The sequence below is a fragment of the Phyllostomus hastatus genome, unplaced genomic scaffold (genome assembly GCF_019186645.2).
Source record: "Phyllostomus hastatus isolate PE091 unplaced genomic scaffold, TTU_PhHast_1.1 phas_scaffold_78, whole genome shotgun sequence".
In the NCBI taxonomy this organism is placed as follows: Eukaryota; Metazoa; Chordata; class Mammalia; order Chiroptera; family Phyllostomidae; genus Phyllostomus; species Phyllostomus hastatus.
The window spans coordinates 12,004,066-12,140,509 of NW_025334041.1; the positions used below are offsets into that span (position 1 = coordinate 12,004,066).

Genomic DNA, 136,444 nt, shown 5'->3' on the forward strand with positions numbered 1-136,444 from the left:
CCGTTGACTCGCCTGATAGAAAAGTTACTTCATATATATCGAGATCCAAGCCATGAAGGGAATGAGCAGGCTGCCTCCCTCTAAGTAGCCATGTCTCAAAAGGTTTTGAAAGTTGATAGGGAACTAAGAAAAGATTTGAATAACTTGATCACGAAAGATCCACCACAAAGCTCAATAAAGAATTCAGGCCTAAAGTCCTTCCCTGGTGGGGGGGGGGGCTGCCAAGTTTAAGAAGCAAAGCCTAATTTGAAATGCAACCCAAAGCCTCCCCCCAGCGCCGTCCCTCACAGACAAACCTGCTCCGGGGCTCCTCAGTGGACAAGATGAAATCTCGTCTCACCATTTTTGGTGAGAAGGGACCCAGTCGACTCTGGCAGCCTGTGGAGCTGGGGCCCATCCTCTGCGTGCAGGGCTCGCTCCCCAGTGGAGTGGGGAGAGGGACGGGGGGAATGCAGAGCTGGCCTTGGCCGCTGTGTGCACCGGCAGCTGCGCCGCGACCAGAGGTGAGCTGGCACAGACGCCAGCTGGTGGGGGCTTCCCGAGCTGTGTTTTCGTTTTTCCGGGTCTGGCTAGCAAACAGAAGAGGTTTGAAGCTCAGGCCAAGAGCAGGGCGGAGGCAGGGAAGAAGAGTCTATAAACACCGCCCCAAAAACTCCACAAAGGCAGCAAAAATTGCTGGATAATCCAGCAGAGCCAGGGACAAGAATTCCAAAGGAGAAAGGAGTCAAGAATGAGGGGAGATGGGTGGTGGGCCTTTCACAGCTGCCTGGGTCTCCGGGCTTGCATGGCAGTGCTCCTGCTGGCTAGACTGCAACTTTCAACTTGACCTTGGCCTCCAGCCGAGTCTGACCCGTATGTAAAACAGCTCTGAAGTCCTCAGGAACTGGGGCCTTGAACCCTACCCTGCCTCTTTGTCGCCATGAGTTTTACAATGCCACCTGGAGGAAGGAAAGGGGATGAACAGGCCCGGAAAGTAACACAAAAATCAGGTCCCGACAGAGGCCAGTTCTTTAGCCTGCAAATGGACAGTCAGGGAGGAGGTAAACTGGGGGCAAATCAATATTTACCCGGAGCTACTAAAAACGCAGGAGGAAAAGGACACACTGGTTATGTGTATGGTGAGTGCCGGGGTGGGGGCAGGGGGATGAGTCGTAGAAGGTTTTATTGGGCAATGCTTACATTGGTCCCGGCAAACCTGGGGGTCAGAGTCGATAAAAGCCTGAGCCCAGCCTCCTCGGTCAGACCGTGCAGGAAGACCGGGAGCCTTAGAGAGCCGAGGTGGAGGGGCAGGAGTGGGGTTGCAGGGGCCAGGGATATTCCAAGTGCCCTGAGCTTAGCGCTGAGTCTGCAAGCTGGGTCTAGCGGGCAGGTCCTAACCTGGCTGCTCAGCGGTCCACCTGGGCTGGAAGGGGCGGTGTGGAGCGCTCTCCCCAACTCTGACATTCCCGTGGAATACACCCACTTTCGCTTTGAATGCGTGTTCCCCTCCTGGGCATCTGACCAGATCACAGCCTCCACGATTGGAAGTAGAAGTAGTTCCCAAGCGACAGGACCCGCAGAACTCCTCACCCAATCGTGGTCACTGCTTGGCTTCTCCAGCACCAACATCCCACCGTGCTCTCAGGAAGGGTGGCACTCCCCAGACACAAGAGGAAAGGCTTCTCAGGCTGGTTCTTGGATGGAGAAGGACCGGGCACCCTCTGCAGGATAGAAATTGTGTTTTCCCCAGTCCCACTTGGGAGGAAGGTGCAAAGTGGCCCCCAAGAATCCCTTTCTCCTGTCGCAGAACAGAGAGAAATAGGGTGTGCCCAGGTACCTGGAAAGTCAGCTCCTGCTCAGGCTCTGTGAAGCTTCATTAGGCCCCAGAAGCGGGGTTCTTTTGAGTCCCAGCCAGCACCTCACCAGCCTGTTCCTCTTAAAATCCTCCCAGGACTGGCCAGCCCCGCTGGAGGTGGGGAAGCCCTGGAGAACCGTGCCCACCAATCTCGCTCTCCATCTCACAGCCTCTGGGGGAAGGGTTGCTACTGGTGCAGAGTGAGGAGCAGTCTGTATGTGCAAGTGTGAATGGGTGATCAGGGTACACTTCAGTGTGTGTCGGTGTGGGTGTGTGATGGGTCGTTCTAAGCCCGTCGGCCTAAATGCCAGTGTATGAAGTTGCCCCCCAGCACTGAGGACAAGGAAGTAGAGGGAGCTCCTAAATGCAGTCCAGGCTTTCCGAGGGAATGTCCTGGGATCCATGAGCCAGGCGCATCCGAAACCGCCCAGCCACTGTTCCCCTGGAAAGAGAGCCAAATCGGGACGCTATAGAAGAGGAAAGCACTAGTGTCCACGGTGGCGTTTCGCTGCAGACAGACGCGTGGATAGAAACCTGAGAAGAAAACAGCGCCGAGGCCCCAAGGAACACCCTGCCGCCTCACTACTGTACCATCCCCAGGTGCCCGCAGATTTACCTGCCCTGTCCCCATCGCCTCAGGTAGCAACCCAACAGCGCGTTTCTGTCCCCTCCCAGCCTGACGCTGCTCGGAGCCCCACTGGGACCAGGGGAAGGACGGGGAGCGGCGAGGAAGCCGTCCTGCCCTCCCTGCCGCACCGCCCTCTCAGGCCCCTGCCTCTCCCTTGGGTGGAGGGTGTGCGCCGCGCGGCGGGCGCCGGCGCGGGGGACCTCGCGGGCGGCGGCGGACGGCGGGTGCCCAGCACCGAGTCCCGGCCGGAGCCGCCCGCTTTGCATACGCCGTGGGCGGAGCGGGGGGCCGGGCCAATGGGCGGCCGCCTGGCGCGACCCCGCGGGGCGCGATCCGCCCCCCTCGCTCGGGCCCCGGCCCCGCGCGGCGCGCTCTTCACTTCTTGGGGGCTTTTTAAAACAGCGCCACTGGGGTCTCTCCATGCGGCTCGGGCTATGACAGCCTCCGTGCTCCTTCACCCCCGCTGGATCGAGCCCACCGTCATGTTCCTCTACGACAACGGCGGCCTCGTGGCCGACGAGCTCAACAAGAACATGGAAGGGGCGGCGGCGGCGGCGGCGGCAGCGGCGGCGGCGGCGGCCGGGGCTGGGGGCGGGGGCTTCCCCCACCCAGCTGCCGCGGCCGCGGGGGGCAACTTCTCCGTGGCTGCGGCGGCCGCGGCGGCGGCGGCGGCGGCGGCCAACCAGTGCCGCAACTTGATGGCGCACCCGGCGCCCCTGGCGCCCGGGGCCGCGGCCGCGTACAGCAGCGCGCCGGGGGAGGCACCCCCGTCGGCCGCCGCCGCCGCCGCTGCAGCCGCCGCCGCCGCCGCCGCGGCCGCCGCGGCGTCGTCCTCCGGAGGGCCCGGCCCTGCGGGCCCGGCGGGAGCCGAGGCGGCCAAGCAGTGCAGCCCCTGCTCGGCGGCGGCGCAGAGCTCGTCGGGGCCAGCGGCGCTGCCCTACGGCTATTTCGGCAGCGGCTACTACCCGTGCGCCCGCATGGGCCCGCACCCCAACGCCATCAAGTCGTGCGCGCAGCCCGCCTCGGCCGCCGCCGCCGCCTTCGCGGACAAGTATATGGAGACCGCCGGCCCGGCGGCCGAGGAGTTCAGCTCACGCGCTAAGGAGTTCGCCTTCTACCACCAGGGCTACGCGCCCGGGCCTTACCACCACCATCAGCCCGTGCCTGGCTACCTGGATATGCCGGTGGTGCCTGGCCTCGGGGGCCCCGGCGAGTCGCGCCACGAGCCCCTGGGTCTTCCCATGGAAAGCTACCAGCCCTGGGCGCTGCCCAACGGCTGGAACGGCCAAATGTACTGCCCCAAAGAGCAGGCGCAGCCTCCCCACCTCTGGAAGTCCACTCTGCCCGGTAAATGGCGCCCCCCTTCTCAGCTCCGGTCCTCCGGCTCTGCTCCAGCTTCTCCTCCGCTTGCTCCCGGGCCACCCTGGCACCCCTTTGCTGGTTCTTCCTGACCTGCCCTAGCGGCGCCGTACCCCTGGGAGCCCGACCCCACTGACCGGCGATGCCCGTACTGCCCTGGGGTCGGGCTGACTGCTGGCTGTCCTTGGGTGAGGGATGGCTGGGAATAAGCTCGTTGGGACCCTGGTTGGCATCCTGCTCCTTCTGTGCCCCGCCCTCCCTAGCCCTTGACATCGACTTACGGTTGGGAAATTGACCTGGAAACTGTTTACTAAATTGCCCGTATTCATTCTCTCAGAAATGATTTCAGTGTGGAAGCATCAAGTGTTAGGGGTTGGGAAATACAGACAGGAGCTAGGCGTCGAACTGTTGTTGTCCCCTGAGCCCAGAGCCGAGGTGTGGGCCGCTAGGCCGGGCGATCAAGGGATCCCAGAAGGCCTGGCTGAGGTGGGCATGGGATTCCTGGGCAATTTCATTCCAGTGCAGAACTAACCACTCTCCCCCACTGACCCTCCAGATTTGGGCTAAAGGCTGGGTTTTGCGGAGCGTGGCAAAGGGTAGCGGGCGCGGTAAAGCGGCTAGCTCCGATCAAGCTGCCGCCTGCGTCCTGGCCTGCGTCTGATCTCCGTGTAACTTGCCTTCTTCCCTGTCTTCCAGACGTGGTCTCTCATCCCTCAGATGCCAGCTCCTACAGGCGGGGGAGAAAGAAGCGCGTCCCTTACACCAAGGTGCAATTAAAAGAACTTGAGCGGGAATATGCTACAAACAAATTCATTACCAAGGACAAACGGAGGCGTATATCAGCCACCACCAACCTCTCGGAGCGGCAAGTGACGATCTGGTTCCAGAACAGGAGGGTCAAAGAGAAAAAAGTCATCAACAAACTGAAGACCACTAGTTAATGGATTAAAAGCGGAGGAAGAGGGCAACTTGCAGGAACGCTTCACAACTCATTGCTTTACCCAGATAACGATTCTAAAGCTTAATAATAATTGAAGAATGGGAAAGAGAGAGAGAGACACTGGCATTTTGCTTTCCCAGGGGGGATCTCTTTCTCCTTGGTGGAATCGACTATTTTAAAACTTTAAGACATGGTAAAGACTGCCAGTTCTTCCGCCAGCCCCACTGACAAACTCTAGAGTCACACGTCAGCCCCCAAACACGCCATTTCAGATAAGTTACGCTTTTACTGAGATCTTGTAAGTATTTATGTGACCGTTATGTTTTAGGACATTATGGTATAGGGTAAGAATCCAAGCACCGGTGGCAAAAGCAAGAGGCCGCTGTGACCATCTGCGTGTCCTGCGCCACCGCCATCCCCCTTCGCGTGTTGTTAAGTGACTGCTCAGGTAAACCTTAGTGAAAACCCTACCGTTGTGCATTCTGCAAAACAGGTCATGGAGAGCTTTAGACGGGAGAAGGGAAGGTGCTGAAGTAATGATTTGGGGCTGTTTTCTGTGGGGGGGAGACAGGGAGGGAAAGCCCGTCCAAGGATCATTTGTCTTGGTAGTCACTGCAACCCGCTGAGCCTCTGGGGCTGCAAGGGAACCCCAGGCTGGGAAATGTCCTTCTGATAATCACTTTTGTGTGCTTACAGCACGCATATTTCTGTGGCATTTGGACTGTATTTTCTGCCCTGATATCATTTACTCTCCAAAGTATTTGATACAATTTTTAAAAAGTATTCAAAGCATCAGCCCATTCACAGAATTCACTTTCTGTCGGATCTCCAGAGAAGCACCGCCCCAACATGGTGGACTTTGGTTTAAGTACAATTAATTTTTCAAATTTACATTGCTTTTTTCCAATATTTACTAAACATATTGCTGGAGAAATAATTTTCTTCCTTCCTTTCCTTTCTTTTTTTTTCTTTTCTTTCTTTTAGAAAACTCAGAATGGAAATCCATTCCCCTGAAATATTTAGATGTTTACATTCTATATTTTGATCTGTTAAGGGATTCGTATTTTTCCATGTTTATTGTGTTACAAGGCCGCATTAGAAAGTGTAGGAATTCATCTTCACAGCACATTTTTAACCCAGCAGTTACTTCAGCCAGCACATTCATTTTGTTCATGCTCACTATAAAATGCTATCTTGTAAATAAAGACATTAAGCACACTGTGAACATGTATTTGTGCACCTGCTTTCCAAATATTCCTAAAAATAATAATTCAAAAGCCTTAGACCTGTAGATAGTGCTATAGTGGTGTTAATTATGTTAATAAAATAGTCACTGCCATTAAAAGCTGAAAGAAATACTCATTATTTTCCTATGCTGAACGTGCCCTGCACAGAAAGAAAAGAAGCCGGTTTGTTCTACATAAACCAAGGACCATTCTTTTCTCTTATTATTTAGTTGGGCTTTTTTTTCCCTACAAATTTTTTAAGCAAAGGGAGAAATCCCTCACAACTAAAATCCTAAAAATTTATAAAAGTGCTTCAAGAAGGTTAAAATGTCAGGTATTCTGAAAATGAGAAAAAGAAAAAGAAAAGAGGAAGAGATAGTGTAAGTTCTCAGGCTCCCTGTAGAAAATGAAAACCAGTTGTTTAGTATCAGTGATGCCCAGGCTGTCGTATTTTAAAATCTGCTGTTGGATCTGCATGCGTCTGAGAGGGCAGGTTTTGATATTTGTTGAAATGACAGGACTAGGAAAGGCCTTAAACCTTGACCTTGAGAAAAAAAGACAATTTGTGACCTTGACTTTTGACAGCTCATGAATTGGCCTGGGCTGGATTAGTAGATCAAGGGCGCCACCTCGTGTTGACAAGCTCTCTTGTAATTCTTCAGCTTCAAGGGAATCAAAAGGTCTTACTTTCTTGACTCCTTAGAGATTTAGTACTCATTTGTTTGGCTCCAGACGGAGCAAATTTCAATATATGTAATTTATACATGTGCCTGTACATATGTAAATATATATCATATATGTGTATACATATATGCATATCAGTGCTTGTGTGTGCTTGTGTGTGTGTGTATATATATATTTGTAGAATCTGTACAGATATAGTATCATTAATTACTGATGACCTGAGATGTTGTAATTTAAGGTGATTTCCAGAGTTGAGGTACAAAATGTACTTTACTTGATGAAGTGTTGCTCCTCTTCTTTAATGGCCAAGTTCAATTTGTTTTCACAGTGACTCATTCTGCATAAGATATCTGCAGATCTGCTTTAAAGCTGTACCTTCTTGTCACAATCTAAAAGGTGTTCTTAAATAACCAGTCTTTTCTGGCCCTCACCCTCCAAGGGGGTCTACCACCCTAATCAGAGCTGTAGGTGAGTCTATACAGCAAATAAAAAGCTTCAGATGCCTCACTGACTCTAGGGTTCTAGAGTTACATTTCAGAAATTCAAAGAAACCCACCTCTTAAGAGGTTCGTATGGAGAGCTTAAAGATCTCGTGTTTACAAAATGACCATAATATAGACGCAGAAGGAGCGTGATCCGGGACAGCTCAGAGCTGAGTGCGGCTCCTGGGTGGTGTGCAACCTTGCAGTGATGTTTGCAGAAGCTGCCATTTGACTTGGTGAAGATATGTGTACATTTAATATTAATAACCACCATCGAAACTCTGATAATTATTGTTTCTACTATGCTGTGACCCCTAACAACACATCAGGTGCTGTGTTTAGAGTCATAAATAATACATACGTATGTTTATATGTATTTAATATACACACAGGGTAATGTTTTTGTGGGACCCATGCTATGCACATGTGTATTGCAATGTTGGTGGAACCAGGAGCCTTATGATGCAGAATTTTGAAATGAGGTTAATTTTATCTTTATGTTAGAGGAAAGTCATTGCGACCGGAAGAAACGTATTCATCATTTTACGGAAAATAAATAATCGATTGGTTTCAAACCTGATGGAAACCTCTCCAACCCGAAGACATAAAGCTTGTTTCTAGATGGAGAATTACAGAAGGCCTCTCTGAGGCTGTCTCAAAAACAGCACGGCCTTGACATACACTTGTGGAGCGGCCTTGTGACGTGCAACCAAATCTCGCTGCCCCGAGGACTTGACTCCACCGCGGAAACACAGTGGAAACGATGCCTCGGACCCACCTCCCCAGTCTGGTGCCACAACACCCCATTGCCGACTGAGCTGCCATCATTCCAAAGTAACAAACAGCCTTCACCCCAAATGTTTAACGTGGTGGGAAATCCCCTCCAAACTGGATCGCACGGTGTGTTTACGAACGGCTCCAAAGGGGACTCTTCCGTTGATGGAGATATTTTTCTTTAGATGTAAGAACTGTGCTGAGCCTCAGGCCTCGGAAGGAGGCCAACAGCAGCCCTGCGGAGGAATACCGCCCCTTTCACAAGCCATCCTCACTGCAGGAACTCTGGGTAAAGTAGTCAGCTTTTTTTTCCCCCCCCCTGCTCTCTCTTTCTACGGTTTTTGAAACTAATGACAGAAGAGAGTTAAGAGGTTTTTTTTTTTTTAATGACTCCCTCCTTGTTCTAAAATAGTTGTTAATAATGTTGATCTTACCTAACTCCTCTCTTATTTAAAATTCCCGTGGACCTACCAGACAGCCGAAGGGACCATGGGTTATGGTGGCTCCCGAATGCTCCCAAATCATCCAGTCTAACCCTTTAGGGAAAAAGACATCCAGGCGGACGCCGGCCACCATCTAAGAAACATAGTGCCAGATACTGGGATAGAGTTGTTGCATAGCTGATTCGAGTATATTTTTTTTCCTAAAAGGGAAGCTTTTTGAGTAAGATATTGTAAATATGCAAACAACTAGACACCATTTTTCATTTATTAGACTAGCAAAGATGTTAAATCCTGTAATGGCCTGTCATGTTACCGTTAAAAAAATTGTAAATATGGAATTTGGGAGGGAAAAAACCCTATTTTTTTTCCATCTGCTCTTAATTCTGTCAAATTTATTAAGATATTTTAAGTGGATGATTGTAAAATGTCATTACTCTTTATGCTTGATGCAGAGCTGAAGTCATGCATTTAAATTGTGTGTGTTTTTTTAAAAAACAAAAAGAAAAAAATTAAGAAAGAAAGGGGGGAAAACAAAATTTTTTAAAAAATTTAAACCTAATTGAAATATTTTCTTAAAATTCACGGGGCAGCGCATTTCAGCTGAGGGTGATTCTAGGACGTGTGCAGGTAGTGACAGATTTCACCGCGTGATAGTATACGTGGCGCTCACACCTTGCTGAGTGCGTTTGCCGAAGGTGCGGCCTCTCCTGCGCTCCCGGCGCTTTCTGGAAGCTCCAGGGAGAGGAAGGCTGCCCCGGGACCGCTCAGCTTTAGACCCGGTGGGTTCAGAGGCGCCTCTCCGGATCTGCGGACCTCTGCAGAGGAGACGCTGGGGGCGAGCTGATTTATGCGCATCCCTTTAAAGTGGATAGAACGCGTGTCAGCTGCCCAGGACCTGGAGAATCAGAGAAACGTGCAGCGAGTTGCTCACATCCCATGTTTTCATAAGCAAAAAAAAAAAAAAATGTGGCCTTATCCAAGAGGCCTGCTGAGTTTTTTGCCTAGGTTTCAGGAGAGGCACCCAATAATTGAGTTTTCATCTGCTAGGCCGCCGGGCAAATAACAGGTGACTGCATTCTTTATGAAAACACGCTCTTTCTGATCAACTGCTTCCGTCGTCGGGCATCTGCCAGCGTCCACCAAGGCCTAAAAGTTGTTTGCTGTTTTTAATGGGATTTTAAAGAGAAGAACATAGGCGCTGGCACGGAAAACGGCCTCGGTTAGTACAGCTGAGGCTGTGTGTTTCATTTCTGCACGGCCCCGTTGCGCCGCTGAAGGGCCGGATCCACGGGGCACAAGTCGTGCCCGCGGGTGGCTGTGCGGTGGCGGCGCGGAGCATCCCCAGGTGCGGGGGCGTGCGGAGAAGCGCCGCTGCGGACTCCGAGCCTCCGGATGCCGCGCCCTTGGGCGCAGAAGCGAGGCTCAAAACCCTCCACGCCTGTCCGTGAACCCTCGACTCAAAATGGAGGCTCCAACCCCGCGGAGCCCGCCCCGCTCGGGGCTCTCCGCGGCGCACAGACCGCGCTCGAGGCCCTGGACCCCGGGCCTGCGCCCGGCGGACCCGGAGGCACCGGGCACCCGCCCTGGGAGCCTCCCCGCAGCTGCGGGCTGACGTCACTGCCGCCCGAGCGGGCCCCCGCGGGCGTTAGGTGATGAGGACAAGCCGGTTGAAATGAAGGTTTGGTGCGGGTGTCCGCTTCTGCGCCCCGCCCCTCCCTCCCCCGAAGAAGAACCGAGTATTTAATCTCTCCCGGTTTTAATTCTTGGCAGCGTGGAAGGTGGTTTGCAACGGGAAATAAAACTTGACAGGAGCATTTTCTCTAAAAGGGGTTCTGAGACGGGCTGAAAAGAAATCGTGTTTTTCTCTACCAAATACTTCCGTTTTCCGAGCCCCGGGCCAAGCAAGGGGCGGAATGAGATCCAAGGGAGCGGAGCGGAGAGCGAGCCGCAAGCAGGGCCGAGCTGTGGGCCCGAGCGGCCAAGTCCGGTCGCCCGGGCGGCCACGGGTCTCCGCCTGGGCCGGGAGGCAGCCTCGGCCTCACCGGGCCGCGCGCCTCCGAGACGCTCCGCCCGGCGCCGTCCGCAGCCCGAGGCCAGGTCCCCGCGAGCTCACGAAGTTGGCACGGCCAGGGGCCGGGTTGGCACACACAGTAGTGCCTGGTGCTGGCTGAGGGCGGCCGGGGTCAAGCGAGAGAAGAGGGCCCCGGGGGAGGGCCTTAGGCTGTTTGGCTTTATCTCTGAGCCTTTTGGCCCAGGGGAGGTGAAGACGAGAGCCCGAAAAGGAGGTGGCGAGAGCACTGCTGGGTGCTTTGTTCGGGCTGAGGGTCTGCGGACCCTGCACAAAATGGATGGGGAATGGGGGTGAACGGTGCAGCAGGAGAGGATTGTCCGGGCTGCTATTGGGTGGGAGAGCCTGGAGACAGCAGAATCCTCCTCCCTCCAGCTGAGAGAGAGACCTCCCCTCCAGCCGCAAAGGTCAAGTCCTCCACTCCATGGCCGCCTCTGCGGTCAGGGCCGGTGCGCTGCCGCGGCCCAAGGAAGACCGGGCACACAATTGGCCGGCGGCAAGCAGGTTCTGATAGCGTGGGCTTGAGGGCTGGGGGCAGGGGTCCTTTCCCGGTTTCTAACTCCATCGCCCCCAGCCCTGTTGAAGTTCCAGCAGCCACCGATGCAGCCAGTGGTGGCTCAGGCTGTGCCACCATGGAGTCCTGGAAGAGCAGGGTGCAGGAGACTTGAGCCGGTGAGGCCTATCCCCTGTGAGAGGCAGCAACGCCTGCAGGGTGGAGAGACAGATGATGGAGATGGCTGGGCCTGAGTTCTGAGTCCTTAACTGCCATAGAAACAAGGGACCAGGTAGGGCCAACGGGCCACTGGGCCAGGAGTAGGTCGAGGGAGCAAGCACCCTGATGGGAGCCTCTCCTGAGGTGTCTCAGTCCCAGCAGCTCCCTCAGTGCGTGGCAGGCCTTTGGTGAAACCTTTGATGCTCTTCTTCTCCTGCCTAAAGTCTGGGCCAAGAAGTGAGGTGAATTCTTCCAAAGGTAAATATCCGTGATCCCCGGCCCCAAGAATGCCCGCACTGTGTTCCGGAAGGGTGGGGGCCCCTTACCTCTGCCTGTGGCCTGCCGGCCGCAGGTCACCACACCAGGCCCAGCAGTCAACAAATAGCGTAAGCCTGGTTTGCTGCTGAGCTGATGGCTCCAGGTAAATCAAAGATTTTGTCTTTCCCTGTCCCCCCTCCACCCCCCAGAACACAGAAAAGCTGGGCTTTATCCCTAGGGCTGCCTAGTGGGGCATGGCCGAGAGGGGACACTAGGGGCTGGAGAGAGTGCCTGTGGGTGGGTACCATGGCAGAACTGCCTTGCAGGGCATGGGGCAGGGTTGGAATGCACGGGGGCTCATCCTTCTCAAGTCTGGAACATGAGCCACGAGTTGTGGCTGAGTAGAAAGAGAGGAGGCTGGGGAACTGTCCCTGAGGGCATGGGGGCTTCCTGTGAGCTACAGCTGAGGGTACCCAGGCCCCGGGGCCAGAGCTCCCCTTCTGGTTGGGCTGCCCTCATGTGTCCCCTTTACTGTAGACGTCGGCTAGGGAAAACCCGTCTGGGCCGAAGTTGCAGGGAGAATGGAAGGCAGATGCTGGAAACCAGGGATTTGCCCTTCAAAGTTCCTCCCACCCCATTTGTTCCCCTTCAGTGGGGGGTGATGGGGAAGTGTCTAATGAATACACAACAATAAAAGTAATAGTTCTTCTGAAAGAAAGTAGCCCTTTTTCTCCCACCAGTTTGGAGCCACTAAACTAAATAATAACCAGGTGGTTTGGGTGTCTGAGACCTTCAGTTGGGGCCTATGCCTCACCCCTCAGAGGCCAGGGAGAGAATGTGGACTTCTTCAGATATTGAGGGATCTCTGATGAGTGAGCCTGTGGGTCAGAACCAACCCAAAGTTCAAGTTCAAGACATTACCTGTCCCCAGCTTGTGGACACGTGGGTGTCTTGCCAACCCAACAGGATAAATGAACCCCTGCCTCTACCCAGCAGGGAGAGGAGTCTCTGGATATATCATCTCAGCCTCAAAGCTGCTTCTGAACAGCACTGATCTGCCGACAGACCATTTCCCAGTTTCCTGAGGACAAATGCTAGGTGCCCTGGGCCTTTCCAGACAATCCCTATTCGAGGCTCACCGGGGAGGGAGGGCAGATGTACCTCCAGAACACCTCCCACTGGGAAGGACAGAGCCCTCCGTGGGGGCCTGGCCTCTGAGCAGGGACCAGGGAAGTGTTGTATGGCCGTTTCCACCCTGCGCCCTCCAGCTGGCGGTTGCACCTGTGCGCAGTGTGGTCACACAGTTTTCTGTGTAGCTTTCTAGAAACAGGTGTGACATTTAAGAACAAAGAAAGGCAGGGGCTTGGACCAAGGAGAGGCAAAAAAAAAAAAAAAAGAAAAAAGAAAAAAAATGGTGCCTCAAGTGATCCATAAGGTACATGACCATAGATCTTTGGGAGGGAGTTTATTTATCAAGTGAGCCTGACTCCTCCCAGGCAGCTGCCACCCAGGACTGCTGGGCCTAGAAAAGCAGAAGCTGGAAGAGAGGGTGGAAGTGCTGGGAAGAGAGGGAGGGGGAGAAAAAGGGCACGGTAGGGCCTTGGAATGGAGTATTCAGAAGGGGACAAATCCAGCTCCGATTCCTGGCGGAAGCCTGGACGGAGGAAGAGTCAGGAACCTAACAGGCCCCCTTCTCTGTGCTTGACCACTGGGTGCCCTCCAGTGGCACCTCAGTTCTCGCTCAGCCTATGAGAAGCATCTGCAGAGGCGGGAGGCCGAAGACGGGGAGACTCCGCTGGAAAGAGGCAGGGCAGGAGACAGGCAGGGAGTGGCTGCAGGGAGACAGGACTGGCTAGGGGGGAAATGGGGTGAGCGGGCAGTCTGGTATTGGAATCGCACTACCGACTCGACGCCGAGCACTCAAAGGGTTGCAAGTGCAGGCAGTGGGGGGACCATGAGCCACTACCGGAGCCCGAGCCAGCCCCAAAGAAAGAGGGGTGCACAGCCTCTCCCCAGGGCCCGCTGGGGTCGGGAACATCGGAGTCTGGAGGTGTTCCCTGCCCCCAGCTCTACTCTCCCTTGCTGCTGAGCAGGTGTTAAGCCGCCTATCAAGTGACAGTTCTTTCGGGCTCAGTCTCCCGTCCCTTGAATGACTGTGCTGGAAACATCCCCAAGCACAACAATCCTAGGGAAAGGCCTCACACTGCCCCGGTGCGCACTGACCAGCCAACCCCGGGCACCGCCAACAACCGCCCTCCGGCTGCTGCCCAGACCCATCGGCTGCAAGAAGAAGCGGAGGCGGCAGTGCTGGGCAGAAGCACCTGGACACACTTTATTCCGACAGCCTGCCTAGGAAAGCGCTGGGAGCGCGCGGTCGCAGGAACCAGCCCATCCCTGCCCAGGCGCACTCAGCCCGCTGGAGAAGGGTCCGGAGGTGCTGCAGAACTCCTCTAAGCCCCCGCACCCCCCAACATTAGGGCCTAATCAAACGAAGCCTTGGAAAGGCGAGGTCTGCTTTGCCGAGCAAATCTCCTCGTTAGCCATTTCCGCCTGAAGAGGTTGGCGCGGGCGGGCGCCAGCCGTCTCCGCTCCGGGTGGCCATCTCCAAATGCTGCGCGGGGAGCGATGGGGCCGGCCCTGCGAGGGCTGCCTAGACCTTGAAGTTTGGAAAAACAACAAGAAGAGAAGTTTGGAAAAACAACACGAAGAGATTGAAAGGGCTCCCTCCCTTCTCCGCAGACACGCACGCACCGTCAGTCCGCCGCCACTTCCTGCCTTTGTTTTTCTTCCTCCAAAACATTTTTTGGCCTCTTGCGTTCGCTGCTGTGGGGCTCCGGGTTGACGATAGAAGGAAATGCATGAGGAAGATTGTTTTTCTGGAGATGGCCCCGCGCCGTGGAAATCTTGACAAAGAACAGCTCATGAGAAACCGGTCTCCAGGGCCAATGTCACAGTGTCGCCCGGCTCAGCCGCTTCAAGAAATGCGACTCGGACTTGGACTTCCAGGGTAGCCTCAGTCCCCGTCGGGTCGTCCCGAGCCCTGAGCAGGGTGGGCTCCGCTCCGCGGTGGGGCCTCCTGCAAAGCGGAAGAGTCAATTAGGCTCAGAGCAGAGTCAAAAACCAAGGACCCCGGGCTCTGCCTCCCCTGCTTCCCCAAGATTTGGTCTGATCCTCAGAGCTGCGCCCACCCTCACACTCCCTCCCCCAAACATTCACACGGCCAGGGTGTTCTGGGCAACAAGGGCAGGGATGGGCAAAGCTGGGAACAGTGCCACAGCCTTGGGGATCTGAGAGCCCACTCTTGCCCCACCCTGCTGGGGAACTGAAGCACTCACTGCCCTAGGTGTTTTCCCTTCTCCTGGCATCAGAAGCCTGTGCCCTCATCCATCGTCCCAGCTGTGCCCCCACACCCCCCCTCCCAGGCTACAAGGCCCGCCCGGCACCCCACCTTAGTACAGCCTTTTGAATTGCCCTGCCAGCCGCTCCCGAGTGCCTTCCTCTGTCCCAACCTTTCCTCCGGAATTTGCCTTTGTCTCCTGCAGACACCCATGGGATCAGACCTGCTGGCACCCCCTCTGCTCGGTTCGCAAGGACACGGACGACATTGGTTATGCAGAGCAGAGCCCACCGCCATACCAACCTTTCTGTGGGGACCCCTTCTCCCTGGCACCAAGGGGCAACCGATCTAATGAGGAGAGGGGCTGCAGAGCGGCTGGGGGAGGCAGCCCGGCATCCCCCGCTGGCAGGCCACCCCGGCCTGTCTGCTCAGGCACAAGCTGAAGTTGACTGCCAAAAGTGCTATAAAACCCCAGGTCTGTCTAGAACTGTTTTTGGTTCCCCTAGACGCCCCCGGGTTCAATTATAGCCTTAAAAGCCCTAATACAAGTGCAAGAATTTGTTTGCCTTCACCCGGGGGCGGGGCAAGCCCCGCAGTGGTGGCGCCTTTGTTACAGCACAGTCACTGAAGCCCCTCATGCATTCCTTTTGTTTGAGGGTGGGGGGTGGTGGGGACTGGGTGGGCTCTTGGGAGAGAGTTTGGGAGAACCAGAATCAAGCCAGGGAAATGGCTCAAATACTGCTCATTGAAAACCTCTCCTTCCGCCTTTTAATTCTGTCTCCAAAAAAAAAAAAAAGAGAGAGATACTGTGGAGAAATAAATATTTCGCCTTGTTGGGCGCTGCTGGAAATCGAAGTTTGTTTGTTTGTTTTCTTTCCGCTGCAAGGAAATCCCATCACTGCGATTCGCAGCTTTAGGTGGTCTAAAGCTACCCTTCCCCGACAATCTTTCTTCCCACTAGACCCTTTCCTTCACACTGCTGCCGCCCTCTGCACGAGCCACAGTGGACAAATATGTCACGTTAAAGATGCACAAATAATTTCGAGTTCAGCTCTGAGGGATTACAGGGCATGAAAGTTCTTGCAGCAAAACCTGAATAAAGAGTTCATTAAACCAATGTGTTGGAGTAGTGTGATTTGTGATAAGCTACCCTGTGAAGGGGGGGAGTAGGAACCACATAAACATTAATGCTGATAAATTAGTTTACTCCACTGCAGAGTAATTATTCGATATTATTGATATTTACAGCGGGCATTCAAATGCAATGGTGAGCCATCACTTGGAGAAAATACATAATGAGAATATTCCTTTTCCAGTGCAATACATGATTAGATTTGTTATAGAGTCAGTTACAGTCAGCTCAGCAATAAATAAATAAATCGATGTTGACACTTAAATACCAAAGATGTTAGCGTTTATACTCTAAATCTCCCCAAGATATATAAATACCTTCAGCTATTTCCTGGATGGGGAAAGGGAAAAGGTTATTGTTTTTCATTTTCGACTTTGCTTCAGACACACTCAGCTCCTTCCAAGAAGATAGGTGAGGGGCGGCCTCCCGGCTCGGCCCCTCCCTGCCCCCCCGGCTCTGTCTGGCTGCCCCCCGTCTTCTTCTTTCGGTTCCCCCAAACGTTGTTCATTCAGTCTTGCAGGATGGTGAGCATTTTTCACCATCATTTTTTCCCCTTTCCTCTCCCCAAGAAAACTAGACTCCCACTAGTCGCTACGGCCTCCGTCTCTGTATTTATCTCAAAACGAGCCTTTTAAAGGCGGCCCTGCCACCCCAGGGGATGGGAGTTTAGGAAACACATCTCTCTTCCTTGGCATCGTGTTTCTCCTGGGGGAAGAGTAGCCGGAAAGGCGCCGGACCTTCTGCGTTTCTGCCCTGCACATCTCTGGCTCTCGTGTTTTGCAAGGAAGGGAGGAGGCATGTTTACCCCTTTCTCAGCCACGCTCCCTGGCCCTCACCCGCTTCTCACTGCCCCCGCTATCCACACAGCACTGGAGTTCTCCAGAAGCCGGGTGGGTCCCTGAAGGTGCAGCATACCCAGGAGAAGACTCCTCGAATGTCACCGCCTCTAAAGCAGCCCAGGTTCGCCTCTACTGCATGGTTTCCAGAGTCCTCAGCTTCCGAAGACCAGGCGGGCGGGCCGGCGGACCAGTGCGCGGCTGCGCAGCCCCCGCGCCTCGGGCTCTGCGGAGTGACCCCGAACCCCCGCAGGCGGCGGGGAGGAGAGGGTGGGGAGAGGAGGCCGGCCAGGAGGGTGAAGAGGAGGTGGATCCCGGGTAGGACGAAGGCCCTCCGGGACCTGCGGATCCCTGACAAACCGCGGGGGAAGCCGCCTGGTCGTTGGCGATTTGGGGACGGAAGGCACTAAAGCGGTTCGGAAGTGACCGTGAATGCGAGCGTGTAATCAAGTCACCGTGCAAATCGGGCAAGCCCCGAGGCAGGCACATCCGCGGTTGCGAACCCTGGCCCCGAAGAGGGTCCGGCCAGGGTCGGAGGCGGAGGTGGCTCCCAGAGCAAACCTGTGGGAGCGAGACAGCGAAGGAGGAGGCGCGAACGCGATCCTCCAAGTGAATTGACTCCACGACCACGCATGGGCCACGCAGCGAGGAGCTCCCACCCGGACACCCCCCAGCCTGGGGCACCCCTCGCCCGGGGAGTGGTGAGCGGCAGGAGCTGAGCTGTCTCACCGCCCACGGCGCGCCGGAGGGCCAGGACCGTGCCGCTGAGCGCAAGCCGGGCTCACCCCAGCCTCACCGCGCGCGGGGAGGCCCCCCAGCCAACATGAGTTACACCGGCGATTACGTGCTTTCGGTGAGAACACCGAGTGACGATCTGTTGCTTCCCCTGAGGTAGCTACAAAGAAAGAAATCCGGGAGGGAGGGGAGGGGAGGGAAAAAAAAAAAAGAGGAAAGGGGGGAAAAAAGGCCCGGACTAGCTCGCAGCTTGTCAATTTCAACATCGGGTCACATGACCAGCACCTCCCTGCTAAGGATGGGGATAGATTTCCACGTCAGCTTACGTCTCCAAATTTCTACTTCACGGATCCGCTTCAAAGAGGCAGCTGCAGTGGAGAATCATGTTAAGCTCGGCTACTGCGGAGAGCCCAAGGTAGCCCAATGATGGATTTTGATGAGCGTGGTCCCTGCTCCTCTAACATGTATTTGCCAAGTTGTACTTACTACGTCTCGGGTCCAGATTTCTCCAGCCTCCCTTCTTTTCTGCCCCAGACCCCGTCTTCGCGCCCAATGACATACTCCTACTCTTCCAACCTGCCCCAGGTCCAACCCGTGCGCGAAGTGACCTTCAGAGAGTACGCCATTGAGCCCGCCACTAAATGGCACGCCCGCGGCAATCTGGCCCACTGCTACTCCGCGGAGGAGCTCGTGCACAGAGACTGCCTGCAGGCGCCCAGCGCGGCCGGCGTGCCGGGCGACGTGCTGGCCAAGGGCTCGGCCAACGTCTACCACCACCCCACCCCCGCCGTCTCGTCCAATTTCTATAGCACCGTGGGCAGGAACGGCGTCCTGCCTCAGGCGTTCGACCAGTTTTTCGAGACGGCCTACGGCACCGCGGAAAGCCTCGCCTCCTCCGACTACCCCGGGGACAAGAGCGCGGACAAGGGCCCCCCGGCGGCCGCGGCGACCTCCGCAGCGGCGGCGGCGGCGGTGGCGGCAGCGGCGGCGGCGGCGGCAGCGGCCACGGGCACGCCGGCAACTTCAAGTTCGGACGGCGGCGCCGGCGGCTGCCGGGAGGCAGCGGCGGCGGCGGCGGCGGAGGAGAAGGAGCGGCGGCGGCGGCCCGAGAGCAGCAGCAGCCCCGAGTCCTCTTCCGGCCACACTGAGGACAAGGCCGGCGGCTCCAGTACGTATAAAGGCCGGGCCCGGCGCTTTATGGAAGGGGAGTTGGAAACCTAGCGCAGCACCGCTGTTAAATTTTTATATGCTGTTTTATAAGCATATAAGGTTTATGAAGGGCCTTTAGGTTTCCCCCAACAAAACTTTGTTATAAAAGGCGGGATCACGTGGCGAGTGCTGAAATTGGCCGTGAAATACCCACCGGCCAAGGCATGCCTGCAAAAAGACCAAAAAAAAACCACCTCCCTTTTTCCCCTTCTCAGCTCCCAGGCCCGGCGGCAGCTCGACCCTCTCAGGGCCAGCTCGGGGCTGGGGAGCCGGAGGTGGGCGCCTGTAAATTCCCCCCGCAAGGGCTCCAGGAGCCTTTGATAGCGAGGTAATCCGGAGATTTTTATAAAAACCATGTGTTGCGCCGGGTCTCCAGCCCCGGCCGGGATTCAAAGGCATCGCTGTTTAACGATGGCGCTAGAAGCGTGTTTAGCAGATAAAATAGCCCGCTTAGCTCGAGCAATATATTAAAAGAAACAAATTAACCCAAAGTTGGCTATTTTTTTTTCTGTCCAAATGAAGTCATTCTTCCTCCCGCACTGTGGCAATTACTTGCCGCCTCCTGTCCATCCGCATGTTACTCACAATTGTTATTCAATCTGTCAAAATCGGGCTTTTTTTCCTTCATGTCTTGTGGAGTTTTATCCAAAGGGGGAGCGAATGGAGCCTTTCCGCAGCTTTGGGAAACCCCTCTTCCCCCCACCCTATCTAAAAAAGCAGCCTTGCGCTGGGGGAACCAGGGCAGCTGTGTGGCCGGGTGCTCGGAGGAGAAGGCCTGGGGTAGGGGCTTCCGCTGACATCTCCTGACCTCGCAGAAGCCAGGAGGCTGGCCAGGGAGGCCAGAGCTGGTGGCCAGGACTCAGGCTGACAAAAGACTCAGCAGCTGCCCCACATGTTAAGGAGGAGAAAGACTGGGACAGGGGGCTGGGGGGCTGGGGCCGCCTTTACTGCCTCAGGAGCCGGCCGCCCAGGTGCTGGAAGGTGAAATGTCCCCGGGCGACTGTTTGTTTAGTCTGGCCAGGCTGGAGGCAGCCAGCAACCCCCACTTGGCTGCTTAGGAAGCGGGCCTCCCCGGCACAAACCGTCCCTTGCTGCGAGGAGCCCTCCTTTCTGCTCTGGAAGCAGCAGGAGCAGACTCCCTGGGGGCCTGTCTAGGGAGCTGACTTTTATCTGGGGCTGAGCCTCCGCCTGCAGCCTGTCCCCAACCCACAGTAGAAGCCTGAAGGCAGGGGCCTGGAGAGACCCCCGAGGGGGCTTGGGCAGGGCCTTGAGCTCCTGGACCCAGCCCCCTTCCTCCACTCGGGGCTCGGGGATGAATTGCGGTCCCCACACCTGGCTTACTCCCTGCCTCTTCCCCTGCAGGTGGCCAACGCACCCGGAAAAAGCGCTGCCCCTACACCAAGTACCAGATCCGGGAGCTGGAGCGGGAGTTCTTCTTCAGCGTGTACATCAACAAAGAGAAGCGTCTGCAGCTGTCTCGCATGCTCAACCTCACCGACCGTCAAGTCAAAATCTGGTTTCAGAACAGAAGAATGAAGGAAAAAAAAATTAACAGAGACCGGTTACAGTATTACTCGGCCAACCCGCTCCTCTAAAGCTCCAGCCAGTTGGAATTGGGTGGGGGGCTTCGTACACATGAGATTACGTGCAGATTTTGCCCTTGACAAGGTCAAGGCACACAGTGACTTTTGAAGGAAGGAGGTGCGCAAGAGAAGGGGGCTGCTACAGGGAGAGAGCCCCCAAGAAGGCGGCCTGGGACTCCCCGGGGGCACCTGTGGTTAAGATTCCTAACAATCATTGGATTCAGAGAGTTGTGCAGCAACTGGGAAGAATGGCTTGGGACCCCTGGTGGTTCCGTCCTGGAGACTGTGGAGCTTCAGGCTGGGTGTGGTCTCCGTGAGGGACGGGGTCCCCTGCCAGGCCCCGTGGAGATCGACCTCCCAGGACCCTCCACTCGGGGCCTGCCCTCCCCCACCCCCAGGACCCCTGCATCCAGAAACTTTTCAGCCTCCAAACCCAGTTCAATTTGGGGACAGGAGCGGGAGGTCAGGGGAGGGTTCCTAGGTGTCCGGAATGGGGCTGCTTTCCAGAGCCAATGTGAAAGACAACTGGACTACGAGGTGGATATGAGGTGGGAGAGGGCTGCTGATCCCCGAGGAAAAGCAGAACAAAAAAGAAACCTACTATTCCTGGTGGCATTCGTGGCTTTCCACCTCTCGTAGCCACTCACCGCACTGTCTCAGGCCCGAGCTGCTCAGCAGTGGCCTCCTGCAGCCCACCTAGTTCACCCTGTCACTGAGGGGCTGCGTTCTGGTCTGCCACTCAGGCAAGCCTGAAGCCGGGTTGCAGAGTAGACTATTCCCCCAAGGTGGAAGACATCAAACAGCAGAGAGGCTGCGCCCAGGCCGCTGGCCCCTCGATCTCTGCAGGAAATGCCTGTGGAGTGCGGCAGCTTGGCAAGGCCTCTGCCACACTTCACTGAAGCTTGGAGTTGCTCAGGGGAGGGGTGGGCCTGGCCAGCGGTCCTCAGCTATGAGGGGCCCAAGTTCTCCAAAACACCCGGTTCTGGTGCCACCCTCCGCCCTTCAATGCCCCAGAACCGAGCTTGGAAGCTTCCTGCGACCTTCCGAGAGATCAAGAGTGATTTGGAATTATTTTAAAAGATAAATATTATATTATATATATATATATATTTCCCTGCAGAACCAAAGCGAATTTCAAAAGATACACTATAGAGGGGGAGAAGATGATGAAGAAAATATTTAAAGGCTCTATCTGTTTACAGTGTTCCACGGTTAAACTCACTCACTGCTAAGAATATTTGAATGTACGCTTCATACAGGGATGGTGTTCGAAAGACTTGTAAATAAAGGAACCATAACCTATTTTGTTTGATTTTTTTTTTTTTTTACCATTTGTTGATTTCCTTTGGGGCACTGCAGGGGGTGCAGGAAGGGTGTTTAGAATGGCCTTTTTAATTTCTTGTGATATTTTGAAAGCATTGGGGGTTTTCTCTGAGGTAGTTCTGCCCAACAGTGTCAGGGGACCTCAGCTGAGAAAGCCAGGCCTCCGCCCCTGGAATCTTCTCGGCCTCCCTGTGTTCAGAAGCATCTGGTGGCTCTGTTTGTAACAGGGGTGTTGGCCTGTCTTCTGTTCTCACCCACCACGGATGTCCGATGTCGCAGCATGCATACAGGCGATATGGCACAAGGACAATAAAGACTGTGGAAACTTGAGTCTCGGGTCCTGGTGTGACATTTCTCTCCTTGCTCACCTTTTACTGCCAAATGTCTAACCCCATTGCCCCCCTCCCAACACACACTAAGAAAGGGGCAAGTTACCAGGCCCCTGAGAGGGTGGGGAGGTGACTTGGGATTTAATTCCCTTAGGAGCCAGATTTAGGGAGCCAAGGTGACTGGCCAGGTCCTGAGGGGCAATGGGGTTCCAGGAATGGGGTATCTCAGGACTTGGAATATGGGGGTTCATTCTCTGACCCACCCGGCCTTGGGAGAAAACCTTGGGGCTTGAGGTAGCCAGTGAATCTGATCCCAGACTGGGGGTCCTCACCTCAGGACTAGCGGGATGGGAGTGGAACTGCTCCAGAGTGCTCTGGGGGACCCTTCAGCAAGACAGAGACCCATCTGGGTGCACAGACAGGGCAGGCTCTCAGGAGTCTCTAAGGGTGCTTCCTCCCCAGCTCCCAGCTGACGCTGCCTTTTCCCTTTGGGGAAAGAAAGATGCCTGTTTCCTCTTTGTTTCCTGCCTTTGAACTTCTGCCTTAAATTTGGACATCACCCATAACCTTGAGGGGCAGGGCAGAAAGGCCAGAGCTTTTTGTTGCCACCCCACCCCCACCCCACCCCCATCCCACACCACCCTCTCCCTCGCCACCCAGGCAGAGCCAGAGCAGCACAGAGGGCGAAATGGGGAGAAGGGCCCCAGGCCCCAGGCCCCGCTTTGTTTATTTGTTTGTGTGTTTGTCTAACGGGCGCAACTGGGAAAATGGAGCTCAAAGAGGAGTGGGACAGACCCCGGAGCCGAAAGTCTAGGTTGACAGACGCCGAGGTGAACAAGGACTCTCCAGAGAGGCGGGGAGGGGGTGGGCAGGGAAGCCCAAGGTTTAAGGAAAGACTCCCTTTGGGATGGTTAAAGATTAACCAAAGTCTCGCAAGTTGTTGGAGAGAGTCTAGCCAGGAGGACTGTTCCCGAGCGGGCGGCGAGCGGGCGCGGGTTTGATTTCTGAGCCCTATAAAAGCCCATCCTCCGATGGCTGTGACAATGTGGTCGTAAACCCGTCCGGGGCCGGCCAATTTGCATATTTGGAATGCGCCGCTATAAACCCGGCTGGGGTTTTGCAGCAATTTCTTAGATGTAAAAGTGAGATCTCTTTAGCAGCGGGCTGGGCACATTCTCTCCTGTCTCTGCCTGGAGCCCGCTTCCCTCTCCCGGCTCGGGTCGGAGCTCGGGCCGGGTCTAGGCGCTCAGCCGCCACGAGATGGCGCACTTCCGATCAATGTCAAAGCCGCTGGAGAGCCCGGAACCCCAGCGAGATTCTTGGCCTTTGTTCGCTTCTGATACTAAGAGCAGCGCGTTACATTATTTCACTTGTCCCGCTCCCTTTCGTATCCAAAAAGGGGGGTCCACCTTCAAGAAGTGGTTGGTGTTGTAATTTAAAGCAAAGCGCCTTCTCTAGGCCTCGCAGGCGCCGCGGCGCGGAGAAGCCAGCTGTCCCTTGGCAGTGATTTCGGAAATGTGTCAAGGTAAGAGGCTGCAAGTTTAGTCATTTCAACCTGGCTGGGGCGGGAATGAGGAGGTGGCCGTTGTCTGAGCAGGGCTGGGGAAAGCGGCTAGGTTTGTGTGCTCCTGGGTGACGCTGTAGGTGGTCAGACCATCTACCCCCCCCCCCCACCAGTCGCTCCCTAAGGTTGGAAAGGCAAGGCCTAAATGGAAAAGTAGACGATTTTAGCTCCTTGGGCCACCTGAAAACCCAAGGCAATCTTTTGATTTTGTAAAAGTATTCAGAATTGGATGAGCCGGGGATGGGGTGCATCCAAGAGAAAGGGTCCCGGCTGTGCTGGGTTAGGGGACTGTGGTGGGGGCATAAGAAGGAGATGGCGGGACTGGGGGAAGACAACAGTTTCTACTTCAAACAATGAGGTGGACAGCAGCTGTGGTAGTTGGGGAGGCAGACTTCGGAGTGGTCGCTGGTTTCCACCTAGGTGCGGTCTCTGGGTCTGCCTAGCAGCCTGGGAGAAACCTTTGTTCCAAAAAAAAGCCAGTTCAGAAAAGTCGAGTTTGATTTTCCAGGCTTCCAGAGAAGTCTGTATTGCCTATTGGGAATGTACCACTGTAAACCTGGCTGGAATTTTGCAGCAATTTCTTAGATGTAAAAATGAGATCCTCTGCATATTTTGCAAACAGGCAAAAATTGCATTGGTAAATATCTATATATTTTTAAAAACTGGCACAGAGGATAAACAGTGGTCAACCAGTCCCTCCATTAGGGTTGTCACAGGGCAACTTTAAAACAATCATTTCACTTATATTTTGGAGGGCAAATTCCAATTCCCTCTTTTCCAATATTTAAATCTTTATTCCAACATGTTTTCATTGGTTTCTGGAAATGGTTATTTTTTTTCCCCACAAATATACAGTGCATAGGTGAGTGGCGGGGGGAGATCGTAGAGAAAGTCGGTGCTGCCTGTGCGTGTGTACGTACATACGTGTAAATGTGGTCCATCAAAGTCACTAGTCTTTGCTGAGCACAGACTCCCAAGCTCTGCCAGAATGAGGCCCCAAGGAGTGGGCACCCACACAGGGCTGGCCGCACTCTGAGCTGTCCCTAACACCCCAGAGCCACCTCGAGTTGTGTTGCAAAGCCAGAGGCAGTTTATTAAGGACAAAACTAAGAATATTGCAATTGAGGGTGTGTGAGAAAAGGCTCCAACATGTCCCCCATCAGAAGAAAGGACCAGGTCAGCGGTTAGATTCAGAAAATAAAAATTGAAGTCGGTTGTTTAGGGATAGATTGCACCTGATTGATTCAAAGCAACCACATCAAATATCCCTGTAAATAGTACTGTTCTTAAAGATGACTGGGCAAAGAAATGTCATTTACCAAAAAAAAAAAAATTCTAACTCGACAGTGAACCCAGCACTGGTGGAGCACTCCAGGGTTTTGTTAGAGCGCATATGTGGAAGCGGCCGGCCAAAGCCCAGCTCCGTAGCCGGGCTGAGCCCAGGAAACACTGAGCGCGACCTTCAGATGCTGTTTGCTGCCCATCTCAATCTCAGTGACTAGAATTTCTTAATAGAATTTTTTTGTAATAACAGCTTGTTCTTTGTTGAATGCAAGGGCCTTCTCAGGAGGAGGACTCTGCTGTCTGGTGAGCTGCATCGTACTCCTTGCCAAAGGGTTTATTCCACCCGCCTGGTATTCACTTCGGCTCAACAGCCCTGGGGGAGAGAATATTATCACCCAGGTCGAAACAGAAAATATTTACTCTCAAATAAAACGTGGGCCCTGTTGGAGTTCACATAAACCTGCACAGGCCTGGTTGAAGCAAGCAGTAACTGGGAGTTTTAGGTCAAAGGCATCCAGAAGGCAAGAGGGAGATTCAGCAGCTGGGAGGGAGGTCAAAAGGGAGAGAGGCTGAGAAGGCAAATGGGCGAGAGGGAGAGAGCGTATCTAGAAGCCGACTCTTGCTGCAATGGAATCGCTTTTCTTAATCTCTGGCGGGGGCTGGGGGGGACCTCGGGGAAGCTGAGGAGTTCGATAGATGGAATATTCTATTGAGCAAGCTAACACCTCACATCGCTGTTACAGACCCAGACTGGGGAGTGTGGAGCCTGGAGGGGGGGGGGGTCGATTGGGGATGCTGAGAGCTCCGAGACCGACTGCGAGGGTTTCACTTAAGCTTCTGCTACATTGATACCTTCCCATTCCAACCAGGGGCAGCAAGCCAGTGTGCGTCCCAGGCGTACCCTCAGCCTCTCTGCTTGGGCTCTCAGCACAGCAAGCCCAGGTGGGGGGTGGGGCGGGGGTCCTGGGCCAGAGAGGGCTTCCCACACGGGTTTACACAAGGCTTTTTTTTTTTTTAAGTACAAAACAGCACAAACACAACATCTCAATTTGTTTCTTACAAGGAGGGGGTGGAGGGGACGATGCTAGAGAAAAGCCTCCAGCTCTCCCCAAAGGTCGGTAAAGACCCAAGTGCCAATGCCATGATGTTCTGGGAGCTGGCAGCCGCGAGCCTTCTTGTAGCAGATGCAGTACCGAGCTGACTCCTGTGACTTAGATTGGCGCGTGCATGCTCTTGGATCCCATCCAGCCTAGAAGCCCATTTGGCCACCCTACGGGGCCCTGATCAGACCGGGCCTGTGCTGCCTAGAGTGGGGCACCCGGCTTGTCTTACCAAACTGATGGGGCGCTGAATTCCAGGAGAGTCCTGAAACATTCTGGAGGGCCTTCTGGGCTTTGAGGAGTCTGTGAACTTCTTGAAAGCGATAGGTCAACGTGTGGGAATGCACAGATGTGCATTTTTCACAGGTCAGGAGGCAGAACTTGGCCTTAGGTTTTCCAAAAGGGCCTTAACTTCCAAAAGAAGTTAAGAAAGACAGGTTGAGATCATAATCTTGCACTTTATTTTCTTCGCCTCCACCATCTCAAGCACGGTGTCCTGTGGTCACTGGCCTTTCCCAACCTGTGGCCTGGGTAGTTGCTTTCGGCATTTAGTCTGGAGAGACACCAAGTCCTGGCCCACTGGCCTGCTGGGGCTCATGTTCTCCTCAAGAAAACTTCTCTTGTTCTTGTGACCTACTTCCCACTTGGCAGAGCTCTTCTGAGAGGTATGAACAGTGCAGAGGGGCAAAGTCCCCTTCTCAGGTAGTCCTCAGCACTGGGGCCTTTCTCGGCAGCACTGGTGAGCACAGTGGTCCCCGTGAGTTCCACCCTCCTGGCAACACCAGCTGGGGAAGGACCAGACCCATCCAGGGAGGGGTCCTAGGCTGAAGTGCTCTGTAACTTTTCCGTGCTTAAGTTCATGCCAGGTAGGAATTTGTCTTGGCCTCGTGGGCTAGAGCGCCGTGGAGAGCGAAGGGTCCTTTCTGATCTTGTGCACGGACTCCTGACTTGCTTCGGCGGCCCCAAAGCTGCAGCCTCATGACCCCGCTGGATTGCAAGAACTGGCTTTCTCCCGTGCTTTCCTTTGCTCTCACCATCTAGCTCTCCTCGCCCTCTCTTCTTCTCTCCTCCTCTCCCTTTCTTTTATTATCCCCCTTCTCCCCACCCCAGATGTCCGCCAGGTCTGCAAAGTTGGTAACCTCGCTCGGGTAGCAGAAGTGGAAGTGGCTGGGGTGCAGCGCAAGCATTGGCTCGGCCTCCCCGGCTTCTCGCTTTGAGCGGCTGTAGCCGGCGGAGACCGCAACTGCTTGCACCTCAGAAGCCACGGCCCGGCTTCTGTCGCCTGCTCTCCTGTGCGCTCCCCCTGAGTTCTCTCGGGCTCTGCTTCCCCCGCCCCCTCGACTTGGTTCGGTTTATACTGGGAGGAAGAAGGCCGAATTCTGGGAAACCTTTCGGGATGCAAGGGCCTTTCCCCTCCTAGCAGAAGCCTGAGCGGCTGGCGGCCTGGGATCCCCGCGTGCAGCAGCCCCAGTCAAGGCCTCTGCAGGGGCGAGAGCTGGTGGGGCGGGCAGGCCTGGGGCGTCCTGGAGCGCTGCAGCCCGCAGGCCAGGGGCAAGGCCGCGACCTCCTGGGCTCCACTGAATCCGGCCGGAAAAGGTCGAATTTCCTGAGACGCGTATGAGGCCCACACTTGGGGGCTAGCGCCTTAGGCCGGCCATTTCCAGTTGACTTAGAACGCGTCTCTACCGCCGCGGACGAAGGACGCCCCGGCCTCTGAAGGTTCCTATAACTGGGCCAGGAGCCCAGCCCGGCCTCGCAGGGAACGGATTTCCTCACGGCGGGCCTCGTTAAAATGCGCAAAACCGCGGGAGTGAGGGCTGCCCCAGCGCCGGGGTTGGAGGGGAGGAGGGAAGAGGGGTGGGGACGGAGAGGCAGGAGTGTGGCGACACCGGTTCTTGTCGTGGCCTCCAGGAGCGTGCAGGTGCCCAGGCTAAAGGGGGAACTCAAGCAGACTGTGTCAGAGGTGTCTGTGGGCCGCCCCTCCTCCCAGGGTCTCCCCTTCAGGTCTTCACCTCGGGGCGAGCCAACGACCTCGCAGACCCATGTCCCTTTTCCTTCCCTGGAAGGGCTTGGAGCGTGGAGCCCGGCAGGAGGGCCGGCCGTGGGGCGCCCAGACCTGGCGCAGGCCTCAGAGTAGGGGTGGAGGAGTCTTTCAGGCTGCCAGTTGCTTCCATAGCCCCCATTCATACCAGCCCGCCAACGGCCTCGGGCAGGCAAGCCCGGTGAGCACACCAGAGGCCAAGGTCCTACCTAGATGGACAGACTGGCAGGCGAGAGTGTAGGGGGGTGGACAGGACAGGGCATTGCATTTGACGGGGGGATTGTGTGAGATGTGAAAAAGAAGTGGCAATGGTCAGCTTCCAGTTCACTCTGGATTTCTGAGGGCCCTGGTAGCTGGAGGACCAGGTCCGCCACTTTTGCGAGACAGCTCCAGGGCTGAATGGGAAGAGCTGGAGGCCCTGAGAGGACCCCCTAGTGTTTAGAGAACACGGAGGGCTACTGGCAGATTCCAACATAAGGAAGGGAGCACCCAAGGCGGACCTGGGCGCACACCATAAACACCCCACTTGTTAATAGTACGGGGCCCAAAGGACCCTTCAGACAGACCCCGAAAGACGGTTCACGTCCGGGCAGGGACTAGGCAAGCCCACAGGCCAGGCCCCCGATCTCCATCCACATTGGGGCAGCCCCCGCAGTTCCTGGCCTTTGGGCTGATTATCGGGTGTGCGTCTCGAGGGCCATCAATACAGATTACTTATTTATATCAATCGCGGGCTCGGAGGGCGCCCTCCGAGAGCTGCCCCACGCCTACGAAATCAAACTGGGAGTGGTCGCGCAGGAACTCTGGCTCAGGATTGGCTGCAGGCGCCCGCCGCGATGCGGGGGGATTGCTAATCGTATTCAGCATGTTTTGCACAAGAAATGTCAGCCAGAAAGGGCTATCTGCTCCCTTCGCCAAATTATCCCACAACAATGTCATGCTCGGAGAGCCCCGCCGCGAACTCTTTTTTGGTCGACTCGCTCATCAGCTCCGGCAGAGTCGAGGCTGGCGGCGGCGGCGGCGGCGCAGGGGGCGGCGGCGGCTACTTCGCCCACAGCGGGGTCTACCTGCCGCCGGCCGCCGACCTGCCCTACGGGCTGCAGAGCTGCGGGCTCTTCCCGGCTCTGGGAGGCAAGCGTAATGAGGCGGCGTCGCCAGGCGGCAGCGGCGGCGGCGGCGGCGGCGGCGGGGCCCTGGGTCCCGGGGCGCACAACTACGCGCCCGCGCCCATAGACCTATGGCTCGATGCGCCCCGGTCCTGCCGGATGGAGCCGCCCGAGGGGCCGCCGCCACCGCAGCAACCCCAGCAACAGCCGCCGCCGCCCCCGCCGCAGCCACCCCAACCCCCGCCGCAGGCCACTTCGTGCTCTTTCGCGCAGAACATCAAAGAGGAGAGCTCCTACTGCCTCTACGACTCGGCGGACAAATGCCCCAAAGGCTCGGCCGCCGCCGCCGACCTGACCCCCTTCCCGAGGGGCCCGCCGCCCGACGGTTGCGCCCTGGGCACCTCCGGCGGGGTGCCCGTGCCCGGCTACTTCCGCCTCTCCCAGGCCTATGGCACAGCCAAGGGCTACGGCGGCGGCGGCGGCGGCGGGGCGCAGCATCTCGGCGCCGGCCCGTTCCCCTCTCAGCCCCCTGGGCGCGGCTTCGACCCGCCACCGGTGCTCGCCTCCGGCTCGGCGGATGCAGCCCGGAAGGAGCGAGCCCTCGATTCGCCGCCGCCCCCCACGCTGACTTGCGGTGGCGGCGGCGGGGGCTCGCAGGGCGACGAGGAGGCGCACGCGTCGTCCTCGGCCGCCGAGGAGCTCTCCCCGGCCCCTTCCGAGAGCAGCAAAGCCTCGCCCGAGAAGGACTCCCGGGGTAAGCGGGGTGCGCTCAAGGGCCGCAGTCAGGCGGGCAGACAGGCAGGCCGACCCAGAGAAGGGAAAGAGCAGAGAACCAGGAGTGCGCGCAGCAGCCGGCCGGCCTTGGCCCGAGCCGCCGGCAGGCTGTGACCTTGTGAACTTGCTTTTTAATATTTGGGCGTGGGGACGTAGTAAAAATTCATGTCCAGTGTAGCGCCGCACACCAAGACGTCCTCCGCACTGGCCTCAGCTCACCCCGGCTGGGGGCGAGGACGCCGGCGAGCAGCCCCCCTCTCGTGCATGTGCTTCTCCGTGGGCCGGAGCACCCTGAGCCGTGGTCTGGGCCCAGTCTGCGAGGCGCGGCCCACGCGGGGGGAGGGGAGGGAGGGAAAGTGGCTCGCCCGCAGATAGTGTGGATGTTTGTAAGGCATCCAAAATAAGCAGCCGCCAGCACCAATAAATAAGCCCATTAACCGGCGAAGTTCGAGTTTACGATCCCCCATGCTTTTTTTCAAAGTTGCTGGAGGGGCGGGAATCCTGGTTGCGGGTAGAAGAAAAGGCATATCCGGCCCGGACGCCGGGGCCCTGAGCCGAGACCCGAGAGGGACCTTTTTGCTTCCCCTGGAGCCCAGAATCGCCGGGCCTGCACGTCTCGGGCTCTCGAAGAGACCTGACAGCGTCAGGCCCTTGACCCCGAATCAGTTGTTTTGTGCCTTCCCCGTGTCCCAGCGCTGCCCTGCTCCCTCTCCTCATCCGGCCTTGGGCAGTGAGGGGGCCGCGGTGAGACCCAGCCACGCTGCCCACTCCCGTTCGGAGTAAGCACCGCGGCCCCCAGCCCCGGGGGTGCTGCGGGCCATGCTTGTCTGCCTTGGGGCGAGAAGCAAAGAAAAAGGAAGGCGTTAAGTTCAAGGTATAGAGGCCGTCCTTCCGGGGGGCCTTGCATTCTGCAAGCACCTGGCAGCTTGTGCTAAGACAGGTGTTTGGGGAAAAAAGCAGAGGAAAACGTAAATTGGGGGGGGTAGGCGTAGGTGGAAAGTCCGCTGGATTTTGCACAAGCCTCTTGGAGGAACCTGCTTCCTGGACCTGCAAGATAAGGGGAGGGGGGCATACCTCTGTGGATGACTTAGGGCATGCCTCTTGTGGCAGAGGCGGCCCAAATTCACCTCTGTCGTCGGCCCACACAGCCCGGATTTAACCTTCCCTTCCTTATTCCCTTAAACGCTAGGCAATACCAAAGGCGAAAACGCAGCCAACTGGCTCACGGCAAAGAGCGGCCGGAAGAAGCGCTGCCCCTACACGAAGCACCAGACGCTGGAGCTGGAGAAGGAGTTTCTGTTCAACATGTACCTTACTCGAGAGCGGCGCCTAGAGATCAGCCGCAGCGTCCACCTCACGGACAGACAAGTCAAAATCTGGTTTCAGAACCGCAGGATGAAACTGAAGAAAATGAACCGAGAAAACCGGATCCGGGAGCTCACGGCCAACTTTAATTTTTCCTGATGAAGCTCCAGGCAACGCCGTGTTTGTGTTTGTGTTTCTGTTCTTGTTTTGTTTTCCGCTTCCAGAGAGCCGTCCTCCGCCCTCTGCCTCCGGCCTCTGCCCAGGACCCCGCACCTGTGCGGCAGCCCCACTGCTCCCTCCCACCTCGCCGGCCACGTCTGTGCAGGGCTGGTTTGTTCTGGCTTTTTGTTTCTCAGTCTGTTTGCTAGGTGCTGGTTTACTTGTCGTTTTCTGGGGGAAAAAGCCATATCGCCCTAAAATTCTATGTAGATGAATATTGTCCTGAGTGTCAAGGGGTGAACTGGGATAGTTTGCTGTCTCAGTGTCCCACTGCTCGAGATGGCCCCTGTCCTCCTGGGGGAGCTGGTTTCCTGTGGGGGGTTTGGGGGGGGGGGCCGGGAAACCTAGCCGGAAGGCCCAGGACGCCTTGTAGGCGCTGAGGTGTCTGGCCTGAGGTCGGTGGTGCAAGGAGCCGCCACAGGGCTGGCCAGCCTGGAGTGCTGGGCTGTGTTTAATCAGGGGATGCAGGCCCTAGGTTTCCTTCTTTTTCTTTCTTTCTTTCTTTTCTTTCTTTCTTTCTTGGCAGAGAGAAGGGCTTATGGGCATACAGGTTGGCAAAAGGGCTTGATTTTGGCTGATTGGAACATTGAGAGGGTCAGAAAGGTAAAATGTTTCCTTTCTTTGTAAGACATCCCAGCTTTAAAAGAAAAAAAAAAAAAGAATGACCATGACAGGCAAACCCCTCTTCCAGTTTGTGTAAGGTCTTGCATTGTGGGCATCAATTATTTCCCTTCTCTCTGAATTTCCATATCCTCTGGAAAATAGTAGACAAATAATCTGATGTAGTTTAGTTTATAAATGTGGATTTAGTGGATTTTTGTCCTAAAATAATTGTTGCCACTGGTAACACAACAAGCACACCACAATTCTCCCTGTCTTGAGGAGGGTCCCCCCCCTCCACTTTTTTCTTCTTTTTTTCTTCCCAAAAATTCGTGGAAGCCGAGGAGGGCTGGGGCAAGCGGAATAGATTAGAGAAGGGAGACATTTGTCTGGTTTCCTTTATACTGTGAAGTTACATGCATAAAAGGGTCAGACCTGTAGGTGCAGAAAAAGAAAAAAAAACTATAAATGCAAATCTGTATAAATGTCTATTATTATGAAAAAATTGCCAATCTTGTTTTATGCAAATGCATTCTATCGTTATTATAAATGTTAGTTCTAGCTCTATTCTAATCTTAAATCAGAATAAATTAATATTGTAATGCTGCTGTGCGTGGAAAAAAAGACGATGTTTATGTTCTTATAGAAGAATAAAAGCTGTGGAATGAAGCTTTTTAATTTTACCTCTTTTTTTTTTGGACTTCTTATCTTCACCTTCCACTTTATCCCGTCCACCCCTTTTACAACAGGACGACTAGCCCGCTCCCCCTGCAATTACTTGAGGCATCTATTTAAATATTACCTAGACAGTCGTAATTTGTCTGGGCCGTATAGCCCTGGTGCCGTAAGGTTTGTCGGCTTTTGTTCAGTTTTATGACTTGCTAGTATATCTGGATTGTGGCTGTCTTGGACCGGTGGTTTCAGTTGCGAGAGGAGCTTCATAGAGGAAGTCAAACAGGATTTCTTTCGGGAGCCCCGGGGAGACTGGCTATTTTGTGGGTCCCCTGGTCCTCGATGACCCCCAATCTAGGAATCCAGGGAGCAGGCTGAGGCCCACAGCGCCTCGCCAGCGCCCGCGGCAGCGGTTACGTAGTAGATAGCGACCCCGCCGCCTGGACGCCCCCTCCCCCAGCACAGCCTCCCCCACCTGGTCGCCCTCCGCGGGGCCACGCGTTTCCTGCTCGCGGGAGGTGGGGGGGGGGCGGCGGTGGGGGGAGGGGGCGCGGGAGCGCGCGCCCCGGCTGGCTGCCTGGCGGGGAGGGAGAGAGGGGGAGAGCGAGCGGCGAGGAGCGAGCGCGGGAGGCCGAGACCAGACCGGGCGCCGGGCTCGGGGCTGTCCCCGGCGCTTCCGAGTCGCCCGGCGCTGCCGCCGCTCGGCGTCCGCTCGCGGAGCCGCTCGCTTTGGGAAACCGGCAGAACCCGGCTCGTTCTCTCGTCGCGCCTCCTCCCCTTCTTTCTTCCTCTCTCTCCTTTACCTTCCTCCCTCCCTCTCCCAGGTTTACCTTACAGGGGCCGGAGGCTTCTCCGTCCGGCTGCCCTAGCGGCAGCCCGGGTCGCTCGGTGGCGGCGCGGGCGCAGACTGGCGAGGGCCCGCGCCGGGCGCGATCCCCGGGTCCTCCTCTGGCGGCGGCGGCGGGGACGGCGGCGGCGGCGGCGGGCAAGGCAGCCCCGCGCGTGCAGCACCAGAACTGGTCGGTGATTTAGGTAGTTTCCTGTTGTTGGGATCCACCTTTCTCTCGACAGCACGATACTGCCTTCATTACTTCAGTTGAAATCGTCTCCAGGTACCTGTGTGCGCGGGGGCCGGGCCGGGCCGGGCCGGGCCGGGCGGGGCGTCCAGGCTCCGGTCGTGCCAGACCTGCGGTGGCTACCTCGGCCCTTCCCGCGTAGGAGCCTCGCCCCTGCCTCCTTCTCAGCGCTCTGCCAGGCTGCTGGCCTCACCCTCTTCCCCACCTGGCCCCAAGCAGGTACAGTCAGGTTAGCTGCGCCTTAGCGGACGCCGGGGGGCGTGGTAGGAATTCTGGGCCCCGGGCCATTCAAGGTCAGGGGCGCACACTTCCATCCTGGGCCTCCCCTGCTCCTGGCCTGTGGTAGCCAGGGCCGCGCCATTCTCCTGCAAAGCTAGGGCAGCATCACCCCCCAGTCCAGGGTCGGACACAAGGCAAGATCCCTTCGCCAGTGGAGACTCGGGCCAAACCACCGCAGACAGGGCAGACGGGCCGGGATCCTGGCCTTGTCGCTCACCCCTCTCCTCCCTTGCAAGCTGCTTTCTGCTCTCAGGAGTTGCCTGCGACTCTTTTCTTCTTTACTTCCTTCCTTCCCCTTTTTCCTCTACCTTCTTTTATTTACTTCTTCCTTCCTATCTTTCCTTCCCTTTTTAAATTTTTTCTTTTATCTCCGGCTTTCTGTGTCTTTTGTTTCTTTTTCCCTTTCTTATCTCCACCGCCTCTTCTCCCCAGCTCTTCCTTCCGGATGGACCCAGGGCTGGCCCTGGGAGCGCGGGGTGGGAGGTGTCTTATTTTCCTCTGTGGGTTCAAGTAGAGGTGTATTCTGCCGAGGAAGGGCTCACGTGGGGCGTCTGTCGAGGGCTGTGGATCTGGGCCTGGTGTGCCTCCGCGCAGACAAGGCCTCGGTTACGATCACGACCGGATGGCGGCGGCCTTGCGTTCCCGTCAGCAACAGCAGCCTAGGAGATCAGATTAAGGGGAATTCGTGGCGTTTGGGGGTGCCCACAGGGAGGGCAAGGAGGCCCTCGCCAGCCTCATGGGGGGCCTGAGTCTGGGAACTGGGCTGTGAGGCTCAGCCAGGCTCAGTGGAGTCTGGCCGCAGCCACGGAGGGGACTCGGGGAAAGCTTCCTCCGCTCTGCAGGCCCTGCGGGTCTCAGCTCCGGCTTTAACCGCGGGAATGTCGCCCCGCTAGGGCAAAGATTGGCTGCCTGGTCGTCAGCAGGTTCTCTCAGGTTCAGAGGATGTTAGACATGGCACCTGGTGCGGACAACTGCTGGAGAAGGGGACCCTTCCAATGCCAGGCTTTCAAATAATAGAAAAAAAGGAATTCTCAGTTCCAGAACCATTGGGATGCAGACTTGAGTGAGTTCTTGTTCCAAGTTGCAGTCCACCACGGGAAGCCAGTCAGACTCCTCCGGTTATTACTGGGAACTGGAAACTACCTCCCCCAGCCACGCCACACACGCGGGGCGTGCGGGCTGTGTCCATCCCGCTGTGCTGCCTTCCCCAGCCCGGCGCTGGGCACAGGAAGTGTTGTCACCGCTCAGTCCCTGGTTCTGTTATCCGACAGGCTCGCCCAAGTTACCCTCCACTCCTCTCTACCGTTTCCAGGACCTGAGTGTTGGATGTGTTTTTGGAGGCCGTGGTGTTAGGACTCGGAGGCAAAGAGAAGCAGTTTGCAGTCAGACCCATTTATTATTTCTTTATGCCCACACAGTCCCTCTTACTTCCAGCATAAAACACACAGGAAGCCAGGCTCAGCGGCGTCCGAATGATCTCCTCACAAACCTCTGGGCTGTAGGGGGATGATGCTGGTTTTGTGACCCCCACCCCCACATACGCACACTTCTAGACCCCAGTAGGGGCTACTTTGCACTCAGACCCTTAGCAGTAGCTGTCCTATTTGGGGAGGCTAAGGGTATTTAAAGGAAGCCTTTTTATTTAAAAAAAATACTATAGATAATTCGTATCTTATCTAGGTACAAAAAGCAAGGAAGGAAAGAAGGAAGGAAGGAAGGAAGGGAGGGAGGGAGGGAGGGAGGGAGGGAGGGAGGAAGGGAAGGGAGGGAGGGAGGGAGGAAGGGAAGGAAGGAAGGAAGGAAGGAAGGAAGGAAGGAAGGAAGGAAGGAAGGAAGGGGCAGCTAGGCGTGTCCAGCCGTTCACGGACAATTCTAATTAGGAGTGAAGGTTTCCTCCCCGATTGATTTTTCTTAATGAAAATCTCAGAGGCCCAGCAAACTGCCCAGCGTCTGGGACACCTTGGGCTGAGGAGGAGGTGGGGATAACGCAAAGGAATGTACAGAGGAAGGAGAAATATTAGCGGGGGAGAGGACTGAGGTGGCCAGGACCGGCCACGTCGGAGTTCATTGTGTCGGCCACTTCGCTCTTCCAGCGCCGCAGAGAAAGGGGCCCCCGTGGTTCTCTGCTGGCTTCTTAGCCTTGCTGGGAGAGTCTGGCATTTGAGGGTCACCACGCGGTACAGGGATGTGTTAGGGTCTGGGCTGGGGGGGAAGGGGCGGTAACTGGGATTGGGAGGGGGGTGAAGGCAGAAAAGAAGAGGGAAGCACCGGAGGCCGCCCGCCCTGCCGCCAGGGAAGTGGGCTAATGAAAAACACACTCTTGCAGGCAGTGTTCACACGTGAATTTAATTACCCCATTTTTAGGAGTCGCTGCTTTCCGTTTGTATTTGGGGTGGGTTTTTTTTTTTCCTTCCAATTAACAGAGAGGCCTAGACCTTTCCATTTATCCTTGAAAGACTCTAAGGAGTGAGAAACACCCTCCTCAATTTGGCCAAGCTGAGGAATGAGGTTGAAGTCGATGCCCCGTGCCCCTCCCAGTTTTAATTTCTGGCCCTGGACTTGAGCTGTGGCCCCCTCAGCGGGGCCTCCTGACAGCTGAGCGGCCCGGCTGCGTGGGTAACCCAGGCGGCCCCTCCAGGGGCGGTGTCCGGGAAGGAAGGAGACCTGGCGGAGTCGTACTAGGCCCAGAAGCCAGCCGCTCGGGGCGGACCTCCCAGCTACTGAGCGAACGAGTCTCCTAGGTCGAATTCTCTTTTTATTGATGCTGCTTCGTGGTTTTTGTTTTTGGGGTTTGCTTGTTTTTGTTTGTTTGTTTTTTTTTATTTTTGGCAACTGGTCCCGGCAGTGCGACACAGGCTAGCAGAGCTCAGCATTAGGGCCCCGGAGGTCCGAGCCCAGGGCTAGGGCGCCTGCCGTGTCCACTGGGGGGACTGTGATCCCCGCTGGCGCTGAGCAGGGCGCGCTGGGAGCGCGCGTGAGAAGTCGGGGCGGAAGGCGCGTCACAGCCAGGCCCCGAAACCCTGCGCTCTGGGCTGGCTGGCCGGCCGCTCCTCGGTGGGGCGCTCGCTGGAGGCCCCGCGGTAAACGCGGGACCCGTCCCGGCACCCCGCGATCCCACCCAGCAGGGCAGAGTCCGGGCGCCCGCAGGAGGCTGCGTCCTCTCGGCGGCCTGTCCTTCCCCAGCGCGCTCAGGCAGGGGCGGTAGTGGCTCAGTTTGGGACGACTACTGCGTTGAATTTGACTTTTCGCGGCCAGCATGGGGTAAACTCGCATCTCCGGGGACTGTGGGGATTATTTACAGGGAGCCCGCCAACCAAACACAACAGTCTAATTTAACCTTTCCAGGTCCTCGTAAATTTTTACAGCTGGGAGCCACGGCGAGGCAAACGAATCTGTTGGTCGTTCCCAACTTCCCACCAGCCTGTGTGGCTTCTGAAACAATAACTCCTTATGAAATATAAATATAGATTTAAATACAGTAGAGCGAGAATGCGACTTGGCTGCTTTTTTATGGCTTCAATTATTGTCTAATTTTATGTGAGGGGCTCCGCTGGCCGCACTCGCACGCGGGACCCGCGCCTTGCTGATGGCGTGATTAATTGTGATATAAAATAGTCCGCTTAAGAAGTGTGCGTCTGGTGGTGGCGGTGGGAGGGGAGGGAGTCCAGAGGCAAGGCCAGATTTGATCTTTTAATCTTCGTTGGCCACAATTAAAACAAACCCGATCGTTGAGCGCCGCGATCCCTTTGCATAAAAACATATGGCTTTTGCTATAAAAATTATGACTGCAAAACACCGGGCCATTAATAGCGTGCGGAGTGATTTACGCGTTATTGTTCTGCTGGGCGGACACGTGACGCGCGCGGCCAATGGGGGAGCGGGCGCCGGCAACTTATTAGGTGACTGTACTTCCCTCCCCGGTGCCACCAAGTTGTTACATGAAATCTGCAGTTTCATAATTTCCGCGGGTCGGGCCTGCCGGCCGGGCGCAGGGCGCAGCGATGGCCACCACCGGGGCCCTGGGCAACTACTATGTGGACTCATTCCTGCTGGGCGCCGATGCCTCGGACGAGCTGGGCGCGGGCCGCTATGCTGCAGGGCCGCTGGGTCAGCCCCCCAGGCAGGCTGCGGCACTGGCTGAGCACCCAGACTTCAGCCCCTGCAGCTTCCAGTCCAAGGCCGCGGTGTTCGGAGCCTCGTGGAACCCGGTGCACGCGGCAGGCGCCAGCGCGGTGCCCGCGGCGGTGTACCACCACCACCACCACCACCACCCTTATGTGCACCCCCAGGCGCCCGTGGCGGCGGCAGCTCCGGACGGCAGGTACATGCGCTCCTGGCTGGAGCCCACGCCGGGCGCGCTCTCCTTCACGGGCTTGCCCTCCAGCCGGCCTTACGGCATTAAACCTGAACCGCTGTCGGCCAGAAGGGGTGACTGTCCCACGCTTGACACTCACACTCTGTCCCTGACTGACTATGCTTGTGGTTCTCCTCCAGTTGATAGAGAAAAACAGCCCACCGAAGGCGCCTTCTCCGAAAACAATGCTGAGAATGAGAGCAGCGGAGACAAGCCCCCCATCGATCCCAGTAAGTGTCTCCTTCCTCCGAACCAGCCACCACCTCCACGCCGGCCACCCGGATCTGCCTGCGCTCCAGCTTTCTCCCGAGGCTGCCTTCGCCCAAGCTGGGAGCCTCCTGAAAAGAGGCTGGGAGCCAGAAGTTGTTGTTGGGGACCCCTCAGATGGGGTCCCAAGTCCACAGAGCTGTGAAGAGCGGCCGGCCAGGCTCATGGGGAGGGGAGGCGGCAACCGAGCGAGGGGGCGGGGCGGGCACTGCAGGCCGAGCCAAGACCAGCCACGGGCTCTCCCTGGCCGCCGGGGACCTGGACGGAGATACTTTGGGCCATTCTTAGAAAGCAGCGTCTTAGAGAGTCTTTTGTGAGACTAGATTGTCCAAGAGGGAGAGCAGTGACTGCAGCCGGGGAGTTGGGAAAGACGGCCGATTCCCTCTACTTCTTGCCTTCAGCCCGTGGCCGTGTAAATCCCGCCCAAGCTGAGGCTGCAAGGGGCCAGGCCATGCGGGTCCTCACGCCAGATTATTCTAATAAACTGGAGAAGCGAACAAGGGCCTGCCCGGCTCCCACGGCCTTCCAAGGGCGTCAGGGAGTGGGGAGAGGAGAAAGAAAGGTGGGGAAGGGAAGACACAGAGGAGGAGTTAGGCAGAAGGAGAAAAGGATATTAATCTTGCTACTCAAACACAGGGCAGTGTGGTTCCCCCCTGCGTGGCCAGAGGGAGATCTGTTTCCAAATTTCACTCATCACAGAATGTGGGGTGAGTGGGAGGGGAGAGAAAAGGACCGGAGGACAGAGGAGGAGAAAGGAGGGCCTTGGAGGGGAGGGGGAGCAGAGGTTTTACTGCGTGCAATTGTAAGTGACCGTCCCAGCGTCTGTCTGCCAGGGGCCCATTGTGTCCGGGGCTCTGCCGCCCTCCCTACCCAATTCAGCGGCGTCCTGCACTTTGGCCGAAGACCCCAGGAGGTTCCCCAGCTCCCAGTGGACAGGGGGGTGCTTCTCCTTCTAAATCCCCTTTCTCTCCCCCCCACCCCAGGCAACCCGGCTGCCAACTGGCTCCATGCACGCTCCACTCGGAAGAAGCGTTGCCCCTACACGAAACATCAGACGCTGGAACTGGAGAAGGAGTTTCTGTTCAACATGTACCTCACCAGGGACCGCAGGTACGAGGTGGCTCGGCTGCTCAACCTCACGGAAAGGCAGGTTAAGATCTGGTTCCAGAACCGCAGGATGAAAATGAAGAAAATCAATAAGGACCGAGCAAAAGACGAGTGATGCCACTTGTGTCGGCCGAGGAAACAGACGGAGCTAGAGAGAAAGAGAAAGGACCGCTCGCACCCTTCTCCCACCCCACACCACCCCCGCCTCCAGCACTCTGCACAAAGCGGCGCTTAGACCCCAGGCCTCATCCCCCCCCTGGCAAACCCTCCTCAGGCCGGTCCTTGGCCTGCCGCTTTCGTGGAGGAGGTATTGTAAGCTTTCCATTTTCTCGTAAGACAAACCAGAAGGAGAAGAAGGAGAAGAAGAAGAAGAAGGCCATTGGCGTTGATGGCAACGTATGCTCTCTTGTATATATTTTGTAAAATCTACCTGTTCCTGACTTAAAAAACAAACAAAAACTACCTTTTTTTATAATGCACAACTGTCGACTGTGGGCTGTATAGTTTTTAGTCTGTGTAGTTAATTTAATTTCCTCTTTGTGTGGCAGAGCGGTCTGCCCAGAGACTTACTTGAACCCTGTCTTATCGTGGTGATTATGTTCTGTGACTCAAACTTCTGTGCGGGGCGATGCGCCCATTGTGATTGTGATTGCTAGAATTCAATTTGAACTCAGGTTGCTAATGGGGGGAGGGAAGAGTTGCATAGAGTATAGCTCTGTAGTGGAATATGTCTTCTGTATAACTAGGCTGTTAACCTTTGATTGTAAATTAGCTGTATGGATTTCCTAGTGAAATAAACATTTTTTTTTTTAAAGAAAGAACGAGTTCTCCGGGATACATAGATTCATGGTTCTCTCCACTTTGGAAATTTGGGCATTTTTTTTTCCTTCTACATACTCTATAGACCTGTTTTGTACATTGTACATATAATCCACATATTTTTAAAAATTATCAAACCAGCTCAAAGATTGTTTTTGCACCAGACAAACAGGGAGGAAATTCGGAGCTATACGTATGTGCAGAAGGTTACTACCTATGGTTTACGTTTAATTTTAACGGGGGGAAAGGATATTGTAATGGAGTTAATTTTATTGATAATAAATTATACACTATGAAACCACCGCTGGGCTACTGTAGATTTGTATTCTTGATAAATCTGGGGTTTCATTGGGCTGAACATACACTGTATATTTTGCAATAGTTACTTACCTCAAGGCCTACTGACCAAATTGTTGTGTTGAGATATTTAACTTTTTGCCAAATAAAATATATTGATTCTCTTCTATTTTATTTTATTTTATTTTTCGTGGGTCAGCTTTTTTCACCCTTTCCCGGGGCAGGGGAACCTTGATAGGCTCTGGGTGTAGCCAGGTTGGGATGGAAGAGGACAGAACCTCGAATTTGCTCTGCGGGGCTACGGGGAGCTGGAACCTACTGCAGGCAGCTTCGGGCTGGCCCCGGGGCTCCGCATCAGGCCTGCTGCCTGGAGACACGGGCAGCGGAGGAAGGCTGGGGGACACGGGGCAGCGAGGCCCAGCGCATCTCTTTGTGTGCATTTGCCAGGGGGCCTTGGAAACCTCTGAGGAGCTGGGCTGACGTCCCGGGTATCGCTGGCCTGTAGCAATGAAAGGCCACTCTTTCATCTTGGTGCCCCAAGAAACTGCCCAAACCCGTGTCCGCCCGTGTCCACCGGGACTGCTGGGCCTTCCCTGGCAGCGGGGGACGGGCATGGGGGCAGAGGGACTGGGAGCCGAGGGCCTGCCTCCTAGACAGTCTGCGAGGAGGGAAACAGGAGCTGAATCACCCCAACGTGGCTGTGGGGACAGACTTTTGGGGACTCTCAGGGGACCGAGGGCCTGCACCCCCACACCCCCACCTCCTGCCAGGCTGGCCCCGGGGGATTCTGGGCCTTGCTCCGAGCACCCCTCCCCGAGCGCAAGTCCTGGCAGAGGCAGAAAGCCCAGGCAACCGACGAGCCCCAGCGCCATAAAAGAAAATGAGGGCTGTTACCGTTTATGGGGTGTAAAGGGCTGCGGGGGAGGGGAGGGGGAGGCCACAGCCTCGGAGGCCCGAGCACCTTCTAGATGTGGCGGGAGGGTCCAGCCTCATCTCCCCCGTTTCTTTTCCTCTCCTTCCCCACTATCCTCCGCGACCTCTGCAAAGATCTCTGTCCCGGAACGCGTAAAAGGGGAACCAGGGCGCCAGGAATGGGGCGTCTCCTCACACCCCCCACCCCCAACCTGCCGCCAGGTTGGGACGCCCTCTGTTGTTGCAGACAGAAGGAACTTCAAAGAATGGGCACTGAGGGTGTGCCATAAAGGCCGGGTCTGCGAACTGTCTGGAATTCGGCCCTTAATGAGTTTACAACTGTCCAGCCCCAATTAAGATTTTCCACCAAAGCCCTTTCATTTGTCTGTTCTGTCTGCAGCCGATAAAGCGCTGCGGAAACAGCTCTCTTTTATGGGCACTGCCCTCTCGGCAGCGTAGATTCCGGGTTCCACGCACACCCCCCGGGGACCGGGTCCTCGCCGGCCTCGGAGAGTGGCGCCGGGCCCGCAGCGGCCGCGGGCGAAGTTCAGGCCCGGCCGCTGGAGCTGCAGTACCGCGGCGCTGCCAGAAGGTGGCAGTGTGGCTCCACGCAAGAGGCACCGGCGCCGCCATCTCCCGCCGCCCCGACCCCGGGAAGTTCCTAAGATGTCGACTTGACGCGAGCCTTTCTGGAGTGGGAGCCCCAGATTTTAGTGAGCAGCGGTGGTGTATTCTGCACGCTGCTCACGCCAGGATGGGAGCCTCACTAGGAAACAAGCAAGCGGTGGTGGTTCGCCCGACCGGCACCCTGCGCTCCCCCTGCCTCCCGGGGGCGCGGCGCAGCGGACCTGCAGCCGGGCGCGGGGACGGCTCCAGGGTCACCGTCCCCGGCGCGGGACGAGCCGTGGGGCCTCGGGACTCACGGAGAAATCGGCTGGGCGACGCACAGACACAAGGACTAAAGCCCGGGCCCGGTGACCCCACCCCCACCCCCACCCAGAGCGCGTACAGAGGGCGCATCCGTAGCCAGAGGCCCGGGGGCGCGGGAGCCCCCGCAGGCTGCACCCGGTGCAGGACCCCGCGGAGCCGGTGCCCCGGCCGAGCCGGAGCTGCGGGGCTCAGCCGCCCGGCGTCCGTGACAGTAAAACTAGGCGGCTGAAAATCGGGAGTGAAGGCATTTTTGGTGGCTGTCTAATGTAGGTCTGGTGGCTGAGTTGCTTAGGAATGAGCACCCTTGGGGGCAGACCGGGGGCTGTTTTGGTGATTCTGCAATAAACGCGATGTTTAGAGTGACGCCCTGGCTCCAGGATAGGTGCTCACGTCGTGCAAGCCAGCCCTGCTCTCCCTTGCGGCCGAAATTCCCCTGCGGTGGAGAGGCCCCGGCTGCCCCGGCGTCCTCCGCACAGGAGGCCGGGAGGAGGGTCGGCGCGCCCGTCCAGGTCCAGCCTGCCCGGGACTCTGGGGGCAGAACCCGCCCGGAGGGCCGCGCGCCAGGGTCAGTCCCAGGTGCAGAGTGGTTTCCCAGGGAAAACGCAAAAGCAAACAGAGGACCCTTCGAAAGCGCCCCGGAGCCCTGTGAACGCCGCACGCGGTGCATTTATTTGGGTTGTAACAGTCTCTGCCAAGCCCACAAAATGTTTACAACCTGCATCTCCGCCCGTACACGCTGTAAAACTGGGGACTGGGTTTTGGCTGACATCTCTCCCGGGTGTTTCTCGCTTTCTCTTTCCTCTCCTCTCTTTCCTTTTTCTCTGTGTATACGCACACGTTGGCATTACCGACACAATGCCTTTATTATATTTCCTGACATAATACACGGTATGTCCCAGAATCCGATTGTGAGGAGGGCTGTAGGACATCCCGAGCGCTGTCCGTGGCCGTGTGTCCGAGCATCAGATAGAAAGCTTGGTTTATGTAGCTGCCAATAAATGGCAGAGGAGAGCGGTGGCCACTGCTTCTGTCCCCAGGTCAGGGAGGCCCCAGGGAGGTGCCGGCTGGCGGGGATCTCAGAGGCCTCCTGGATGGCCAGGCGGGGCCTCGCTTGCCCTTGGCCTGCCGGCCGGCTGGGAGACGGTAGCCCCTGCCCCGCTGCCTCGGACCGGCTTCCCTGCAAACCTCCCAGGTGAGACCCCGCGCCAGCGTGAGCTCCTTGGCACTTGTCCGGGTGGATTTGCCCCTGAGTCGCGACCAGAGGCCGGATGGAGGACCGATGCGCAGGTCGCGCGAGGGGCGCGGAGAGAAACGTTTAGAGAAGCAGATCGCCAGCCGCCGGGTTCCCGCAGGCCCCAGTGGCTGCCCCGGAGCGGGGTTTATATTCTCAGCTGGACAGAAATGTTGAGGACGGTTTGGTACCAAGAAGCAGGGAAAACACGTTCTTCTTCATGTATAGGAACCCGGCCCCAGGAGAGCGGCGGACTAGCTTTATCTGAAGACAGCGGGGCGGATGAGAACCCCTGCTCCTACAGGCGCCTGCTCCAGGCCAAGCGTCAACGAGTATTTCTGGGAATATTATCACATATAACCCAGGACATGTGTGCCCTTTTAGCCAAATATTTAGGAAACTAATGGCTCAAGAACACGCAGTTAAAGAGGCCCTTTGAAAGTCGGATTCTGCCTAGCCTTTTCGTTGTGAACCGCTGCCACAGAGGGCAGGAGGGGAGAGAGAAGACAGAAACGAAAGGGGGGTTTCAGCACCGTGGGACTCGGCCCAGTGGGCTGCCTCGGGCCCACAGAGGCCTCGCGGGCGGTATCAAGATCGTCCTTGGCCCCGGCGGAGGGGCAGCATGTCCTGCCGGGACCGCTTGGACCTGCATGGGGCCAAACCCGGCAGGGACGAGCCTGTGGCTCGGACTCCAGCGCTCCGGGCAGGGAGTGCGTCCCTTCCCATCCTCCGCGAAATCGCTCCCCGCGCTGCCTGTCGGGCCGGCTCACCCCGGACAGGGGACAGGTTCTACTTGAAACGCCATCGCTGCCCCCGCGTCAGCCACCGGAGTCTAGACAGACAGACGGCGGTCGGCGGGCCGCGTCTCTCCCTTTGCATCTCGCTCTGTCACTGGAGGAACAATTTATTGGTCTAAAGCTGTCTGAATCCTCCTCTTTGATCTCCTAGCCCTCTTCTTGTTTGTTTCGTGTCCCTAAAACGTCCCTTGAACGTCCCTGGGCTTTTATTTCCTTCCAGAAATGGATGCTCTTTGGAATATTTGGGGTTTTTTTTTCCTTCCCTTCCTGACTTGCCCCTCAGTTCCCCCACCAAGACTGCCATCGCTCCGTTCTGCCATAAAGAGCATCCCGGATATTGCCCCCCATGGCCCCTGTACCTCCAGGGGACACCACCCTGGCCCCACCTGTTCCTGCAGCCCCCAGCTTCCCACCCACGCCCCGGGCCATCCACCAGGCCAGAGCTGAGGCTCCGTTGCAACCGGGTCCAGACCCTCCTGCCACCTTTTGTGCTCCTAGGACCCCCTGAGAGGGTGCGGTGAACGGGGGGAGGGCTGGAGCCTCTGGGAGTGAGGGGAAGCGCTTTGTACATGAAGAACCAAACTCTATAATTTAGAGGAGAATTTCCGGGGCAATTCCATTGTGAGGCCGGGTTTATGGTGTGCAATAGAGCTAAGCAGTAAAAGGCGTACTGACCTGTCGGCCAGGCTTCCAGCTCGGCCTGGGCAGTTTATGAGGCATTTAGGGGAAGTCCTCACCCCGCCGCCCTCCAAGGAGCGGCGAGAAGCAGCCAGGGGCTTTGGCCGTTCCAACCCTGCCCGGGGGTTGGAGGCTTGGGAAGGTGAGCTCCACCAGTCGGGGGTCTGGGTGGGAGTGAGACTACTGTGCGCCCCACTCTCTGGGAGCTGGTCTTTCAAAGGGTGAGGCCTCTTGGGAGGGATGGCTCTGTTTGTCTTCGGGGTCTCCGAACGAAGTGGAGACATGGAGGAGGCTGCAGCCTCCAGGCGCCTGGGCCCCCCTCTCTCCACTCCAGACTGGCTCTATAGAATGTACTGCTTCCGGGCACTCAGACCCAGACCCAGGAGGGGCTGCAGAGGCCCAGGGGTGGCCGCAGGAAGGCCAGCAGAACCCTCAGGGCACAAGCGATACCTGGAGAGGTGCAGGGCCCGAGCTTCCTGCAATCTGGAGGAGACTCGACTCTCTTTCAGCCAGGGAGAGCCCAAGGTTGCCAGGAAGGACAAAAGGGTGTCCAACCATTTTCTCAGGCTGGCAGTCAGGTGCCCAGGAGCAAAAGCACAGAGCACGAGGGGCCAGCAGTGTCCCAAAGGGAAGAAGGGAATCCCACGTTAGTAAATCTGTTGGCAAATGAGGCTCATTAACAGATAAATATTTCACTGCTTCCTTTAGGGCGGATAAACAGCGCGCCCCTGATTAAGGAAAGGAAGCTGGGAGACCTTGACTTTATTCGAACCACATGGTTCCAGTTTGCTGTGGCATTCTCGCTGCAGCTGGAAGCGACGCTGCGCCGGCCCCATCTGGATCCGAGTCTAAGCCGGCCTGTCGCCCGCTGGACCTGGGTGGGAGGAGACATGGGCGAGAGTCGATTTACCCAGAGCTGAGTGAGACATGCCCATCAGGCCACCGTAAGGCGCGTGGGTGCTCGGGGTGCAGAGATCCTTCCTGGGCTGGGTCAGTGGGCAGAAGAGGGGCAGAGAGGACCCGCAGTCTTGGTCTAAGGCTCGGTGATGGGCAAGAACGGGTAGCACCCTCCCGGCCCCACGCTGCCTCTGCAGGCCAGGCGTCCAGGGTGGCGCTGGGCTGAGCGCTCCCACGGAGTCTGGGGTCCTTTTCCCCGCAGGTCCCACCAGGCCGGCCGGGCGCGGGCAGATTTGTTGGGCACGTATCTGAGCCCTTTCCCCTTCCATTCTAGGCTGCTGCGGGCCCCGCAGAGCGAGACCACCTGTGAGGGCTGCGGAGATTGGCGGAGGCGATCATGTGGGCGGTCACGTGCTGCGGCGAGCTCCGTCCAAAAGAAAATGGGGTTTGGTGTAAATCTGGGGGTGTAATGTTATCATATATCACGCTACCTCGTAAAACCGACACTGAAAGCTGCCGGACAACAAATCACAGGTCAAAATTATGAGTTCTTCGTATTATGTGAACGCTCTTTTTAGCAAATATACGGCGGGGGCTTCTCTGTTCCAAAATGCCGAGCCCACCTCTTGCTCCTTTGCGCCCAACTCGCAGAGAAGCGGCTACGGGGCGGGCGCCGGCGCCTTCGCTTCGACCGTGCCGGGCTTGTACAATGTCAACAGCCCCCTGTATCAGAGCCCTTTTGCGTCCGGCTACGGCCTGGGCGCCGACGCCTACGGCAACCTGCCTTGTGCCTCCTACGACCAAAACATCCCCGGACTCTGCAGTGACCTCGCCAAAGGCGCCTGCGACAAGGCGGACGAAGGCGCGCTGCACGGTCCGGCCGAGGCCAATTTCCGCATCTACCCCTGGATGCGGTCTTCAGGTAGGCGCAGCCGCCGGGCGGGCCGGAGGGGCGGGCGGGCGCGGAGCCCGGAGCGCGCGGGGCTGCGGAGCGCGGAGCCCGGAGCCAGGCGGCTGCGAGACGGCGGCCCCCTGACTCCTGGCGGCGCTGCCTTTCTGGTTTTAATTAGAGTCGAGGCGCCATAGCGTGGAGAGCCCGTAGCATTGTATGTAAATGAGGCTCATAAAACTTTTTATGGCCCAATTAATGGATTCAATCCTCATAAATTTATTTAACTCCATTTGCCTTGGAATTTTAACATTAACTTTATTTGTTCGCTGTTCTCTCCCTTTCTCACTCCCTTTCTCCTCTGTCCTTCCCACCTCCTTTTCCTTTCTGCCCGGCTTTTCTCTCTTAAAAGCAGGAATAGCCTAGCCCGTCAGGGCCCCTCGCAAGCCCTGAGCCAGGGGCCATGGAAAGGCTGAGGTGGGGGTGGGATCGGGGACAGAGGGTCGGAACGCCCCAGGCAGGTCTGGGGATGGGGGCGCAGGCCACTGGGGAGGAAGGGGGCCCCTGGAGTGAGGACCACGGGAGGCTGCCCACTGGCCTAGCCGGGCGGGAAGCGTCCCGTCTCGTCTTTGAATGACAAAAGTGCAGCGTCTCCCACTCGCCCACACTCTATATTTACAATTTCCCTTTGTCAGGGGGAGGCGAGACATTGTGGAAGCCTAGCCGGCTGGAAAGGGAGGTTGTAAAGTCGGGATTCTGCGCCTTCCCTCCTCAGGGAGCTGCCTGTGCGTCTGGCCCCGCAGTTGGGGTCTTCCCCATCACTCGCGCTCCTCCCCCAGCTCGGCTGGGGCGGAGGGAGCCGCGCCCCGGGTCAGGGCTGGAAGGAAGGTATGATGAGCTCCGGGGCGGTGGCCTGGCTAATGCAATGTCCTCTCCGTGTCCCTGTCGGCGTGTCTGTCCGCGTGTCCCCACGTCCCCACGTCTGCTTGCAGGGCCTGACAGGAAGCGGGGTCGCCAGACGTACACGCGCTACCAGACGCTGGAGCTGGAGAAGGAGTTCCACTTCAACCGCTACCTGACCCGGCGCCGCCGCATCGAGATCGCCCACGCGCTCTGCCTCACCGAGCGCCAGATCAAGATCTGGTTCCAGAACCGCCGCATGAAGTGGAAGAAAGAGCATAAAGACGAGGGGCCAGCCGCAGCCGCAGCCCCCGAGGGCCCGGCGCCCGCCGCGGCGGCCTCTGCTGCTGCGGCGGACAAGGCGGACGAAGAGGACGAGGACGAAGAGGACGAGGAGGAGGAGGAGGAATGAGGGGCCCAGCCCGGCCCTTGGCTGCACCAGACAGTCAGGAAAGCGTCTTTAGAGACTCACCGATTTTATTTACAAAAGTGGAAAAATAAAAAGGAAATGTAAAAAAAAAAAGAAAAAGAAAAAAAAAAGAAAGAAACAGTCCCCAACCTGTACCCCAGCTACCCCATTACCCACTCCAGCTTCCAACTTTTCTGGACAGCAGCCGCCCAGACTGGGTCCCCCTGGGGATCCTCTCTGCCTCCGAGGACCCCCAGCAGACACCCCCCCTCGTCCTAAGGCCGGCTGGCTCTGAGCTGGCATGGCTGAAATACTACCTAGCACAGGCCTCGGAGAGAGGCACCCCCAAACTACCTATGGGCCCAGCCCCAGCGGGCCTCCACTCCCAGGAAGCCCAGAGTGTCCCAACACTGGCAGACACCCAGCACCTCCCCCACACCGTCAAGGACCTGACTCTCTCAGTACTACCTACTTGTCCCAAACTACCTATTTTGTGCTCCCTGGCTTGCCTGCTACCTAGTGCCGGCCCCTCCCAGGCCAGGCCCCTGCTGCTTGCAGCTGGCAGCCTGTAGGGTCCCTGAGGCTGCACTGAGAAGGTGCTGGGGTCTGGGGACCAGGGCATTGGCTTCTATTTAAATTGAAAGATAATATATTTATTCCAAAGCATTCTAAGTGCTGCAACCTAGAATCCCTCTTCTCCGGCCTGGGTACTCCAAGTTCAGGCCCGTCACCCCCCACTTCTGGAGGGGAGCATTCCCAAGCTACCTGCAGATTTCTGGGTTAGCTTCTGCTTAGTAGGACCGCAGAGATGCTCCCAGCCTCCCTGCCCCCTCCCTGCCCCCGTGTCCTACTGCCCAGCCATGTTGACTATGTACACCCTGACTTTTCCTACAGTAGCAAATATTGTATATTTGAACAAGATTTTTTTTTGTCATTTATATAGTCTTGGAGCTCATTTGTAAGGCAATGTCTTGACTTGGGAAGGATGTGTTACTGGGGTGACTTTGTAGCATGGTGTGTTGTCTTGAGCGAATCCCGTAGCAGGTGGGGAGAGCCAATGCCCTCCCCAGTGCCCTTCATCTCCTGTGTTGTCCAGCATCCCCCTCTGGTCCCCCTCAGCGCTAGCCTGGGGTTCCAGGAACAGGAAGGTATGCTTCCGGTCTTGCCCAGCCAACGATGTTTTATGTAACAAAAAAATAAAGATGCTTGGTGACAAAGAACCGTGGACTGCTTTATGGGGGGCTGGGGGGTGCTGGGAAAGAGGGTGACCATGGCTGGAAAGCAAGCCCTGGCTCTGTGTGTGTGTGTGTGTGCGTGCCTGTGCAAAGGGGCTTCAGGGGGGCAAGAGTGGGAGCACAGACAGGGTCCAAGTGCTGGGTGTGCGTGAATTGGTGTGTATGCGTGTCAAATTCTTTTTTCGTGTGGATTTTTAAAGTGTGGGTTTATATACGTATGTGTGTGCCTCTTGTGTATAAGTATTTCTTTGTACGCGTGCCTTTGTGTATGTATTTCTTTGTACACCTGCGTGCAGTTTTGCATGAGCCCATAATTGTATGTATTTCCGTGTCTGATGGAATGGAAGTGTTTCTGCGTGTAAATAATTGTATGTATTTCTCTGTCCATAATTCAGTGTATGTGTTTCTGTGTGGCCATAGTTGAGCGTGTGCCTTTCTCTGGGTGGAGATTTTTGTCTGGTGTGAGTGTGCACGCACCCTCAGCTTCCAGGTACTTTGGAAACGAAATCTTCGATTGGTACATTATGTTCTATGAACCTCCCTAAAAGCCTCCATCAAGTCCAAGCGCAAATGTAAAATCCGCTCTTTCCTCTAAGGCTGTGGGGTGGGCTCGCAGAGGGGTCTCACCCTGCCACCCATCTGGAATTCTCCACGAGCCCTGAACCTAATGCCAGGCTGGGGGGGGTGGGATTCAGGACCTCTGACGCAGGCCGCCCCCACCCCGCGCTCCGGCTAAGTGAGGGTCTGGCACCGCAGCTCAGAACCCCGAGAGGGGGCCAGGGCCGCAGACCCCCGCGGGAAGCGTGGGCAGGGGCGTCTGGGTGCCCGGAACGATGAGGGGCTGGGGAAGGGGCGAGGGGCGGTGCGGCTGGCGCACGCCGGGGCGAGCGAGGCCGGCGAGGGCCGGGACTGCAGCCCGCCGCCCGGGCTGGGCCCGCTGCTCGTTGCTGTTTTATAAAACCCGGCCCAACTGGGTCTGCAAATCCTGCGGCCCCAAGTCGGGGCGGCCTCCGTGGTAAGATGGCGCCGGTGTAAGAGCTGCCTCCTCTTAGAGATGGGGAAAGGGTCATAAATCCGTTGTTGTTTATGAAAATTTACAACTTTGCAATACAACTTTATGAGTTGTTCGGCCCTTCCATTGGCCGCTGTCGGTCATGTGGATGGGAACCGTGAACATGAACTTTTTTATAATTTCCCTTGCGAGAATAGAGCCGCATTCTTTTGCTCCGCTCCGTCCTGCCTGCTTCGGAGCTCTGCCTCGCAGCCCGGCTCCGCTGCGCTTTGTCCGGCGATGGAGAGCGAGACGAGGCCCCGGGCCGGCCGGGCCTGGCTGCTCCAGCGGGAGGTGGGGCGCGCCCCGTCCCCGGCGCCGCGGCGGCCGCTTTGCAACTCGCAACCTGGCTAATTTCCTGCGTCCTCTGGCACCAGGAAGGAGGACAATCCGTCTCCCCGGGCTGCCCAAGCGACAGCTGTCAGAGGGGCAGGAGCTTCTGGGAGCCGCCATCTGAAGGTGAGACATGTGGGGAGACAGGAGCAAAGGTGATGAGATGGCAGCCGCGCCGGCGGGGGCGGGAGAGGGCACCCGGGGCGGCTTTGAAGGGGGCGTACTGCCGGGCCACCCCCACCCACCCGTGCACATTCGCCCCCTCGTCACAGGACACGACAGTCCCCCACCACCGCAGACACACACACACACACACACACACACTCACACGCCCTTTCTCCTCTCCCTGGCTCACAGTGGCAGCGAATGCCCGCCTTCCTTCCGGGGGCACAGCGCCCTGGCACCGGGGCAGGAGCCCTGAGGTCTCTCTCCCCCTTGCCCAGCGACCTGGCCGAGCCCCAGAGGAAATGACCCTGCACCCTGCGTCCCCTGCCAGCCTCTCGGATTTGGATTTTTTTTTCCTTTTTTTCATGAATGACCAAATTGGTTCGATTGAATTCCCCAACGACTGGGGCTGGGTCCCGACCTGGTAAGGCGGGAAGAGATGCAGGCAACGTGAATTTGTCGACAGGCGTTTTGTAGCATCAACACAGTAGTACCTTCGGTTCCCTGAGAATTGGTTTCTGGAAAGAGAGGTAGAATCGGGGGTGGGGGGAGACGGGGAGGGAAACACACAGAAACTTACTAATTCAGCCAGAGACCTCGGCGGACCGCCCGCTTCCTTCCACGCGGTTTTCGGACGAGAGCGATGTCAGGAGCGCGGGGACAGGGAAGAGGCGCGCGAGTGGAATTCTGTGTTGAAGGAGAGGATGGGGTTAATTGGCTGGGTGTTGCTTGGCGGGAAGTTTCGGTGCAGAGGGTTGAGTGGTGTTGTTACGAAGGGCAGGCGCCCGCTGCTAAGGTTGAAGGGAGGACGGCCCAGCGAGTCTGGGCGGTAGTGGGAACCCCCACCCACCCAGCTCGGCGCAGCGGGCCGCAGACCGCTTACCACCTTCGGCGAGGGGTGGACAGGACTGTGGAGCTTCCCGGGCGTAGGCGGCGGAGGGGACCGCGGGGTTAGCTTTACGTCGCACGGTGGCACACAGCGCGGTTTGGTCTGGGTACCTCTCGGCGGGGTTTGCCCCGGAGCTCCCCGGGACAGCGACCAGAAACCACCCAGAGGTTTTGGGCTCCAGTTCTTTACGTTTGTGTTTTGGTTTATGTTGTTGTTTTCCCACCTTAAGATACTACCTTGGTGTGCATGAGATAATGAAGGAGTAAGTGGCTGTGGAGGTTCGAAACGCCCGCGGGCACGGTGGGTGCGCTTAGGGCAGATAAAGCGGCGCATTTGCATTGCAGGGCGGCGGGCGGCCTGACTGCGGCTGCCGCGGGCCCATTATTTATTGCGGCCGAGCCCGGGCGGCTCGCTGCTGCCACGCTGTGGCCATCTCCGGGACCGACGCCAGCCGCAGCCCCGCGTCGTGCAGCCTGGCGCGACTGCTGCTCGGGCCCCTCGCAGATTCCCAAGCAGGCCGAGCAGAGGGGGGCGAGGGAGGACCCGAGGGGCGGTCTCCCAGGGCCTTACTGGCCGGGAACCTCCCCCGCCTTGGCCACCTGACAGGAGCTGGACGCCCGACTACACTCGGGTCCCCCCTCCCCCCCTGCACCATGGAGACTGGTTGCACAGGCCGCCTGGCACGTCATGGCTGCTTCAGCCCAAACTGCGCGTCCCAAGGCGCCCTGGGGGCGCAGGCTGGTTCGGGGAACGCAGCGCTTTGGGATTTCGAAATCACAGAGACCACTGGTAGTCCTGAGGCCTGCAGGCCTGGCTGGCCCTGAGGAGGATTGGCTATGGCAAGGAAGGCGGGCTTTGGCTCCAGGCGAGAGCCGGTGACAGGCACAGGCCGCACCTGTGTGCTGTGGGCTCTGGTCTGGGCTAGAGATCAGGGCGGAGGAGATGGCCTTCAAGGTCCCCCCAACACCGGCAGGTCGCCCTCCAGGCTGGCAGAGGTCGAGGAGCTCAGTGGGCCGCCCAGGGAAAGGGCGGCTTGTGGGGGCCTGCTCCCCATCCTGTCCCCTTTGAAGAGAAGCTGAAAGGTAAGTGGACTTTCTGTGTGGCTTTGACGGAGAAGAGAGAGCCCTGGTGACCATTCTCGCCATCCCAGGAAAGGACCCCTCCACTGTCTGCGGCTCATATATTCTTGCCTGATTCTCTGTGTATATATGTGTGTGTGTGTGTGTGTGTGTGTGTGTGTGTGTGTGTGTGTGTATTCGCTGGTTGGAGAAATAAATTTGGGTGGCTGCCAGCATGATATTTACCAGCCTTGGCTAACATGTATAGATTTCAATTTAATATATTTTCCATCTTAGTGCCTATAGAAACTAGAAATATAATGTGTTTTTTTGGCTCTTAGCTGAGAAACCAAATTATCTTGTTGGCTGGGACTCTTAGGAGATTGAGAATCCAGGTCAAAATATCACAAATAATAGTAACAGCAGTAAACTGCCACCAACCCCAACACTGTGTGTGACCTGGAGGAGTGAAGCAGAAATTATAAACGTAACCATTTGTTAACATCTCCAAACGGGTTTTCTCGTCTTATGTGATAACTTGCTGGAAATCACTGTCATCTCACGGTCTGGTGTAAGAAACAATAACTCAACATGATTTTCTTGGAACATAGCTTTAAAAAAATAATTCCCCTGAAATGTTTTGACTCTGGAGTTTTTATTTTCACCTCTCAGATCCTTTGCCTGAAGAAATGCCAGGGAAATACAAAATTCTACCCTTTCCTGCCAGGCCCATTTTCATATATGCAAAAGAGAAACTTTCTCAGCTGGGTTGATTGGGGCACAACCAGAAGGCTTCCAGGCACAGCCCCCAGGGGTGAAACAGCCGCCTTCAAGGCTGTGCCCTGGGTTCCGTGCACCTAACTGACCTCAGCCCAGTTCTTTTCCATTTTTGTTCCTTTTGGGGGGAAGTGAGGGTGGGGGTGGGGGATTGAGAAGCAAGGAAGAGATTAAGAAAACCATTTCCAGATTCCTAGGGGGCCATGGCCACCCCCACAAGTCCTGAACCCCATTCTCTGCATTTGCCAGAGTTTTACAGAGCTTATAAACACCCTCCGGAAATTCAACCAAATCATATAAATAGTCTTTCTTCAGTCTTCACAGAATTGAGGATTTTAAAGCTAATTCAAGGGGTTTTACAAGTCCCCCAAATACAGTCGTAAAGATGCCCTTGGAAAGATATCACATTTTACAAAATGAGATGGATCCTTGCGCTGTGAAAGTCGACTCTCTCGAGGGCGCACCTCTCAGGCAAGAGAGGGCAGCCCAGGACAGGCTTTTCACGTCCCGTTTGGGCAAGGCCAGGCCCGGGACTGCGATAAAAGCAATTCAGACGATTCCTGGAGCTGGTGAGACAACTGGTCCCCGTCCTGGAGCGACTGTCCCGGGCAGGCCCCTGACCAGTTCCAGGAGACGCAGAAAAGAGGACACAGCCCAAGACGGGGCCCGGCGTGGGGCGCCCCAGACACTAAGCACATCGATTGTCCCGCAGACTTGGGCCCAGGCGAACTGCCCTCTGTGGCCTGTTGGGTCAGAGACCCTGATGCGTCCGCCCCTCTGGAATGAAGACAGAGATTCTCTCTGTGGATCCGTCTCAGTTCTGAGAGGTCCGGGGGGCGGGGGGCGGTTTCCCGGGCTCTGCACGAGGCGAGCAGGTCCCGCGGCTGGCTTCGGAGCTCAGTCTCAAGGCCACTCCTCTGCAGGTCCCTTTCCTGTAGAAACCAGTGGTGTCTGGCCTATCGGCTCCTGGTTTCAAAGGCGGAACGGGGATGCACAGCTTGTGGAGGTGGAGGTGCTTTGAGGCCGGGCAGTCGCTGGCCACTGGAGCGCAGGGAGTCGGGACTCAAAGATCTGATGTACGTGGGAGGAGGGGCCGGCGGGGTAGGAGGGTACCTTTGGCGGAGTCCTGGTCAGCTCCAGGTGCGCCTTCCGCCTTCAGCGGCCGGCAGGCCCAGGCACTTGATGGGAGTGGGGAAGGAGGAAAGGAGGGGGATGCACCAATTCCTAAGGCGCAGGAGTGCGGAGCAAGGAGCTCGGGCCTGGTTTCTCAGAGCCCTTCTCCAGCTGCAGAGCCGCACCCACGGGTAGAGCCGTGCAGGGGGAGGGGCAAACTCCGGGCCCTGCCAGGAGGGCAGGACGCAGAGAGCAAAGCCATCCCTGTCACCGCCCCTCTGAGCTCAGGGCTGTCAGGTTTCCTGTTTGGAGAGAAAACCCAGCAAAATCCAACCAGGCAAAAAGGGGAGGAGGAAAGAGCGGGCCTGGTGGGGCCTGGCGGCGGCCCGGGAACACGGCCCCAGCCCCGGCCTGAGCCCCACACTCCCGTCCGGGCAGTGCCCGCCGCTGGCGTTCGGAAAGGGAGACGGGCCGGCCGGCTGTGCGCGCCCATTAATCTGCCGGGCGGGCGGCGGGCGGGCGGGCGGGCTGGGGGCTGTTTGTAACTTTGCTGCCTCGGTCGCCGCGGTCCCCGGGGAGCGGGCTCCGGCGCTCGCTCCCATTGGCCGCCGCCGCGTCAGCTGGTGCGATTTGCTGCTGTCGCTTTTGGCGTTCGGCCATCCAGAAACAAACCAGTTCGATGACTACTAATAGTTATAGCCAGATGTACTAATACACAACAAATCACAGTCCTGCAGAGGGGCGCGCAAATGAGTTCTTATTTTGTGAATCCCACTTTCCCCGGGAGCCTGCCCAGCGGCCAGGACTCCTTCTTGGGCCAGCTGCCCCTCTACCCGGCCGGCTATGACGCGCTGAGGCCCTTCCCGGCTTCGTACGGGGCGTCGAGCCTCCAGGACAAGACGTACACCTCACCTTGTTTCTACCAACAGTCCAACTCGGTCCTGGCCTGCAACCGGGCGTCCTACGAGTACGGGGCCTCGTGTTTCTATTCTGATAAGGACCTCAGTGGCGCCTCGCCCTCGGGCAGTGGCAAGCAGAGGGGCCCCGGGGACTACCTGCACTTTCCTCCCGAAGCACAGTACAAACCCGACAGCAGCAGCGTGCCGGGCAAAGCCCTGCATGACGAAGGCGCCGACCGGAAGTACACGAGCCCCGTTTACCCCTGGATGCAGCGGATGAACTCCTGCGCTGGTAAGGCATTTCCCGCAGCAGCTAGCCCCCCCCCCCCAAGAGAGTGGAGGGAGAGGGGGAAGGAGGCAAGGAAAGAAGGAAGGAAGAGGCATAGAAAGTCGACAGAGGAAGTAGAAAGACAGAAAGAATGAGCAAAGTTTCTTTGGCTTAAAAAAAAAAAGATATTAAAAAACCCCCATCCCATTCCCCATGGTGCCATCAAGCCGTGGCAGAGCGAGGGCAGGGCACTAGTGTCCATGTAAGGTGACACCTTAGGGGGTCATGTTTGTGAGTGTGTGTGGGGGGGGGCGGTCACTGCCATGCTATGTGAGACTGAAAACAAGGGCAACCTGAAGAGAGAGCCAGGCTGGGTGGGAGGGAGCTCCTGCCCACACTGCACCCTGGTGACCCCCTGCTCAGGTCCCCAAGCCCAGGTGGCCCTCTGCACCCATCCCTGGTAGCTCCCCCTCACCGCCCACCCCCTCTCCTTTCCGCCCTTCAGAAACTCACATAGCTAGAGGCCCTGATTTGGCCTCTTCCAGGGTTACCCCAAAGCCTTGGAGGGCCACATGCACAACCTCAGTATTTCTTCTCTCTCCTCCCTCCCCTCCTCCCCCTTCATTTAACTGCTCACTTACAGACAACTTCTGCCTCCTCCTGAGACCCTGCCTGAGTCTCAGACCCCCAGCCTGGGGAGGGGGGCCCAGCCCATGGGCCCCTTTGGCACCAGCACAGACAGCCCATTGCAGCCCTACGTTTCCAGGAACCGCAGATGGCCCATCGCGCCATCTCTTTGCCCCTGGTTTCCAAACGCTCCACAGGGAATGCTTGGAGCAGGACAGTGCCTAATGCACATTTTAAATTTTACAGTGTTTTTGCTTTAAAATCCACTTGTTTCTTTTTTTTTCCCCCTCCAAGGAAGCTCTCTGTTTCTCAGAAAGGTCATACAATTTGGGGAAATTTGCAAAGACTTAAGAAGGCTGACCATTTTTAATTTTCCCCAAAGCGCCTTTGAGTCCTGAGATGGCTGGCCACAGTAACATCTTCACAAAAGTCCCTTTGCGGATTTAGAGTGTCTGCCCTACTCATAGGGTCCCACACCCCCACTCCCAGACACACGTACACCACGCTCCCACAAAACAAGACTTAGGTACCCAGAATTAAAAATGCTCATTGTAGTGTTTTGCTTGCAATGGTATTCTTACAGAGAAGATTTTTCAAAACCAATAACTTCCCACCCCAAGCAGTTTTAGGTGGCAAACATCTCGCTTGGTGTGAAATAATCTTCTCCCATCCAGACGGCTTTTGGCCCAAGACTTATGGGAGAGGCTAGAGTGGAGGAGGGTGGTTACCAGCCTAGAGGCCAGGGGCGCGGGGCTCGGGGTACCGGGTACGGGGTGGACTGGCTCTGCTGCCCGGGTCCTTGCTCACCGGCGTCTGGCCATTTCTGCCTGCAGGTGCTGTGTACGGGAGTCACGGGCGCCGAGGCCGCCAGACCTACACGCGCTACCAGACGCTGGAGCTGGAGAAGGAATTCCACTTCAACCGCTACCTGACCCGGCGCCGCCGCATCGAGATCGCCAACGCGCTCTGCCTCACCGAGCGCCAGATCAAGATCTGGTTCCAGAACCGCCGCATGAAGTGGAAAAAGGAAAATAAACTCATCAATTCCACACAGCCCAGCGGGGAGGAAGCTGAGGCAAAGGCGGGCGAGTAGACGCCTGGGCAGGGACCAGGCCGGTACCGCAACCTCCCTCGGCTTTGCCCCCTTGCCTTCGCCTGCTCCCCAACTTTTCTCCCCGCCTGCTACCATTTGGGGGGCTTACGCAGCTTCAGGGGAGCCCGGAGCTTTGCAAACGCCTGAGCGCTTATTTCTTACAAAAGAAACACACACACACACACACACACACACACACACACACACACAGCCAACCCCAGCGGTGGAGCGGGGCGCGCTGCACTCACAGCCCCGCTCTCCAAGGCTGCCCAAGCCCTCTCCGGATCCCAGGGCGAGCCCCAAAATTCGTCCCCGGCTCTTGTGCTAAAGCCTCTGCGTGCCCCTGAGCTCGAGACGCAGGGTTGCTGGAGAGGGAAGAACCCCAGGACCGAGCCGCTTTTGGTGTCTGGGCATTTTGACCTCGGTTCCTCGCCACCAAGTCCCGAAGGGCACCACCAAATCAACTCCGGCCACTGCAAAGAGGGGCGCCTAAAGCTCGGGGCCCTAGCACTGCGGTAGCCTCCCAGACCGCCCCCAGCCAGGAAGAAGCTTGAGGAACAAAGGGGGCCCCCCGAGAGAACCTAGTCTCTCGGCCCCGCTCGCAACCGTCCGTGGAAGAGAAGCAAGCAGCCTCAGTCGAGCCCAGTCAACCTGGGCTCGGGCGGAACTTTACAGCCTGGGAGCGACTGGGCGCCGGTGGGCTCTGGGCTCCGGATTCCGGCTCCCCGCCTCCGACAGTGCTGGCGCTGCCACCACAGCAGCTTTCAGGACCTAAGAAGGGGGTCCAGGGCCATGGGAGCGGCAAGAATCACGGTTTCCAAGCGTGCCAGGGGCGCCTGCTACGCCGGGCCTCCAGCGGGGAAACCCTCCCATGCCTTTCGGCTACATTTGTGATTTACTTTCATCTTTCAGATCCCAAGAAAATAACTACGGAGATACTAGGCACTGACTGCCACGAAATGCTTCCATTAACGCCCTGGTTTTACTCCTGGAGGTCTAAGCAAGACCCTGAAAACTCGGCCCACGGATCCCCAGCCCCCAGGAAGATTCTGTGGCTGCGGGGAGCCTGGGCCCACTCGCTGGGTTCACCGAGAACCCTCCGACTTGGGGCCCGGCTGGCTCCAGGAAAAGGACCCAGTGGTGAAGATTCTCCAGGCTGGATACTTAAAGCAAATCAAATAGGAAACTAATGACACGAAAACTATATTCACCCGAAAGAAAAATCGAATCTGGTTATAAAAGTGTATGGAATTTGACCTCGCCTCGGAGAAACACTACACAAAAGATATCCTTAATAGACGCCTGTCATTTAAGAGCGGCAGGGACGCTGTCCCTCATGCGCTCGCAAAAACAGAGCCGTAATTGTAGCTGCTGCTGTGGGCAGGATTTATTTCTCCAATTGGTTAAATGGCCTCCCCCCCTTCCCCGAAGGTGATATCTGTATTTCCAAATTTCAGAGCTGCCGGCACGACGGGCAGAACCGGCCCCAACCTCGACACAAAAATAAGAGGGGCTGCACAGCGGGGAAATAAAATTGTTGTAAATAAAACCCAAGTCACCATCTCCCCCCCAGTCCTCTGCATCCTCGCCGGGCACGCGATCGGCAGCTGACGGCCTCACAATTGGTACATCCTAATGGAACTGCGAGGGAAATGCAATAATTTTGCTATAATGGGCTGTAACCTCAATTCGACCCCGGCCCTTGCAGCCCCGGGTCGGAAGCGGAGCGATACACCGTGCTTCCAGCGGGTGGCGCTCGAGTCCGACTGAACGGCGGCGGCGGGCGGCGGGCACGCGCCTGGGGCGCGCGCGCCACCCCTCTCGCCTCCACCCAACTCCCCCATTAGTGCACGAGTTTACCTCTAGAGGTCATCAGGCAGGATTTACGACTGGACAACAAAAGCACGTGATTCGAAGTCGTACCCCATATTTGGGTGCCTACGTAGGAGGGAACCAAGTACATGTCCCAGTCATTTCCATAATTCATCATAAATTGTGCAAGGGTGCTATAGACGCACAAACGACCGCGAGCCACAAATCAAGCACACATATCAAAAAACAAATGAGCTCTTATTTTGTAAACTCATTTTGCGGTCGCTATCCAAATGGCCCGGACTACCAGTTGCATAATTATGGAGATCATAGTTCCGTGAGCGAGCAATTCAGGGACTCGGCGAGCATGCACTCCGGCAGGTACGGCTACGGCTACAATGGCATGGATCTCAGCGTCGGCCGCTCGGGCTCCGGCCACTTTGGCTCCGGGGAGCGCGCCCGCAGCTACGCGGCCGGCGCCAGCGCGGCGCCTGCCGAGCCCAGGTACAGCCAGCCGGCCACGTCCACGCACTCGCCTCCGCCCGACCCGCTGCCCTGCTCCGCCGTGGCCCCCTCGCCCGGCAGCGACAGCCACCACGGCGGGAAAAACTCCCTGGGCAACTCCAGCGGCGCCTCGGCCAACGCCGGCAGCACCCACATCAGCAACAGAGAGGGGGTTGGCACGGCGTCCGGAGCCGAGGAGGACGCCCCCGCCAGCAGCGAGCAGGCGAGCGCGCAGAGCGAGCCGAGCCCGGCGCCGCCTGCCCAACCCCAGATCTACCCTTGGATGCGCAAGCTGCACATAAGTCATGGTAAAGCCAGCTTTTTTCTAAAACCACGCGGCAGCGGCGGCGCGGCTCTCGGTCCCCTTCTCTCCTTGAACGCCCTCTCTCCCCGTCTCTCTCCTGGTCTCGCCTCTCCCAGCCCCGTGGAGCCTCTCTCCGCCGTCTCCTTCCCTGCCTTCCTCCATCCTCCTCCTGGTCTTTGCAGAGCCCTGGCTCGCAAGTGTGTGGGGGAAAGGGCCAATGGATAGGCAAGTTTAGGCGGTGAAAGGGGGAAAAGGATGAAACCCATGTCGAGCCCCAGAGCCTCCGAACGCGCTCCTGGGTCAGACCAGCCAAGCAGGGCGCAGAGAGGTAGAGGATGGCAGTAGGGGCTGTGAATCGGGCTTGTCAGGACGGATAATTTATGAGGAGGGCTACGCTGGGGAAACAGCGTTACTAATTAGAGTCCCCGAAAAGGGGCTTGGGGGGGGGTGGAATAATCCAGGCGGGAGCCGGCGGGATTCTGGAGTTTGGGGGCAGGAGGAAGAGCAGGAAAGGAAAGGGAAGAAAAAGAAAGCAGGCGCTCCAAGCGTGCAGGCTGGAACAGGAGACGGCTCTTGGGGCTGGAACTTTAAGGGAGGGTAACCTGGAGGCCACTTAGGCGCTCAGAAAAGGGCCTTGCTTTCGTGGGTTTCTGAGTGGTGGGCAGCCTGGAAGGGCTGTGCCCCCGCCTCGGGGCGCCAGGGGCAGGGCCAGAGGGCAGGAGAGGGCCGAGGGAAAGCTGGGCGATCCTCCGGGTCGTGTCTCCAGCCTCGGATGGGCCGATTGTTCCCAGGGTCCAAATTGTATTGTTTTCTCTGTAGAAAGGAAGAGGGAAGGAAATTCGGGAGGGGTGGGCGGTCGAGGCGGAAAGACTTGTTGAGCTTTTCTCCCCTGTACCTTGCTCAGCACCCTGACTCGTCCAGCTGGCCCGACTTTGGTGGCCAGGAGCTCACGAGTTGGTGGCTAAACCGCTGACTTTTCTGTTGCAGACAACATAGGCGGCCCGGAAGGCAAAAGGGCCAGGACGGCCTACACGCGTTACCAGACCCTGGAGCTGGAGAAGGAGTTCCACTTCAACCGCTACCTGACCCGCCGAAGAAGGATTGAAATAGCACATGCTCTTTGCCTCTCCGAGAGACAAATTAAAATCTGGTTCCAAAACCGGAGAATGAAGTGGAAAAAAGATAATAAGCTGAAAAGCATGAGCATGGCGGCGGCGGGAGGGGCCTTCCGCCCCTGAGTATTTGAGCGTTTAAAGTACTGAGCAGTATTAGCGGATCCTGCGTAGTGTCAGTACTAAGGTGACTTTCTGAAACTCCCTTGTGTTCCTTCTGTGAAGAAGCCCTGTTCTCGTTGCCCTAATTCATCTTTTAATCATGAGCCTGTTTATTGCCATTATAGCGCCTGTATAAGTAGATCTGCTTTCTGTTCATCTCTTTGTCCTGAATGGCTTTGTCTTGAAAAAAAAATAGATGTTTTAACTTATTTATATGAAGCAAGCTGTGTTACTTGAAGTAACTATAACAGAAAAAGAAAAGATAAAAAAAAACCACACAAAAAAGTCCCCCTCCGACCCCGTTTAGTGCCAATGTTGTGTGCTGCACTCCAGTTGTTTAACTGTGCATGTGAGTGGAAGTGTTCCTGTCTCTCTAGCTCCAAGCTGTTAAAGATATTTTTATTCAAACTACCTATACTCCTTGTGTAATTAATGCTGTTGTAGAGGTGACTTGATGAGACACAACTTAACTTGTTTGACGTGTAGTGACTAGTGACTCTGTGACGAAAACTGTGACTCTGAGCGGTGTGTCCCTGCGTGCCTTTGTAGGACCCTTTGCACGAACTCTGGAAGTGGCTCTTATAAGCGCAGCTTCAGTGATGTATGTTTTTGTGAACAAAGTTACAAATATTGTCCAAGTCTGGCTGTTTAAGCAAACTGTGATCAGCTTTTTTTTTTTTTTTGTATTTGTTTTTAAGGAAAAAAAATACTGACTGTAAACAAAAAAAAAATAAACTTTCTATTGTAAGTTCTCTTGGTCTGGTTTGTGCCAAATAGTGAGCGGCTCTTTTTGCTCTTCTGTCTGTCTGTCCAGTCTTGGAAGCGGTGGGTCTGAGGCGACCTGGACAGCCTGACGGCGCCAGGACACCTCAGACTCACACCCTGACCCGCAGCCTCCCTAGCTCTGACCTTTCAGAGAGTTCAGGGCAGAAGGTGGAAAAGCCGTAGGTGCTTCCAAAGCTTGAGTCCAACCTGCCCATCTCTGCAGAAACCAAGTTTAACTTAACTGGGGGGGGGGGGGTGGGGAGGAGAGGAAGAGAGAGAAGGTAAGAAAAAACCAGGGCTTTGTTGGCAAGCCCACAGGACCCACACAGATGCTGCCTGCTTCCTAAGGCCATCCTGGGCCTCCACTGGGAGAGGCTGCTATGTCCAGCTGTGGCCCCCAAACCCTCTGCCCCCTAACCCACCCAGGCACCCCTTCCCAGTCCTCACCCTGAACCCAGTTGGCTTCTTTTGCTACAATTAATTTGCTACAAATGGAAGGTACTTACCCCATCCTAGCTCGATTGAGAAACTCCTCAGAGCAGCTAAAGCGCAACTAGAGATTTGCACATTTACCGACTGCTTACACTGATGCCGTCTTTCCTTTTAAAAGTTATAAAACAGTAAACTTTATAAGCCCCAGTTCCGGCTATATGACATTTGGGTGCCAAATGAATAGGGTTTTGTCTATGAATTAGATCGTAAAATCATCCATAGCACAGACAGATCGGCTCACTGGCTATAAAACGTCACGTGGGGCCATTAAAGTAAGTTTTATGGTTTTGGGGAGTTGACATCCAACATTATATACCACATAACATATAATCTCACTGACGCTGGACTCCATTTGACTCTTTTGCAGGCTACGTGTGCCGCTTGGTCATTCAAATTGTCAATTTTAGGTCCAGAAGTGTCCAAACCACAAGTTCTCAAAACTCTCTGAAAAATGGCTCCCTCCGCGTTAAGGTAAGCTGGCCTCCTGAGCGCTTTCAAGTTTATTTGTCCTCTTAAAAACTTTCTGCCTGGGTCTTTCTCTCTCCCTTTCTCTGCCTGGTTCAGTAACTCGGAAGTTGCCTCTACATTCAAAAGGGGAGCGCAAACTTTTCCTCCGCCCCCCTGGGCAGCGCCAGGAGCCTGCTCTGCGGAGTCCCCACGCTGAGCAGCGCCTGTGGCCGCGCCGCATCCCCAGGCCTAACTTTAATTGCTGCACCACCGCGGCTGTTAATGACTTCCGCTGCTTTCTCCGGCGTGCAAAAAAGATGATTTTTGTGTGCGAATGGGCCTGCGTGTGGCGACTTGGCAGGGCTGCCCCCCATTCCGGGCTGGCGGGTCTCGGCTCTTCGGGGGTCTCGGAGCCCTGGGGTGGGGGCTGGGAGACGGTGGGGCGCGGGCTGCGGGGCGCGCAGGGCCGCGCTGAGCTTGGGAGTGTGAAAGAAAGGCCCGGGCTGGGCCAAGGCGGACTCTGGCGGGATTCCTTGTGGGGCTGTGGCAATATGTCTTCGCAGGCCTGGGTCATTTGGCAGCACTGAATTGAGGCGGCTGCCTTCGGGGCCGGGTTGCAGGCTGGCTCGCGAGAGCCGGAGGGTGGCAGAGGTCGGCGAGGCGCGCGGGCCGCACCTCCAGGCTGGGCCCCTGGGTTGCCAGGCCGAGCCCCAGACCCCGGGGACCGCGGGGACCCCACCTGTGGGGAGGGCTGGGCTGCCCACCCCCTCCCCTGCGCCCGGGACCAGGCCCTGAACCTTGCTGGCCTGCACGTTCTTTTTAGCGCGGTGGGACTGTTCTCACCCGCCTGTGAGTCTGAAGCAATAAACTTTATGGCCGGATTTAACTTTAGTCTTTGAATCCCCAGGCTAAATGAAAGGAGTTAAAGCGCTTTCTTTTCTTCCGCCTTGCCTTTCTTCTCACTCTCTTCTTTCCTCTTCCTCTCCTCTTTTGTAGAATTAGAACATCTAGGCACAGGACCCTCAAAAGGCAACTTAGGCGTCCCCCAAGATAACACTAAAGATTAGAGAAATTCGCCCCCCCCCCCCGCCCCCGACATACAGGAGGAATTCCTCCAAACTGTGCCCTAAAGTTTGGGGGGGAAATCGAGGTGTCTTCAATGCCCAACTTGAAAGTCCCCAGAGCCATTAGGCTGTTTTCCCTGACACGTCATAAAGGGTAGTTGAGGGAAGAAATTGGTCGTTTGTCAGTAGGAGATTTCCGCCTTTCTTTTGTTAGCTGCTCCTTCTGTTCGATCCCAGGAAATTTACATAATCTATGATTTCCAAAACAGTCCTCAATATTGCACCAGTGGGTGAAGTGAGGTAAAATAAAATTTTCCTGGGTACAGTTCCAGCTTGGCCTCAGCTACCCCCTCTGGCCCCAACCCCCACATTCTTCGATGGCAACATGGTCATTGGGGACCCTGTGGCCTGTCCTGGGGTGTTTCTCTGGGTGCGTACCCACAAGGGACCTGGCGGATTTCCCCTTATCCTGTCTGAGGAATTAACCCAAACTCTCCAACTTAGAAGTGAAACAAACAAACCAAAAAAATGGTATCTTCTGTTTCCAGATGCCTTTCTCCTTAGGAACTGGTAGTGTTCTGCAAGTGCTAACTAATAAAGATAAATACTAAGTGCTTACGGTGAAAAAAATTAAAGTCGAGATTTGGAATTTCAACATCCTTTATTGTCCAGAGGCCACTCACACTCAACATTAGTCCAACAGATGTCCCCAAAGTCAGAGGTCCAAAAAGCAAAACCTGAGAAGTTTTCTAAAAAAATGGAAACCCTCCCACAATTCCCACTTCTCCTGAATCGTGAGTGGCAAGGCAAGTCCCTGAAGTCATTTTTTGTAACCTGTTAAAGTGAGCATTGCTATTTCAGGACTCAGGAAAATGTGTCTGCCACTGGCTGGAAACCAAAATAGAAACTCTCTTTGGGTTCTCTTCTATTATTTTAAGTGTCTGTAAGAATTCTGGAGTCTTTGTTTTGCTGCTCTGAGTTTGGGGTTCTCTCCTGGAAAATCCTGGGTGGAGATTTTATGGCAGTGGCTCGTTTATTGGTGATCTTGCTTGAGTAATTTCTTGGTGCCTAAAATTAGTAGCAGGAAAAAAAGAGTTACAGAGCTGCTGGCAGATTCACTTGAGTAACTTTGCCTGGAGGCAGCGGCCACTATCACCTCTGTGGCCACATCCCACCCGGGGTGTGAGGATGGGCAGAAAGGCCATTGGACCCATATCCAGCATCCCACAATATAGGGAAACTTTCCCATGAGTTGAAAGAATTAGAGGCTATAAATATTGTCAGCTTGCTTATTTCTGTCTGTTGTAGTCTTCATAAAACTTGAGAGTGTAAGGAGAAGGCCAACTCACATGGAGTTAAATGACTTTTACAAAAAAAAAATACAGCATCCAGTCAGACCTCTGTGAGCATTCCTGGAGGAATTTTTAAATGTCTTCCTAGTTTCATAGGACGCATAGTAAAGAGGATGGCTGGTCATCTGCTCATTTTGTAGATAAGCTATGTCTTCTCATGCATTCTTTTAGGTGGTCGTTGCAGAGAAACTTACTGAACAAGAAAGTACCTTTCACTGAGGGCTCTAGGAAGACATCCAGCCTCAGCTGGTGGCAGAAGTGTCTGACTGTGGTTCTTGTGTTGCAGAAGGAGCTGCCCGAAACGTGCAGGGCCCCGCTTGTTTCTGCAAGCCAGAGGGACAATATTTCCTGAACTATAAATATAATAGGAAGCTTCTGGTCACACTCACTCAGGGGTTTGTTAGGGTTTCCATGGTCTAATTTCCCAACATTATGCCAAGATTCCTTTTCTTCTGCTCTTTCCTCTGCTTCATTGTTGGCAGCTCTGGGAGAGCCAGACAGAATCTTCTACCAGAAACGGAGTCATGTTCTTGCGTGGTGATGTGAAGAGTATTATATCCAAACAATTAGCGAGGGGAGAGCAAATTGCATCCTGAAAGATGGGCTATGAAAGAGGAAAACGACCCTTTTAGCTTAAAAGATGCCCTTCAAAGCCCCTACCCCGCCTTAGCTTGGGGTCTGTCAGAGGTTTGCCCATCATGGAGAGTGCAGAATAGTGTGGCTCCATCCCTTTGGCTTCTAGGGCAGACATTTTTTTTTTCCCCAGTCAATGATAAAACTGTAAATGGGGCTTCCAGACAGGGCGAAGGGGGTCAGCCTAGGCTTCAGCCCACATAGGAGTGGGGCGCCTCAGTCCTAGCCATTCAAAGCCCCAGAACTGGAAGATCTGCCTAGGTTTGTTTTGTTTGGTGTTTTCCACAAAGAAAGCTTCCTTCTTGCACCGTGTCCCCTCCTCACAAACCAGTCTTTTCAATAATAATATTTGTTATGAAGGTTATTGGGTAATTATTGCGATTTTGTGAAGCAGCCCTTGCTAGAGGTGAAGTCTGTCATCACCTAACAAATGACGCCCGCGCAGTTCACTGCCGGGTTAAGTAAATGCAGAGAAGATAAATCTGCACACCCTAGGAATCGCCAGCAGAGCACGCTTTAGTACAAGTTCACAGTCAACTCGCCTGCCTGGGCCAGCTCACCCAACAATTAGGGCTGCCTCTTTATTTTTAAATAAAGAAGAAAAAGTCTCCAACTTCCATTACCTGCTTTCCCCATCTTTTTTTCTTTTGCTCTTTTGTGAGATTCCCCCACCCCTGCCCCGAATTTTCCTTGTAAATGTAAAGATGAGTGATTTCAAAAATAATCTCACTCCTATTTTAAGTGCTGACAAACAAGGGGCAAGAGGCTGATTTGACAGAAAATACAGTCACAAACACACAAAAATGTCCAGTGCACCCTCTTATTCTAAAAGGCAGCCATAGGGCTTCCCTGAGACCCTGGGGCGGGGGTCTTCTCCCTGAAAGAAAAGGCACAGCTTTGTATATCTTTGTGGTTCGTGCGTTGCAACGGCAGGTCAAAAAGTTGAGGGTCAAAAGTTTACGTTGTGCAGCACTCTTAGTCATCTGCCCAGACGGAGCTGGATGTCAATGTTAGAGCTGCGATCTTGACTATCAGCACAAAAGATAAAACGGCTTGGAGTGACGCGTGTATCACGGTATGGACTCCAGGTGAACCCTAGTGGTTGAATGACCTCAATTACGGAGAAAAGGATAGAAAATTCCTCTTTTTGAGAGTAATACGTGCTGTATTTCATCTTGAATTATTGCTCCCATTCTGAAGGAATAGCAGCAGGTAAATAGGCTTAGATTACTGAAACACCAACACCTTACTTGGAGAACCAGGACGCTATGGGTGGGGACAAAATAAAAGACGCTCAAAGCTCATCAGTGGACATTTAAGAGATGACGTAGGAAGTCTCCAACGTTCTGTTGTACCTTGAGAGGCAAGAGAACTGGCAGGAAACTTCCTTTATTTGAAAACAGTGACTTTGATTTGCCTTTTTTTTTCTTTTTAGTACCCATAATGATCCCTAACGTGTGTGAGAACAAGGCACTTCTTGCAAAAATGTATTCTGTGTAATGTTCAAACACAGAATGCTTTTGCTGAAACTGTCATCCACTAACTGCAAAGAGTTCTTAGAGCTGGGAAGGGAGGAAGGAAATGGAAACCCTCCTCAAAGGGACAGGATTCCTCTACCCCTCCAGCAGCGAGAAAATGCTCATTGGTATCATGAAATTGTCCCTGTTGTTGGGAAATTTCCATTACGTTTATTGTTAACTCTACAGTGAGAAATACTACAATCTGTAAGTGAATAGATACACTGTAAAGAATATGCCATTTGAGCAGGAAGGTGGAATGCACAAATGCCAGAGCAACATCTATTCTCCAGAAAATACTCTTTAAGAATACACATGGAATAAAAGCTAAGGAAGGGGGAAGCAAGCTGAGGAGGAAGGGTGGGGGAGTGGAAAAGAAAGGGAACAGTGTGTTGAGGAAGGCGACTGGAACCGTGCCGCATGTGAGTTGCAACTGGAGAGCCAAACAATATTTTATTGTTTATGCACTTGTATTACCTGTGAGTGTTGGTGCCATTAGCATCTGTTTTCTGGGGGGGGGGTACTATTTTCCTTTTCCATGTATTGGTCTTTAAGTGATCATTGTAGGGAAGTGGAGAAGAGAAAGGTGAAAAAAATGTTTTTCTAGGTTTTTCTTTTGAACTGTAGAGATAAGCCAATTCAACTACTCAGAATGGAAACTCTAGCAGGGCTGTCTCAGATCCTCCCCGTCCGGTTGCTGGGGTTTGCTGGTGTCATGTACGTTCAGTGGTAAATATTTCCCCAACACTGCCTTCGTGGAAGTAATCAGATTGCTGCCACTGTTCAATGTGTAAAGTTTTCACTCCGGCCAAGAGCTTGAAGCCAAATGGGGGTGTGCCAGATGAAAACAAGAGAGGGAACAACTGTGGGGATTGCTGTTATAGCAATGAACACTTCACCACATCTGGGCCAGCAAAATGAAGAAAACTGAAACCCCTGCTATTACTCACCAAGACAATTATGTGTCTGTCTGAGAAAAACTTGTTACTATGCTATTGGTGAAAAATGTTCCACACCTTTAAAAAATGTCAGCTTCAATCATCATTGACACCTCTTAGGCAGTTTTTAAAGTAAAAGAAAAAGGTACCTGCAGAAGTTATTGCTTTTAGAGTGCTTACTTTTTTTTTTCATTTGGAAAATTGTGATTTTTAGGCCTTTCACACAATGCTGGTGTAAATCCATACATAATCCAAGTATAAATTTCAATTTTTATGCCTGGGTTGTGCTCATTACTATAAATGACTGCAAGGAAATTACCCCCAAACAATTAATTGGTCAAATAGCTGATAAAGTATTGCTTCTTTAAAATCATCTGCCTAGAGTAGGTGGGGGAAAGCTCTCAGATGCCACCACCAGGCATTCAGAAATTCAGGCATTCCCATGTGCGCTCCAGAGATGTGCTTCAGATAGGGAGCAGTCGGTCTGGGAGACTCTCTCGCTCTGTAGAACAAAGGACAAATACAGTCAATACATTCCATAACGTTTACATTTCCTTTGCTCCCCCCACCCTTGGTTTTCCCTGAGAAGGAGTGACCTGGGCAAAGACCCTGCTCTCTAAAAGACACTGTATAGACCTTTTAGAAGCGCAAAGTCCAAGGCCGAGGTGAACTTCAGGTCAGCGCGTCTAACAAATATGAAAATGTCGGCTGGTGAAGGGCGCGCCTTGTGATTTAACAAAGACTGTCAATGTGTAAGATTAATAAGAAACAAAATGCACACGGTGTCACTGTTCGGTCACTTTGAAACTTGGGACAGGGTTGCATTCAAGAGGGAAGGCTATTCCAAATATATTCAAAATGATTCAAATCAGATTCAAACTAGGCTGCAAGCACTGCCTTCTCTCGCCCTCCCTTCTCCCTTAGACTCCCTTCACTCTCCTTATCCATCTGGGATTCGAGGACATGATGAAAAGTTATTTCATGTAATGGGATTTTAAGAAAGCTTTTGTTGGGAATATATGTTACCCCTGCACGTGGAAATGAGCAAATGTGCTTACCAGTTTCCCAAGAAAAGGATAACGCTTTCACCCTGCTTGGGACTGGAGCCAGTTGGTGTGCGAAGATTAGCACGCTCCCTCTCTGCTTCTCTTGAGATCATCCCATCTTTTTCTCGGGTGAGATGCTGTTGGTAAACTTCAGTTTGTTTATTAATTGAGTTAGCTCCTTTCTGGCTTTACTTTGGTATTTTGGATTTTATGTAAAGGCAAGAGCTTTCAAAATGTTTTTCAAAAGATTATTGGATTCAATGGAATGATGCTGTGGCTTGCCCAGAGAGATTGTGGAAGGACCAGAAAAGGTACTGAGATTGTTTATTACAGCCATAAATCTTGCAGTAAAATGTCAAAATGTCGGTGTGTGAGATAACACTTGGTGGTCCTGGCTCCGTTTGTGTTTATGATACGAACCACAAAGACAAGTTACAGGCCTTGGGGGATTCTGTGTAAGCCCATCTTCCTAAAGTAACAGAACCACATGAAACCCGGGCGAAGTTAACTCGTTTAAGCTAACCATATACAAAACGGTGTCCATGCCTTGTTAATGCTTTAAATTAGGAACCCAGGAGAAGGTTCTGAGCTAAACAACATGAATTTTGTGTTAATGTCTGTAAATAATATTAAACAAACATGGTTAAGACCCTAGTGCTCAGAGCTGATGACATGAAGATGATGGCAAAATTTCCTTGTCATTTTTTAAAATCCCTCTCAAGCTCAGAGAGCCTGGTTTTGTAAATTACATTATTTGTATAGTTCAGATTAAGTACATTCAGTATATATTATTTTTTCTTACTGTAGAAAGGTATTTGTTTAGGCTGTATTACAGGCTAGGTTTTGCCCTGATTCTAGGGAGCATGTGGAAAGATTACACTCAGCGTTGATTTCTGTCTGTGGCTCAGATTTCATTTAAAAAATCTGTATATATATATATATTCAGGGTGCACCACCTGGATGGACAGCACTCTTCACAGACACACAACCAATGTGGAAAACCTCTTTGTACCACTTCAGGGTGATTCCAGTTAAAAAGCTAACATGATCCCTTTTTAAAACCTCTTTTCGTAAATTAGTTTAAAGATTAGTCCCATATAATAGGCTTTATGTGGCTTAGCATTAAATGACTATCCATCAAATGGATATTCCAGCATTTAGTAACTCATATGAGTAACCGATATAAATGAAGATAGAATTGACATTCCTTTTGAAGTGTCTCCAGGCTTAGGCTATAACTTTCCTTGTCCGCCTTCCAGATTCAGTTGTGAGAAGGCTGTTTATACTGCTCTTTGAAAAATCCAATAAGGTGCACCAGCTGAAAAATCCTTGCTCTGCATGCCAACATGAAAGTATTTTTAGACTGGTGACTGTTCTGGTTTGTACTGCTTTAATCTAGGTTGAAAGGTAGAGGATCTAGGTGTGTCTGTTGCCCAGAAAAGTAAGGGGGAGTACACAATACAAGTAAAGCATCAGTATTTACTTCAAAGATCAACACTAGGTGGAATTAATAAGTAATTTATTTGTTAATAATGGTGTAATTAGTTTACCCATCAAATTTCAATTACCAAATGGCAGGCAACAGTCCTCTCTCCCCTTTCCAGAGCTACTATTATCGTTAATATGCTAATTTTAGGCAATTCAGAAATTATACACTGTCCTATAAATAGAACTTTACCCTCAGATTCAGTCTGAGAGAGCAGCATCCAAAAGACAGGACATAAAATTCTTAGTGGGAAAGGACCCATCGGCGATCAGACTGGGCACAATGCCTATCCTATCCGCAGCTTGTTTTTGTTTGGGAATTGTTCTGAAATAGGCAGTTGTTGGTTTCAAAGCTTTATTTTGTGGAGGCGTCGCTGCTGTCCTTTCCCCTACCCTTGTACCACCTTCTCTGTCACAATCGCACCTAGTAAATGAGAGCGTGTTTAACTCTCACATCAATACCTCCATCAAATGAGATGCTATTAGAAGGTTCTGATTTTTTTCTTCGGCAGCAAAGCCAGATTCTGCCTCTAAAAGAAGAAACGAAAAGTGCCTGTCCGGTTATACTGGAAAGGCCTAGCTTGACATTCTCAGGCTGATTTCTCTCGGCTGCTCGCTCACCCAGCCACCCTCCGTGGTTCCCGGCCGGCTTCTCAGAGCCGGGACTCGGTGCGGACGCGGCGGGCCCGAGGTGGGGAAGGGGATCAGCTGGTGAGAAAACGGGTCTGTTCGTGTCAGTCGCTTTATTCCGGGGCCAGGATTGAAGCCACGATATTTCCTCGGGCCCAACCTCATCCCCTGCCCCAGGCGGCCTCGAACCCTGGAGAACGCCAGGCCAGGCTAGGCTGGGCCCGAGGTCAACGCTGGGCCGCGGTGCCCCGCTGCCCTGAGGCCCAAGCCGGGAGCAGGGCACGCACAGGGCATGGCCTGGCCGTCCGAGAGGACCTGAAGCCTGGAGGGTCCCTAATTCCCAGCGGGACTCAAAGTTGGGGGGTTGGGGGACCGGAGCGCCAACTCCCTCCCTCCGGCCGGGACCCGACAGCAGCATCCATCACCTCCCGCGCGCTTCCTGATCCGGGTCCGCGCGCGCGGCGCGTCCATTGGCGGGGGCGGGTCACGTGCGGGGACGGGGTGGGCAGAGCGCTGGCGCGGGCGGGGGAGGAGCGGCGCGAACTTTGGTGGCATTGGCGGCGGCGGGAGGGGGAGGGGTGGGCGCTTGACAGCGGGGGAGGGGAAGGGAGCGGACGAAAGGGGGGGGATGGGGAGAGAGGCAGGAGGGGGAGGGGCCTCGGCGAGCCCAGAAAAACGACAACGCGAGAAAAATTAGTATTTTTGCACTTCACAAATTAATGACCATGAGCTCGTTTTTGATAAACTCCAACTACATCGAGCCCAAGTTCCCTCCCTTCGAGGAGTACGCGCAGCACAGCGGCCCGGGCGGCGGAGACGGCGGCCCGGGCGGGGGCTCCAGCTACCAGCATCCCCCAGCGCCCGCGGCCCAGCACCTGCCGCCGCAGCAGCCCCAGCTCCCCCACGCGGGCGGCAGCCGCGAGCCCCCCGCCTCCTACTACGCGCCACGGGCCGCCCGCGAGCCCTCCTACCCCGCGGCCCCGCTCTACCCTGCGCACGACACCGCCTATCCTTATGGCTACCGCGGCGGCGCCAGCCCCGGGCGGCCACCGCAGCCCGAGCAGCCCCCAGCGCACGCCAAGGGTCCCGCGCACGGCCTGCACGCGAGCCACGTCCTGCCGCCCGGGCGGCAGCCCCCGCCGCCGCCTCCCCCGCAGCATCGCGCGGCGCCCTCGGCGCCCCCGCGGCGCTGCGAGGCGGCTCCTGCCACCTCGGGCGTCCCGACAGGGGGCAGCGCCCCCCCGTGCCCGCTGCTTCTGGCCGACAAGAGCCCGCCGGGCCTGAAGGGCAAGGAGCCGGTGGTATACCCCTGGATGAAGAAGATCCATGTCAGCGCCGGTACGTGGCGCCGCTGGGGAGGCGTGGGAGGGTGGGCTGGGGCCCGGCCGGGGTCTGAGGGTCTGAGCGGGGGTCAGGAGAAGAGGACAAGGGGAAGAGGACCTCGGGAGGGAAGCCCCCATCTGGCCCAGGCTACAGTGGGATTGTGGGTGTATGTGCGCCAGCCAGCCGCCTGATCCCAATGTGAGAATCCTTTTGTACCCGGGGTCCCTTTATCGGGAGATTTACGAGACGCCAAACTGTTAGGGCAGTAATTATAGCCCCCATAAATTTAATTGCCCTGGCAGAGGCTTCAGGCCATGTGTCTTTGAAGCTTTTCTTCAGCCCCAAGGCCCAGAACCATTCTTTATGGCTCTCGGGTGTTTCCCGTTGTCAATAGCCTGTGAAACATTTTCTTTGCCGTTTTATGTGTCTTGCGTGAACTTGGTGTCAGGTTATTATATAATGATGATGTCCAATTGCTCTTCCCCACCCCACCTTATCTCTCCTCCTCCTTTCCCTCTCTTTTCACTCCCTCCTCTTTGGCTTTCTCCTTGGGGTTATGGGCTTTCAGTCAACCCCAGTTATAGCGGAGGGGAGCCCAAGCGCTCTCGAACCGCCTATACCCGGCAGCAGGTCTTGGAGCTGGAGAAGGAGTTCCACTTTAACCGCTACCTGACCCGGCGCCGCCGCATCGAGATCGCCCACACGCTCTGCTTGTCTGAGCGTCAGGTCAAGATCTGGTTTCAGAACCGGAGGATGAAGTGGAAGAAAGATCACAAACTGCCCAACACTAAGATGCGATCCTCCAACTCGGCCTCGGCCTCAGCAGGCCCGCCAGGAAAAGCACAAACTCAGAGCCCGCACCCGCACCCGCATCCCCATCCCCATCAGGGTGCCTCCACACCCGTGCCCTCCTCCATATAATCTTCCAGAGATCTAGACCAGTTTCTTTCCCTCACCTGCTTTTCTCCTCTCCTCTGCCCCTGCCCCCATCCACCTCTCCCTGTCTGGACCATAACAGATGCCAAAACAAAACCCAATTGGATGAAAAGTATAATTTTTTTTTTAAAAGAAGACTACATTATCCTGGTAAGAGTGTGTGCTGGTTGCCACCCAAGAGAGGACAATGGCCAGGATGCTGGCTGGCGGAGCGACCTGGTGGCCTGAAGGAGGCTGCCAGGTTTGGGCACCTCAGAAGGACCACTTGGCATCAGGCACTTCTGCGGTGGCTGAGGTCTGCTGGGCAGCCCATGCTGACGGGGGACATGTGTGTGTCCACTTGTTCAAGCAGAAGAAAACAGACCCCTTTCTCACCTTCCTCCCCTCCCCTCTCTCATTAAGGCAGCTCGTACAAGCTTGTCTTGAACGGAATGAGTAGACATTGTGGACCTCACAAGATTATTTAATTCTCAAAATGTATAGTCCTCCATGGTAGATGTGACACACAGCTTCCCTCCTTTGCATTTATTTAAAATATTGTTGTAGAGATATTGTGGTCTTCTTCCCGAGGCACGATCCTGGGGGAGGGGGCGTGCATCTAGACCCGTGTGCAACTGTACAAATTGTGGTGTGGCTACATAGAAAGCCATGTGCTAAGATTAAACACTGCTTAAGAAAAACATTAAAGTTCTAAAACACATCTGTGTCCTTCCTATTTTTAATTTTTTAAAAAAAGTGCTCTGGATTGAGGTGTTTGACCTTGCATGTGAGAATCTTGTAGGTGGCTTGGGTTGTGTTCACTTGGAGTCTGACTGCTTGTATAATTTGCGTGAGTGTGTTCAACTTGAGCTGAACTCTTGTCAAGTTTGACCCACTGTGGGAAAAGTTCCAAGGAGCATGAAGGCCCTTGAGCTCTGAGAGGGCTCCTCTTCTCCCCAAACTTGGCCAGCTTTTCAGGCTTCAAGTCTCTGTAAGGCACAGAAACAGAGACGTGTCCTTCCCTGCAGTGAAAGGTGAAACCAGGCAGTGCTGCGGGCCCAGGAGTTTCTGCAGCTGCTCTGCTCGCTGAACTCTGAACACACTTGGAAAGATGTGGTCCCTTTGGTATTTATTGCACCTTCACACTTAATCTGCCTGTTTCCCTGGAGATAAAAAATAGTTTGTGCAAAGGGTTGAGATTGCCTTTGTTTCTTCCCTGTTTTTAAGTTTCTGCTCACTAACTATAGCTTAGGAATTTTTATTTGTTGGCATCTTTCTTTCTCCCCCCCTTTTTTTTTTTTTTAAAAAAAAAAGGATCTTTCAAAATGAACTGCATTTCCTCAGTACACCCCCAAAACTTTCTTCCAAGGAAAGAAAAAGTTTAATGACACCCCAAATTATACCCCAAGCAAGGAAGACCTGGAAGTATTCAGTATTGGAAGAAAGCCAAACTCTGAACTAGGGTCACTTTCCTCAAATGCTCCCAGACTTTTCTGCCAAACCTAGAGATCTAGATTCAAAAGGGTGAACCAAAATCCGCTTCTCAATCTCCATATCCCTAGTATTGGTTTACTGACCTACACATCGGTCAAGAGAATTTAGACTTGGTGGTCATTGAAGGGACGATGTGCAAAAAAACCCCCACACACCAGCCCCAGAATATTAGAATTGTCACTTGGCCTTGAATGAGGGCAATTTTTAGTTCATGGAGTAATTTTCGCAGAGATGGGAGGGGGCGCTCACCTACCTCTGCAATAACAGAGGAGTTTTAAGCACATTTTTTCCATCAGTGGCCAACCCTTAGCCAGTGGTCAGTGGTCAGCGCTGTTACTCCTTCCTTCTGAATGGGATACAGGCAAAGGCGAGCAGCTGTCCACCTATGAACAAACCAGATCTGAGAGGGGAGTGATGGATGCTAGCCTCAGAGCGGCCTCTACCTCTCCCCAAGAAAATTCAGGGGCAAACAAGTGCCCCTCTCCCCAGGTCAGGCCAACCCTGGTGTAAAATGCATTTTATAAGGTGTCAGTGCGTGCCAGGGATTTCTGGAATCACTGCAACTGCTGCTGAAACTTATTAACCCTTCCTCTGCTACACGCATTTGTAAAACAAAATTAGATCACATTGAAAATAGCAATTTTCCCAGGAACCATTAATCACCTCATACAATAAATACTTCTTTGTAATTCAACAGCAATTCTGAAAGGCATTCTCTGGGAAAAGTCTGTGGCGAAGCAAGGGATCTTCTTGCAAATAATGTGGTCTCGGGCAAAGATGCAGCATCTTGGCTGTCTGCTCAAAAAATGCCTAGACTCTTGGTGGAAACTGAGTGTCGAGCTGCAAAACTTCACATGGCAGATTGTCATCATTTAAGGTAAATTCTTATATTTCTCCTTGGTAGGGAAGGAGGGTGGGGGTGTTAATTAGCCAAATACTAGAGGCAGCTCTATGGGGCTAAAAGGAGTAATGTTCTTTCACTGACTCTTATAGACTATCCAGGAAAGGAAGAGAGAGGATGGAGTTTTTTTTTTTTAATATTCCAGGGCAAAATGGCATTTTTACCCAAACTGTCTTTATTGTTAAGATATTGGTAAGTTTTACCAAGTCAAAATTGTCCAAAATGGTCCAGATGATTGTGTGAGTTCTTCAGTGTTTCCGCCTGTTTCAGATTTGGCCTTTTAAAGGAGCTTGTTATAACAGCTTAGAAAAATCCCACTTTGTGCTTCAAAATCCTGCATTGTCTCCCCTTTGCTAGGGCAACCATAGAGTTCACCCAGAGGACAAATTTTCTATCTCATTAATTGTTTTTTTTTTTTTTAAGAAAACCCTACTGGCCCCTCAAACCCTTGACCTTTAAAGACAGTATTTTGTGTAAGCTCTATAATTCTTTTCCCAAAATGGCCCGTACACACACTCTCTTCTTTCTTCCTTCTATCTCCTCTCCTACAACACACACGCATCCTCTTTACTCACACAGCTGAGCTATGCATGACTCGGGAGATAAAAGTTTTGTCAACATCTGAAATCAACCTAAATCGGATAGGAGACACTTTAATGGTCACAGTTTGAATTAAGTGCTTAACAGTCTCCCCCCTGAAGAAAAATGGCACTTTGCGGGCTCTCTTTCCTAGTTTTGCTGAAATCTACGATACACCCGGTGTTTTATTGCAGCAGGAATTCAACTGTGACAGGCATAGTAGAGTACTTAATACCCAGGATGGAGCTCAGGGGAAGATCACCTAGATATATGGGGAGTGGGCCCTCTGCGCGGAGTCGCTGACTTTACCCTCAGCTGTCCCTGGGTGCCCGCCTCCTCCCCCCAGCTCTCAGCCTCCTCCGCATGGGGTGGGCATCACCTTTTCTCCTTTGCTCCCCTTCTCCTCTAAGCTTCCAAACTGGCACAGACTGGCACAGTTTGGGAGTTTAGTTTCTCACCCACCACTGCCTTCCCTCCAACCTGTTTCACATTGTAACAGGTCAGCCACTCTTCAGAATGGAAAGAAAGAAAAAAAATCCAAAGACTCAAAATAGCAAAGAGAAACCTGGGCTTCCCATCTGTCTGAATGGGTTCTGTGCAGCAATAATAGGCTGTTCTTTACACCCTCTTGGTATCTGCAGCCCTAACCGAGGTCCTATATTGGAGAACACAGGCTCACCCTTCCCAACAGCTGTTCCTCCAGCGGTTGTTGCCCTTCTCTGTATTATGTACTGAGCCAAGACTAACTCTGCTTCTTCTCTCAAAGTGTATGGGCTGGGGAAAGTAGGAGGTAGGAAGAGACCTGTACTCTAACTCTTTGATAACAGCATCAGGAGGCTACTTGGGCTGTTGTGAAATATTCTCATCTGACATTTCTGTCTTGGAACTCTGACATTCTCAAGGTCCCAAACTCATGGAATAACCCCTGCCCCCCCTTCAGGCCAGCCCCAAGTCTCTCTGGAATTGGTTCCTGAAGCTAAAAGAGATCCCTGATTGAAAAAAAAAAATAGCCCAGGTAAAAGAGATCTGGAGGCCATTGTGGTTCAATCTCAGTTTACCTGATGAGGAAACTGAGACCACTGAATGCTCCCCCACTCTGTTCTTTATGGTAATGATTGCAGATCTGGTCTCACCTTGGATAGGGTTAAGTGCACTAGCATGTTGCTTTGGCAGAAGGTTATTCTGTGTGGAACAGACCAATGAGTCTGGTCCATAACATAACACGGAGGGCCACAGGTGTGCTTTGCCAGGTTAGGAAGGTGGGTTCTTGCCTCATGAGCCATCAAAGGTCCTGGGGAGGTTAGGTAACCACATCTCCTTAGCCAGGGTGCTGAGATAGGTGGGATAACCTCTGGGCTCTGGAGGGAACAGACATCAGGATGCCTGAGAGAGCAGTGGACACCCCACTGTCCACAATTCTCATAGTCCCAGAATGACCAGTTCTGTTATGCTTTTCCTGGTATTTCCATGTCATCCTTTGCCCCAGAGCTGGGCAAGGGTGTCTGTGTTCCAAAGGCCCGGGAACTAAAAAAGCCAACCCAGGGCCCTGGTTGCAGCAGCTAAAGGTGTAGCGCCTGTTCGATGGAGATATTGAAATTGTGCTCCGAGGTCACGTGATTCATTAAATAATTAATGCCGATCATCAAGAATGGTTCCAAGTCGGCAGGGCCTCACTAGGAATGAATCTCTCAGAAGTGAGACCCCCAACTTCCTATTTGATTTTTTAAAACACACACCCTCAGATTTATTTCCAAAGGCTTTTCACTTCTTCAGGAAGGCCGGAGAGAGCCCTTTAGCGGGGAGGACCCGAGCTGGCGGGCCCACACTGGGTCTAGGGGCTTTCTCTGCAGGATTTCTGCGAGTCCGAGTCCGGGGAGCGCGCTGCGTCCGGGGAAACGTGAGTTGGAGCTCGGGTTTTCTGCGGTCACATCCTGGCTCCGGTGATGAAGTGGGACGGATGCGCAGATAGTTGGTAATGTTCTGATTCACACTGGGGGAAGGCTGCAGAGATACCACAGAACAGGCGCGCGGCTTTGTTCAATTTTCCCGGTGTTCATAAATCACCCGCGCTGGGCGAGCAAGGGAGCAAGGGAGCGCCAAAAACTCCCAGAGAGAGGCTACAGGCGGCAGCCATTGCAGAGGGAGAGACCTGGGCCACATCTTTGTGACTCATTAGTCTGAACGATTTATAGGGAGCAGCAGCATGAATATTTGACTTGGGGATAAGGAAATAGCAACAATAATAATAACCATAATAATTACAATGCTCCTAAGCATCGCTGAGTTGGGGTGGCGTGGCGGGCGGTGGCGTAGTGGATCTTCCTGGGGTGAAGTTGAGTGGCAATGTGCAGAGTAGTGAAGCCCCACATTGCTCAGAGTCACACCAGGTGCCCCCAGGCCAGGGGGCAGTCCCTTTGGGGACACAGAGGGCGAGTTTGAACAAAAGAAAGGGGCCCAGCATGGATTCTGAGTCCCAAGTGCCTGATGGAGGGTGGGGACTGCAGTTCACGGTGGTGGCAGAGGGCAGCTAGCTGCCGGTTTGTGGCCACTTGTTCAGTGTGCTAGAGGGCTCTGATGCCCGAGGGTCAGGGGACCTGTCAGCTATTTGGTAGCCACCCTTGGCTCTATCACCAGGATTGAATGGATGCGGGACAGCCATTGAAGGCTGGTTTGGGGCCCGCTGGAATGTGGGGAGGCTGTGCGGGTTTGAGTGAAGGGATACTGGGGCAGGAACAAGGCTGTGGAAGCAATCCACCCGGCAGAGTCCTAGCCCAGCAGAAAACTTCTCCAAGCCAGAGCCCCTTGCCTAGGACGATTCTTGCCCCTTCCCCAGTGCCTCCCCCCTCCCACCAAAGTTGGTTGACCATTTGCTAGTTGGAGAGAAAGAAAGGATTGCGAATGTCTTGAGGAATGGAGTGGTAGCAGTATGGGGCATCTAAGGGCTTATACCCACTGATGAAGTTGAGGCTGGATAGGGCCCCTAGACGGGGTATTGTCCAATGCCCGTGTCTCTCTCAGTTTCAAAACCCCTATTTCCAGCAGCCACAGCTGGCCTGCTGTGAGGGACTGGGCACTGCGGTAGTCCAGCCAGCCCACTGGGATGGAGGAGTGACGCCCAGGGCAGAAGACAAAACCTCTCAAGGCTGCCCCTGGCCCATGGGCCGAGCCTGGGCTGATTTCGCGCCAAACAGAAATGAACACTATTAGTGAGGTTTCAGGAGAGTCCGTGATTGAATGCTCCCAGACAAGGCTTCCCTTTGTTGGCAAAGGAAAATAAAGCGTTCATTCACATTCCCCAAGTTGAGGTGCGTGAGGAGCTCTCCGAGCAGAGCGGGCACCAAGAGCAAAGCACCTTCCACTGTCCTATCTTGCTCCGCCTCGTCCATTTTCTTCCCCCTTCCCCCCTTCCCACCCCCTATATAAAGAAAGAAAACGAAGAGTGTGGATGCGGAGATGGAGTATGTATTTATTTTACAAAAATAAATCACCATCTTCAGGCCATTTGTAGACTGGAACCTTTCGAGCAATGAGTACACCGCATGGACGAATGCCCTGGCGACTCCTCCGTGTCCGCGTCACCCCGGGGGCCACCCTGGCGCCCGGACCGGCGGAGCTTCCAACTCTGGTCCTCCAACTCCCTTTCTTTGCAGCCACCGTTCACCGTCTCCTGTTTATTTGTCCGCAGAGCGCCTGGACACCGGAAAAGGCGATTCACTGAGCGCCTGGAGTTGGAGACGGTTTGGGGTACAGTCTTAAACATCTTTCGAGGTAAGCGCTGCGCCCAAACTCGTCGCTGCTTGGGGCTTTGCACCGGGCCTTTGGCCGAAGTTTGCTCTCCCAGAGGCAGCTGCAGCCCTTGGAAGGAGGCTCTGGTCAATATTTAACTTCGGAGGAGTTTTGGAGCTGGGATATTTCCAGCTGCGTGCTCCGCGAACGCGGGGCTTCATGCAGACAAAGAGTCAGCCCGCAAAGCCGGCGTTGTGCAAGAGAGGCGCTAGGTCGCAGGGACCAAGGATGTACGCGCTTGAGGGGGCGGGGGCGTTAGAAGGGTCGATTTGTTCCTTCTGGTCAGTTCGAAACAAACTACCGCATGGAACAGCCGGGCAAAAGACGGTAGAGCCCACGGGCGCAGCGACCGCTGCGTGGGCCGCTCTCCTGGTCCACTGGTGGCGGCGCCCGCCCGTGGAGGCTGCGAGCGCGGAAGTTGTGGTTAGCCCATCTCCGCGTAGAGGAAAGCGGTCTCGCCGCCTTGGAGTTTATTCCGTCCTTTTGCTTTTCCTTGGCGTGCGGGAGGATTTTTCCAAAGGGTAGACCGTCACAGGCAGCGCGGCTTCTAGGTTCCCGTGGCCGAGCTGATCCGTTCTTCTTCCTGCGGGAAAAACATGGGTTTTCTGTGTCTCAGCGTTTTCTTTTCCTATTTGGAACAAGGGAAACACTCTTTAAAATTCTTTTCCAGTTGTGGCTTAATTTGTTCTTTTAGTTTGGGATGCAGGGAGGTAATTACTGTGGTTTATTACCTTGTAAAAGATCCATAAATTTCGTGCCTTATTTGGAGGAGGGGCTGCTGGAATAGCTTTCCAAAGCTTGGTGTGAAGCAATGGGTTTGCTTTTTTTCTTTGAGGAGTTACTTCTTTTAAAACGTTTTCTGAGATTTTGTTTTCTACTCCCTAGGCCTCGGTCTTCCCTAAAATTTGGTCCCCCAATAAACACCAGGTTGCTAATTAATTGCAGCATGCTAGTCAGTGATGTTCTAAGGCTGATGTGGTGTTCTGGATACAACTCTTATTTTGCTCAATAGGAAGTAAGCAGAATGATAGTAAAGTTGGGTTACCTTCTCAGCTACTGTATGTCAACTTATATCAAGTATAGATGGAGCATTTCAGGAATTTGCAACTCAGGGTGCACATGTGATTTGCATCTCTGCCCACACAGAGCTATTGAGTGTATAAACAGTTGCAGGAGTTTGAGGCCATGTGTATAAAGTGATATACACATTCACGTGTGTCCAGGGCACTTGGAGTCCATCTGTAGTGCAGTTGCACCCACAGGAAATATCTCATGTTAAGTAATGATCTATAACCTCCACCAAAAAAAAAAAAGTGAGCTCAGAGGGCCTAACCTGACAGTGAGTAGAAAAACCACTGGAGTTAACTGCGGGGAGAAAAATGTTAAGTGTATTTGTGACAGAGAAATCAGATTGCAGTGTTTGAATACAGCTATATCTAATCTGCCAACAGCCTTGCAAATATTGACTAAAGCTCTGTATCCTAAGTCACCTGCTCCTTCTGAGACAACTTGCTGCCTGTTTCGGCTCTGGTGGCTTGGATCCAGGGCGTGCGTCCCCATCTCTGGCTGGCCAGGTCGGGGCCCGGGGAATGAATGGAGCAGGACTGGCAGCTGGGTCTCCCAGCCTGGGCCTAGATCCTTGAGCATCTCTGTTCTCCTTCCCTGGAATGGAAATGTAAAAGGCCCAGAGCCTCGCTCCAGGAAAGCGGATCTCAGAGTGGTGAGGGAGGGCTCTCAGCTGCTGGCTCCCTGGTGACTCGCCCAGACCAAGGTCTCTCCTAGAAAAGCTCTTTTCACCTCAAAAGTTAAATTTCTTTTGATTTCCTCTGATTTTTTTTTCCTTTTATATCCCACCAAGTCACCCCCTCCTGCCCCCAAGTCCTTAATGTTAATTGTTAAACAGCAGTTGGAGCATTAACTGGGCTGTTAATGGGGGCATGGAGGCTCCTGGCTGGAGCTGAGGTGCCTCTGGGCCTTGCTGGCGTTAAGGCATTTCTCTGAAGCACGACCAAAGACTTCCCCCATTGATTTATGGCCTTGGGAATTTCGGTTTGCTCCAGACTGTTCTGAGAGTTCTGAAGGGGGCCCCTTCTCATCTTTGAGTTGAAACCTTTACAGAAACTTTGGTTGGGGAGTTTGCCAGTGCTTGGGCAATACTTCCAGGTCCTTTGTAGACTATCGGGAGAGCTCAGTGTAAAATATTGGGGGGGGGTAAAAGGAGCAGAGGGCAGTGTAGTAGTGGTATGAATTTTGGGGGGTACTGGGGAGTACTTTTTGGAAACCGGCCTTTGGTCCTGTCCCCTACTCCAGCCCCAAACCTGAGAGAAGCAGTTTTTCACTTTGGGTGCTTACTTTCCAGCTTGTGGCTTAACTGAGAACGGAGAAAGTTGACATGGAGGCTCTCCCCCAGCCACACCACAGACAGAACCTTATTGGAGTATTGCCACCAGCTCAGGCCAGGGCTCATTTCCAAGGGGTGAGGTCTCCTCCTCTTGTGTTGCCGTTCTGAGTAGGACACCCCATGACCAGGCCCCCCTGACTGAGGGGGGCCTTACAGTCTCACCAGGCCCCTTCTATTTCCCTGCAGGGAAGGAGAGGAGGGGAGGGGAAGAGTCAAGCGTAGCCTCCTGCAGCTGCTACAAGCCAGTCCTCATGCTCGGAGAGGCCTAGCTTACTGGAGACCGGCTCTCCAGGAACAAAAGACTATGACGTGAGGACCTCACCCCCTCAGGGCACTCCCAAAGTTCAGAAACTAAGACCTGAAAAGAGAAACTTTTTAGACAGCTCCTGAGAGGGTGAAGTGTTGAAATACAGAGAATGTCACCAAGAAGAAGGCAGGAGAGTGTGTGTGTGTGTGTGTGTGTGTGTGTGTGTGTTTCAGTCAGGTTCCTCCTGAGAAGAGTCAGTCCAGTTCAGTTTCTGCTGGTGGACAGAGTTGTCTTTGGGGAGGGTGAGCAAGCCTGCCTACAGAGAGGGTCCCAGATTGTCTTGTAGGTTAAATCAAGGGATGCGAGCAAAGGTTCTTTATTTCCTCTCCTTGCAGAGACGATGAAAGCATTTCCCCTTACATTTGTTATCATGAGAAGCCTATGATTTCATGTACCACTCCGCTGTGCACTGAGGAAAAGCATAAATGCAGGTGTGGCCCAGGCTCGGAGTCCTTCCAGCAGAACTCTGACCCCCCACTTTAGAGCCAAGCACCTCTCTACTAGGAGCACTTATCAAACAAAACCAACCGGACCTGGAGGAGGTGTTTTAGCCTTTTGTCAGGTAATTATGGGCCTTTTGGATTCCTACAGTGGCTGTGGTGTATGGCGTGGGTGTTAGCAAACTCCATACAATGGCAGACCTGTGAGGGAGTCCACTGACTAGGCCAATCATTACTGGCTTTTCTTCCAGAAAAAAGGGCCTGAGCCCTGCCTTGTGATGTACTGGCCAGAAGAGATTGCAGTGCTTGGGTGTGCTGGGTTCGGCAGGTCCCTGTGTGGAAGACTGTAAGGAAAGTTATGTGGACTCTGAGAATGGAGAGAGCATTGCTGTTTCCTTGTGTGCGGATCAAGTGCAAAGAAATAGAAGCGGAGATAACTGGCCTTGTGTGGCACATGTTGGTGGGGGTGGGGGGAAGGGCACGCGCCCCCAGCATCCTACGGCCTTAGACAAAACTCTTCCTTACTGCTGGTCAAGGCCTCCCACCTCCCCTCCCCCAAAGCTAAATGTTCTGCTTAGAAACCTAGTTCCTTCAGTGATTCCCTATTTCAAATAAAAGGATTTAAGTTGACGTATGACCACGTGAGCACATAATACAGCACATTATTGTGGCATTTGGAGCGGAGACCCGGGCGGCTTCGCCTGTGATTACGTTTTGTGGATTCTCTACAGAGAGAGAGCTTTTCCCCCCCACCCCCAACGCACCCACCTCCTCCTTCTCCTTCCCCTTCTCCGGAGAGCGCTCTCCTGGCGGGTTGCAGTTTTCAGTGCTTATGGAGCGGTACTGGGCCAGCTAGCCGATGGGACTCGAGGCCACACCAGGAGGATGGAATTTATTTTAAGGTATTTCCGTCGATTGTTCATATCGAGAGTGAGTTATGGCCGTGAGAGACAAAGGTCAGGCGAGGAGACCCTGGTTCAGGGACAGGACCCTCAGCCCCTCTCTTCCTTTGTTTCTCCTTTAGAACCAAAACCATTTGAAAGATCCCCAGTAGCGCCTGAGACTGAGTTTAATTCCCTGGAAAGTGGTGGTGGGGGTGTGGAGGAAAGGGCACTTGGGTGCTAATCGGTGGGCCTGGTGGCCTCCAGCTCTAGGGTGGCTTTGTCCACTACGGCAGCGCTGGAGTCCCAGAGCTGAGCCCCAGGCAGAGGGAGGGTGTCAAAGCCCCGGAGCAGGCTGAGCACAGGCTAAGGTAGCCGCCGCTGCTGGGTTCCTAAGGCAACACTGGATGGGGTAGACGGAAGCCGAGTGAAGGAGAACGGGAATCGCTCCCCGGTTCCTCCTGTTTGCCGGCCAGGATGGAGGGCTAGGGCTGACCGGAGCAGCCGGAGCCTCTGGGAGAAGGAAATCAATGAGTGTGCAGATGCGCTGCCATTTTATTGATGATGCTTCAGGCCACTTTGTTCAGTGCTGGGTTGCAGGGCGCGCTTTCTCACACACGGGATGGAAGGAGCTGGACCCCGAAGACTGGCCTTTGTTTCCCGCACACCCCCTGCCCCATAGGGGTGGAGAAGGACAGCTCTGATTCAGGACAGGCTTGGGGTGGGGGCAAGCATGCTGGATGCCCCAAAGCTCCGCTATTCTAATGTTGGGGCGCAGAGAGGAAAGAGGTAGCCTGAGCTGGGTTTGGGCTTCATAATGAGCATGGCCTGCCGAGCCCCTGTGTGCTCCCAGCTGGCTTGGAGAGTTGGAGGGCTGGCCGGTGCACCCTAGGCTGGAGGGGAGTCCAGGGGCAGAGCCTGCAGGAAACAGAGGCAGACTTTCTCTGGGAAGTGGTACTACAGCCAGGGTGGAGGCAGACGAGAGTTAAACTGTGTCTGTAAATTACCGGGAAAGCCCTAGCTAATTGGGCTTTGGGGACCCAGCACTCCTGGGAAAGACTGAAACTCCCGGAAAAGGTGAAGGAAACTTCGCTGTCTTCTGTTCTTGAAGCTCTCAGAGCAGAGGAAAGGGGTGCTTACCAGGAGTTGCGAAGCAGATTTGCCTTGCAACTTTCTTTAAAAAAAAAACCACACACACCATATTTCTTTTTGTACTTGGGAAAAATCAAATGAGGCTTCCCCTACTTGAGTGGGATTCACTCCCCAGAATGGAAGGGCTGCTCTGCCCTCCCCCTCTGCCAGCCTCGGCACTAACCGTGTTTAACTGAGGCCATTTCAAGTGCTCTAAAACACCCCTTGGAAATAAAATGTAAGCTTTAATTGCTGTTCAATTACTTGTCAGCATTTCATTTGATTTATGACCCAGTTCTGGCGCATTTTTGACCCAGTTAAAGACTCATAAATAATATAGTTTCACTAGAAAGAATGAGAGAGGGAATAGAGGTTTGTTAAAGGCATCTTTTTATTGTCGCTTCAGTACCAGCACGCAACATAAATATCTAAGGAAGGCCCCTCGAGCTGGTTCTGTACAAAAGCACGCACAGTGAGAAGAGACCAACAGTCACAGAACAGAACACAGGTTGGCTTTTCCTCCAAGGAAAGAGCTGCAGCCACTCCATTATAGCTAAACTGTGGCTGTAAAAAGGGCTTAGTCCATTTTCACCCTCCAAATGCCAGCCTCACCCTCACAGGCAAGCGCATTTCCTCATTAATTTCCCTCCCCATTCTGGGATTTCCCTGCCTCTTCTTGCCAACAGCTACTCCTCACCTTGGTCCCCGGCCGCACAGCCAGCGGTCCCCCCGACCCCACCCCACCCCCAGCCACCCAGGCCCTCTCAGGCGCTTTCACCAGGAGATCCCTGAGAGGGGCACCGGCACACTTTCAGTGTTTCAAACATTCTTCTAGAACTGAGAAAATGTTTTCTTTTGGTCCCCATGGGCAAGAGAGGTAGGGAGCACAGGGACTTCGGGGAACTGGGGAGCCAAACGGCCCTCGCCAAGAAAACCTCAGTGGTTTTGGTGGAGCCGGGTGAGTCGCTGCGGGATTTGCTTAGAAAGGGCCGGCCGCAGAGACCGGCTAGTTTCAGGCAATGGGAAACCGACAGGAGGTATTTTTTTCCCCTTAAAAACAGAAACAAACAAAATGCCTTCAGCTATTATAAATTATTATTTTGTAATCACCTCGCCTGCCTTGCTCCCAAAGCCAGTACTTTGGATTTCAGCAGAGAGGCCTGACTTCCAGGCAGTCTGCGTGCCAAAGGCGCCAGACTGCAGCCTCGAGGTCAGAACCCCCGCTTCTGCCCGCGGCAGCCGGTGCCCAGAAGCCACCTATTCTGGGCAGGCGGAGCTCCTGTCCTTGCTTTCCCCCCAGGCTCCCCAGCTCCGCGGGTCCAGCCCCCGCGTTTTGCCCCGGCACGGTCCTGGCGCAGGTAGAAAGGTATGCGCCCTGGGCGCTCCAGCCCTCACCTCGGTGCCCTCGGCTCCCTTGGCCCGGGCGTCCCCTTCCCTGGCAGGTTCTCAGAGAGCTGGCCATCCCTGCATGCAGCTGGCTTAGTTGAGGAGGCGTGAGAGTCACGTCAGCAGTTTGGAGGAGAAAGTGCGGGTTGATTATTGACCCACGCCTTCTTTCTTCAAATGCCACATCCAACCCGGACGGTTTGAAGAGAAAATGCCGCCGAGCGGATTTTTGCGACAGGCTCTGGCCTCCTACGCGCGGCCCCGCTCCCCCTTTCAAGTTGCGCTGCCGCAATATGCCATAAGGAGCAAGTGTTTGCTGTTTTGTGCTCTGTTTACAGCGTTGGGGCGCCGAGTCATAAATCTTGCCCAGCCGTAAATGACAAAAACCATTGGTATGCATGAGGCCACCCTGGCCGGGAGTGCTTTTTGATTTCTCCCTTTTCCCTTGGCTTTGTTTTTGCTCTAAGGTGACACTTTGGCTCCCTGACAGTTTAAACATACTACTTATATTTTTAACACCTTCCTTTGAGGAGGACCGGCCGTTGACACCTTGGAATTGCACGAAAGCTCCATTTCTCTCTTTTTTGCCACACACAGACCCCCTTGCAGAGTTTGCTTCTGAATCTGGGGAGTTGAGAGAGGCGAGAGAAGGGAGGAGGACTGTCCTCCTTCAAGTTGTGGAAATATTACCGGGCACAAGCAGGCCTTTCCTCTGCTCAGCGCCCCTGTACACCACGAATTAGTTGGGGGTTGGGGGTGGAATACCACAGATGTCGGTTGCAGTTGAGGTCAGAGCTTTATCAGTTTTTCCCTGTGAGTGACCTGCATGTTTGGGCTGTGACACCCCCCACAGGAGAGCTGGACCCCGGGGTCTCTAGACTCGCGTGTGTACCCGAGCCCAGAGCGTCCCATGTCACTGCGCCAGCACCGTGCAGCTCCCCCCGGCTCCTTCTCTGCGGGCTGCCAGGGTTTCAGTGTTGATGCCTACCGACATAACCAAAGGCAGCCCCGTTTGCTCTCTGGGAGGTCTCTCGAGAAAAGAGGCCCCATCCGAGGCCCCCAAAGATTGGTTCTGAGGTTCTTCATTGGGGTGACAGGTGAGGTCAACTGCCCGAAGTCCGGGGAACTCTCTTGGCCTGTTTCTCCTCCCTGCCCCTCGACTGGAAATGTCCAGGGCAGAGGGTTACATGGTTTCCCAAACGTATTCCTAAGAAATAGAGCCCGGCGAGAGATCCCCTTTGTGAGAGCCGCTTGTCCTCATTAGCATAATTTTCCAGGACTTTAGTGACGCCCAGGAGCGAGGAGAGGGAGGGCGTGGGGGTTGGGGGGAGGCTGCCCTCCTCCCGCCACTGCCGAGCTCCCCCTCTCGCTCCCGGCCCTCCCCTCATCTCAGCCCCAGCCCCCAGGCCGGCCCGCGCAGCCCCAGCCGCCTCGGCCGCCCCTCCCGCCCGCCCCCAGCACCCCCCCCCCACCGCACCCCCTACCAGCCGCTGCTCCGCGCGTAATATTCATAAGAAACATACCCAAGTCGGTGCCACTAGCCCAGGCAGAGCCCCGCGCCGTGCTAGCGCTTATCTCCGGCCCGCGGCTGCTGCCCTCGGGAAGGGCAGGGGGCGGGGGTGTGGGGGAGGGGTGGGTGGGTGGGGTGGGTGGGAGGGGGGGTCCAAGCCGCCCCATTCCGCCCTGGGCGAACCGTGCCGGAGCAGCGAGGCGGCCACGCTCTGCGTCGCGGTGTCCCGGCCTCCGGGTCTCCCTCCCGCCCGCCCTCTCGGCTGATGCTGAGGGTCGGTGCCCGTCCCGCGCCGAGGGGACCCGGCCGGGCCGCCGAGCCGGGCCGGGGCCGGAGCCGGAGCCGGAGCCGGAGCCGAGCCTGCGCTCGCGGCGCTCGTCAGAAGTTAAGGTAAGCAGGGCCACGACCGGCCGCTCTCAGCGCTGAATGGCGGAGTTTACGTCTCGGTGATTTATGGCCGCAGACTTAAATCTCGGTTCAAGAAGAGTTCACAAGCCGGAGCTTCCTTCCCGGCAGTGACTGATACCCTTACACTTCGAGTTCAGGCCGCTTTCCCATCCCCGCCCCCACCGCTACCCCGTCCCCTAGCCCAGCCGCAACTTTTCCGTGTTGGGGAGGGAGGGAGGGAGGGAGGGAGGGGTGGGCAGGGGGACGTGGGGGCTCTTACCCCGTGTTCCTACTTAAACTTGGGGTGAAGGCAGGCTGAGGAAGGGGCGGGAATGGAAAGAAGGAGCGGTGTCTGAAGGAAGGAGGTGGAATTTGGGCAGATCTTCCAGACAGACAATAGGGCTTGCTTCCTGTACTCAACTTAGCCTCCTCAACTGTATCTCAGCTCTTGCACCTGGGGTTTATTGTCCAGAAACGGACCTTCTAGGAGGGATCTCCTCTGATCCCCGGCCCTGGTTTGGGGGTGCAAAGCAAAGTTTCCTGGCTGGCAAATCTCCAACTTCTTTACTAGGTTGCAAAGTTTGGGGGCTGAGCTGAGGGGTGGACCCTGTGGGCCCCAAGGTGGTTATTTGCTGACCTCCAACAATAGGAAGCGCTCTGGTGGGACCTCGGAGGTGAATCCGTATTTTAAGTTTATGGGAGTTGTCGTTTGCTCTTTGATTTTTGAAGGTATTTTTGTTATTTTACAAGACAATGCACAACTTGATGAGAAGACGTGGGTGAAAGGCAGGTGATGTAGCTTGTGGTAATGGATTAGCAAGTCGCTTGAAAGAGTGCACGTTCAAAAATAACTTAATTTTGTTTTATCTAATATCTTGCTGTTCGAGGGTCTGGAGTAGTTTTCTTAACCTGGCATTTTATTTTACACAGGCCTAGTATCTTACAAATTTATAATGGCAGACATTAACACTGCCAAATGCAATAGGAACTGTTTTCAGGGAAAGAACGGGAAACAGACATTAAAGTGCTATGCAGTTTTAAGTTTTATTTGACCATGTATTTATTTTTGGTAATGGTATCTGTAACTTTCCATCTATTTCCGAAAGAGAAACAATACCATGGGGCTCCGGATCACACACAATCACTCTGGGTATCGCATGCTGTAATTTTTTAATTGAGGTCCTGGAAAATTAATTGTGCCTATTTTGCAGATGTTGGTCAGATCGTTGGTTTAATAATGAAATCCAAAGGAGTACATTATTAAAGACAAAATTACAGTGTAATCATCTGTTGGTACAAGCTTATTACATTATTTTTTTCTAGTTAACAAAGTGCCTGCTATTCCTGGAAAACTTGAATAACTCCAGGACTCGAATCCACACAGTTGGGGTGTGACGTGTAAACCATTTTCTTCACATATTTGTCACTGCAGTTTCCTTAAGTGGTCAGAGAGAAACATTGTGACTGTGTCAGAGTGTGAGTGTGAATATATGAACTCACGTGGAACTTTTCTGAGCAGAACCAGTGGTTGACCATGCAAAGGTTGAAAAAAAAAAAAGAAACAGATTTTATTTCTGCAAAGTGCTTTCTAAATAAAAAATAGTTGAGAAGGCTTTTGATTGCTTTTTAGACTTCTAGGGTTGCCCTTTACTTGGTGTTTCTGAAGCAGGTAAATAGGCCAAGTAACAAATATCAACAGCAGCAGCAGCAGCAGCAGCACACAAAGATCAGGGAACTCTGGCAGGATTTTATGGCTTGTGCTTCCATCCCTTGTCCGGAGCCAAATGACCCCCATACATCAAATTACATAGCAGTTTCTAAGACAGAACCTATTATCGTTAAGTTGGAAGGAGAGTTCACGCCGTGGTCATGGAGATGAACGCTGGTTTTTCAGGTTCCTGGTGGGTTGTTTTTTTCTCTAATCCATCATGTTTTAACAGGTAGAATTTGATAGTTGCTCTGAATAACAGCACCTCAGAAAGTCCAAGGCAGGAGGGTCTGGGGACCTTCTGTCACAGAGGAGGAGAGGTAGGAGTGGCTTGCTGGGACATGCCTGAGAAACAGGAAAAGGAGAGGAGTAAAAAGCTGTCCAGGTTGGAGTCTGACTTGCTGGAGTGGGTGTTGGTGGTGGTCCCTCCCCGCAAAGGGTGTTCCATCTAAAGTTTTCTCTCTCCCCTCTTAGCCCCAAGGGGCTCATTGGGAGGTGAGTCCCGTCCCTGCACAAGGGTAGACTGCCTAACCATCTCAGCTTCTGCCGTCCAGTAGGGTCCAGTAGGGCAGTTGCCTGAATTTTTTTTCGTGCATACCTCTCTGGTTCTGGAACGTCCAAGAAGGGGCTGGATAGGACGTCACCCCCCCGCCCCAGGTCAGGGCTCTTTTGGCAAATGTAAGTCCTAGAGCAAGGAGAGGAGGGAAAAACAAATCGGGGAGCCAAGCTCCCCTTTGCCTCCCTGCTCCTTCCCCACAATTTCCGCAGGGAAGGAGTCGCGGGGCTTGCTGGATGAAGCCAAGGAGCAGAGAGGAAGGGACACCCCGAATTTCTTCTTCCCTGGAAAAGAAGGATCCCAGCCCTGCCCCTTTCTAGCCCACCAGGCCTTTCTTCCTTGGGGCTCCAGCTCCCGAGGCCAGGCTCCCAACCCTCACTCGCTCGTCTCCTCTCTCCCCGGAAAACCCCCCAACTCCAGACGCAAGTTAAGCAAATATTTGTAGCCGCCAGTAAATTCCAGCGGCTTTTTATAGCGCGGCTCTCTGCGCCCGGGGCCAAGTCGTGCTGCTAAATATTGCTGACCACTTTTTCTTTTATGGCTTTCATGTCACTTAGCTATTGAGAGTAAGATGGATTTGCGCGGAGCCCTCACCGCGCGGCGATTCTCGCCCCCCAGGTCTGCGCCGGGCGGCCATTGGCGGCGGAGCGTCACGTGACTGCGGGGGCGTGCCAATGTGCGCCCTCGCGGGTGTCAAGCCCCTGTCAGAGTGTGCGATCCAGAGCGTGAAACAACGCGATGCAAAAAGCGACCTACTACGACAGCTCGGCGATCTACGGTGGCTACCCCTACCAGGCAGCCAACGGGTTCGCCTATAATGCCAGCCAGCAGCCGTACTCGGCGTCTGCGGCCCTGGGCGCCGAGGGCGAGTACCACCGGCCCGCCTGCTCGCTCCAGTCACCTGCCAGCGCCGGGGGCCACCCTAAGGCGCACGAGCTGAGCGCCTGTCTGCACACCCTGAGCGGCCCGCCCAGCCAGCCCCCAGGCCTGGGCGAGCCGCCCCTGGCCCCACCGCCGCCCCAGGCCGCGCCCCCTGCCCCTCAACAGCCTCAACCACCACCACAGACCCCTGCTCCAGCTCCTGCCGTGCCCCCGCCCCCGTCTTCAGTCTCCCCCCCTCAGAATGCCAGCAGCAACCCCACCCCTGCCAGCGCGGCCAAGAGCCCCCTACTCAACTCACCCACGGTGGCCAAACAAATCTTCCCCTGGATGAAGGAGTCTCGCCAGAACACAAAGCAGAAAACCAGCGGCTCCAGCTCAGGTAAAGAGGTGCCTTCCGGAGGAGGATCCTCTGGCCTGGTTCCTGGTCCCCCAGGCCGCCTCCAGGCACAGGCAGCGCGGCCTGGAGCGCCAGAATATTTCCAAGGATTCACTGTCCCTTCTCTTTCCACCCTACACAGGTTTCCAGAGTCTTTGCAACTAGGGAGGAGGCAGGACTCTGTGTGCTCAGGAAGCCCCAGAGAGAGACCTAATGGAAGCCTCTCTGGACTTCTCCAAGAGCAAGTGGGGCCTAGTGAGTTAGGAATCTCCTCGTGTTCCCCTTTTGCAGTGAGGACCTTTGTGCAGAACAAACTCGAGCTCCACTCTCTTTTTAGCACCACAACTCGTTTTTTAATGAAACAGTGACACCCACTCCACACTGAAATGTGGCGGAATAAAAGCAGGCCTAATCACCCTCCAATTCAGAATCAATACTTTGCTTATTATCAGAGCCTATTTTAAATGTTTGCTCCAGCAGATGGAGTGGCTGGCTGCCTTACCACTGGGAAGGCCCTACTCAGACTTAGCACAATGAAGGCAGCCAGGGATCTCCTGGGGGAGGGGATTCAGACTTGTCATCCTAATGGGAACCACATGGGCTTCCTGGAACCCGACTCCAGTGGATGATAGGCCCTGGGTCTTGCGGCTTCCCAGTATTCTTGATTACTATTGCCCCTGCCTTTTCCAGTTGCCAGTGCTGTTCTGAGAATCTAGGACCTTCCTGACCCAGGATTGGGAGGCCAGGGAAGACAGGAGGTCACAAGATTAGTAAGCAAAGCTGGGGCAGGCTGCTCTGTGACATGGAGTACCCTAATTAATAGGACCCAGCATTAGGGTCCTGGGCCTTCCCACCAGAAATGGATACTGTTAATGAGACCTCTTTCTTTGGGCAGAAAAAGCTTCCACATTGGGGCTTCTACTCTACCCATCTCCACTGAGGAGATTAAATAAGTGGCCAGTCAAGGCAACTGTCCAATCCTTCAGACAGACAGTGAATGAGGGGAAGGTTTATTGCACATATATTATTAGGTGGCCCACATTTCATTTGTGAAGGGAAGGAAGGTGGTGAGACCACCTTCCTCTCCCATAGAGAGCTTGAGTCTGGCAGGCCTGCAGATCACTAAAGGAGTCAGAAAGTGAGTAGCTCCAGGAAGGAAATACAGACCAGGAAGCCAAACTGGAGATTCTGCTTTCTAGTCCTTTACACCCCCCCCCCGCCCATTGGAGAAGGCTATGATTTACAATTTGACTGAATGAGGGGCTAGCTACCCAGCTCCCAGCACTGTCCAGGACGGAGGACAGCACCTAGTTCTTCCTCTGAGCCCTTTCTGAGCCCTGACAAATGGTGGGCTCTTTAGGGTGTGGAGCCAGGAGGAGCCTGGTTAGGTCGGACTGGGCGGGGTTGCAGAGCTGCCCCTGACGCCACTCTTCCTCTACTCTTCTGTCCTGGCAGGAGAGAGCTGTGCGGGCGACAAGAGTCCGCCTGGGCAGGCGTCCTCCAAGCGGGCGCGCACGGCCTACACGAGCGCGCAGCTGGTCGAGCTGGAGAAGGAATTCCACTTCAACCGCTACCTGTGCCGGCCACGCCGGGTGGAGATGGCCAACCTGCTGAATCTCACCGAGCGCCAGATCAAGATCTGGTTCCAGAACCGCCGCATGAAATACAAGAAGGATCAGAAGGGCAAGGGCATGCTGACGTCATCAGGGGGCCAGTCCCCAAGTCGCAGCCCTGTGCCCCCGGGCGCAGGCGGCTATCTGAACTCTATGCATTCGCTGGTCAACAGTGTTCCCTACGAGCCCCAGTCGCCCCCGCCTTTCTCCAAGCCCCCCCAGGGCGCCTACGGGCTGCCCCCTGCCTCCTATCCTGCACCCCTGCCCAGCTGCGCGCCGCCGCCCCCACAGAAGCGCTACACAGCCGCGGGGGCAGGGCCAGGGGGCACACCCGACTATGACCCGCACGCGCATGGCCTGCAGGGCAACGGCAGCTATGGGACCCCACACTTACAGGGAAGCCCCGTCTTCGTAGGGGGCAGCTATGTGGAGCCCTTGAGCAACTCTGGGCCGGCCCTCTATGGCCTAACTCACCTCCCTCACGCCGCCTCGGCCGCCATGGACTACGGGGGTGCCGGGCCGCTGGGCAGCGGCCACCATCACGGGCCCGGGCCGGGGGAGCCGCACCCCACTTACACGGACCTTACCGCCCACCATCCTTCTCAGGGAAGAATTCAGGAAGCCCCCAAGCTCACCCACCTGTGATGGTGGGCTCGGGGCTGCGCGCCAGGAGAGTCCCCCCTCCCCTCTCCTCTTCCTTTGCTTTTTTTGTTTTAAGGTTCTCCCGGCCCCTCCCTTTTCTCTCTCTCTCCTCTGCTCCCTCCCCTCGCCCCGTTTTGTTTTCTTTGGTAACGCGTTTTTATAGTTTTTGTGACGTAGCAATCTTGGTTGCTGGAATGGCTGTCAGTATCAGTAGCGATATTTATCTCTTCCCGCCCCTCGTCGGCCGCTGGCCCTGCACCCTTTACCTTCTCTACTCTTTGATCAGAAACAGGGTATATGAACAAATTTTCTAGCCGAGTTCTTCAATGTGAATTTGTTCGTACATTATGGCTCCCGAGGGGACGCGATTACTTTTTTTTTTTAATTTTAGTTTTTTAATTGCACTTCTTGTAAAGAGCGAGAAAAAAAAATCAAAGGCGCTTTGAGACAGGGACCCCCTGTGCAAGGTTAACTACGTGTACGTCTTTCCGTGTGTGTATGCTGGTGAACAGTCAGATTTATTTATATTTTTTTTGCAAGCATTGAATAATCTAAGTTTTAAATATTATTTATCCCCATCCGTTCGTATTTATATTAAAGAAATTCTGTACCCTGATTGTTCAGAAGGTTTCTTGGGCCTTTTGTTCAATGGTGTATTGGCGTACGTAGGAAATTTTTTATTTGAAAGGGAAATGTAATTCCTTTATAAAAAACGGTAACGATGCAATAATACCAGAGAGGATCCAGCTTTCGAAAAGCGGTGATTTAATTTGTAACATCCGGCGAAACTGAAGAAAACAATCTGTAAACGCGAAAACTGCTACATTTGTTTTGAGAGTTCTACATTCCTTGCTGCTCACACTCTGAGAAACAAAACAAAAAAAAAATAAAGTTTTTATTCTGAATAATATCCGCGTTCGGAAGGGGTTCTTTGACCGAAGATGGGGGTCTGCGTGGAATGGAGGCGAACTGGCGGAGCAGGCCGCAGCCGCGCCGCAGCTCCGGCTGGGGCCTGGCGGGGAGGCTGGACCCGGAGAACGGCGAATTCTCTGGAAGGCAGCCGGAGCTCCCGGCGGCTGCAGCTCTGGAGACGCCGAGCGGCCAGCCCGCTGGGCTGCCTGGTTCCCAGCTGCCACGGAGGCCGGCGGCGGGCACGGGGGCTGCGAGCGGAGAGCTGACGGCAGGAGAAACAAAGGCAGCCGGCCCAGGCGCGGCGGGGGGCGCACAGGTGCCGGGCGGCCCCACCGGGGAGTAAGCGGGCTGTCTCCGTGTCCTCGATCTTCCTCCGGTCAAAGCCTTCTGGCCCACATCTTAACCTGGGGAACCGCCAGCCCCGCGGAGGATGCCGAACACTTTCCAGGAGCAACCCGACTCTCCGCGGATGCCGCCTGGTCCTTTATCAAACCGGGAGGCAAGAATCCCTTCTAAAATTGCCACTAGGAGCGAGGCGGCTGGAAGGAGACTGAGGCTCACCCAGGGCTCCAGCGCGAGGAAGGCCGAGCCCTGCCTCCGACTGCTGCAGTCCCAGCACCGGCTTCCTGTCGGAATTTAGGATTTGGCTTTCTCTGGATTTATTTCCTCTCCTTCTGCACTCCCCGGGTTCTTTTTATGGCCCCAGGGGGAGGGGGAGAGAGAAAGGAGATTAATATCTTTTTAATAAAAATGCAATTTTGCAAGTACTTGTTTCATTTGATGCTACAGGAGCTAAATATTACATTTCTGCTCCTGGGCGGCCGACTGGCTGGCTGGCAGGCAGAGGCAAAGGCAGGCTCGGGGAAGGGGACTCTTTTCATCTCCAGAGGACAGACCTGCTCAGAGAAGGAACCAGATTCAGAAAGCGCAGACCTCCGGGCTGCATCCCCATCAGCATCCTCCTTCAAAGCTGGAAGTGAGGAGCTACCTGCATCCGGGACCAGGAACCTCTGCTGTGACCAATAAACCCCCTTTCCCCTTGAATTCTGTGTCAGGGGCAGAGGTGGAAAATGTCGCCATTTTGTTTTGCAAATCCAAAATACCCATCTTCACGGACTCTATCTTCCCTGCTAAGAAGCTCCCTCAGATGATCTTTAGAAACAGGCACTGGAGCCACTTCTGGGTACCTGCAGGGGCTGCTTTTAGGAAACCTCCACACGTTTTAAGAAGAAGAAAAGGGATCGAAGGATGCAAACCTAGGCAGTTGTAAAGATCTGGGTGCTTCTCTCCCAGCCAGAGGTGCTTCCCCCACATCTGTCCTGGGCTCCGTCTATACAGCTGAAGACTTGGGGCTGTGGAAGAAGTGGACTTGGTTGAATGTGGCACACACTCAGCCTCCCTGCTGAAATGGGGCGCATCTCAAAAGTACAGAGGCTGGACAATTAGTCTTTGTAAGGACTGGAGCTTCCGCCCTTCTGGGCGTTCACCTCTACATTAAGCAGGCTGAACAACAGATTCGAGAGTCTTCTTTTAAGTAATAATTTTAAAGAAGTGCAGAAGATTGAAATTACCTAGGAAAATAAGGAAGAGTGCGGGGGGGAGGGGAGATCCACTCAGAGAGGAATATCTTTCAGAGATTCCACGACCGGAACTTACTTCTCAAATCTACTATTTAGTGGAGGGAGGACTGGCTTGGAGGCTTCCTCTTCCCCCACCCCCCACCCCAGGGCAGAGTTTTAAAATGAGATTCCAATATGATTTTCCCCATCTTGCCAGTCAAGACATTCATTTTGGCTTCCAAAGCAAAAACATCCATCTCGCCCCCCAGCTTCCTAGATATTAAAAAGAAATCCTTATTAAAATAGCCCCTGAGTTAAAGTAATAGACTTGGGGAAGATTCCAGTGTTGAATGGTGAAAGAAAAGGGTTTTCTTCCAGATGGTATTTGAATTAAGGCCGCTGAGGCAGCAGAAAGCTCTCACCCACGCAGCCCCTGACAAAGCCTTGGTGATGCGAGGGCAGTGCTGCGCCCTCTCTGTAGCCCCCCCCAACCCCTCAATATTTTCTGGTAAAAGCAAATGCCAAAAGCTGCCATCCCAGAGTCTGCAAAGCACCTTTCCTAAAAGCGGCCTTATACGTCTCTCTGCTGCCAAAAAAATATCTTTAAAAAGACTAGTTTTCCTTGTTTACTTGCGTTTCCTGCTCTCCTCTTTGCTCGGCCACATTTGATCTTGGAAAGAGCTCGAAGCTGAAATGTGTTCTCAAGGGCTAGAAGCTGTCAAGGCTTTTGGTGAGCAAGATTGATCGCGCCCAGACTTCCTTCAGAGCTTTGTTTGGAATAAAAGCAAGAAAACTGAAAAACCTCACATTTTCCAAAATAGCATCTCTATCTGTAAGGCAATGCTCCGAGCTAGTCAGCGATGGAGGGCACTTTATATTTAATTTCCAACCCAAGCCCCCTTTGATGCCGGCTTCAGAGATGGAGTCCTGTCCTTGCGCCTTGCACGGCCTTGCTTGCTTTCTGCATAGGGCTTTCTCCCGCCAACCTCTCTCTCCCTAGCCATCAGAATGATTTATTTTCCTGCCACCGATGCCTGCCGGTCTGGGGGAGTCTGATCACTTGGTCCATTTCAAAGGAAGCAAGCGGGAATTATCATCCTCAGGGTTTTGGGGGGAAAGAGATACCTTCAGATTTCTCTCTCAGCCTCCAGCCTCCTCCCTTACTTCTAGCTTGGTGGTGGATTTTTCAAAAAGTTATTTTTGGGTATCTAAAGGTGTTATCTTTTGAACCCTCCAGCACAGTCCAAGATGTGCTCAGTCTCAAGTCTCAGAATTGGAGAAGAGAGAGAGGCAGAGAACAGAGAAAGAGAAACATCATAATTCCTCCTTGGGTCGCCTTGTCTCACCTGCGGTGCTGTTTCCCACAACAGAACCTCCTGAGTGCAAACATCCCTGGTGGCCAAGGAGCAGGAAGGTGCGGGAGACAATGGGGGCAGCCGGGGAGTCCTCACTGCATCTGAACCAGCAAGCCCCTAGTCAGAGCGACAAGGAGAAGGGGAGAAGAGGAAAAGAGAGAACCAGGCGCCTTCTCCCTCCCTGCTGCTAACTTCCAACAGACTTCCTGGAAAACGGAAATACTCACCGCACCCGAGCCCCACGGGTATGAAACCCAGAATGCCAGGAGCCGCACACGCCTGCTCCGGGGGGCGGCATTTCTTTGGCTGGCCGCCGCCCTGGCTACAAGGATTTGAACACATGGACCTGGGTTTGTTGTCTTGCTGGGCACATGCATCTATCTCTCTCTCCAGCCACTCCTGAAAAGTTGACGGCGCAGGAAGATGGGGAGGAGGCTTCCAGAGCAGCCTCCCGTTTTCCGCTTCCTTCTGGAGCCAGACGCCAAAGCTGCGGTGGAAAAGCCGGCTGACAATGGGCCCGGGTCGGGGCTGGGGGAGCGGACTGGGAGCTGGGCACTGGGAGGGGTGCGAGGAGGGCCTGCGGATGTGGGGAGGGAAGGCGAAGTGGACAGAGGAGAGGGAGGGGGAGAGGAGAGAGGAGGGAGAGAAAGAGGGAAAGACAGACAGAAGGAAGACAGAGACAGAGAGGAGATCCGTTCTGAGATCCAGGAAATGATTTTGGGAAAGGCGGAGGAGAAAAATAAAAAAAAAGGGGGGGGGGATCCAAGAATCTCTCTCTCTCTCTCTCTTTCTCTCCCCCTCTCTCTCTCATATCTCTCCTCTCCTTCTGTTCCGTCGTCCTGCCTTAGTGGAACTTATGTGGCTGGGATGGGGGGCCCTCGGGTGTCAAAACTTTGAAGATTAATGGATTACTTTGTTAATGACTGCAGGCGTCAGACTGAGGTGCTTAAATGATTTGTGAGGTGCGAGGCGTCTTCCCGACAGTCCCAAACAATGCGCGGAGCGCGCGGGGGAGGCGGAGGGCAGCCTCCGGCGGGACCGGCGGCGGGGCTCACGCTCGCGCTCTCACGCGCACTGCCGAGCGCACACACCAGGTCCTCGCGGGCGGGAAGGCAGGCAGGCACCCTCGCCCCCACGCACCGCCGGGCATCCCCACCCACACCCACATCTATGTATTTTTGCCCAGAAAAAAGTGTAAATAAAGCCTCGCTGGCCCCCAATGAGGCGTTCCTTCCCGACTTTTTTGGATCAATCAAACAGACAGTGGCTTCTTTTGATTAAAGCCCAAATTGTCATTGGGCAGAAGCAATCATGTGACAGCCAATTCGGTCCAATTTCAACCTTGTCTCCATGAATTCAATAGTTTAATAGTAGCGCGGTCCCCATACGGCTGTAATCAGTGAATTAGAAAAAAAACACCCCAGCAGCGATCTTCTATGATAGATTTTTTTTTCCCTCCGCACTCGCCTTTTTCCTGGGCCTCGCCCCCCCAAAGCCCCTCCAGAAGAGGGAACTTTTTCTCCGAGGGGGCTCCAAGGAGAAGGCCATGAATTACGAATTTGAGCGAGAGATTGGTTTTATCAATAGCCAGCCGTCGCTCGCTGAGTGCCTGACATCTTTTCCCCCTGTCGCTGATACATTTCAAAGTTCATCAATCAAGACCTCGACGCTTTCACACTCGACACTGATTCCTCCTCCTTTTGAGCAGACCATTCCCAGCCTGAACCCGGGCAGTCACCCTCGCCACGGCGCTGGCGGCCGCCCCAAGCCGAGCCCCGCGGGCAGCCGCGGCAGCCCAGGGCCCGCCGGCGCCCTGCAGCCGCCCGAGTACCCCTGGATGAAGGAGAAGAAGGCGGCCAAGAAAACCGCGCTGCCGCCCGCCTCGGCCGCCACCACCACTGGCCCTGCCTGCCTCGGCCACAAAGGTCAGTCCGAAGACGTGGCCCCAGGTCCCGGGACCCCGGGCCCCTTCGGGGCTGCCCCGAGAGCGGTTCTGGGGGGGAGGGGAGCGTGGGCTGGGAGAGAAGGCGGAGAGGGAGAGATGCTTGGCTGCCTTCCCTTCCCCTGTGGGCTCAGGAGTGGGTTTGATGGAGAGAAAAGGCATCCTACGCTCCACAATGAGACATATATTTTTAAGAAGGGGGGGAGGAACTTTCCCTAACTTGTGTAATGTGGGATGATTTATTTGAGTTGGAACTGACCTCCTCTTGTCTCGTTGTCCTAGAGTTTGGCTTTTTGACAGTAATGAAGAGTGATAGATCGCTCTTGCTCAGCTAAGCAGCTGATGCATTAATTATAAATTGTGGTGTGGGTAATATAAAGTTTGCTCCCGGATGCAGAGGTTGGGGGGAGCTGCAGGCAGGAGTCGGACGGAGGTGGACGAGATGGGGTCTCCCCGGGCTGGGCGCCCAGGAAGGGCGGCACAATAGCCCTCCCGCATCCAGGGGCGGCCATCTTGTCGCCGTTGCTCTTTTCTGCTGCATTTATTCTCTGGTGCCATCACCCCTCTCCGGACCCCTCCACCTCCAACTGTGAGTGTGTCTCTTCTTGGTTTCCCTTTCCGCAGAATCCCTGGAAATCGCGGATGGCAGCGGAGGGGGCTCGCGGCGCCTGAGGACTGCTTACACCAACACGCAGCTTTTAGAGCTGGAGAAAGAATTCCATTTCAACAAGTACCTTTGCAGACCCCGGAGGGTGGAAATAGCGGCGCTGCTGGATTTGACTGAGAGACAAGTGAAAGTGTGGTTTCAGAACCGGAGGATGAAGCACAAGAGGCAGACCCAGTGCAAGGAGAACCAAAACAGCGAAGGGAAATTTAAAAGCCTGGAAGACTCCGAGAAAGTGGAGGAGGACGAGGAAGAGAAGTCCCTCTTCGAGCAAGCCCTCAGCGTCTCTGGGGCCCTTCTGGAGAGGGAAGGTTACACTTTTCAGCAGAATGCCCTCTCTCAGCAGCAGGCGCCCAATGGACACAATGGCGACTCCCAAAGTTTCCCAGTGTCGCCTTTAACCAGCAATGAGAAAAATCTGAAACATTTTCAGCACCAGTCACCCACTGTTCCTAACTGCTTGTCAACAATGGGCCAGAACTGTGGCTCTGGCCTAAACAATGACAGTCCCGAGGCCCTGGAGGTCCCCTCCTTGCAGGACTTTAACGTCTTTTCCACAGATTCCTGCCTGCAGCTCTCAGACGCGGTCTCCCCCAGTTTGCCAGGCTCCCTGGACAGCCCTGTAGATATTTCAGCTGACAGCTTTGACTTTTTTACAGACACACTCACCACAATCGACTTGCAGCATCTGAATTACTAAAAACATTAAAGCAAAAACAAAGCATCACAAAACAAAACCCCTTTGACCAGGTGGTTTGGCCTTCTTTTATTCTGAGAGTTGATTTTTATTTTATTTTTTTCTTGCCCTACCCTCTCCCTCCTCTAAATGTTGGAGATTTTCTGTTTAGTGATTCCCCTGACCCACTTTCAGAGGCGTCTTTTACAGATTATTTTGGAGTTTCAGTTGTTTTAAATCTAATCCAACAACCCTCTATGTGATTTACTGAAAGCAATATATGAGGCCTGCAAGAAAGTGATCATATAATTGTATCTTCACTTTCTTTTTATTTTTGTATTACATTAGGATGCATTGTCATGCGTATTTTTGGTAGAATAAATTCTCCTTTGCTATAAGTAGCTTTCTTATTTTTTCTCCCCCTCTTTCTCCAAGCTCCTAACGGTTTCTTTTTCTTCTTTTAGTCTAACTTGGTAAATAAAATTCTGGTCACAATTCATCTTCTTTTTCAATTTTAATATATTTATTAAGGGGGTACGATCCAACTCTTCAATAGGCAGCAACAAAAAGGAAAGCCAGAAAAAGGTTAGGGTGTCTGAGAAGTGATCTTTTTTTTTTAAGGGAATGAATTTGGTTTTTCAGGGTAGAGGTTCAAGCTATGGGTTTGAAATGGTAAGAGAAAGAGGATGGGTCAGCCTGTGTTGGGCCAAGCCCAACCTTCTGAAAGTGGAGAAATAAAGTGCCTACAGAAACACCCGGCTCCAGAAACACGGAGTTTCTTTAACAAGCTGCCAGTCTCCAGGTCAATAACTAAGTTACAAACAATTCATTTATTTATACACATTTGTTTCAAACATCTACATTCCAACTCCTCCCCCACAAATCCCGAACATTTTCAGTGTTGTTGATTAGAGACTCCCAGCTGCTGATGGGTCCAGGCAAATAAACCTAAAAGACAGAGAAAAATAAAAAGAAAAGAAAACGATGGTCACTGGCTGGAAAATACACTTCAGAAAGAAATCTTTCCAATCCTCTGGTTCAGTCATTCTAGGATTCTTCCCTGCCCCCCCCCCGTCAGAAAAATCAATATTTCATTCTTAAATCTGTTTACATGGCAAATAATGGAGCATTAAAACTTTGAAGCCAGGTTAGCAAGCTGAGATTTAAAATGAAGTGTTTCTGCACCCTAAGTTATAAATTAACCAGTTTCTAGAAAAAGAAAGCGACAAAGCACTTTAAATGAAATGTCAATAAAATGTGATCTAGGGTGTGTTACTGGGTTGTTCTGGTTCTTGCCCCCTTCTTATGTCTCCCCATGCTTACTTTTCCCTTCCTGAGCTCTGTTCTGGTGGCTACTTACCGTGAGAAAACGCAGCGTGTAAGCAACATGTGTTGGGGGCGGGTTGATTTAAGAACCCTGCTCTTAATAGCACAGGCTTGGAAGTTATACCGAAACCGGGATCTTTCTCCAAGGTTTTGCTCTCTTCCTTCCCCCACACCTTTGCCCCCTAAACCCCGGTAGCGGCGGAGGCGCGTGAGGACCCTGGGCTGGTCTCCTGCCCCGGGCTCAGCGCGGATCAGGGCGGCCGGGCAAAGGCCGGGGCTGAGCCGCTGCTGTTTGCGATTCGTCCTACGCTCATAAATCAAACGCTTTCTATGAATGAGAATGTCATCAAAGAGATCAATTGCAGGAACACATGCACAAATAAAAATCCTCTTACGTATTTGCCGGGGATCCCCGTCCGAAAGCATTAAGTTAGAAGGCGTTTAGTCATAATTCATTTTTATTGCTCTTTTAAAACAACAGCTTGGCTGAGCCGCGGATGCCAGGAACAGCTCGCGGCCTCGGCGGCGTTTGGTCTGCTGCTCGCTCCTTCCCTTTCCAGTCGAAAAGCCCTGAAAGAGGCGCTCGGAGCCGTGCAAGCTGCTCGCAGACGATCATTTAAATAGTGACCAAACTCCCCTTGCACACACTCTCCCCGGGCTTTAAAGGTACTTGAGCTCGAGCCGTGGGGCGCTGGCCTACTTGCCGGCAGGACGGAGGGTCTGCAGCAAGGTAGAATGAGCCCCAGGACTTCGTGGGGGTGGGGAAGGACCCGAGCTACGGAAGCCTGCGGGCCCGAGGCCAGGGAGGCCGTCTTTGTGCACCGCGCTGGGAGATCCGCGCTCAGGGCGGCCAGCCGGGGCGGAGCCCGCGCGGCTGCCAGAGGCCGGCCCGCGGAGAGCAGTGCGCGGCGGCAGAGTGGGTCGCTGAGCCCGGGTGCAAGCAAGCCTATGATTCCAAGAAGTGCACCCACCCCTCCTGGCCCTGAAAAGAGCTGTGCGGGGAGGAAGAGAGTACGAGAGGAGCGCAGAGGCGAAGTATCAGAAGAAGGAGAGCAGTTGTGGCCAAGGGGGTCACGTAAACCAGCGCCTGGGAGGGCAGGAAAGGGCCAGGAATGAGGCCAAGAGGGAGAACGTACCGACGAGCTTAGGTTCGGAGGGCAGATCGTCCGCACGGTCAGCACTGACTCCCTCACGTCCCGCCTCCTCCCCTACAGGAGCCCCGTCTCTCCCCAGTGCTGGAGGCCTGGGCGCTCCCATGGAAGCCGCCTCCAGGAGGGCCACCACGCCTGTTCCCTTCTCCAGGATGAAGTTCCCCAGGTGCTGAAGCGGGGCAGGAACGACTTTTCCTGCCTGTGTTCCCTCTTAAACGTGATGGGGGATAGGTCAAAGGTCATATAAAATACCTTTTCAAAAGAAAATGTTTAGGGAAACTGGCTTTTTGCTACTGAAGGGAGTCCATAAACAAATTCCTGCCAAGTTTTCCCTGGGTGGGGGGCAGGTTTTGGAGGAACTCCTATATGTGAAGAACAGAACACAGAAATCTGAAAGGTTCACTAACACCCTTGAAATGTGCTTGCTTGCCTTAAGCAAAACTTCCTTCTTCCAACTGGGAAGGGAAAACTACAGGGGCATGTGATCCCCAAATCCACATACAACCCTCAGATAAATTTCATCTGTCGGATCCAGATGAGTAAACATGGTCAGTGTAAAATCTATACATCATTGGCTGCAAAGCTTCCTGGATGATCTCTGGATTTCTTTTACCTAAGAATGCATCAACTCTGGGCCTGGGCCTCTGCTTGGCCTTTTTTCTTTACAAGCCAAAGGTTGACAAGAAACCTAATAGTAAATAGCAATTAATGGCCCCTCAGCATCAGGGTGGTAGGAAGGTGATGGAGAACAGGACCCCTGGCCTGGGGTGACGCTCAGATTTGAACGTGTCTCTCTAGGGAAACACTCGAAGGTTCACACAAGGAACTACACAGTTACAAAGAAGAGGAGGTGTTGTTGGGGAAGAAAACGTTCCCTCCACCATCAGCCATCTGTCCACCGGCCACCGCCCCCCACCTACCAGCCCACACCCCCGCTTCAGATGTGCAGTAGAATGGGGGTGTGTGTGTATAAAAGGAAGTTCAACCAACTCTTGACATTCTTCCCTAAGAAAACCAGAAACGTTGCAGGGGCTGGGGGAGGGGAGACAGCGTACTTCGTGGGAGCTGTGGTCTCGCCCTTTGAGATCCCCGCCAGACCGCACAGGCTCCTGGGTCCGGCGGAGCCGGCAGATGGCCTGCAGAGCAGGGCCCGGCCCCCACGCTGGCCACGTCCTCCAGCGTCATCTCTCTCCCCCGCCCCCTACCCCTCAAAATCCAGCGGCCCAGCAGCTCCGCTTCTCGTCAGACTCCCAGAGCAAAGCTGAGTGGGGAGGAGAAAGGGGCGGAGAGCGAGCAGAGAGGGAGGGCAATGAACCCGGCCAGCCCCGGCCTTTTCCGGCAGGCTCAGCCCCCTGGGCTCACCCGGCTATCAGGCATCGAATTACAAGAGCTTCTCATTGCCATACTAACAGTGTGTGTGTGTGTGTGTGTGTGCGGGGGGGGCGGGGGGAAGGGTGGAGGTAGGGGGCTTTCAAGACCTCCGTGGAGAAAGAAAGTTTCTTTTCTTGCCCACTTCTTCTCCACGCCCACCCGGGTTCCTCTTAGTCAGCCATCTGCGGGCTTTATTATCCACTGGAGCCTGGAGAGCTGGAGGCCCAATCTCGTTCTACGCCACCGCGCTCCGCGCCGCTCACGGCCCCAAGGGACCGCAGCAGGGACTGCAGGGAAAGCTCCCGGGGAGCTTGGGCAGCGACGCCGGCTGGGTTCCTACCCTTCCAGCCCGGCGCGACCCGAGCTCTGGCCCACGGATTCCCCACCCAAAAGAGCGCGGAACCCTCTTCCCTTCTCACCTCTCCTCGGTTCATCTTTCCTGTGCGGTGGGGAAGAGGGCGGAGACGGGGGTGGGGGAGATGCCTCCCAGCCCCCACCTCCCGGAGGGAGGGGGGCGAGCGGAGTCGGCGCGCTCAGAAGGCGGGCTGCGCTCCCCTTCGCCCCAGCGCTCCGAATCTGCCCTTGCAGTCACCGCAGCTGCTGCCGCCGCCTGGGCCGCCTGGGGGGGCGACTGCGCATCACCTAGACTGAGGAGCGCCTGGGATTTAAATGCCACTGAAACGGTGATCCATCACTGCGGGAGCCAGCAAACTTTCGCAGGAGGCTCCGCCATTGGCTGCCACAGTCACGTGCCTGCTGTAGCGCCCTCCGCCCTCGCGCCCCCCCTCCTGCGCACTGTACATTCATATCATTTTTCTTCTCCGGCCCCATGGAGGAAGTGAGAAAGTTGGCACGGTCACCCAGGGCTTCTCAGGACCCAGTCACTCAGTGACAGATGGACAATGCAAGAATGAGCTCCTTCCTGGAATACCCCATCCTCAGCGGTGGCGACTCGGGGACCTGCTCTGCGCGAGCCTATCCCTCCGACCATGGAATTACAACTTTCCAGTCGTGCGCGGTCAGTGCCAACAGCTGTGGCGGCGACGACCGCTTCCTAGTAGGCAGGGGGGTGCAGATCAGCTCGCCCCACCACCACCACCACCACCACCACCATCACCACTCCCAGCCGGCCACCTACCAGACTCCTGGCAACCTGGGGGTATCCTACTCCCACTCGAGTTGTGGTCCAAGCTACGGCGCGCAGAACTTCGGCGCGCCTTACAGCCCTTACGCGTTAAATCAGGAAGCAGAAGTAAGTGGTGGGTACCCCTCGTGCGCTCCCGCTGTTTACTCTGGAAATCTCTCATCTCCCATGGTCCAACATCACCACCACCACCAGGGTTATGCCGGGGGCGCGGTGGGATCGCCTCAGTACATTCACCACTCATATGGACAAGAGCATCAGAACCTGGCCCTGGCCACGTATAATAACTCCTTGTCCCCTCTCCACGCCAGCCACCAAGAAGCCTGTCGCTCCCCTACATCAGAAACTTCTTCTCCAGCGCAGACCTTCGACTGGATGAAAGTCAAAAGAAACCCCCCCAAAACAGGTCAGTCTTGCCATTCCGTGGGTGCTCCCTGATGGTTCTGGAAGGAGTTGGTATGCTTAGTTTCTAAGGCAAATTAATATCTATATTTTTAAAAAGTTCTCGCTTCCACCGGTGTTATGGGGCGTTGGGGGATTGCCCAGGTGTGTTGGGGCAAAGGAGCGTCTGGGACTGTTGCGCTTCCAAAGGGGCTGAGTTTTAGAGATTCTGGAAGTAGGAAGTGGGTAGGTGTGTGTACTTCGGGGAATTCTAGTAATATCTCTAGGCTCCATTAATCACCGGACAGACCACGCTAATTGCTGACTTCAGATGAACACTTGGCACCTCATCACTCACCTTTCCCAGCCCAGTTTGAGAAATTCTTCATCTCCTCTTTATCTGAATATTGTTCTGAACCTGTAGAGGATCTCATATCGACTGTTAACATTTTACCTTTTTCTCCCTTCGCTTCCCACCCTGCCCCAGGAAAAGTTGGAGAGTACGGCTACGTCGGTCAGCCCAATGCGGTGCGCACCAACTTCACCACCAAGCAGCTCACGGAGCTGGAGAAGGAATTCCACTTCAACAAGTACCTGACGCGCGCCCGCAGGGTGGAGATCGCCGCGTCCTTGCAGCTCAATGAGACCCAGGTGAAGATCTGGTTCCAGAACCGTCGAATGAAACAGAAGAAACGAGAAAAGGAGGGCCTCTTGCCCATCTCTCCTGCCACCCCACCGGGAAGCGAGGAGAAGGCCGAAGAATCCTCAGAGAAGTCCAGCTCCTCGCCCTGCGTTCCTTCCCCGGGGTCTTCTACCTCAGACACGCTGACTACCTCCCACTGAGGCCGGCTCAGCCCCGGGCTCCGCAGCCTAGGCTACTCCTCAGGCTGGGACTTCTTACCCAAAGCACATTCTTAGCTTATCTCCCTTTCCTTTTGCAATGTCTGTCTTTCTGATCCTATCTGGAGAGCTCCTGGGCAGGATGACATCTTTCCAGAGAATTCTGGACTAGATGTTTGATTGGGGTGGGGTGGGAAGGAGAGCTGTTAACTCCTTAATGAAGACTGGGTGCCAGCGCTGATTTTCTGACAACCCCCACTCTTAGGAGATTTCCGCAGAACCTACTGTTCCTGTCGGATGCCCTTTGGAAAATAGTCTCCTCTGCCAGCAGAAACATGTCAAAGGGAAGCCTCACATCTTTTATCTATCTGTAAATTTGCAATTCTCCCCTACTTTGCCCTCCAAGTAGGGTGGAGAGAAAGGAGAGTGGTCAGGAGCTCATGAAGAAGAGATGCACTATGAAAGTGTTTACACCTTTATTTCGCCTTTAATTTAATTCAGTTTCGTGTGTGAGTTTGCTGGTTGTAAATACTTTGTCCTGAGAGATTTATCTTTATACAGATTTTCTAGAAATGTTTGGATTTAGTGACTGAGACAGGGTGGGCAAACTCTCAAAGCTGGTACAATTTTATATGATTACAGGTTAAAAAAAATCAAAACCCTCATTTAAACTGAATAGGATGCCTCGGAGGGTAGCTTCAATTTGTTCTTTTAGTGAGTTAAGAAGGTCTGCAGACCACAAGGTTCAGAAAACCTTGCTTCCTGTGCTTGTCTCTTCCCATCCCCACCCCTTTCTTGTTTCTCTGGCCACACTCTGTTTAAACTTTGTCCTGGATTACTCGGAACCTAAAGGTATTATTCAGACCAGCTTCTTCCTTCCAGAGTTATCTTAGCTGAATGTGATGTATTTTCAGCTCAATTGTTAATGTGATGGATGGCACAATGAATGTATATTTTGTGTGATTCGTGAATCGTCTTTTGCATGTCGCACAATGTTTTGATGTTCCCGAAGTAGCACACTGAGTTCTATCAGTTATCCTTTGTGAGCCTATGATATCCCCCACCTCCTGTACAATCATGAACAGCTCTGGGATCCTGGAGTGCTGTGATCCAGAGCAGAGTTTACGGGTCTTAAGATGTCTGTAATAAATATATTCAAGTTTCAGATATGCTTAAAGATCCATGTATTTGGCCTGGCGACAGTTTGTTGGTTCCTACAAAGTTGGGTCATTTCATGTGGGGAAAGGAGGAAGGGCAGTGTGCGTTTTCAAAGAGGTGGGACTTTTCTGGGGAAAAAAAAGTGCTCTCCACTAGGTAGTTGAAGCTTCCCTTATGAGTATAATTGCACCTAATCAGTGTCTAAAATAGGTTGACTTCCTTTAAAACAATAACAGTTCCTTTATTATAATGAAAGTTCATGATGGAAACTGTGGTGAAGAAATTTATGAAGGAGATCTATTTTTGAAACAAACATGGGGACTTCCTGGGTCAAGTGCTAACCTTTTCACCTCCAACTGAATGTTGATGTATATATAAACAGAACCCCCTTCAAAAGCCGAAACTCTTCAGTCAGTCTTTCCTCACATCAGTGAACCAAGAGCTAAGAGATTCACGTTTAATTAGCTCCAGTATAAAGCTGTTTGAAGACCGGGACTCCACCCCACCCTTCTTTCTTCTTTTTGGATGGTCAGTGTTCCAATATTATCCATCCTTTGAATTGAGTGTGGTCTGTTTTCAGTAAACCCTTGCATCCCTCCTCCCATTCCTCCTTCCAGTGTCTATCCCTTCCTGCCATCCTCTGCACACCCCCATGGTCTCCAGGTTACACATCTCATTTACATCCGATTTAGCTTTGATTTCGTAACCATCGTGGCTGCAGTGGGTCTTCAGTTCTCAATCCCATGCCACATGACCCTGGAATACAGTGTTGATTTTCTTCTCTGGGCTCAACAGGTTTTTCCAGGTGAACTTGTGGAAGCTGCTCTGAAGTCTTTCAGTATTCAAGTTGCCTCTGACCAAGGCATGTGTTTCTGCAACAGAGGAAGCCGGTGAATCAGAGTTCCAAGGGGCCCTGCTAGACTGCTGACCACTTTTCCTGTACTTTCACATTTTTTAGAGGGTTTCATTTAGCCCCAAGGTTAGAACAGGAATTTTACAGCATCACAAACAAATACAGACGTATAACTTCCTTCCTCTCCAAAGGGTGTTTTGCAAAGGATGGGCTGGTGTTCTGGTGGGAGGAAATCCTACAAAAACTTAACATTCACAGACCTCCTAGAGTCACAATGAGATTTCTTGTACCTCCTTGTCAAAGGGGAAAGCCTGGATTTTGCAGGCACAGTGGCTGCGGCCATATCAAGGGCGCCTGGTGCCCTCCCCTCAGCTCCCAGGCTCTGAGTTTGCTTCTGAAAGACTGAAGTGGATGGGGGAGAACTTCAAAGTGGGGCAACTCTTTCTTTCATTTCCCCGGCTTGGCCTTATACAGTATCTTTTGTTTATTAGTGTAAGACCACACAGCAAAACAGATGGCTGGATTCCAAATACTTTAATGTGTTAAAGTGTCATTTGCATGCCACTGCTGAAATCTCAATATCTAAAAGCAGGGCCTGAGCTGCTGGAATCCCGGAGATTCCAATCTTCAAGGTGCTGGTTTTAATGTAGCTGAGAGAGAGAGAGAGAGAGAGAGAGAGAGAGAGAGAGAGAGAACGATAAATTATGGCTAAACATCCCAAGCCTTCTCTAGGTCGTGGAATAAATCAGTTAATAAGCAATGCATTTAGGAAACATTAATATACCTTTCAACAAGAAAAACATTTGTATCTTTGTAGTTGTCCCAATCGATTAAATCAAAGGCGCTTAACACAGCCTATTTCAAGGTCTCTCTTCTTCTGTTTTGGTCTCTGAGGAGCACGGTTAGCACCTTGAAAAATGACAGCAATGGTGACTGAAGTGACAAAAGAGGAAAAGCAGAAAATAACGTTTTATTGTTAGATTTTAAAAGCACAAGCGTCTCAATTAGGGACTTGGGATAGACACCAAATAAAATCTCAGTTTTCAAGTGTTTTTCCCTCTCTCCGCTCACATTCACTCAAAGTATCTCCGAAATTCTGGGAGTTCCCAAACTAGGCTGTGTTGAGATCGTGTTGCCAGCTCTGAGGTCTGCTCTGGGCTTCACCTTTGAAAGTTTACTTTTGGAGGCTATTCAGATGCCCTGGTGTTTTCCTCTGGGGCAATCAGATTCAAACCGATCAATATTTACTCAGTCTGAAAGGGTTGTTGAAAAGGCTGCTAACAACAAACTGCTTAGCTGCTCACCCCTGTTTAATCTCAGGTTCACCGAAAGTTCAAGAAGAGATGAATGCAGTGATGGGTCACTTTAGAATGAGTCCCAGCGGTTTATCTGAGCTCTCTGCTGAAGGCAACAATTATAGTTCCATCCTTCTTTGGAAAAAGGGCAACTTTCCTATTATTCTTTTGCTAAACAGTGTTTACTAGAAAGTTAAAACACTTTCATCTCCCTTCCTGGCTCCTTTTTTTGGGGGGAGAGAGAGAGGAGCTTCCAGCTGCCCTTCTTTTGCCTCCTCCTTTTAGCTTTCTGCCAATCCACTAGGTTTCATTTGACTTCAAATAAATTACATTGAATATTTAAAAAAAACATTAAATTAGCCTGACAGAAGAGATTCGATTTCTTTCTGATGCCATGAGCTATGAAATGAAGCTCTTTGGGCCATTAGAGTTTATCTTCTTTGCGAAAGTACAGGGCAAGATTGAATTGAAATCCATTTGCGTTTGAGTAATATTGACAATCAGAGCCCCAATATCCATCTGAGATGACTGTTTAGAGATGGCTGTTTAGACAGGAGTGGGAGGGGTGAGGAGAGGGAATTGACTTGCGAAGAAGCAAATATCTCAGGTGGAAAGTCAACTTTAAAATTTTGCGCTCTCCTGGTACACGAATTACTGAGATGAAAAAGGAAGACCCAAGGAATCCAGTGGGGAATGGTGAAAGAAGATGCCGGACGCTGAAGCTAATTGCTACAGCTCTTCAGAGGTCAAAGTTCATGTAATCACTGCATAAATGCATACTAAATAGGGATTTATTAAGCTTTTCTGATGGCTGAGCACATCTGTGGGGAAAAAAAAGGAAAACGGTCACTGCTGTTTGTGTTTCTTCCTGAAAAATAATCATTCTTGCAGTAGAAGCTCTAGGAGTCTGAGTCCTTAATTTACTATTTTGAATGACAGACAAAGCTTCTGTTCTCAAATTCTGAAATCAGTGCATTGACAGCATCTTTCTTTATATTGAATGGAACTATAAAATGCATCTCTAACTCTAAGACATGCTATGGCTTTTCAATACACACAAGGACACAAGCTAACATGTCCCTATCAGATAAGCTACTCACTAGCTGGCTAAGTTTGGTGACACTCTGGTGTAGATAAGCCTACCTTTTGCCTGAGTTTTTCTTCTCTTCTCCCTCTTCCCCTTCCTCTCCCCCTTCTTCTGCCTGAGTTCTAAGAGTATGAAAGCTCTAGGGTTGGACTATTTGTGCCTAGATATCCAGAACTGACAGGGACCCATTACCCAACTTCTCATCTTATGAATCAGAAAGACAAGGCATCCAGAGGGGAGTGGATTTGACTTAGAGACCATAGTATCAGTACTCTTACTTTCTAAATAAAAATCAGTGTGGCTTAGAACCTGAGGCCACTGCTCTTCTCAACTCTAAATTTCTGGTTTGACTTGGCACTTTCTCATTTATTCCATGGAATTTGTTGCAGGTTGTTTATGTTTTCCCACTTTTGGTTTACTAGCCAAGTCCTTGACTTTGAGGCCATTAGGATTACTGTATCTTTTTTTTATTTTAAAATTGATTTTAGAGAGAGAAAGGAGGAGAGAGAAACACTGCTTTGTTGTGTCACTTATTTATGCATTCATTGGTTGGTTCTTGCATGTGCCCTGATAAGGAATGGAACCCACAACCTTGGCTGTTGGGAAGATGCTCCAACTAAGTGAGCTACCTGGCCAGGGCAGGATTACTGAATCTCTGAAACTCACAGTTGAATGTTTCTGTCCAGATTGTCTGAACAAGAAAATGTTGGGCTACTTGCTGTTAAAGACGTGTTCTTAAAATATGAAGACAGAGAGCAGGTAAATTTCAACACATATATTTGATGCTGTTTTTATATATAGACAAAGGGAGTTACCTGTACCCAAATTCAACCTCCATTAAATTGTCAAGAGGTATCAGCTGGAAAGGGCTTACAGATGCAAGAAATAGTCCAGGAGGTGTCTTGGCTCTAAATCTTTGTTCGTTTTTTTCTGTTTGGTTTGTGGCACAGCATAGCCTCCTGAGCTGTCCTGGTCCATATTTCTTCATTTTCCCTCCGGCCCACTCATGTACCTTACACACATACATGCACACACACGAATAACAGCCCAAATCATTAAAGTTTCCTTGCAACATCACTTTCTTCATTTTCTTTCCTCCATGGGATTCTATTGATCTCAGCAGAACCTGTTGCCCAAAGGGACATTTATGGTTGTCAGTGTTTGAAAAGCTGGACTGGAATCCCTGTAGTTTTAGATCCTTATTTTAAATAACACCAGTCACTAAATATAGTTGACCTCCGATTGCGGAACTGAGAACAAAATAATCAATCTAGCCTATGAACAATGTGGCCTTTTTGGGGGTGGGGGGAATCCCAAACCCCCATTATGTCCTGCAAAATACTTCAGAAAGACTGCATGTTGGGGCGTATTGGAAATAAATGAAACGATGAATGTCTCTTTTTTTCAACATTTCTAGCCACAACTAAAATGTCTCCATTTTTAAAACAGCCTATTAAAAATTTTAGTATTAGAAATATGTTCTTAAAACATCTAGTCCTAAGGCTAATATGTGGAAATCAGGCTGTTTTGCGTTTTCATTTCAGGCTTGGGTGGTTCCTTGTTTGGGGGAAAATACGCACATGTTTGCAATCGAAAATAAAAGAAATTACTGAGTGACTTTTTTTTTTTTTTAAACAGGGATATTCTTTAGCCGTGCTGGACGGTTTACAAATGATAACCGGCTTCCTTTTAAAAGAAAAATCGCCACGGGACCGTAAGAGAAGTGCAGAAAGCAGTGATTTGAAAAGGTGGGGACTTTCTGCCCTCCCTGCCCCCTATCCCCCAACCCCCGCCCCCCAAACAGCAGCCGCTCGGTTGAGGGAAACAGTCCTCCCCGAGGAGCGGACGGGGCCCGGCTCCGGGAGCGCAGGGGCAGCCGCAGCAGCCGGGAAAGCTGGGCGCGCGCGGGCAGCGCGGCCGAGAGAGCTCGGGCGCCGCCGCGGGTGGGGCGTCGCGTGCGGCGTGCAGCGCCGGCCTCTCGGGAAGACGCCCCGGGGGTGCGCAGCCCGCCTTCTCTCGCCCAGGTCCTCGGCAGACGCCGCCGCCCCTTGGCTCGTCCCTCCCGGACCCCGCGCAGCAGCATGCATGCGGGCGCTCCTCCGCGTGCGGGACCCCGAGGCCGGCCTGGGACCCCCGCGGGGCCCAGCCCGAGCCGGTGGGTGGGCAGTGAATGGAGCCTGAGTCGGGGCTCGTCCGCTGAGACTGCGGAGGACCCCGCTTCGTCTCCAGGGGACACCAGGCCTCACTGTTCCTCATTGTTGTCCCCCCAGCGGCGTCCAGCTTCCAGGCGCCCCGGGAGGGACAGGCCGGCTTCCAGCGGGGCAGGGCCTCCCGGCTTCCATCCCGCGAACCCCAGGGAGCCGGGGCCCCTGGTTCACGTTCTTAAGATTTGAAAGGTGGGGGGGTTCTGCTCCCTGCTGGCTCCCTCCTCCCAGATGTTTTCAAACTGCGGGTAACTGAGTAACGTCCATTCCCCTTCGAATTCGACGCAGGTGGGTTTTTTTGGGGGGGGGGGGAGTAGGTTGCGGGTGTGATGAGCAGAAGTTTCTGAACATTGGGTGCTTCTAGAGAGAGCAGTGCGCCTCCAGTCCGGGAAGCGTCCTGCACCAATGTCCTCTCATTCCGCCCACGTCTCGCTTCTTTGTGGAAAGTCCTCCCTATGACTTCCCGCTCTTTCAGCTGAGCCCCTCCCCAAACTCCCCCGACACAGGAAGCTCCGTCACCGAAGGGGCTGTGCACCAGACTGTCCATGCGTGCTAGTCTCGGCTCTGCCAAGAGGACCTTAAGCTTCTGGAGGGCAGGCCCTCGACTTCCAGTAACATGAAGAGAGAATCCCTGTAGGATGCTCAACCTTTCTGTACTTGCAGGTTCTCACAGGACAAACTAAGGTGACTGTTCTCCTTGACTCCTAAGGTTTACCCTCTAACATATACGTGGTTTTTCAGTAGGCTGAACATCTGGTATTTGTTCAGAATTATCCTCAGCCAAGTCATGTCCAATACTACATCGCATGCTTTACACATATTGTCATTTCATCCTTAGCCCGAAGAAGGAGGTATTTTTTATTATTATTTTACAGGTAAGGAAATGGAGGGGTTACAAGAGGTTAAGTATGTAACTTGTGCACTGAACCCACAGCCCAAACTCCTAGCTACTTGGTTGTAGTGCCTCTCCACAGGGCCAACCACACAAGTGCTCTGTAGAGTCACCAAGCTGGCATTGTCGACGCATGCACTCTAGTGGGTGATTGCTTACTGATCCAGGATGAGAGAGCCAGAGAAACTGTTTAATACCACACCGATGTGCAAACTATGGCTATGCATCCTTGGGAAAATAAGCAAATGACAAATATTTGAGTGAAAACAAAAGTAAAGAGAGGTCAAATTTAACAATAAAGTCAGGGAGGGGACAACTTTAACAATAAAAGACTTTTTTTCATACTGGACACTAACTGATTAAGGGAATTCTTTGCAGAGAGAAGAAACCATTTATATTCACTCACAAGTTATTTCTGTGGCACACCCAAGAGATGGACAAAAATGGAAATATTCAATATAAAATAAAGATATTTTGTCTTTATGAAAACTAGCATCCAGATGGCTGGAAACATTTGAATGCATGATATTCCACCCCGCAATTTTCATTTGGTCATTTTATGTACCATTAACCCAGTCACAATCTACGTTTAACAACAAAAGAATGACTCATGTTCACCCAAGAGGGCTAGTCCTCATAGTTTACTTCTTAGCACTTCTTGACTAAAAATAACCAGAGGAACAAGTTTCGACATGATTTGAAGAGCCAGTCTCTAGAAGCCAGTTATTCTCGGATCTCAATTAAGACAAAGTCAGGTTAGAGTTGTATGTAGAGCCCTGGCCAGTGCGGCTCAGTTGGTTGGGCATTGTCGCACAAACCAAAAGGTTACTGGTTCCATTCCTGGTCAGGGCACATGCCTGGGTTGAGGGTTCAGTACCCATCTAGGAGAGCAATTGATCAACATTTCTCTCCCTCTTTCCCTCCCTCCCTTCCCCTTTCTCTCTAAAAGAAGAAAAAAAGTTGTATATAGAAGAACATAACTTTACTTCCTCCTATTTTTTTACTTTTATAGTGAACAAAGGCTTGGTATAATTACAAACATCACAATATTTCTCATATTTTTTAGTTATAGAATGACAGAAAGTAAGACGAGATAATAAAAGTCATCTAATCTGGGTTTTCTATTTTACAGGTGAAGAAACCAAGTCCCAGAAAGGTGCCAGCAGCAATAGGGGTAAGAAAAAATTTTTCCTTGTATCTTTAATATAAACTTAAATGGGTATTAAAAATTGCAAGCAAAAATTAATCTCAGGCTGGAGATATTAATAACATTAATAATTCATTATTGTAGTAAGTACTGTAATTATAGTAATTAATTAGAATAATAATTAAATACTGAAGATCTCAAAATTATTAAGAATAAGCAGGTATGAATAATGAGCTATATGGCCATAGGGTTTTTTTCTTCCTGCTTATCTCCATGAATTCTGCAGAAAGGGTGGCCGATGCTCAGATCCCTCCCATCCCATGGGGAAAGAGCAACAGGCCAACCCATTTTATTTCTTCCACTTCAGAAATTCTGCATATGGTTTGACAGATGAGACAGAGGTAAAACCCAGAAGAAAGCCGAGCTTCTTAACTGCCCTGCTCCAGCCATTCAAATGGCACATAAGCTCGCTGGTTGCTGCTTGATTCAGGAGCCACGGAAGCTGAGGGAGCGTTCTGGCTTCCCCAGTGTGCTCCCTGTGGACCGCAAGGACTGAACTTGCAATTCATGATCTTAGATAAAAAATACTCGTTCTATGAGAGAAATCCAGACTTCAGCAGTTGTGACAGCTTATTAAACATTTTTTAAAAAATATTTTATTTATTTATTTTAGATAGGGAAGGGAGGGAGAAAGAGAAACATCAATGCGCCATTGCTGGGGGCCGTGGCCTGCAACCCAGGCATGTGCCCTGACTGGGAATCGAACCTGCGATGCTTTGGCTTGCAGCCTGCGCTCAATCCACTGAGCTACGCCAGCCAGGGCATAAACATTTTTTTAAAAATATTTTATTTATTTATTTTTAGAGAGGGAATGGAGGGAGAAAGAGAGAGAGAGAGAAACATCAATGTGCGGTTGCTGGGGGTCACAGCCTGAAACCCAGGCTTGTACCCTGACTGGGAATCAAACCTGCGATACTTTGGTTCGCAGCTCGTGCTCAATCCACTGAGCTACGCCAGCCAGGGCCATTTTTTAAATTTACAGTTGGAATGCAATATTATGTTAATTTCAGATGTACAACATAGTGATTATATATTCATATACCTTACAAAGTGGTCACCCTGATGAGCTAGTACCCATCTGACACCATGCATAGTTATTGTAGTATTATTGACTATATTCTCTATGCTGTACTTTACATCCTCATGACTATTTTTACAAGTGGTAATTTCTACTTCTTAATTCCTTTCAAATACCATATGATCTCAATTATATGTAGAATCTAAAAAACAAAATAAATTAACAAATGAGACAAACTCATAGATATACTAATGTCTTGTCATACAGATTATCTGTGTTTATGTGGCATGTTTTAAATTTAATGATTGCTTAAAACAGTAGATGTACCATTTATTATGACATCAAATATTTTTCTTTTTTTTTCTCTATTTCATTCTTTTTCTTTTCTTTTCTGTAGGATTGGCCAATATCTGAATCTTTTGTGTTCAGGCAGTTTCTCACTGAGTCAGAAAAAGCCACATCTTTGCTCTCAGTGGCCTCATCTATTTCCAGCACAGCCATGGAGAACGTTCTAGAGGAGGCATCTATCAGCAACCAGGTCAGTGGTCTGGTAGGGCAGGTGGCGGGGTCGCAGTTTGGGGCAGGGGCCGTTGTCTCCTCACTAGACTGGCTCTATGGTGACATTTAACTCTGGCTGCCATGCTTCCCATTTTTTAAGCTGGATTTCCAGTCTTCTTAGCAAATTGTTGAGTTACCCATGTTCCTTTTCCAATTAAATCAGCAATAGTATTTTTTGCTTACAACTAAGAATCCTGATACACCTGCCATGGGTTACACTGAATGTTAGTGCTTTGACATTTTTTAGGGCCTGTGAGCTGTATCCCGGGATTGTGGGGTGGAAGCTGGACTATGTGATTTAGAAAGTATCTGTACAAGATGGGCCAGATGGCAGCGTCTTCAAATTCCATTTTCTCTCTTTCTCCAGCCACGTTTTTTTTTAACTGCACACTCTTTTGCTTTGTTAAACCTAAACAAATACATAAACACAAATTTATCTAATTAACTTGTAAAGGAGAACTTATTTTCTATTTTATTTTACAGCTTTCCTATCTTATTGTCATGAATGTTTATTTTCCTGAGGCTGAGCCTATACGTGCAAAGTAGCTAAGGCTTATTGACAGCTTATGTTGCGGTAGGTACTGTGCTAAGCACATTACATGGATTGGCTCATTGGAATTCTCCCCACAGCACTGTGAAGTGTAGGTGCTATTACAACCTCTATTTTAAAGAAGAGGAAACTGAAGGGAGTGGTCATCCAGCTAGAAAATGGTAAAGCTTACTTTTAAATCTAGCAGTGTGGCTTCTGAGCATTCTTTTTTTTTCCTTGCCATATAATCTCATTTATTATGCAGAATCTAAAAAAAACCCCACAAGCTTATGGATACAGAAGACATATTGGCAGTTGCTGGGTGTGAGGGGTGGACAAAAATGGGTGAAGAGACTTAAAAGGTACAAACTTTAATTTATAAAATAAATAAGTCATTCTTTTTTAAAGGTTTTATTTATTTATTTATTAGAGAGAGGGGAAGAGAGGAAGAGAAACATCAATGTGTGGTTGCCTCTGACACATCCCTCCACTGGCGAGCTGGTCCACAAACCAGGCATGTGCCCTGACTGGGAATCGAACTGGTGACTCTTTGGTTTGCATGTCAGCACTCAATCCACTGAGCCACACCAGTCAGGGCAAATCATTCTTAATAACATTGTGTATACTCTTGCCCCTAACTGGTTTGACTGACCCAATTTTTTCCTTTTCTTGCCTTTTCCCTCCCTCCCTCTCTCCTCCCCACCCCCTTCTCATTTTTTTCTTTCTTATTTGAGAATGACATGAAGGCATCCAGTCCAGTCCCTATAATTAGGAGCATCTATAATTGTGTCAGGTGGACGATGCTTCAGTACCTACCGGCTGCAGCTGCCCTTCAGAGGCACCTAGAGATTTGCTGTTCTGGCTCTAAGAATTCGTTCTGGCTTCACCTGTTCCTCATCTCCACTCACTCTATTCCTTCTCCCTCTCAGAACTTCTCTCATTTCCTTGTTCTGGTTTCTTTCTTGTTGCCTTATGTTTGAACCCTGTCTCATGACTGCTCCTTTATTAGTGAAAACATTCATTCAGGGATGGTATGAAATTTTGCAGAGAGAGAATACCAACCCTTTTGAGGGTGTGTACAAATCACTATGAAACCTATTACATAACTTATGTCATATCACATTATTTACTAATAGTTGCATTAGAATTTAGTTAAACATTTAAACTTTTAGAATTTTATCATCAGTTTTATAGAGTAATCGGAGGTGACATTTCTTTCTCCCCAACTTACCTTGAGAGTAAGCTCTTAATTATGGTTGGGACAGTGATCAACACGTGATTTGGGTTTTATGACGACTTTTGCTGCAGAAGATAAGGTGTCTGGGAAATGTTAACATACATTTATGCCCCGGCTTTCCTGTGAAAGTCAAGGGAATGGAAAGAGAAGAGGGTAGGGACTACTTTAAAGGGTAATGATGAAATGTATGCATCCTGATACAAAAAAATAACATTTTAGTCAGTGGAGTCTGAGTATGGGGTTGAATGACAACGCTTGCACCTGTCCCCTGCAAGTGGCTGAGGGAGTCTTGGCAAGGCTTATGAGCAACTGACCTTCCCACATGCCTACGGATGAGAGGAAGGGCCCAGCTGCTGCCACAGCCGTAAAGAAAAGAAGTTGTCTTTACATTTGTGGCTGCAGGAGACACCAGCCTTGGTGTTAGCCTCTGCTGCCTTAAATTCCCTCTGCAGAAGAAAGGTACGCATCTCTCTCCCATTTGGCCCAAAGGTCAGAGAACCCGTTTTGCCCCTCTCTCTGCCTTTTGCCCTGTCAAATTCCTATAAACTGAGCTCACGGGTCTGCCCTCTGTGAAAGCTCCCCAGGGAGAGGGAAGTGGATTCCCACTCCCCTGTCCTCCTTCAGGATTTGCTGTTTGTCAGAGCACTTCTCACTTTGGGTCTTTGGGACTCTTGTCAACTTCTTCAGGACAGAGACTATGTCTTATTAATCATTGATGCTTTCTGCCTTGTAATACCTGGCACATGGTAGGCACTTGATAAATGTTTGTTGAATGCATGCTTGGGTGAATGAGTGAGTGAATGAGGGATCAATTCTTTGGGTTCTTTCTGTAGCCTCTCAGCTGTTTTGCTGTGGTCCATGCCTTCCCAAGGTTAGGAACACAAAGAGTGATTTCAAGTTCTTCCTTGATTCCAAACGATTTTCTTATTTGCTTACTGAAGTTAAATTAAAGCTCAAACTTCTTTAAGGGAACTTTCATTTTACAACCAAGTGTAAAATGGTTCAAATATAAATGTTGCTTGAATGAACATACTGACCAAAGCTCATTGAAACTAAAGTGTAACCAATCAGTCAATCAAAAAGTGTAAATAACTGATACTAGAGTCTTTTCTGTTTTGACAGGGGGTGGAGGTCAGAGAAAAGTTGGTGCTTGGGGCATCGTGGGGGTGAGAGGGTGGGAGGTCAAAGGGTCATCTAGGTAGAAACGGAACATAGAAAGGGGAACTAGGGGCCATTTTAGCTCTTCCTTAAACTCTCAACTTTAGAGAGAAGTACGGAAGAACTGCTCACGTTTGCAATTTTGTGAGAAAAGAGTTGAGAACTATTTTGCATACCAACACTTGCTTTATAGGTTTTGTTAAGATCTGAGCATGTGTACACTTTAAAAAGTTGGCTTTACTGCAAAGGAACTACAGTTTTAAAGAGAAGTTAATTAAAGCCGTATAATATAGATTGCACCACAAAATATCTAGTAAGACGATCTGAGTACTTGGCATAACTGACTACGTGATATTGGAGATGGCCCTGGACAGGGAAGGGCAGAAGTTGTGGCGAGATTTCATTTTGAGTTGCAGCCACCCAAATAGGCACTGCCATAATCTACGTTTTATGTCAACTTGCTGTTATCAAGGGAACTCAGGTAGCTCTGATTATTCAGGCAGAGCTGCTTAGATAGCTCAAGGCACTTTGAAACCTTCTGGTTTGTTCTCTCAGTGCCTTTGGAAGCGGAGAGCAAACAGAGGCCCAGTGCGACACGACTGGTTGGCGATGGGCTGCTTACGCGGTGCCCAACGATCAGTTGGACCTTTGAAAAAAAAATCCCCCTCAAACCAGGATTGAATTAGACGATTGGTGTGAGAGTCAGATGTCCAAGGTTTTAGTGTCAGGCTCCACACTGAGTAGCTGTGCAGCATATCACAGATTGCTTCTCCTCTCTGGGTCCAGGGGACATACTATATAAACCTCAGGGTTCACTCCAGACCTAACCCTTTCTGTGTTTCTACTCAGTTGCAACAACTAGAGTATTTGATTTGGCAAACCCACAGCCAACTTTGGATCGGAACACATATTTCATAACCCATATTGTGTGTTATCTACTTCAAAAAAACTTTTTATGTCTTTTTATTGAAATAAAACATATACATAGTATAGCAAGAGCATAAGGGCACTAATCTTAAGTGTACAGATGGTTGAATATTTTAAAAGTAGGTATGGAGTTATAATTTAGTTATGATAAGATTCAACCTTTCTAAAATGCCTGGTTTGGTGAGTTTTGGTAACTGTATACTGTTGTGTAACAGCACCCCACTCATGGTATAGGCCATTCCCATCGTCTCAAAAAGGTCCCTTGCTCCCCTTCTCAGTCAGTGTCCTTCCACACCGAGTCCCTAGTGACCACCAATCTATTCTTTATCCCTATAGTTTTACCTTTTCCAAAATGTCACATAAATGAAATCATACCAATGTGTTTGACTTTTTTCTATCATGCTTTTAAGATTCATCACATATTTGTATAATTGCAACTTAGATCAAAATATAGTACCTTTCCAGCACCCCACATGATTCTCTCATGTTCTTTTCCAGTCAATACCCCACCCCTCTTTCTGACTTCTACCACTGTAGTCTTACCTGTTATGTATTTCATATAAGTGGAATCATATAATAGCTACTATATGGCTTTTTTCTTTAATGTAATATCTGTAAGATGCATTCATGTTATACCTAATAATAATGATTTATTCTTTTAAAAAACCACTGGGCAGTATTTCATTTTATGAACACACCACATTTCATTTATCCATCTTATTGTGATGGCATTTGGAGTGCTTCTAATATTTGGCTATATTGTTGTGAACATTATGTTGATATCTTTTGACAATATTCTTTTGGGAATGTGCATTCTTATCTCTTGTATGTATTCCGAAGAGTAGACTTGCTGGATATAGGCTAAGCATATGTTTAGGTGTAATACATGCTGCCAGTTTTCTAAACTGGTTGTACCGATTTATACTCTCACCATTAATGTACGTGTATAGGAGTTTCAGTTTTTCCATATCCTTGCCAACACTTGTTATTGTCTGTTTTTTTTAATCCTACTGAGTGTGAGCTGGTATTTTGTTGTAGTTTTGATTTGCACTTTCCTGATGATTAGTAATATTGAGTATTTTTTCATGTGCTTATTTGTCATCTGTATATTATCTTTGGAGAAATGTCTGTTCAAGTCCTCGCCCATTTCTTAATTGGACTCTTTGTTTTATTGTTGTTGAGTCTTAGGTGTTCTCTATATATTCTGGATATAAGTAAAATCTACTTCAAAATAGAGTGAAATTACATGTGCAATTGTAACACCAATCGTGTGGAGAATCCAGAGTGATCAGTACCAAGACAGCCAACAGGGGAAGCAGTAGTGGAGTCACCTTATGTTGGCAAAAAGACATGAGTTTTAAAAATTTATCAGCCCTGGCTGGTGTGGCTCAGTGGATTGAGTGCCAGCCTGTGAACCAAAGCGTCGCTGGTTTGATTCCCAGTCTAGGGCACATGCCTGGGTTGCGAGCCAGGTCCTCAGTAGAGAGTGTGCGACAGGCAACCACACATTGATGTTTTTCTCCCTCCCTTCCTCTTTCCTGTCCCCTCTCTCTAAAATTAAATAAATCACATCTATTAAAAAAAAGAAAAAGAAAAAATAGTGAAGGAAAACTTTCCTAATTTGGTGAAGGAAGTAGACATGCAAGTCCAGGAAGCACAGAGAGTCCCAGACAAGGTAGATGCACAGAGGCCCACTCCAAGACACATCGTAATTAAAATGCCAAAGGTTAAAGATAAAGAGAGAATCTTAAAAGCAGCAAGAGAAAATAAGTTATTTACTTACAGGGGGGTTCCCATCAGACTGTCAGCTGACTTCTCAAAAGAAACTTTGCAGGCTGGAAGGGATTGGCAAGAAATATTCAAAGTCATAAAAAACAGGGACCTACAGCCAAGATTGCTTTACCCAGCAAAGCTATGATTTAGAGTCGAAGGGCAGCTAAAGATCTTCCCCAACAAGAAAAAACTACAGGAGCTCATCATCACCAAATGGTTATTACATGAAATGTTAAAGGGATCTATTTAAGAAAAAGAAGAAAATCAAAACTATGAATAAAAAAATGACAAAAAATACAAATCTATCAACAATTGAATCTATAGAACAAACTAAGCAAACAAGAAGAACAGAAACAGAATCATGGATACAGAGAGTGTTTTGATGGTTGCCCGATGAGAAGGGGGTTTGGGGGGCTGGGTGAAGAGGTAAGGGGACTAATAAATACAAATAGGTAATTACAGCATAGCCATGGGGTTGCAAAGTACAGTATAGGAAATGGAGTAGCCAAAGAACTTGTATGCATGACCCATGGACATGAACAATGGTGGGGGGATTGCCTGAGGGAGTGGCGGGTGCTGGGTGGAGGAGGGCAAAGGGGGAAAATCAGGACAACTGTAATAGTATAATCAATAAAATATAATTAAAAATAATGTATCACTCCTGTATCACTAAGAAATAGTGGTGGCAGTGGTGGTGGAGATCCCTCCTTGATTCAATCACCCCTCATCTCCTTTAATATTTATTTAATCCCAGTTTCCCTGGAAGAAAATATCTAGGGCATTAGTTGGTGAAGACCCCTTTTCCTTAAGCCTTACCAGAAGAAATAGATGAGTTTATTCTCTTTCATTTGAGACAGTGTTTGGAAACCTGTATCAAACCTATTCAAGAATGCCGAGGCGGCTGCAGAGAATCCGCAAATGGAGTGTGGGATCATTTATTTGCGTGTCTGGAGCCAAGTGTACTTTATATTGTCAAAGATAGTTTCCAGGAAACACAGTGAGGGTCCATTTGAGATTCAGCTGTTATTCTTGATGTTGACCGCCCCAGGCAGGTTTGAGCTGGTGGGCTATAGGCGGGCCTTGCAGTGTGGTCGTTCATCTAACAATACGCCTATGAAACTACAGCCAAAAGTGCCAGATTTTTTGTACTTTAACCCTAATGTAGGCTGTATAATGGAGTTTTCATGTGTACCTAGGAACCACTCTGCATTTTAGCATATGTCTGGCCACTGTACAAAACACATGCATCAGATTAAGGAATAGTCAGTCAGACTTGAATTAAATATATATTCCCATAATGGTGATCATCTTTTTTTCTTGGCTTGACATTATTATAGCAAGCTAAAATAATAGGAGATAAGTAGCTATTATAAATGAACCATTAAAAGCAACAGCAAGCCAAAGTTATCATTGATCTCCATCTTTTACTTTATAAAATCTAATGTAGTGAATTGCCGTGGAATTACCTACTTTAACAATAAATCTGTTGTGTCAGGGCAGGGACCTGATGTTTTCTTTTACATATAATTTATAGTCTATTGATTTAATCCTCTGAATATCTTATCCTATTGGTATAACATAAAACCATTTCTTAATTGAAAGACAAAGGAATCTTGGGATGAAGCCACATGGCAGAACATTTTTATTGAAGATTTCTACTTGATCAATAGCCAAATAAATATGAACTTATTTTCAAAAAGACTGAAAAAGAAATGCTTTGCTTCATCCTCTATTTGGGTGATAGAATTATGCATGTGTTCAGAAATTTAGATTTTTTTCCCATGGGTGGGGAGGGAGGCGTATGGAAATACTTTAAGAGGACACTAGCTTCTTTTATTAGTGAGTCATAAACAAGAATGCGGAAAACAAACTCAAGTTGCAGAGTGTTTAGTGTGGTTACATAAAACATCGATGTTGTGCTGCTAAAGCTTTCCTTTCAACTTGTGAAGGGGAAAGCCGGCACGGTATGCTCTTCTAGCCAGTATCTGGCACCTCTCCACTTGGCAACACGCGCCAAGACGCCAGGCCCGGTGCCACCACACTCTCGCTTGAGCAGAGCTGCCGACTTCCTCTTACTGTCAGTTCTAAATCCGTGGCAGTGACCGCTACCGCGGCCCTGTCGTAACTCCTGTCTAACCGAATACATTTTGAGTTTGGTGTCTAGCTCCTCAGCTTTTTTTCACTTGTCTCAGGCAAAAGCTTAATGAGTATCATCAAATATTGCTGAGAAATAGCAAATATAATAGAAAATAATAGAAAATAAACATAGGATTAATGCAGCAGAGATTTTTCTCTATTTTTGTCTGCTTGTTTGTTTATTTGTCTGTTTTTGTTTAGATGTCACAGTTCTTACCCAGGTAGGCTAAAAAATAAATGACCATGCATCATTGTCATGTGGCAGGAATAACTCAGTTTGGAAGGAAGCAATCTGAGGATGGCTATCCTATTACCATGCTTAATTTTTTTCTTCACCTAAGTCAGATAGCTGTAGAGAATATAAAAGAACATCCCTTGAAGAGAAAGCAGTAATTTTTTATGGTGCTCATAACTCATACCATCAATTTTATCTGTGGTAGGTCCATGTCAAAATCAGAGTAATTAAATGAAATGACAATCCTGCTAAATGTGTTAATGCCATTGCATTGCAATAAAGCATGTGCAAATTTGCAGTTAAGTCTTGTCTTTCCCCTTAGCCATAGGGAGTTGTGATGAACATTAAGTTGTGCAGCCATAGGAACCAAAAGGGTATTCATCAAAATAAAAACACCAGGTGGATACTCTCAGGATTATAGTGGCTTTGTTTGCAATTACTCTTTTTCACTGTATATTTTTGACTGAGTAATAATTACTTTTGCATGGGGAAAAGGCAGGATCAGCTAGTTTCAACTTGTTTTATTACAACCCCTCTTTTTTTTTTAAATTTGCAAGGCACCGTAGAACCATAACTGTTTATTCAGGTGAAAGTATATTTGTTCCAGTTCTTAGCTTTCAAAGGGTAACAGAGTCTTTTAAATACAGCACACTGAGCTTTTAATACAGTCATTTTGGTGCTACAAAACACACCATTAAGATGCATGTAGATGGTGTGGTTAATTTGCTAAGCTATCACTGGGGATCATCAATGTAACAGAGATAAAGGAGACTGGAAACCTAGCCCAAGCAATGAATTGACAGCCATCTTTAACCACCGTGACCCAAGAATGACCCTGCGCTCTGCTGGGTGCGGGAGTTAGACACCTTGCAGAGCAGAGGAATCAGATATCCAGCAGGCCCAGAGGCCCCCACTGTGTGACAACTGCAGAATCACTTGGAAGGTCTGATATAGACATAGGTGACGAACAGTGATGCCAACTTCATGCTTTTATTTTATATTTCAAAATAGAGTCGTGTTTAATGTTTATTTTAGCTGCTCCCTGCTTTGTAAAGTTGAAATTCAGAAAAGAACAACTAACACATTTTTATACTATTTTCCATAGTCTAATTTGACCGTGTCTTCAAATATTGGTGCTGTGTATGAATACATTTCACACATATACATATCAAGAATTAATTTTATGGCAGTAGAACACTATATTCTAAAGTTCTTAATATCACACGTGGCATTTTATAATAAAATGCACCCTTTGTTTTGTTTTGATAGATGTTTATTTCTAAGTCTTCCTTGCATTGTAAATTTCCTGCTTGAATCTTTATAATTTGGTAAGTAATGATAAGTGTAGGGGAAGAGTATATATGGAGTTTCAGAATATGGATTTGGACTTGATTGTCATGTTTTCTTGCTGCAAAAAATGCTATGTAAAATTGTTATTTTATTAACTCAGAGTTATTAATAAGAGGATAGACATTTAAAGGAGCTAAGCAATAGGAATTCAACTTACTTCATGAGCTTTCAGTGGGGTTGCTTTCTTTTTTGTAACACTTCTATTCCTAGAATTTTCACGAATGAAAAGTGGGTAGACTTACCATAAAAAATATAAATCAAATCATCTGTACTATTAGCATATGCATAATGACTAAAATGTTTACATAGCAATCTGTGAAAATGCAAATAAGGTGACATCTGTACAATCTCCTCCGCATGTAAAATACACTTAAAAGGTGATTCACGAACAATAAATAATCACGATAATCCTCCGTGTCTCTGAAGACTCTGTGATTTTTAATTTTTCAAAGACCACTGCAGCTTGCAAGCAGGTCCCGAGTTTGGAATTTGTCAGTCACTTTGGAACTGGACTCCCAGGTCTTTGGAGGAAGGGGGAGTCCGTGACCCTGCGGCAGCGCTGAACTCTGGGGAGAGCCAGAGTCCCCACCTTGACTGGAGCGGCGGGGGCAGGGAAGCCCTTTGCCTCCTATTTGCCATGCTGCAAAATGACAGAGCTTTTGAATAAAACCTTCACCAAATACCAAATTTTAGCTGAATCACCCTCCCTCTAGAGCCACTACAAGATGCCAAATTCAACGGCCACATTTACTTTCAAGCCCGTGTTCTTCCAGGAATGGCATTTCATGGTTATTATTCCTTGCTGTGCTTTTAATGACAGAAACAGATAGTGATCTGCATACACGAACTGGTAATGCTTTCTAATAATGTTGCAATCTAGGTTTATGTAATTGTTCTCCGAAAAATGTGGAGGGATCTGTGACTAAGGAAAGAGCGTTGTCTCCCTGGCTCTGTGACAAACGAGGATTTTAATCTGATTCATAACCTTTATAAATAGCTCCGTTCTGACCAGACCACTGTATTTGGTGACCTATTCTATTTATTAACGTTTCACATTGGGCCTAAGTGCCTGCAATGGGGAAATGACAACAAGTGAGTACCAGTAACCTCATTAACTTGGCTAATACTGCTGAACGGATGGCTGGGCATTATGGAAGTTTGCCCCTTGGAAAGCCTTCTGCCTGAGGACAGACAGTAAGACAACCAGCTGCTGCAGAGATTTATATATTCTGCTGCTTTGCTCATTTGCATATACCCCAATGCATTTTCTTTTTTAAAGTACTGTCTTTGGTGTGCTAATGACACCTCCCAGTAAATGGGATTCATCTTTGGCTTGATGTGTTTATCATCACAAATCTCTGTAATGCTTGAGGAAGTAGAATGTTTCATGATTCAGTTTCAGGAGGCAGGAACCACTCTAGCTTTTTAAAGAAGAAATTGAAATATAAAGAATTTTGTCCTTGTAAAATTGGAGTCGTGCGCTCACTGTTGGGCCCGTAAGACTAACTCCCAGGATAACAGTGCTGAGCAGTCCTGAAATGTAGCAGCTACTTGGCCAGGAAAGAGGAGAAGTCAGGAGGCTGCCACGGAGCTATGGAATTTGAGAGCTTGTCGCAGTGGCCTCACACAGCTAGTGACCGGACGCGGGCACTCTGCCGCAGAAAAGCGCAGTCTCTTCCCTCCCCAACCCTCCGTTGCCAGGGGCAAGAGAGAATAGCAGGGTGATTGCTCTCACCTCCCTTCTTGTTCCCAGATCTCATGTGACTGCATCTACTTGTTGGGTCCCGATTCCAGAACGCTGCAGGGGAATGCAGGGAAATAGTTTTTTAGCTTTCTAGTCTCTGCAGTACTGGAAGACACACTAGAAGGGAATTGGAATGTATGTTGATTGCTCATTTACCATTTCCACCTCACGACCTAAAGAAGCAAAATGTGTAATAGAATAGGAAATCTATGGGTTCTCTTTCTTTTTCTGATGCTCTTTGATTTCCATTTAGGCAAGTGAACTTTTTTTCACTTGAGTGGTGATAATGATGATTCTACAATATTTTTCTGCTGTTTGTCCGAAATAGACTGGTGACTTCACAGCCCTTTCCCAGGGGTTGAGTGAAGATGTAATAAATAACCCGAGTGTCTGAGATCCTCCATCTTCTTAAATCTTCTGCTCCAACCAGTTGCTCCTGATTTCCCCACTGGCTTCCACTTGATTTTTTTTTTAACTCGGTGCCCATTTCCCTTAAATTTTTGTCTTAGTGAGATTGTTTCTGGAAGCTACCTTTAGGATCGTCCTTGTTCTAAAGTCAGGATCTAGGGGAAACCTTAAGCGAATTCTAAGCCCTGTTCTTCTAACCCCAGCCTGAGTGTGTTACTTGGGCCCCCAACTACCCAGGAGGGAGCTGGGCCAGTACCAGTTATGTTACTGAAATGCTCTTAAACGTTTCTGCTATGAAAATCTTAAACAGAGTTATATGTCAGTTGAACAAATGGAGACATTTGGGGACTGTGTTTATTTCCTATTGCTGAGCTGCCCCGCCATTGCCGGAATTGGCACCTAGCATGGTCGCACAGTAGGCATGCAATATTGGTTGAGTTCATCATAGAACTTAATGGCCACGCTGCCCCATTTTCAGAACTCATTAGTGTACTTTGGTAAGGAAGAATTATGCTTTAAGTCTATGCATCTTCCTTTGGAGTGCAAGCTCTACAAAGTACTATGCTATCAAGCCATCTGATAATACAATGCGGCTTAATTATGAAAGGGGGTGATTAAGCTACATATCATAATGTTTCAGGGAATTAATCACATAGCTCAAGGCCAGGGACAATCTTCAAGGGTAGCTGGTCAGGGCTCACATGATGTCACTAGAACCTATCTTCCTGTCTTTCACCTGCAGTAGTTATATGGCTATCTTCTGCTGTGTTAGATCTATGGCTTTAAGCAACTACAAGAACCTATCAACGGAATATCAAATCTAGTGGTAAAGAGTTTACTTTTCCCATAGCACAAACAGAAATGCAAGACCCAAATTTGCTTGTTTAGGTCATGCATCCATCTAGAAAATAGGCAGTGGCTGGGGGATGGGATACTTTGGTTGACTCAGTCTTGGTCTTAAACGCCACCCCAAAATTCAGTGATGGAACCAGCTTCATCATGGACTGAGAATGGGGTGAGAGCAGATCCCCAAATGTAAATTTAGGAATTGTTATCACAGGAAACAAAAACAGTGTCTACCACAAGCACAAAGCAAGATAACTTTACCAAGAAGATACTGTGCACCCAGGAATTTAGAGAGGAATTGTGAAGTCAAGAACCAATGTCACCCCAGTAAATTCAATTGAAACCCCCTCTGAAATTTCTGGTTGTTTTTCAGTGTCCTGGGCCATAGGTCCAATGGACTCTCTGAAAGCATGCCCCGCCTCCACTGTTAAACAAAAGAAATAAAAGCTGAGAGCCAGCCTCAAAGATGTGAGTCTACAGTCAAACCGAGATGGCAGTTCTCAGGGAGGATTCAGGACTCTGGGCACTGTTTGTCTGGAGTTTTTTAAATTTAAAATGGTTTTTGCAATAATATTACACAAAGAGAAAAAAATCAAACATACAAATGTAGAGAGATGATATAATGCACTCCCATCTACTTGCCACCCAAATTAAATCACTCTCTAGATTTTGGCATTTTCTTTATCTATCATCTCCTTTTCCTCCTTTGCTGGAATATTGTACAGCAAATCTTAGATATCATGCCATATTACTGCTACCATTTCAGTATCAAATGTTCTTTTTTAATAGCCTTGTTTTGTTATTGTTATTTAGTGCAACTAGGAATGATTTAGCTAATAACCCAAATATTCTGGAACATCAGGAGCTTGGATTCTTTTCTCCTAAAAACATGGAAGCCAAATACACCTCTGACCCAGTACCAGGCCTGTGAGTATTCACAATGATTACTGAAAGATTACAACATTCTAAGCAATAAGAAAGGAATTAAAAAGATAGGTGTGTTCTATGCTCATATAGATAGGACCTTAGCTGGTTTTCTGTTGAGAGAGTTGGGACATTTGAAAGGTACTTCAGCTTCCAGATGTGTGAATCTGACCATCTTTAACACTTGTCTTTTTTATTAGGGAGTTAAGATTTTCTCCTTTGAGATTTCAACATGATGTTTTCTAGAAATTGATCACGTTAGAAAACTACCTATAGAATGTGTGTGAAGCTCAAAGTTTATTTTAATATTATTAATACTATCTTGGGTTCAACACAGGCACCCAGTCTGGTTAGCTTGAGCCACTTTCTTACATACAGTTTGACAAGCAGGGATAACCAAGTTCCAAGAAAGACTGTGGTTACAACTGTGATACTAAAAAAAATTCCATTGGGATTTTTTTCAGAGAGGTTATAAATCAAAGTTTAGACATGTGGTTTAGCAGTATCTCTTTAAGTAAAATATCTGGTATAGTTTCTACAAAGTTGCCAGTGAATCTTGTTTCCTAACCTATTATTCAGAAGGTCTCCTGAGGCTTTGATCTCTGGCAGCATTTCCATTGCTATTGATCTGGGTGCAATAAGGCAGGGGTGAAAGGAGCAGCTGGAAACAGCTATTGATTTATTTGTGGGACACGTATTTATGGGGTTTCTGTTATGTGCCAGCCACTGTGCTAAGTACTGTGGATAAATTAAAGAAGCAATAACAAAGACCCTGGTTACAAGGAGCTTATAGTCTACTGGAGATAACACTTTATCACAAAGTGGAACATGCCATATCATAAAAGGAATATGGGAATGTTGAAGAGGAAAGATTTGTTACTTCCAGGTTCTAGCATCTGACGTGGCTGCATGGAGAAATGGCAGTTGAAATGAGCTAGGGAGTGTATTTTAGATTTCGACATACAGACATGGGCAGGAAAGAAAATAAAGGCCCTGCAGACCTTTAAAAACCATTGTATCTTTTACAGAAGAGCCATAGGGAGGCAGCTGCCATAATCTTTTGAATATAGGGACAAGCAAGTGGTATGGCTGTTGGTCATCTTATTTCTTATATATTGCTTATGCATTATGTGTTACTAATTGTACAAGGGACTAAAGAAATCACATGTCAAATATATTGCTATGCCTATACCTTATCAGTATTCTGTGAATCTGTTATAGCTTTGCTTTAGTAACTCCTCCAAGATTTTGGGAAACATAGGGAGCAAGGTGTCACTGCCATCAGTCTTTAATGTGAAAAAACTGAACCCCTTCCTCACATGTAAAGTGCACAAAAAGTGTAAATAAAAGGGGACAAGACATAGTATACAACAATGATTAAGTTCTGTCTGTCTTACTTCCTTAAGCCTCTTTGTTTTTCCTCGTGCCGACTACCACTGTCCAGTTCCAGGTCAATGGTTCTCATTTAGGGTTCCTGGCCTTTAGCTCTGTTCTCTTCCATTCTGTTCTCCATCCTGCAGAGTGAAATTTTTGAAACACCGATCTGATAATATTCCTCTTTGCTTAAGAACCTTTCAATGGCACTGCATTGCTCTTAAGATAAACTTTGAATTTCATTACATAATTTGCAAGGCCCTCCACGATCATTTGGTAAAGGAAGACTGCATGCTCAAAAAGCATCTAAATATGATCTAAGCACCTGAAACCCTGGCTGGTGTGGCTCAGTGGGTTGAGTGTTGGCCTGCAAACCGAAGGGTTGCCAGTTGCGTTCGAGAGGCAATGGATCAATGTTTCTCTTCCTCTCTTTCTCCCTCCCCTTCCCTCTCTCTAAAAAAAATAAATACAATATTTTATTTTATTTTTAAAAAAGATTTTATTTATTCATTTTTAAAGAGAGGGGAAGGAAAGGAGAAAGAGAGGGACAGGAACATCAGTGTGTGGTTGCCTCTCACATGGCCCCCACTGGGGACCTGACCTGAAACACAGGCATGTGCCCTGACTGGGAATTGAACCAGCGACCCTTTGGTTCACAGCCCGAGCTCAATCCACTGAGCTACACCAGTCAGGGCAATACAATATTTTAAAATAATAAAAACCACATCATATAAGCAACTGAAAAAAAGTCTAATGTTATGTTATGGGGGAATAAACTGTAAAAGGTGTCACATAATGCGTTTACTTTAATTATATCTTGTCTGATTTTTTTTAAAGTGACATATCAGTCCAGCTCCAAGTAGCTCCCTTGTTTTTTTTTTAAGAGCTTTATTTTGAAAAAAGATTTTATTTATTTATTTTTAGAGAGGGGAAGGGAGGGAGAAAAAGAGAGAGAGAGAATCAATGTGTGGTTGCCTCTCTCATGGCCCCCACTGGGGACCTGGCCTGCAACCCAGGTATGTAACCTGACTGGGAATCAAACCTGTGATGCTTTGGTTCACAGCTCGCGCTCAATCCACTGAGCTACGCCAGCCAGGGCTCTTGTTTGATATTTTATTCTGTTTCTTACATGAGCCATTTAGCTGAAGCATACTTTATAGAATAGAGTCTTTTCACTGTAAAACAAGGTTCTGCATTTTAAGTCCTTTTTACTCTAAATTTCATTATAGAATTAGAAATTGATATTTCTGTAAGGATTGTTGACCTTAAAAAGTTTAAACTTTCAAACACTTGCTTAAAAGAAATGAAAATGTGTAAAGGACCCATGGACAAAGCCAAAGCGGGGTAGGATTGAGGGTGGGGGCTGGGGTGGGTGGAGTGGGGGAAAGTGGCCGTGGGAAAATGGAGACAACTGTACTTGAACAACAGCTTAAAAAAGTTAAAAAAAACAATTAAAAAATAAAATGTGTTAATTTGAGTTTAAATATATGTTACATGTATTTAATATATAAATTTAAAGCAGAATTATTTTTATTTTTAAGACAATGAAATGTTATTCTAAAAGATGCCAATGACTTAACTGAATATAATAGAGCAGAATAAATAACCTTCATAATTTATTAACCTCCAAATCTTGATAATCTACAGCAGGATGGCATGTGATTGTTTTTTTGGTAGTTGTGTTTTGTTTTTATTTTTGTAACCCAAAGAGGAAGGGAGGGGGCAAAGAGGCAGGGCCCAAACACGTTCCCGCAACAGCTTCTGAGGCACGTGTCTGTCCAGATTCGTTCTGAAAAGACAACTCCAGGTCCGTGTTTCAGGAAAACTCTGTGCACCGTCCATCTCTGTGCTAAGAGCTTGAAGGAAAACCTCCTGTCTGCCGCACAGCGATCCAACCAGAGTCACAGAACTAAACTGTACGGAAAGCGCCTCCCTGAACCCACGCGGGTGAGGACTCGAAAGATTCATCAACACACAGAACCTTCCGGGAATCGCATTGGCTGCGACTTCACAAAATCGAGTACACCAAATAACATTTCAAACTGTAGAAGTGCTGGATAAAAAAAAAAAGACTTTACGTAAAAGAGGGGGTTAACAAAATGCAGAGGTAGGGGTCCCACCAACACCTGCCTCTTTTTTCTCCTCTTAACAGACTCATGAGTTGGACCATAGGCGCCGCTGAGAGTGGGGGGCGGTGTTCAAGTCCCGGGAGAACACAGCGCCAGCTCGCTGTTTGCTCCTCTGCCTGCCCGGCTTCTTTGCCGGCTGACCTCTGCTGGGGCCTGGGATCCTGCCTGAGCCCCGTCCACCAAACACACTTTGCCCAGCACCCCTCATGCCACAGCCTTTCTGCTGCTTCTGCTGCTGCGTGCCACCGTGACCACGACCTTTGGACACCCCATCTTCCTTGACCATAGGACGATCTCATCAGGGATGCGCAGGTATTTGATGGTGCTGCCGCGGATGTAGCATCGTGGCATCCGCCAGAACTTGTCTCCTTCGCCGGATGTGTGTGTAGATCACCTGGCGCAGGTTGATGTCCATCCAGTTGTCACAGCTTACCAGGTGCCCACTGTACATCTCCCCCTTTTTAAGCTCTACCCATAAGCGGTGATTCTGAGCAGTCTTCAGCTGTGACGATGGGAGCATCCTTATCAACAGCATCACAGTGTATAGGTCCCTCTGCTGCTGCTGTTTGCTCGACCAGTGTCTGAGATGCACCCACATGGATACACGCAGCCCCAGGTCTTTCATTTCCAGCATCGCTTATCGTTATCATCACTCCCTCTCTACAGATGGGAACACCGAGACTGAGAATGTTG

The 136,444-nt window shown here is 52.0% G+C and overlaps 11 protein-coding genes, 3 long non-coding RNA genes and 1 pseudogene across 20 annotated transcripts; 11 read left to right on the plus strand and 4 right to left on the minus strand.

Annotated features, from left to right (window-relative positions):
- The first annotated feature begins 2,639 nt into the window (after positions 1–2,639).
- On the plus strand, positions 2,640–10,131 carry HOXA13 (homeobox A13). The gene is made up of 2 exons (XM_045828467.1): positions 2,640–3,809; positions 4,518–10,131. Exons 1-2 carry the CDS (start codon positions 2,759–2,761, stop codon positions 4,760–4,762), a joined length of 1,296 nt encoding a protein of 431 aa, XP_045684423.1. The 5' UTR covers positions 2,640–2,758; the 3' UTR covers positions 4,763–10,131.
- A 3,590-nt stretch (positions 10,132–13,721) lies between these two features.
- Positions 13,722–26,704, minus strand: LOC123811573. Of its 2 annotated transcripts, none has more exons than XR_006784403.1 (4): positions 26,073–26,704; positions 20,033–20,170; positions 14,160–14,484; positions 13,722–14,064 (listed from the first exon to the last, which is right to left on the minus strand). It is a non-coding gene; the product is annotated as an uncharacterized LOC123811573 (long non-coding RNA). The 2 variants fall into 2 exon arrangements; XR_006784402.1 differs by lacking the exons at positions 20,033–20,170; positions 26,073–26,704 and adding exons at positions 16,793–17,816; positions 17,935–18,047.
- Positions 17,816–21,874, plus strand: HOXA11 (homeobox A11). Its single transcript, XM_045827823.1, has 2 exons — positions 17,816–18,616; positions 20,020–21,874. The coding sequence occupies exons 1-2, from the start codon at positions 17,872–17,874 to the stop codon at positions 20,250–20,252; spliced, it is 978 nt and encodes a 325-aa protein (XP_045683779.1). The 5' UTR covers positions 17,816–17,871; the 3' UTR covers positions 20,253–21,874.
- Positions 26,705–26,712: 8 nt separating the features above from the next.
- HOXA10 (homeobox A10) lies at positions 26,713–32,554 on the plus strand. The gene is made up of 2 exons (XM_045827822.1): positions 26,713–29,741; positions 30,951–32,554. Exons 1-2 carry the CDS (start codon positions 28,763–28,765, stop codon positions 31,223–31,225), a joined length of 1,254 nt encoding a protein of 417 aa, XP_045683778.1. The 5' UTR covers positions 26,713–28,762; the 3' UTR covers positions 31,226–32,554.
- A 3,653-nt stretch (positions 32,555–36,207) lies between these two features.
- On the plus strand, positions 36,208–40,915 carry HOXA9 (homeobox A9). The gene is made up of 2 exons (XM_045827795.1): positions 36,208–38,496; positions 39,517–40,915. Exons 1-2 carry the CDS (start codon positions 37,914–37,916, stop codon positions 39,753–39,755), a joined length of 822 nt encoding a protein of 273 aa, XP_045683751.1. The 5' UTR covers positions 36,208–37,913; the 3' UTR covers positions 39,756–40,915.
- A 4,429-nt stretch (positions 40,916–45,344) lies between these two features.
- Positions 45,345–49,619, plus strand: HOXA7 (homeobox A7). The gene is made up of 4 exons (XM_045828803.1): positions 45,345–45,446; positions 46,013–46,248; positions 46,536–47,123; positions 48,083–49,619. Exons 3-4 carry the CDS (start codon positions 46,745–46,747, stop codon positions 48,400–48,402), a joined length of 699 nt encoding a protein of 232 aa, XP_045684759.1. The 5' UTR covers positions 45,345–45,446; positions 46,013–46,248; positions 46,536–46,744; the 3' UTR covers positions 48,403–49,619.
- Positions 49,620–50,843: 1,224 nt separating this feature from the next.
- On the plus strand, positions 50,844–96,296 carry HOXA3 (homeobox A3). Of its 4 annotated transcripts, XM_045827099.1 has the most exons (7): positions 50,844–51,144; positions 63,426–63,529; positions 76,600–76,779; positions 81,068–81,150; positions 84,212–84,438; positions 92,494–93,136; positions 94,589–96,296. In XM_045827099.1, exons 6-7 carry the CDS (start codon positions 92,614–92,616, stop codon positions 95,389–95,391), a joined length of 1,326 nt encoding a protein of 441 aa, XP_045683055.1. In that variant the 5' UTR covers positions 50,844–51,144; positions 63,426–63,529; positions 76,600–76,779; positions 81,068–81,150; positions 84,212–84,438; positions 92,494–92,613; the 3' UTR covers positions 95,392–96,296. The 4 variants fall into 4 exon arrangements, with proteins under 4 accessions (XP_045683055.1, XP_045683054.1, XP_045683056.1 ...); XM_045827098.1 differs by lacking the exon at positions 84,212–84,438; XM_045827100.1 differs by lacking the exons at positions 50,844–51,144; positions 63,426–63,529; positions 76,600–76,779; positions 84,212–84,438 and having other exon boundaries at positions 80,837–81,150.
- HOXA6 (homeobox A6) lies at positions 55,570–61,606 on the plus strand. The gene is made up of 3 exons (XM_045827107.1): positions 55,570–56,211; positions 57,648–57,930; positions 61,515–61,606. Exons 1-2 carry the CDS (start codon positions 55,770–55,772, stop codon positions 57,905–57,907), a joined length of 702 nt encoding a protein of 233 aa, XP_045683063.1. The 5' UTR covers positions 55,570–55,769; the 3' UTR covers positions 57,908–57,930; positions 61,515–61,606.
- HOXA5 (homeobox A5) lies at positions 59,967–62,516 on the plus strand. Its single transcript, XM_045827106.1, has 2 exons — positions 59,967–60,531; positions 61,515–62,516. The coding sequence occupies exons 1-2, from the start codon at positions 59,970–59,972 to the stop codon at positions 61,763–61,765; spliced, it is 813 nt and encodes a 270-aa protein (XP_045683062.1). The 5' UTR covers positions 59,967–59,969; the 3' UTR covers positions 61,766–62,516.
- On the plus strand, positions 72,890–75,120 carry HOXA4 (homeobox A4). Its single transcript, XM_045827105.1, has 2 exons — positions 72,890–73,508; positions 74,062–75,120. Exons 1-2 carry the CDS (start codon positions 72,890–72,892, stop codon positions 74,412–74,414), a joined length of 972 nt encoding a protein of 323 aa, XP_045683061.1. The 3' UTR covers positions 74,415–75,120.
- LOC123811134 lies at positions 90,738–99,747 on the minus strand. Of its 2 annotated transcripts, XR_006784358.1 has the most exons (4): positions 99,206–99,743; positions 97,557–97,652; positions 95,386–97,196; positions 90,738–91,664 (listed from the first exon to the last, which is right to left on the minus strand). It is a non-coding gene; the product is annotated as an uncharacterized LOC123811134 (long non-coding RNA). The 2 variants fall into 2 exon arrangements; XR_006784357.1 differs by having other exon boundaries at positions 95,386–97,652; positions 99,206–99,747.
- Positions 99,748–99,783: 36 nt separating this feature from the next.
- Positions 99,784–102,913, plus strand: HOXA2 (homeobox A2). Its single transcript, XM_045827101.1, has 2 exons — positions 99,784–101,139; positions 101,781–102,913. Exons 1-2 carry the CDS (start codon positions 100,761–100,763, stop codon positions 102,518–102,520), a joined length of 1,119 nt encoding a protein of 372 aa, XP_045683057.1. The 5' UTR covers positions 99,784–100,760; the 3' UTR covers positions 102,521–102,913.
- An 84-nt stretch (positions 102,914–102,997) lies between these two features.
- LOC123811133 lies at positions 102,998–107,011 on the minus strand. The gene is made up of 2 exons (XR_006784356.1): positions 106,764–107,011; positions 102,998–103,444 (listed from the first exon to the last, which is right to left on the minus strand). It is a non-coding gene; the product is annotated as an uncharacterized LOC123811133 (long non-coding RNA).
- Positions 107,012–107,195: 184 nt separating this feature from the next.
- Positions 107,196–109,863, plus strand: HOXA1 (homeobox A1). 2 transcript variants are annotated; one of them, XM_045827103.1, is made up of 3 exons: positions 107,196–107,596; positions 107,800–107,894; positions 108,357–108,653. In XM_045827103.1, the coding sequence occupies exons 1-3, from the start codon at positions 107,240–107,242 to the stop codon at positions 108,511–108,513; spliced, it is 609 nt and encodes a 202-aa protein (XP_045683059.1). In that variant the 5' UTR covers positions 107,196–107,239; the 3' UTR covers positions 108,514–108,653. The 2 variants fall into 2 exon arrangements, with proteins under 2 accessions (XP_045683059.1, XP_045683058.1); XM_045827102.1 differs by having other exon boundaries at positions 107,196–107,894; positions 108,357–109,863.
- Positions 109,864–135,776: 25,913 nt separating this feature from the next.
- LOC123811077 lies at positions 135,777–136,271 on the minus strand (annotated as a pseudogene).
- Positions 136,272–136,444: the final 173 nt, after the last annotated feature.

Coding starts and splice junctions, on each gene's coding strand:
- HOXA13 (XM_045828467.1), top strand. CDS start 2,759: ATGGGCGGCCGCCTGGCGCGACCCCGCGGGGCGCGATCCGCCCCCCTC. Junction 3,810..4,517: donor CTGGAAGTCCACTCTGCCCG/GTAAATGGCGCC, acceptor CCTGTCTTCCAG/ACGTGGTCTCTCATCCCTCA.
- HOXA11 (XM_045827823.1), top strand. CDS start 17,872: ATGATGGATTTTGATGAGCGTGGTCCCTGCTCCTCTAACATGTATTTG. Junction 18,617..20,019: donor GGACAAGGCCGGCGGCTCCA/GTACGTATAAAG, acceptor CTTCCCCTGCAG/GTGGCCAACGCACCCGGAAA.
- HOXA10 (XM_045827822.1), top strand. CDS start 28,763: ATGTCAGCCAGAAAGGGCTATCTGCTCCCTTCGCCAAATTATCCCACA. Junction 29,742..30,950: donor GCCCGAGAAGGACTCCCGGG/GTAAGCGGGGTG, acceptor CTTAAACGCTAG/GCAATACCAAAGGCGAAAAC.
- HOXA9 (XM_045827795.1), top strand. CDS start 37,914: ATGGCCACCACCGGGGCCCTGGGCAACTACTATGTGGACTCATTCCTG. Junction 38,497..39,516: donor CAAGCCCCCCATCGATCCCA/GTAAGTGTCTCC, acceptor CCCCCACCCCAG/GCAACCCGGCTGCCAACTGG.
- HOXA7 (XM_045828803.1), top strand. CDS start 46,745: ATGAGTTCTTCGTATTATGTGAACGCTCTTTTTAGCAAATATACGGCG. Junction 47,124..48,082: donor CCCCTGGATGCGGTCTTCAG/GTAGGCGCAGCC, acceptor GTCTGCTTGCAG/GGCCTGACAGGAAGCGGGGT.
- HOXA6 (XM_045827107.1), top strand. CDS start 55,770: ATGAGTTCTTATTTTGTGAATCCCACTTTCCCCGGGAGCCTGCCCAGC. Junction 56,212..57,647: donor GCGGATGAACTCCTGCGCTG/GTAAGGCATTTC, acceptor TTCTGCCTGCAG/GTGCTGTGTACGGGAGTCAC.
- HOXA5 (XM_045827106.1), top strand. CDS start 59,970: ATGAGCTCTTATTTTGTAAACTCATTTTGCGGTCGCTATCCAAATGGC. Junction 60,532..61,514: donor CAAGCTGCACATAAGTCATG/GTAAAGCCAGCT, acceptor TTTCTGTTGCAG/ACAACATAGGCGGCCCGGAA.
- HOXA4 (XM_045827105.1), top strand. CDS start 72,890: ATGACCATGAGCTCGTTTTTGATAAACTCCAACTACATCGAGCCCAAG. Junction 73,509..74,061: donor GAAGATCCATGTCAGCGCCG/GTACGTGGCGCC, acceptor ATGGGCTTTCAG/TCAACCCCAGTTATAGCGGA.
- HOXA3 (XM_045827099.1), top strand. CDS start 92,614: ATGCAAAAAGCGACCTACTACGACAGCTCGGCGATCTACGGTGGCTAC. Junction 93,137..94,588: donor AACCAGCGGCTCCAGCTCAG/GTAAAGAGGTGC, acceptor CTGTCCTGGCAG/GAGAGAGCTGTGCGGGCGAC.
- HOXA2 (XM_045827101.1), top strand. CDS start 100,761: ATGAATTACGAATTTGAGCGAGAGATTGGTTTTATCAATAGCCAGCCG. Junction 101,140..101,780: donor TGCCTGCCTCGGCCACAAAG/GTCAGTCCGAAG, acceptor CCCTTTCCGCAG/AATCCCTGGAAATCGCGGAT.
- HOXA1 (XM_045827102.1), top strand. CDS start 107,240: ATGGACAATGCAAGAATGAGCTCCTTCCTGGAATACCCCATCCTCAGC. Junction 107,895..108,356: donor AAGAAACCCCCCCAAAACAG/GTCAGTCTTGCC, acceptor ACCCTGCCCCAG/GAAAAGTTGGAGAGTACGGC.